Genomic DNA, 144179 nt, shown 5'->3' with positions numbered 1-144179 from the left:
GCCGTTTGGAATGCAGACTTAGATGGATTGGTCTGCAGGCATCACGTTGCATTTGCAGAGCCCCTGATGTACCTAAACAGTAGAAAACCCCCACAAGTGACCCCATATTGGAAATTAGACCCCCCAAGGAACTTATCTAGATGTGTTGTGAAAACTTTGAACCCCCAAGTGTTTCACTACAGTTTACAACGCAGAGCCGTGAAAATAAAAAATCTTTTTTTTCCCACAAAACTTATTTTTTAGCCCCCAGTTTTGTATTTTCCCAAGGGTAACAGGAGAAATTGGACCCCAAAAGATGTTGTCCAATTTGTCCTGAGTACGCCGATACCCCATATGTTGGGGTAAACCCCTGTTTGGGTACACGGGAGAGCTCTGAAGGGAAGGAGCACTGTTTTACTTTTTCAACGCAGAATTGTCTGGAATTGAGATCGGATGCCATGTCCCGTTTGGAGAGCCCCTGATGTGCCTAAACAGTGGAAACCCCCCAATTATAACTGAAACCCTAATCCAAACACACCCCTTACCCTAATCCAAACGGTAACCCTAACCACACCCCTAACCCTGACACACCCCTAACCCTAATCCCAACCCTATTCCCAACCGTAAATGTAATCCAAACCCTAACCCTAACTTTAGCCCCAATCCTAACTGTAGCCTTAACCCTAGCCCTAACCTTAGCCCTAACCCTAGCAATAACCCTAGCCCTAACCCTAGCCCTAACCCTAGCCCTAACCCTAGCAATAACCCTAGCCCTAACCCTAGCCCTAACCCTAGCAATAACCCTAGCCCTAACCCTAGCCCAAACCCTAACCCTAGCCCTAACCCTAGCCCTAACCCTAACCCTAATGGGAAAATGGAAATAAATACATTTTTTTTATTTTTTTATTTTTCCCTAACTAAGGGGGTGATGAAGGGGGGTTTGATTTACTTTTATAGCAGGTTATTTAGTGGATTTTTATGATTGGCAGCCGTCACACACTGAAAGACGCTTTTTATTGCAAAAAATATTTTTTGCGTTACCACATTTTGAAAGCTATAATTTTTCCATATTTGAGTCCACAGAGTCACGTGAGGTCTTGTTTTTTGCGGGACGAGTTGACGTTTTTATTGGTAATATTTTCGGGCACATTACATTTTTTTATCGCTTTTTATTCCGATTTTTGTGAGGCAGAATGATCAAAAACCAGCTATTCATGAATTTCTTTTGGGGGAGGCATTTATACCGTTCCGCGTTTGGTAAAATTGATAAAGCAGTTTTATTCTTCGGGTCAGTACGATTACAGCGATACCTCATTTATATCATTTTTTTATGTTTTGGCGCTTTTATACGATAAAAGCTATTTTATAGAAAAAATAATTATTTTGGTATCGCTTTATTCTCAGGACTATAACTTTTTTATTTTTTTGCTGATGATGCTGTATGGCGGCTCGTTTTTTGCGGGACAAGATGACGTTTTCAGCGGTACCATGGTTATTTATATCTGTCTTTTTGATCGCGTGTTATTCCACTTTTTGTTCGGCGGTATGGTAATAAAGCGTTGTTTTTTGCCTCGTTTTTTTTTTTTCCTCACGGTGTTTACTGAAGGGGTTAACTAGTGGGACAGTTTTATAGGTTGGGTCGTTATGGACGCGGCGATACTAAATATGTGTACTTTTATTGTTTTTTTTTTATTTAGATAAAGAAATGTATTTATGGGAATAATATTTTTTTTTTTCTTTATTTAGGAATTTATTTTTCATTTATTTTTTTACACATGTGGAAATTTTTTTTTTAACTTTTTTACTTTGTCCCAGGGGGGGGGACATTACAGATCGGTGATCTGACAGTGTGCACAGCACTCTGTCAGATCGGCGATCTGCTGTGCAGGGCTGCAGGCTTACCAGCGCCTGCTCTGAGCAGGCACTCGGTAAGCCACCTCCCTCCCTGCAGGACCCGGATACCGCGGCCATCTTGGATCCGGGACCTGCGGCGAGGAGGGAGGTAGGAGACCCTCTGAGCAACGCGATCACATCGCGTTGCTGCGGGGGTCTCAGGGAAGCCCGCAGGGAGCCCCCTCCCTGCGCGATGCTTCCCTATACCGCCGGTACACCGCGATCATGTTTGATCGCGGTGTGCCAAGGGTTAAAGTGCCGGGGGCGGTCCGTGACCGCTCCTGGCACATAGTGCCAGATGTCAGCTGTGATATGCAGCTGACACCCGGCCGCGATCGGCCGCGCTCCCCCCGTGAGCGCGGCCGATCGCGTATGACGTACTATCCCGTCGGTGGTCATACGGGCCCACCCCACCTTGACGGGATAGTACGTCAGATGTCAGAAAGGGGTTAAAATCCTTCCGGGCATGCTCAGAGGGAAAAAAAGTGATATGCCGCTGGAATCCTGTGTGTGATGGTCAGTGACGGATCCTGCGTCCATAGGCTTCCATTATAGCTGACGACGGACAGTGAGGACCCGTCGCTGACCGATTTTCCACGTGCAGAAAAAACGTTGCTCTGAATGTTTTCTCTGCAGGACGGACCGCTATTTTCCGATGGATCCAGTGCACGACGGATGAAACGAATGGCCATCCGTCACAATCCATCGCTAATACAAGTCTATGGGAAAAAAAAAGATCCTGCAGAAAAATTTGCAGGATCCTATTTTTTCAAAACTCGACGGATTTCGACGTGACACAAAAGACGGAAGTGTGAAAGAGGCCTTACTTGCAGGTCACAATTCTCACCACACACCTGCACTTTCCTAAGCATAAAGGGAAACCCCATGTTCTGTAACCCTTAGGCCGGCCTCACACTCAGCGTATAAAAATACGGTCCGTTTTTTACGGCCGTAATACGCCTCCAGCTTCGAAATACGGTGATCCGTAAGAACTCCGTAGGCAAGGTGTGGTCGCGTATTTTGCGCAGGTAATGTTGCGTATGTAATCCGTATGGCCAACGTAATGCGTTTTTTTCACGCAACCTGACAAAATGGACATTTAACGGTTTTGGAAGCTGAACTTGATTGCAATTACCCTCATCAATCCTATTTAAGGGCCCTACAACAGGTGGCTCCCTCCCATATGGTCATTTTGTGGTTTGACATCTGTTGGAGTGTAGTGTTAACATTTGGACCATGTCTGACCACCTGCAGTTCACCCCAACGCAGCGGGTTTTGTTTAACTGGGTCTTGTCGCGTCGGTTTGGCCACTCATACCCTGTGATTGTGGATCCGCGAAGGAGGAGCAGAAGAATGTGGGTGCATCCTCTGTTGACCCAACGCCTCACTAAAGGCCATTTTCATCGGCTATATACAGCTCTGCGTGAAAATCCTGAAAAGTTCTATCTCTACTGTCGCATGACAATCCAAACATTTGACAGATTGTTGGAGATATTACGCCCAGGAATAACATTTCAGGACACAAGGATGCGCAAAGCCATCTCCGCCGAGGAACGTCTTCTCCTTACATTACGGTATGTATTCTACATCTTCACATACTGTATGTTGCTGTTCTTTTTTATTTTATGGGTTAGTTTCCTTTTTTTTAGACCATAATATGTGTACATTATGTCACAAGTAGATGTGATCAAGTTCCGAAAAGATAATAGTTATGCACCCTTTGGAACTTTGTATTTTTCCTGTTTTTTTTGGGTGGTTTTTAAAAAGCAAATATGATTGTGCTCATTCATGTTTTGTGTGCACTCTTGAAACCTACATAATTTTTGGGGGGGTTTCTCTTTCAGATTCCTGTCCACTGGATTGTCCTTTGCGGGCCTCCACCTGGAGTTTTTGATTGGCCAATCAACAATTTCAGGCATTGTGCGTTTAACCTGTCGGCAAATATGGGAGAGACTCAAGGACCTTGTGATGCCTGAGCCCAAAGAGGCTGATTGGCTCAAAATAGCCCGTGGGTTTCAGGTGAATTGTGACTTCCCAAACTGCATTGGAGCGGTGGATGGGAAATATATCAGGGTACGTAAGCCGCCGAACTCTGGCTCCCAATTCTACAACTATAAGCAGTTTTTCTCTGTAGTTCTGTTAGCTGTAGTTGACAGTAACTACAGGTTTATAATTGTAGACATTGGGGCCTATGGCCGAACTGGAGACTCTAGGGTCTTCAATTCGTCTATAATGGGTCGGCGGCTACGTGAGAACCAGTTACATCTCCCACCCCCACAACAACTCCCAGGCTCCACTGCAGAAGCAAAGCCTTTTTTTTTGGTTGGTGATGAGGCGTTCCAACTTACCAGACACGTGAAGAGGCCTTATCCCCGGCGCAACCTTGACCACCGTCGGAGGATATTTAATTTGCGCCTTTCTAGGGCGCGGAGACTGGTGGAGTGCGCCTTTGGTATTCTGGTGGCCAAATGGCGTGTCCTACAGACTGCCATACAGCTCAGTGAGGCTACAGTCTATGAAGTTATCAAAGCATCAGTAATTTTGCACAACTATACCCGCATACATGATTGCTTCTCAGATAGTAATGATGAACACATGTTGCGTAGTGGAATTAGGCCAACACCACATGGCCCTCCTCCGCGCCGTCCCCTTTCTGGCATAAAAGTTAGGGATGTTTTGACAAATTATTTTGTGTCTCCTCAGGGTTCTACTCCCTGGCAAGATTATGCTGTTTCTCAGTTGTGATTTCCTTATTTTCTCGATTGCTTTTTCAAATATACTATTTTCAGCCCCTGAAACAGTACTGTGTGTGTTGTGTTTCCTTAACCCCTTCACCACCAAGGGTGGTTTGCACGTTAATGACCTGGCCAATTTTTACAATTCTGACCACTGTCCCTTTATGAGGCTATAACTCTGGAACGCTTTGACGGATCTTGGCGATTCTGACAATGTTTTCTCGTGACATATTGTACTTCATGTTAGTGGTAAAATTTATTCGATATAACTTGCGTTTATTTGTGAAAAAAATGGAAATTTGGCGAAAATTTTGAAAATTTAGCAATTTTCCAACTTTGAATTTTTATGCCCTTAAATCACAGACATATGTCACGCAAAATACTTAATAAGTAACATTTCCCACATGTCTACTTTACATCAGTACAATTTTGGAACCAAAATTTTTTTTGTGACGGAGTTATAAGGGTTAAAAATTGACCAGCAATTTCTCATTTTTACAACACCATTTTTTTTTAGGGACCACATCTCATTTGAAGTCATTTTGAGGGGTCTATATGATAGAAAATACCCAAGTGTGACACCATTCTAAAAACTGCACCCCTCAAGGTGCTCAAAACCACATTCAAGAAGTTTATTAACCCTTCAGGTGTTTCACAGGAATTTTTGGAATGTTTAAATAAAAATTAACATTTAACTTTTTTTCACACAAAATTTATTTCAGCTCCAATTTGTTTTATTTTACCAAGGGTAACAGGAGAAAATGGACCCCCAAAGTTGTTGTACAATTTGTCCTGAGTACGCTGATACCCCATATGTGGGGGTAAACCACTGTTTGGGCGCATGGCAGAGCTCGGAAGGAAAGGAGCGCCATTTGACTTTTCAATGCAAAATTGACTGGAATTGAGATGGGACGCCATGTTGCGTTTGGAGAGCCCCTGATGTGCCTAAACACTGAAACCCCCTACAAGTGACACCATTTTGGAAAGTAGACCCCCTAAGGAACTTATCTTGATGTGTGGTGAGCACTTTGACCCACCAAGTGCTTCACATAAGTTTATAATGCAGAGCCGTAAAAAAAAAAATCATATTTTTTCACAAAAATGATCTTTTCGCCCCCAATTTTTTATTTTCCCAAGGGTAAGAGAAGAAATTGGACCCCAAAAAATGTTGTGCAATTTGTCCTGAGTACGCTGATACCCCATATGTGGGTGTAAACCATTGTTTGGGCGCATGGCAGAGCTTGGAAGGGAAGGAGCGCCATTTGACTTTTCAATGCAAAATTGACTGGAATTGAGATGGGACGCCATGTTGCGTTTGGAGAGCCCCTGATGTGCCTAAACATTGAAACCCCCTACAAGTGACACCATTTTGGAAAGTAGACCCCCTAAGGAACTTATCTAGATGTGTAGTGAGCACTTTGACCCACCAAGTGCTTCACAGAAGTTTATAATGCAGAGCCGTAAAAATAAAAAATCATATTTTTTCACAAAAATGATCTTTTCACCCCCAATTTTTTATTTTCCCAAGGGTAAGAGAAGAAATTGGACCCCAAAAAATGTTGTGCAATTTGTCCTGAGTACGCTGATACCCCATATGTGGGTGTAAACCATTGTTTGGGCGCATGGCAGAGCTTGGAAGGGAAGGAGCGCCATTTGACTTTTCAATGCAAAATTGACTGGAATTGAGATGGGACGCCATGTTGCGTTTGGAGAGCCCCTGATATGCCTAAACATTGAAACTCCCTACAAGTGACACCACTTTGGAAAGTAGACCCCCTAAGGAACTTATCTTGATGTGTGGTGAGCACTTTGACCCACCAAGTGCTTCACATAAGTTTATAATGCAGAGCCGTAAAAAAAAAAATCATATTTTTTCACAAAAATGATCTTTTCGCCCCCAATTTTTTATTTTCCCAAGGGTAAGAGAAGAAATTGGACCCCAAAAAATGTTGTGCAATTTGTCCTGAGTACGCTGATACCCCATATGTGGGTGTAAACCATTGTTTGGGCGCATGGCAGAGCTTGGAAGGGAAGGAGCGCCATTTGACTTTTCAATGCAAAATTGACTGGAATTGAGATGGGACGCCATGTTGCGTTTGGAGAGCCCCTGATGTGCCTAAACATTGAAACCCCCTACAAGTGACACCATTTTGGAAAGTAGACCCCCTAAGGAACTTATCTAGATGTGTAGTGAGCACTTTGACCCACCAAGTGCTTCACAGAAGTTTATAATGCAGAGCCGTAAAAATAAAAAATCATATTTTTTCACAAAAATGATCTTTTCACCCCCAATTTTTTATTTTCCCAAGGGTAAGAGAAGAAATTGGACCCCAAAAAATGTTGTGCAATTTGTCCTGAGTACGCTGATACCCCATATGTGGGTGTAAACCATTGTTTGGGCGCATGGCAGAGCTTGGAAGGGAAGGAGCGCCATTTGACTTTTCAATGCAAAATTGACTGGAATTGAGATGGGACGCCATGTTGCGTTTGGAGAGCCCCTGATATGCCTAAACATTGAAACTCCCTACAAGTGACACCACTTTGGAAAGTAGACCCCCTAAGGAACTTATCTAGATGTGTGGTGAGCACTTTGACCCACCAAGTGCTTCACAGAAGTTTATAATGCAGAGCCGTAAAAATAAAAAATCATATTTTTTCACAAAAATGATCTTTTCGCCCCCAATTTTTTATTTTCCCAAGGGTAAGAGAAGAAATTGGACCCCAAAAAATGTTGTGCAATTTGTCCTGAGTACGCTGATACCCCATATGTGGGTGTAAACCATTGTTTGGGCGCATGGCAGAGCTTGGAAGGGAAGGAGCGCCATTTGACTTTTCAATGCAAAATTGACTGGAATTGAGATGGGACGCCATGTTGCGTTTGGAGAGCCCCTGATGTGCCTAAACATTGAAAGCCCCAACAAGTGACACCATTTTGGAAAGTAGACCCCCTAAGGAACTTATCTAGATGTGTTTTGAGAGCTTTGAACCCCCAAGTGTTTCACTACAGATTATAACGCAGAGCCGTGAAAATATATATATTTTTTTTTCTCAAAAATGATTTTTTAGCCCCCAGCTTTGTATTTTTACAACGGTAACAGAATAAATTGGACCCCAAAATTTGTTTTCCAATTTGTCCTGAGTACGCTGATACCCCATATGTGGGGGGGAACCACTGTTTGGGCGCATGACAGAGCTCGGAAGGGAAGGAGCGCGATTTGGAATGCAGACTTAAATGGATTGGTCAGCAGCCGTCACGTTGCATTTTCAGAGCCCCTGATGTACCCAAACAGTACAAACCCCCCACAAGTGACCCCATATTGGAAACTAGACCTCCCAAGGAACTTATCTAGATGTGTTTTGAGAACTTTGAACCCCCAAGTGTTTCACTAAAGTTTATAGCGCAAAGCCGTGAAAATAAAAATTCTTTTTTTTTTCACAAAAATGATTTTTTAGCCCCAAGTTTTGTATTTTCACAAGGGTAACAGGATAAATTAGACCCCAAAAGTTGTTGTCCAATTTGTCCTGAGTACGCTGATACCCCATATGTGGGGGGGAACCACTGTTTGGGTGCATGACAGAGTTCGTAAGGGAAGGAGCGCCATTTGGAATGCAGCCTTAAATGGATTGGTCTGCAGGCGTCACGTTGCATTTGCAGAGCCCCTGATGTACCCAAACAGTACAAACCCCCCACAAGTGACCCCATATTGGAAACTAGACCTCCCAAGGTACTTATCTAGATGTGTTGTGAGAACTTTGAACCCCCAAGTGTTTCACTACAGTTTATAACGCAGAGCCGTGAAAATAAAACATCTTTTTTTTCCCACAAAAATGATTTTTAGCCCCCCAAATTTTTATTTTCCTAAGGATAACAAGAGAACTTGGACCCCAGAAGTTGTTGTTCAATTTGTCCCGAGTACGCTGATAACACATATGTTGGGGTAAACCCCTTTTTGGGCCCACGGGAGAGCTCGGAAGGGAAGGAGCACTGTTTTACTTTTTCAACGCAGAATTGGCTGGAATTGAGATTGGACGCCATGTCGCGCTTGGAGAGCCCCTGATGTGCCTGGACAGTGGAAACTCCCCAATTCTACCTGAAACCCTAACCCAAACACACCCCTAACCCTAATCCCAATGGTAACCCTAACCACACCCCTAGCCCTGACACACCCATAATTCTAATCCCAACCCTAATCCAAACCGTAAATGTAATCCAAACCCTAACCCTAACTTTAGCCCCAACCCTAACTTTAGCCCCAACCCTAACCCTAACTTTACCTCCAACCCTAGCCCTAACCCTAACCCTACCCCTAACCCTAAACGTGACTGAAATACGTGGCACTTAAATACGTGGCACTGAAATACGTGGCACTGAAATACGTGGCACTGAAATACGTGGCACTTAAATACGTGGCACTGAAATGCGTGGCACTGAAATACGTGGCACTGAAATACGTGGCACTGAAATACGTGCAACTGAAATACGTGCAACTGAAATACGTGCAACTGAAATACGTGGCACTTAAATATGTGGCACTGAAATACGTGATACGTGGCACTGAAATACGTGATACGTGGCACTTAAATACGTGGCACTGAAACACGTGGCACTGAAATACGTGATACGTGGCACTTAAATACGTGGCACTGAAATACGTGGCACTGAAATACGTGATACGTGCCACTGAAATACGTGCCACTGAAATACGTGCCACTGAAATACGTGCCATACGTGCAACTGAAATACATGCAACTGAAATACGTGGTACTTAAATACGTGGCACTAAAATATGTGGCACTGAAATACGTGATACGTGGCACTTAAATACGTGGCACTGAAACACGTGGCACTGAAATACGTGATACGTGGCACTGAAATACGTGGCACTGAAATACGTGGCACTGAAATACGTGGCACTGAAATACGTGGCACTATGACTCAGAAAATGTTCATTAAACGGTTAGGGGTGAGGTTAGGGGTAGAGTTAGGGTTAGGGTTTGGATCTCTTTATCACCTTGATGGTGGTGGGTGGCTTTTCAGTGTGTTTTCTGTTTTTTTTTCGATAAAAACGCATGCGTTTTTAACGCAAACGCATGTGCTTAAAAACGCAAGAAAATACTGCAGGTTGTATTTCTGAAAATGAACGCATGCAGAAAAAAAACGCATGCGTTTGAAAACGCGACCAAACCCGTACAAAAAAACGCATGCGTTTTCAATGTTAAATATAGGGGAAAAACGCATGCGTTTTTTTGTGGAAAAAACGCTGCAGACAAAAACGCAAGTGTGAAACCAGCGACGCTTTTTATAGCAAAAAAGTTTTTGCGTCTCCACATTTTGAGACCTAGAATTTTTCCACATTTAGGTCTACAGAGTCATGTGAGGTCTTGTTTTTTGCGGGACGAGTTGACGTTTTTATTGGTAACATTTTCGGACACGTGACCATTTTTGATCACTTTTTATTCCGATTTTTGTGAGGCAGAATGACCAAAAACCTGCTATTCATAAATTTCTTTTGGGAGAGGCGTTTATACCGTTCCGCGTTTGGTAAAATTGATAAGGCAGTTTTATTCTTCGGGTCAGTACGATTACAGTGATACCTCATTTATATCATTTTTTTATGTTTTGGCGCTTTTATACGATAAAAACTATTTTATAGAAAAAATAATTATTTTGGTATCGCTTTATTCTCAGGACTATAACTTTTTTATTTTTTTGCTGATGATGCTGTATGGCGGCTTGTTTTTTGCGGGACAAGATGACGTTTTCAGCGGTACCATGGATATTTATATCAGTCTTTTTGATCGCGTGTTATTCCACTTTTTGTTCAGCGGTATGGTAATAAAGCGTTGTTTTTTGCCTCGTTTTTTTTTTTTTTTTCTTACGGTGTTTACTGAAGGGGTTAACTAGTGGGACAGTTTTATAGGTTGGGTCGTTACGGACGCGGCGATACTAAATATGTGTACTTTTATTGTTTTGTTTTTTTTATTTAGATAAAGAAATGTATTTATGGGAATAATATATATTTTTTTTTATTATTTATTTAGGATTTTTTTTTTTTTTTACACATGTGGAAAATTTTTTTTTTAACTTTTTTACTTTGTCCCAGGGGGGGACATCACAGATCATTGATCTGGCAGTGTGCACAGCACTCTGCCAGATCTGCGATCTGCTGTGCAGGGCTGCAGGCTTACCAAGTGTCTGCACTGAGCAGACACTCGGTAAGCCACCTCCTTCCCTGCAGGACCCGGATGCCGCGGCCATCTTGGATCCGGGACCTGCAGCCAGGAAGGAGGTAGGAGACCCTCGCAGCAACGCGATCACATCGCGTTGCTCCGGGGGTCTCAGGGAAGCCCGCAGGGAGCCCCCTCCCTGCGCGATGCTTCCCTATACCGCCGGTACACTGCGATCATGTTTGATCGCGGTGTGCCGGGGGTTAATGTGCCGGGGGCGGTCCGTGACCGCTCCTGGCACATAGTGCCGGATGTCAGCTGCGATATGCAGCTGACACCCGGCCGCGATCGGCCGCGCTCCCCCCGTGAGCGCGGCCGATCGCGTATGACGTACTATCCCGTCGGCGGTCATACGGGCCCACCCCACCTCGACGGGATAGTACGTCAAATGTCGGGAAGGGGTTAATGACCATATGTTTATGTTTCTAGAATATGTGTGTGATGCAATAATGATTTGGGCACAAACATCAATTGGCTTTTTTCATCAAATTTTACTTAAATACCAAGCCTTTTTTGTTTTCCTTGATAACATATTTTTGTCATATGTTATATTTTCTTTTTGTATGGTATTTTTAAACAAGAAAACACAACAAAGTGGAACTGTTGCCCCAAAAAATAACAAACATGGTAGGCAGCTCACAAAAATAAAGAGTATGAAGCAAACACAAAAACACAATACAGATCCCTGTAAGTTGGTGGGGGAGATGGTGGCAGCTCCGGGTCCTGGTCAGGGGGCCTTTGTTGGGGCAATGGGACTTCATCCTGTGAGGATGCAGTGGCTTTTGGCCCAGAATACTGGCCTTGTCCATATTGGCCAGTTGGGTGGTGTCCATAAGCCAATTGTCTCTGTGCCTCATGCTGACGGACATATTGGCTTGCATCATATCCAACACCAAAATGGCCATGTTGTCCAAACCCAGTTTGGGACCAGCCTCCATCACTGGGTCTGGAAAAGTGGCCATATTGGGATTGGGGGTTGTAGGCTGCCATTTGGTAGACTGATGGCCTTTGTATATTTGGTGGTGGAAGGGGTTGAGGTGTAGGCATACGTGGAGGAGGTGCCGCAAATCCTGATTGATCCTGCTCCTGTTGAGGGAATTGAAGGCGCAAGAGGTTGGTTTGGGAAAGCTGCCTTCGCTCCAGAAATTCAAACACCTCATAGGGGTTATTTGGAGCTGTGCTTAAATCAATCAGGATTTGCATACACCCTCTCACACGTAGCCTCACCTCACGTGGAAGGGGTCTAAGGTAACGGGCAAGGCTGCGGGCAAAGGCCTCCTCTCCATCATCCGTTGCTGCCCTGGCTAAATAATTGAGGACCCCAGGGTCAACATCATGTCTTGTGGCTTGCAGCTCTCTCCTTCAGCGGGCTCTCCGTAAAGGCCGAGCTGCCTGTGGGGATGACACCAGTGGTCGTGGAGGGCTGCTGCTCTGGGCATGTTCCTCATGCCTTTCTGCATCATGTGCTGATGATGGTGGTGGTGCTGCATCTTCCTCACTTGCTGCTGCCTGCAGTGATGATGATGCTGATGGCTCCTCAAGGATGGATGCTGAAGATTGAAAAGATGGGCCTGCCACCTCTTCATCCACACTTACTGGAATCGATCACAGCCTCCGATTCCAACCCGGTCTCCCTCTCTGTGAGGTTAGACTGTGTTCTGGTAATAAAAGGCAAAAAAAATAAAAATTATTTGGGCCATTGTTTAATTACACATCTGTGAGCTATATGAACCAAAAAAACATACACACAACCTCAGATCAGCACAACATCTCCTTCTCTACTCCAGTCTTATCTCAGATTCACACAAGAATATACCAGATTTTTCTTGTGGATCACCCCAAAAGTTAACAACACTATCACAACACATCATAATGTCGCATACCATTTCAAGCTCCAACAAAACCATCAAGACCCACCTCTTCAAACAATCACAGGACATGCATTAACAACCCATCCAACAAACCACTGCATGAACATCTAGAATCTCGCCTACTACATTCTCACCCATCCCTTGTAGTAGGTAGTGATGCTTGGCGGCCAGGGTCCTCTCTCCTCCAGGACCCTTTTTGAATTTAGCCTTGTTTACATTCTTGTTTGCACTATATTTACACATCCTTACATGTAATTCGCAATGTAATAACCCTAACAAAAAATAAGTACTAAGATTGCTTATGACTAAAAATGTGTTGAGAAGTTATTACTTACTGCCTAAGATTCATACTGACATCCAAAAATGATAGACGGTCATAGTAGATATATTTCCGCTTCTTGAGTGGGGCTGATGACCCACTTCTTGACCGCTGCTGTCTTTCACGCCGGTATTGGTCCCGGATGCTGCACCATCGTGTCATGACATCATCCACTGCAATTACATGGTCCCAAATATTGTTCAATATCATTCTGAACATAGCTTATTACAGTTGTCTGATATTTTTTTCTTAGTTTTAATATTTTTTGTTCTTGCACCATTATTTCCATGGTGCTGCAGATGTTAAAGGGGTTACATGCAGTGGTCTATATATCGGTCACAGTTGGCAACTTTACAGTCACAGACTGGTACAGAGGGGAGAGAACCCTGTTCTTGCAAACATACATTAGGTAATATTTGGAATGTGAAATAAAAATGCCTTCTGCAATAATTAGCCTAATGTGACAATTTATGAAAAATAAAGACAAGGGGCAACACCCCTCTGGACGAGGTATGAGTCCAATGAAATATTTAGCATCACAAAATCAAGATTACCTATGTACATAAACACTTGGGCATGTTAATCAGCTTTTGGAATTGGCAAAAATGGCCATAAATGACATAGATATATGAAAATGAGTGGTCAAGTAATCATGTAGGGAAAGCATCTTGTCAAGTAAAATCTTGGTAATACATGAGTGTACTTACATAGACTTGTCTGCTCCGCACGTGGCCGTTGGGCATAATCAGGGAATAGAAGACCACAGATTGCCCTCCAAGCTGCCTCTTTCCTGGCCCGGTTTGAGTAGTTGGGATCCCGCTGGTCCCATATTTCTGGCCTTTCTTGGACCAGGATGAGGAGCATGTCAACATTAATTATCCTGGCCATGATGCATTCCACTCTGTGGAGGCGACCACCAGACTTCCGGGATGTCTGTGTGTCTTTTTCAGCTAATTAGCATGTCTGGGATTCAGGTTTGAGGGATTGGCTCAATTCCTTGCATCTGGCGATGCCTGGAGATGTCTGGCGTATTTCTCGCAAGTCACACTGCTGGTCCGTGTGTAATCCGTATTTTTCTCGCCCCCATAGACTTTCATTGGCGATATTTTTGCACAATACGGTGACAAACGCAGCATGCTGCGATTTTGTACGGCCGTAGAAGACCGTATAATACGGATCAGTTAATTACGGCTGATAGGAGCTGGGCCATAGAGAATCATTGGGCTGTGTGTTATGCGTTTTTTACGGATGTATTTTCTGTGCTCATACGTCCGTAAAACTCGCCAGTGTGAGGCCGGCCTTAATAAACAGAAAGGGAAGTATTTTTAATGACTTGGCTATGAAGATCTATTGCAATGGCAGAAGCAGGCAGGAATATCTGCAGATGTGCTGCCCAAACAACATTAGTTTTACCTATGTCACTGCATTTCTTAGGATTGTTGTGCTGCAATCAGTGTGGGGAATTGTACCTTATCCGCATACATCCCTTTTATTTTTGGTAGTTCCTCTCTCCACCATTCATGGACACATCTGTATCACTAATGCTCCTTGCTGCCCCCTAGTGCATACACAACACAGAGCAGCCATCTAATTGCTCAACCAGGAGGTCCTACCTTGCGTTACCTCTTCTAGTGAAGGCCTTATCCCGTGTGTGTGGTTTTAATCACCGAACTATCCCCCCCTTCTCCCTTTTTCTCTTTTCAGCAGTCATAATTTTGTTTTATTTATTGACATGGCTGAATGATGTTTTTTTTATGTAGGACAAATTGTACTATTTTTTTTTTGGGGGGGGGTTATTTATTTATTTTTTTATATTTTTTTTCAGATCACAATTTACAACAAATATCCTGCTATATTATGCATGTATTCTCCATGTATTATATTAATGTAGATACCCAATAGATGGAGTTTTTTTTTGTCATAGGTTTAATAAAAAAAAATTTGTATACAGTGGGGCAAAAAAGTATTTAGTCAGTCAGCAATAGTGCAAGTTCCACCACTTAAAAAGATGAGAGGCGTCTGTACTTTAAATGATAGGTAGACCTCAACTATGGGAGACAAACTGAGAAAAAAAAATCCAGAAAATCACAATGTCTGTTTTTTTTAATCATTTTATTTGCATTTTATGGTGGAAAATAAGTATTTGGTCAGAAACAAAATTTCATCTCAATACTTTGTAATAAATCCTTTGTTGGCAATGACAGGTCAAACGTTTTCTGTAAGTCTTCACAAGGTTGCCACACACTGTTGTTGGTATTTTGGCCCATTCCTCCATGCAGATCTCCTCTAGAGCAGTGATGTTTTTGGCTTTTCGCTTGGCAACACGGACTTTCAACTCCCTCCAAAGGTTTTCTATAGGGTTGAGATCTGGAGACTGGCTAGGCCACTCCAGGACCTTGAAATGCTTCTTACGAAGCCACTCCTTCGTTGCCCTGGCGGTGTGCTTTGGATCATTGTCATGTTGAAAGACCCAGTCACGTTTCATCTTCAATGCCCTTGCTGATGGAAGGAGGTTTGCACTCAAAATCTCACGATACATGGCCCCATTCATTCTTTCATGTACCCGGATCAGTCGACCTGGCCCCTTTGCAGAGAAACAGCCCCAAAGCATGATAATTCCACCACCATGCTTTACAGTAGGTATGGTGTTTGATGGATGGAACTCAGTATTCTTTTTCCTCCAAACACGACAAGTTGTGTTTCTACCAAACAGTTCCAGTTTGGTTTCATCAGACCATAGGACATTCTCCCAAAACTCCTCATCGTCGGTTCATTGCTAATTTTTCCAGTATTGTTAAACCTTTGACTGATTTGACTAAAAAGGGTGCTGATGTTGCTGATTGGTCTCCTGCGGCCGTGGAGGCCTTTCGGGAACTTAAGCGCCGGTTTTCTTCTGCTCCTGTGTTGTGTCAACCAGATGTTTCACTTCCTTTTCAGGTGGAGGTTGATGCTTCCGAGATTGGAGCGGGGGCGGTTTTGTCACAGAGAAGTTCTAATGGCTCGGTGATGAAGCCATGTGCTTTCTTCTCTAGGAAATTCTCGCCCGCCGAGCGCAATTATGATGTGGGTAATCGGGAGCTTTTGGCCATGAAGTGGGCATTTGAGGAGTGGCGTCATTGGCTTGAGGGTGCTAAACATCGCGTGGTGGTCTTGACTGATCACAAGAATCTCATTTACCTTGAGTCTGCCAGGCGTTTGAATCCTAGACAGGCTCGTTGGTCGTTATTTTTTTCTCGTTTCAATTTTGTGGTTTCATACCTGCCAGGTTCAAAGAATGTGAAGGCAGATGCTCTTTCCAGGAGTTTTGTGCCTGACTCTCCTGGAGACACTGGGCCTGCTGGTATCCTTAGGGATGGGGTAATATTGTCCGCCGTATCCCCAGACTTGCGACGCGCATTGCAGGAGTTTCAGGTGGATAAACCGGATCGATGTCCACCAGAAAGACTGTTTGTTCCGGATGATTGGACCAGTAGAGTCATCTCCGAGGTCCATTCTTCTGTGTTGGCTGGTCATCCTGGAATATTTGGTACAAGAGACTTGGTGGCCAGGTCTTTTTGGTGGCCTTCCTTGTCTAGGGATGTGCGTACCTTTGTGCAGTCTTGTGAAGTGTGTGCTCGAGCTAAGCCTTGCTGTTCACGGGCTAGTGGGTTGTTGTTATCCTTGCCCATCCCGAAGAGGCCTTGGACGCACATTTCCATGGATTTTATTTCTGATCTCCCGGTTTCACAGAAAATGTCCGTTATCTGGGTTGTGTGTGACCGCTTTTCTAAGATGGTTCATTTGGTGCCCTTGCCTAAGTTGCCCTCCTCCTCTGAGTTGGTTCCTTTGTTTTTTCAGAACGTGGTTCGTTTGCATGGGATTCCGGAGAATATAGTTTCTGACAGGGGATCCCAGTTTGTGTCTAGATTTTGGCGGACGTTTTGTGCCAAGATGGGCATTGATTTGTCTTTCTCGTCTGCATTCCATCCTCAGACGAATGGCCAGACGGAGCGAACTAATCAGACCTTGGAAACTTATTTGAGGTGTTTTGTTTCTGCTGATCAGGATGACTGGGTTGCTTTTTTGCCACTGGCCGAATTTGCTCTTAATAATCGGGCTAGTTCGGCCACGTTGGTCTCTCCTTTTTTTTGTAATTCGGGGTTTCATCCTCGTTTTTCCTCTGGTCAGGTGGAGCCTTCGGATTGTCCTGGAGTGGACGTGGTGGTGGACAGGCTACATCACATTTGGAATCAGGTGGTGGACAATTTGAAGTTATCTCAGGAGAAGACTCAGCAGTTTGCTAATCGCCGTCGCCGCGTGGGTCCCCGACTTCTTGTTGGGGACTTGGTGTGGTTGTCTTCTCGTTTTGTCCCTATGAAGGTCTCTTCTCCTAAGTTCAAGCCTCGGTTCATCGGTCCTTATAGGATCTCGGAGATTCTTAACCCTGTATCTTTCCGTTTGGATCTCCCAGCATCGTTCGCTATTCATAATGTGTTCCATCGGTCGTTGTTGCGGAGGTATGAGGTGCCTGTTGTTCCTTCGGTCGAGCCTCCTGCTCCGGTGCTGGTGGAGGGAGAATTGGAGTATGTTGTTGAAAAGATCTTGGATTCTCGTGTTTCCAGACGCAAACTCCAGTATTTGGTTAAGTGGAAGGGTTATGGTCAGGAGGACAATTCCTGGGTGGTCGCCTCCGATGTTCATGCGACTGATTTGGTCCGCGCCTTCCATAGAGCTCACCCTGATCGCCCTGGGGGTTCTCGTGAGGGTTCGGTGACCCCTCCTCAAGGGGGGGGTACTGTTGTGGATTCTGTTTGCGGGCTCCCTCTGGTGGTTACTGCTGGTACTGGGTGACTTTGGTGGGTTGCGGCCTTTGGTTTCCATCTGTCCATCAGAGGCTGGGTGTTTCCTATTTTACCTGGCCTTTCTGTCATTTCCCTTGCCGGCTATCAATGTGTTCAGATGTGCTCTGTTTGGTTCCTGCCTACCTGCTCCCAGATCTTTCAGGATAAGCTAAGTGCTGATTTTCAGTTGTTTGGTTTTTTGTCCAGCTTGCTTAGAATGTCTCTTTGTTAGCTGGTTGCTCTAGTGGACTGAGGTTCTCCCCATGTGCCATGAGTTGGCACATGGGTTCTTGTAATCTCAGGATGGTTTTTTTGATTAGGGTTTTTTGCTGACCGCTCAGTCCCCTTTTGTGTCATTCTGCTTTCTAGTTTTCAGCGGGCCTCTATTTGCTAAAGCTATATACATCATCTCTATGTGTGTGCCTTCCTCTCATTTCACCGTCAATACATGTGGGGGGCAACTATACCTTTGGGGTTAATTCCTCTGGAGGCAAGTGAGGTCTTTGTTTTCTCTGCAGTACTAGTTAGCTCTTAGGCTGGTGCGTGGCGTCTAGAACCAACGTAGGCACGCTCCCTGGCTATCTCTAGTTGCGTTTGTCAGGCGTAGGGCAGCGGTCAGCCCAGGTTCCATCACCCTAGAGCTCGTCCGATATTTATTATACTTTGCTTATCCTGTGCTATCCCTAGCCATTGGGGATTCATGACACCCAGCATTGCTCTTTTCCAGGCCGCAGCACATTTAGTGCTGTGCTCTGTGTCCGAGAGGCAGTAGAGCAGGGTAGGGCTGGTCACTTGAAGGGTACATGCTGTTACTGGACCAGGCAAAAGTGTTTGATTGGGTTATTCACAAGTACCTCTGGTCTGTCCTTCTGAGATATGGACTGCCGGGGGGTTTTGTTGATTGGCTTAAGACTTCGTACAGAAGGTAGGGCAGAGTGTTTGCAGCTTGTGAATGGTTGGATTGGCAGCTTTTTTGAGGTTGGATCTGGTGTTCGACAGGGTTGTCCCTTGAGCCCGCTGCTGTATGTGTTTGCGATTGACCCACTTCTTAGGAAGGTGGAGCGTGGACCGTTGTCCGGAATCAGGATGGACAGGGCAGCACCGGTAGCCACTCTGACGGTGGTGGCGTATGCCGATGATGTCACTGTTTTTGTGTCCTCTAACGAGGAGGCAGGGTGGCTGATGTCAGAGGTAGATCGCTACTCGGAGGCATCCGGGTCCAAGAACAACCGGGATAATTGTGAGAGTCTCTGGCTGGGAGAAGAAGATCCTGGTTTTGATCTGCCAGACACCCTTATAGGACCCAAAGTCTCTGCAAAAGTCCTTGGCATCGAATTTGGCCAGGGGGATTACCTCAAACAAAATTGGGACAGCAGGCTAGAGATTGCCACTCAGGAGGTGAACCAATGGAAGGGTTGGTCTTTGACCCTAAGGGAAAGGGTAAACCTGATCAACCTGATCAAAACTTACCTGCACCCTTTACTGATTAATCTGGGCAGTATGTGCATCTTGTTGGAGTCTCTCTGGACTCTGTCTACAGTTTGTTCTTCCAACTGTTATGGGGGAATAGACTGAATCTGGTCAAGAGGACGGTTACTTACTGTACGAGGAGACTAGGAGGGTTGGGTATGGTCAACCCTGTGGTATTCCTTGTGGATACCATCTGTTATGATTCCTGGAGTGGACCCACTGGATTGCGGTGACGATCGCTCTCAGGCGAGCTGACCAGGTGGAACAGACCCCTATACAGGGACCATTAGGGTCAAGCCTAGGAGGGAGATACACCGCGATAGCTTGTGCCAGAGGGACAACTCGAGGACAATGAGGAGAATCAGGGTACTCACCAAGGACCAGACAGGCGGAGCAGCCACAGTGTAATAATTATAGGGGATAACTCAGGAGACTCTTTGCGTGGAACAAGACAACTACAGGACACAGTTTTATAAGTGGTAAAGTCTATATTATCACACGGTGATTCAAACAGGTGCAGAGAGAAACTCAAGTCCACAACACTTGGTGTAAATATTAAACGCAGCTTAGCAGTCTATAGGAAACTTCAGAGGAAAATGCAATCAAGCAGAAAGTCTATGAAGCACAGTTATTCTTGAGGATACTTGACACAAATAAATCCTTGTCTTAGTCCAAACACAGATAGATAAGCTTATAAGGCAGTTCAAATCATATCTTAGCTCAACCAGGGAGGCCTGGTTAATAGTCTCAGGTTTTTTCAGAGCAGAAACAGCTTACATGTCCAGCAAATGCAGATGGAAGTAAACACAAGCAGCAGATGAAGGAGGATTACTGGAAACTGGTGTATGCAGCAGGAACTCAGAGCAGAGTAGCAGGATCACCACACAGGTTCACAGGAGCATGTATATAGCCAGGGAGTAATCAGAGGTCAGGAGCTGGATGCAAGGCAGAATACTCTAGCACAGACTGAAGGCTGGGGTGGAGTTTTATAGCAGGAAGACACAGTGCACATGAGACCAAAGACGCCATCTTGGAGAAGGGCAGTAATCCATAAAAGGTAAAAAATGTTCAGAGTCCTGACACACAGAGAAAACCCGGAACACAGGACATGGCAGGGTACACGCAGAGGGTACTGGAACCTGGACAAAGCAGAGCACGCATTGGAGTATAGGGACGGAGCAGAGCACGCACGCACGCACTGGAAGCGTACAGGGACTGAGCAGAGCAAGCACACACTGGAGGCATACAGGGACCTGACGTACGGAAAAATAAGTGGACCTGGAGGAGCATGGAAAGCACAATAACAATCAGGCGCTTCATCTAGCAGGAAGAGACCTGATATACCTAGAGACCGCTGCCCAGGCAGTACAGCGCTTCCGGGTCAGTACAACCCGGCATCATAAAGAAGCAGGGAGTGCGGGCAACCGAGACCTAGTGCACATGCGCGGGAAACGGGATCCCCAGCGCGGCTGAGGACCCGGAAGAGGAGGCGGGACCCGGCGAGGGACCCAGGAAGCAAGGTGACTATATGAGTGCGCCATAATACCATCATTAAGATCAATATTGCAAACCTCTGGAGAGGGCTCCTCCGTGGGTATTCTCCTGTAGGGGATGGTTTCAGCCTTTCTTCCAGGAATGGGAGACAGGAGGGCAAGTGAAGGATCTTCGCACACCACATGGACATCTTCCGACTTACCCTACCTTGGTTCTGAAGGTAATTCGCCGGTAGGGTCTGGGAAAGTGGGAGATCAGGACTCTACCAAGGAAACTCCTTGACAATAGGGTTCTGTTGACCCATTTGCAGAGGCCTCTGGTGCTCGGGGACTGCCCAAGTCAAGATCTTGGGGTGGGTTTGCATCTTCTGAATTCTATCAGGATCCCCTCGAAGTTTTGGGACTTGGCTTGGCGCTGGTTCCAAACTGAGGGAAACAGTGTGTGAGGGACAATCTGAAGTATAGGAGCTCTGAGGACAGGAACTGTCCTCGGGAGCATTGTGGTACTGTGCTGGAAAGCATGGACCACTTCCTGCTTCGTTGTCCCTTCAACACAGAGGTATACAACAGGGTGGCACCTCCATTGGCTGGTTTTGGCGGGCCGGTCTCTCTTATGCGGAATGGGCCTATGGAGCATTTGGAGACCTTGGTGGTCGGGACCGATGCACCTTATTTTTAGTTAGCGCCGTGGTTAGGTATCACACGTGGAACACACGGTGCTTAGTATCGACGCAACGGAAAATCCTCCCAGTGGACGATGTGTTTAGGACCATAGTCGGTGACCTGGTGAAGCTCTCTGGAGTATGGGAGACTGGGCACATGTAGGGCCGCTCTCCTCTGGAGAGGCTTTTCTTTTAGTGTGCCCTAGTCTGTTCATCTCCTTTCCTGGTGGCGGGCTGCTGCTGACACTGTAGATTTTTGTTTTGTTGATCATTATACAGTGATGTTGGGCTGTAGGCGCCGAACTTGGGCTTTTTTTGCGGTTATTGTAGTGTTTTTTTCTGTATATATTGTATATAGGGATCTAGATTTGGGTGTAGGTGTTAGTTTGGGTGGTGGGAAAAGTGGGGAGGTGGGTTCATCTTGTGGGACTATGGGACACTGGGGCTTTTGGGGGAAAAACTGAAAACTGGCACTGCCTGATCTGGCCTATGGATGTTGCACATGGACTGAGGCATGAGACGCAGGACCAGCTCTCAGGTCAGTGCGGAGGTTGGGAATAGTGGGTTTGAGTGTGGGATGGTGGTTAGCTTAGTATTGTATACACTCACCGGCCACTTTATTAGGTACACCATGCTAGTAAAGGGTTGGACCCCCTTTTGCCTTCAGAACTGCCTCAATTCTTCGTGGCATAGATTCAACAAGGTGCTGGAAGCATTCCTCAGAGATTTTGGTCCATATTGACATGATGGCATCACACAGTTGCCGCAGATTTGTCGGCTGCACATCCCAAAGATGCTCCATACAAGGCAGGATGGATCCATGCTTTCATGTTGTTTACGCCAAATTCTGACCCTACCATCCGAATGTCGCAGCAGAAATCGAGACTCATCAGACCAAGCAACGTTTTTCCAATCTTCTACTGTCCAATTTCGATGAGCTTGTACAAATTGTAGCCTCAGTTTCCTGTTCTTAGCTGAAAGGAGTGGTACCCGGTGTGGTCTTCTGCTGCTGTAGCCCATCTGCCTCAAAGTTCGACGCACTGTGCGTTCAGAGATGCTCTTAGGCCTACCTTGGTTGTAACGGGTGGCGATTTGAGTCACTGTTGCCTTTCTATCAGCTCGAACCAGTCTGCCCATTCTCCTCTGACCTCTGGCATCAACAAGGCATTTCCGCCCACAGAACTGCCGCTCACTGGATTTTTTTTCTTTTTCGGACCATTCTCTGTAAACCCTAGAGATGGTTGTGCGTGAAAATCCCAGTACATCAGCAGTTTCTGAAATACTCAGACCAGCCCTTCTGGCACCAACAACAATGCCACGTTCAAAGGCACTCAAATCACCTTTCTTCCCCATACTGATGCTCGGTTTGAACTGCAGGAGATTGTCTTGACCATGTCTACATGCCTAAATGCACTGAGTTGCCGCCATGTGATTGGCTGATTAGAAATTAAGTGTTAACAAGAAGTTGGACAGGTGTACCTAATAAAGTGGCCAGTGAGTGTATATTTGTATAGTTTGTGGTTATTTTATTTAAAATTGAGAAAAAAAAAATAAAAAAAAAAAGTTTATGTATATAGTTTTTGTTTGCTATTGTTTATGTTATTTGTTTGTTATTATTTTCTTTGGTGACCAAACCAAAAGGTGTAAGTACTTAATGTTAGTTATTATTCTGTATATATCTATCTATATAATTGTCTAAGGGGTACTTCCGTCTGTCTGTCTCGGATATTCATTGGTCGCGGCCTCTGTCTGTCATGGAAATCCAAGTCGCTGATTGGTCGTGGCAAAACGACGACGACCAATCAGCGACGGGCACAGTCCGGCGGCAAAATGGCCGCTCCTTACTCCCCGCAGTCAGTGCCCGGCGCCCGCTCCATTCACCCCTCCAGTCAGCGCTCACACAGGGTTAATGGCAGCGGTAACAGACCGCGTTATGCCACGGGTAACGCACTCCGTTGCCGCTGCTATTAACCCTGTGTGTCCCCAACATTTTACTATTGATGCTGCCTATGCAGCATCAATAGTAAAAAAAATGTAATGTTAAAAATAAATAAAAAAACCTCTGCTATTCTCACTCTCCGTAGTCCGCCGAGACGCACGCATCTGCCGCCATCTTCCGTTCCCAGAGATGCATTGCGAAATTACCCAGAAGACTTAAAGGGTCTCGCGAGACCGCTAAGTCTTCTGGGTAATTTCGCAACGCATGCTGGGAACGGTAGATGGCAGCAGCCGCGTGCGGCTCGGCGGAGCTTCGGTGGATCCCGGTGGGTGAGTATATCACTATTTTTTTTTAAATTTTAATTATATTTTTTTAACAGGGATATGGTGCCCACACTGCTAAATACTGTGTGGGCTGTGTGATATACTGCGGGGGCTGTGCTATATACTACATGGCCAGTGTTATATACTGCGGGGGCTGTGTGATATACTGCGGGGGCAGTGCTATATACTACATGGGCAGTGTGATATACTGCGGGGGCTGTGCTATATACTACATGGGCAGTGTGATATACTGCGTGGGCTGTGCTAAATACTACATGGGCAGTGTGATATACTACGTGGGCTGTGTGATATACTGAGTGGGCTGTGCTATATACTTCATGGTCTGTGTTATATACTACGTGGGCTGTCTGTTATACTGCGAGGGCTGTGCTATATACTACATGGGCAGTGTTATATACTGCGTGGGCTGTGATATACTGCGAGGGCTGTGCTATATACTACATGGGCAGTGTGATATACTGCGTGGGCTGTGTGATATACTGCGGGGGCTGTGCTATATATTACATGGGCAGTGTGATATACTGCGTGGGATGTGTGATATACTGCGGTGGCAGTGTTATATACTACGTGGACTGTGTGATATACTACGCGGGCTGTGCTATATACTACATGGGCAGTGTTATATACTACATGGGCAATGTGATATACTGCGGGGGCTGTGCTATATACTACATGGGCAGTGTTATATACTGCGTGGGCTGTGTTATATACTGCGTGGGCTGTTATATACTACATGCCCTGTGTTATATACTGCGTGGCTGCTATATACTGTTTGGGCTGTGTTATATAGTACGTGGGCTGTTATGTACTGCGTGGCCTGTATTAACGCATCGGGTATTCTAGAATATGTATGTATGTATAAAGCAGCCACATAGTATATAGCACAGGACACATACTATTTGTCTGCTTTATACTACATGCCTCCTATATACCACGTGGCATGTGCTATATACTATGTTTCTGATACATACATACATACATATTCTAGAATACCCGTTGCGTTAATACAGGCCACGCAGTACATAACAGCCCACGTACTATATAACACAGCCCAAACAGTATATAGCAGCCACGCAGTATATAACACAGGGCATGTAGTATATAACAGCCCACGCAGTATATAACACAGCCCACGCAGTATATAACACTGCCCATGTAGTATATGTTTATTTTTTATTTTAAGCCTTTTTTTTACCACGCATATAGTGCCCACATTGCTATATACTACATGGGCTATGTTAAATACTGCATGGGCTCTGTTATATACTACATCTCTGTGCTATATACTATGTAGCTGGGCAATATACAATGTGACCGTCCAATATACTACGTGCTCTATGTTATATACTACGTGCTCTGTGTTATATACTACGTAGCTGGGCAATATACTACGTGGCTCTACAATATACTACGTGGCTATGTTATATACTACATGGCTCTGCTATACACTACGTGGCTGACCAATATACTACATACCTGTGCAATACACTACGTGGCTATGTTATATACTACGTGACTGTGTTATATACTACGTAGCTCTGCTATATACTACGTATGCTGTGTTACATACTACGTAGCTCTGTTATATACTACGCCGGTTGTGTTATATACTATGTCACTGTGCAATATAGTACGTAGCCTGTGCTATATACTACCTACATATTCTAGAATACCCGATACGTTAGAATCGGGCCACCGTCTAGTATATATATATATATATACTGTATGTATATATATATAAATATATATATATATATATATATATATAGTGCAGACCAAAAGTTTGGACACACCTTTCAACATAATTTCAGTTGTTTCACACTTTTCTGTTAAGTATATAATTCCACATGTGTTAATTCATAGTTTTGATGCCTTCAGTGTGAATGTACAATTTTCATAGTCATGAAAATACAGAAAAATCTTTAAATGAGAAGGTGTGTCCAATCTTTTGGTCTGTACTGTATATATAAATCTCAACACTTGACACCTCCTAGCCCTTGGAAGAGAGATGTAAATTACAGCCTGATAGTATCTCTGTGAGAACGTTTACACAAAGGATCTCAAGATTAAATAATATATTCATTGGTAGCGCAGCCGTGGTCTAATCAAAATCAAGCAATTATGATATTAACTTGAGGGGCTAGTCTAGAAATCTGACCTCCAGACCAAAGCTATAAATTAGACCTATATACCTAAAATCAAGTTCACATGTGAGGGCAGCCTGAGAAGCTGATGTGTTCCACCAACTCCATATTCACCCGCCTCAGGGGGCAGAAAGCAGACTACCAAGTTAGATGATTTCTGTAAGTTTTCTCCTGTTTATGTTATACTGTTTTGCATAAGTTGTATGTTTTATTATTATAATATTTTTATACCTTTTTTTAATTGTAAGCACTGAACCTTTTTGTATTAAAGTATAAACTTTAACAAGTTGAACCTTGAATGTTCTAATGAATCCATAGCCTAAGGTGTGTGAGCCTTATGAGTGGTAGACAATATTATTATTAATATTTTGGGGACTCATCGCCCATGTGTTTGATGAGTGGTGGCAGCGTGCATGAGTGGGTGTGTGGCCTGGGACGGTGTGTGATTTCTGCTCCCATTATAGCATAGGACAGAGGTTGAATGCTGGACTGAGAGTGGGGAGATAGATTAACTCTTGCAGGCACAACCCCAAGTCCCGTGCTGAGAGCGGGTATGTGACAAATTAGTGACACCACGGAGTGGGGATCCGTGCCAAAACTCATGAAATAGGCCTGGACAGAAATGATGGTACCCCTGAAAATAATATGACAAAAGGGACATGTTAAAAGGAGATTTTTGTGTACTCGCCGTAAAATTCTTTTCTCCGAGCCAATCATTGGGGACACAGGACCATGGGTGTTATGCTGCTGCCACTAGGAGGACACTAAGTAAACACAGAAATAATAGCTCCTCCCCTGCAGTATACACCCTCCTGCTGGCTCTCAGTGAACCAGTTCGGTAACAAAGCAGTAGGAGCTTAATATTTAACAAGGATGAACTATGTTAAAACCAAGTTAACTTAAAAAAAGCCAAAGCAAATAGGCTAACAGGGTGGGTGCTGTGTCCCCCAATGATTGGCTCGGAGAAAAGGATTTTATGGTGAGTACACAAAAATCTCCTTTTCTCCTACGCCTCATTGGGGGACACAGGACCATGGGACGTCCTAAAGCAGTCCCTGGGTGGGAAACAATTAACTGCAATTGCTGCTTGTACCCACAAGTTACAGATGCGGCACAGCCGCCTGCAAAATTCGTCTGCCGACCGTCGCGTCTGACGAGGCCTGAGAGTGAATATGGTAATGATTTGTAAAGGTATGTCTATTGTCGCCTTGGAAGCGGGAAACCCTTTCCTCGGTCCTTCCGGGAGCACGAATAGGGCATCTGACCTGCGGAAAGACGCTGACCGCGAGATGTATCTCCTAAGAGCTCTCACTAAATCCAGTGTGTGAAGAGCCTTCTCGATGCGATGGACTGGTGCCGGACAGAGTGACGGTAAGACAATCTCCTCATTGAGATGAAAAGAGGATACAACTTTCGGTAGAAAAGAGGGGGATGTCCTCAAAGCCACCATATCCTGATGAAAATTCAGGAAGGGAACTTGAGAGGACATAGCCGCCAGCTCGGAGACTCGTTTAATAGAGGTGACCGCAACTAGACAAGCAACTTTCCATGAAAGAAGAGACAGGGAAACCTCCTGTAGAGGTTCGAAAGGAGCCTGTTGCAAAACTCCGAGGACCAGATTAAGATCCTATGGTTCCAACGGCATCCTATAGGGGGACGCCCGATGGGAGACTCCCTGAAAAAACGTCTTGACCTGTAATCTGTTGGCAATCCTGCGTTGGAAGAGAACAGACAGGGCTGAGATCTGCCCCTTGAGAGAACTTAGGGCGAGACCCAAGTCCAAACCCGTTTGTAAGAACTGGAGAATGGAAGGGATGGAAAAATGTAGAGGAGAACATCCTCGGTCGCTACACCATGAAAAGAAAGTCTTCCAAGTGCGATGATAGATACGTATAGACGTAGGCTTTCTAGCGCTGATCATGGTAGCTATGACTTCTGGAGAGAAACCTGCCTGGGTTAGGACCCAGGACTCAACGGCCATGCCGTCAAACACAGGGCCTCTGAGTTCTGTTGGTAAAAGGGGCCTTGAGATAGCAGATCTGCGCGATTTAGTAATCGCCAGGGAACGTCGGCAACTAGTGGAACTAGTTCCGCGTACCACGCCCTGCGCGGCCTATCTGGCGCAATCAGGATTACCGGTACCCTCTCTGCTCTGATTTCTTAATGACTCTCGACAGGAGAGGAAGCGGGGGAAATATGTACGGAAGCCGAAAATGATGCCACGGGAGTACAAGATCGGATGCCCTGATGGTTGCCAGATCGTGGGACTGAGCCATGAAGTCGGGAACCTTGGAATTCAGCCGTGAGGCCATCAGATCCACATCCGGGGTTCCCCAATGACAGCAGATCTGGTGGAAGATCTCCAGATGGAGAGACCACTCCCCGGAGTCGAGGCATTGCAGACTGAGGAAGTCTGCCTCCCAATTGTCCACTCCCGGGATGTGAACCGCAGAGATCATTGAGCGGTTTTCCTCGGCCCATCGGAGGATGTGGCCTACCTCTGTCATGGCCGCCTTGCTGCGGGTTGCCCCTTGGCGGTTGATGTGTGCCACTGCAGTGGCGTTGTCGAACTGAGTCCTGATTGGGCGACCTGCTAGGAAGGGATGGAACTGGAGAAGTACCAGCCTGATCGCCTGGATTTCCAAGATGTTGATTGGAAGGCGTGATTCCTGGGGGGACCAGCGGCCCTGAGCAGTGTGATGAAGGAACACCGCTCCCCAGTCTTGAAGACTGGCGTCTGTCGTCACAACCAGCCAGTGTACTGGAAGAAGACTTCCCTTGATTCAGGGAGGATTTCAATGTCCACCACCTGAGAGAACAATGAAGAGGTTTGAATAAAAACCTTGTAACCTTTCGCTTTGAGGGACCGGAATAATAACTCCGTCTTTTCTCAGAGAGCTTATAGCTTTGAAGAACTCTGATGCTTTTGCCCTGGGAGGAGAAGACAGGAAAAAACGGTTTGGAGGACGAGATAAGAGATCTATCTTGTATCCGGAGGACACTAGATCGTGGACCCACTCATCTTGAACGACCGAGAGCCACGCGGCACTGAAGGAAAGCAGGCGGCCGCCTACTTTGAGGGTGTCCCCCAGATACCGCAGGGAGTCATTGTGTGGAAGGTCTGCCCGTTCTGGTGCCTCTGGATCCCGGCTGCCTTGGTCTGCCTCTCCATGAAGGAGAAGGCTTAAAAGAGGCCTGTGAACATCTGTCTCCACGTTGAGTCCGGACGGAACCGGGAGATGTGGAAGTAGAGGACCAGTTTGAGTTGTAACGAAACAATCGGGACCGAGCCTGTGGTTGCAGGTTCCAAAAGGGCTGAGAGGGTCTCTGTTGTGGAAGAAATTTACTCTTCCCTCCAGTGGCGTCAGAAATTAACTGGTCGAGCTTTTCGCTAAAAAGGCGACCGCTCTGATATGGGAGAGAAGTCAATGACTTTTTGGAAGTAGAATCCGCACGCTAATCCCTGAGCCATAAGGACCTCCGGATGGTGATGACATTTGCTGCTGCTTGAGAAGCGCAGTCAGCAGCATCCAGGGACACGGTCACTACAAAATCTCCAGCTCTGGCTATCTGAGTAGCAAGGTCTGCTATCTTGGGGGGAAGATTGGTATCCAGTACTGCTGAAGACAAGACCTCAGCCCAGTGGGTCATAGCCTTAGCCACCCACGTAGCGGCAAAAGATGGAAAGAGTGCGGCCGCTGAGGCTTCAAGAGCTGAACGCGCCATATTGTCGATCTGACGATCGGTTGGATTTTTAATAGAGGCGCCCTCCGAGGAGGATAAAACAGATTTTGTAGCCAGGCGCGATACCGGAGGATCTACTGGGGGAGATTGTGACCAATCTTTTCTTAGATCCTGGGCAAAGGGATATTTGGACTCCATGTGCTTCTGCCCTGTGAATCGTTTATCTGGACGGATCCTGTGAGATTCAACAATATGCTTAAACTCGGGATGAGTGGCGAACACTCTGTGAGCTCGTTTGGTCCTCTTAAAGGACACGGCATGATCCATTTTAGATAAGGGTTCCTCCTCAAGTCTCAAAGCCTTATTCACTGACTCAATTAGAGTCGAGAGTCTCCTAATCGTGATGAAATTCCTGATCTAGGGACGTGTCAGAATAGTCCTCTGAAACAGGTTCTCTACTAGCCCCAATGGAAGGGGAGCGAGAAATGGAGCTCTCAGAACCCGAAAACCGTTGATGGTCTGGGGATATGGCATGAGTCCTTTTCCTGGAAGAGTGAGAACTCCTTGGCAAGGTACGACCCCTGGAGTACGAGGGGTTCTGACCATCGGAAGCGTTGTCCGTATTAGTGCCCTGGTTAGAGGAAGGGTCTCGGAACGAGTCTAAAGCTTTTGCCAGGGATGCCATAGACCGGGAAAGGGAGGTAGCCCACTCAGGGGGACTAGGCTCACTGGGTTCAGTATCAGCAACAGGTGGTTCCTGAGCCGTCACCGGTTCACAAGCTGTGCATAATGCAGTAATGTGACCCCGGGGTAATGATACCTTACAAGAGGTACATGCAGCGAAAAATACAGTGTGGGTTTTCCCAGACTTTTTGTGAGGCTTTGGTTGAGACATAGTAAAGCCTGGAGGAAAGCGCTTACTAGCAGGGGAAGGGTTAAGCTATGTTTCTGGAGCTTACCCATGGTCCTGTGTCTTGAGTCCCCAGGGGAGGTCCGCAGTGTGATGCCACGGGAATTATGCACAGGAATCGCTAATCCTGAAGGCTGTGATTGAAAAGGCTGGAGCAGCACTGCAGCATCAGCCCTGTGGGTGTACCAAGATGGCCGCCGAGATCAGGAAGTGAGAGTGTCTCTCAGGGAACGAGAAGCGCCAGAAAGAGTGGGTGGCGAAAACTGCCAGTGGGCGTGGCCAAAATTCCGGCCTGTGTGAAAGGGGAAAGCCGAGGGCTAAATTTTAAACCTGCGGTTGCGGCCTGCAGCACCGCGACCGCTATTAGCGCCATTCTTAAGCCACACTCTCTGTAGGAATTGCCGCACTGCAGACCACCCACGGACCCGGGCTTTAAGGTGTGGACCTCCCATACCCCGGGGACTAGGACCCCCCAAGTGCCTCGGCCCCCGCAGTGTACTCACGGTAGATGCGGTGGGCCGGAGCTCAATCCACCGTCGCCATAGTCAGGGAGGGGATGAGAGCTTTTGCCGCCATGCGTCATCCGCTATATCAGTGGTGATGCAGAGGGGGGCTGCACAGACGCCATTCATAATATGTTCCTCCAGGAGAGGAAGATGGAGGGCTACTCCATGTGGTCGCCTGCTATGGAGGGGGGGAGATCGGAACGCGAAGGAACCGTTGCCTGCAAGATGAGCTCAGGGCTGGCATCCAACGTTGCAGGAAAGGATACCGGAGGGACGCTCCACGTACTTGCCTGTTGATGGTTCGGGGGAGATCGGAGCCTAGAAAGGATCCGTCGCCCCCATTTGCTCCGTTAAAGGAAATAATAGAACAAAAAATCAAAAATTAAAATAAAAACGGTGGGGTCTGAAACAGACCCAAGTGCCTCCTACAGACACTAAGCAAGAACTGGTTCACTGACAGCCAGCAGGAGGGTGTATACTGCAGGGGAGGAGCTATTCTGTGTTTACTTAGTGTCCTCCTAGTGGCAGCAGCATAACACCCATGGTCCTGTGTCCCCCAATGAGGCGTAGTTGAAATCAAGGTGAGTCCACTAATAGCATCACAGATGTCTACAATCTTAGAATCAGTGAGTGTTTTTTTAATATATTTATGAGTACAGATACTCATTGTGCTGTTTGGTGACATGGCGTGTATCACACTCAACATGGACCAGAGGAAGTGAAGGAAAGAGATGTCTCAGGAGATTAGAAAGAAAATTATAGACAAACATGTTAAAGGTAAAAGTTATAAGACCATGTCCAAGCAGCTTGATGTTCTTATGACTACAGTTGCACATATTAGTCAGAAATTTAAGATCCATGGGACTGTAGCCAACCTCCCTGGATGTGGCCGCAGGAGGAAAATTGATGACAAATCAAAGAGATGGATAATACGAATGATAACAAAAGAACTGAGAAAAACTTCTAAACAGATTAAAGGTGAACTTCAAGCTCAAGGAACATCAGTGTCTGATCGTACTATCCGTCGTTGTATGAGCCAAAGTGGACTTCATGGGAGATAATGAAGGAGGACACCATTGTTGAAAAAAAATCATAAAAAAGCCAGACTGGTATTTGCCAAACCACATGTTGACAAGCCACAAAGATTCTGGGAGAATGTCCTATGGACAGATGAGACAAAAATGGAACTTTTTGGCAAGGCACATCAGCTCTATGTTCAAAGATGGAAAAATGAAGCATATCAAGAAAAGAACACTGTCCCTACTGTGAAACATGGAGGAGGCTCTGTTATGTTCTGGGGCTGCTTTGCTGAATCTGGCACAGGGTTTCTAGAATCTGTGCAGGGTACAAGGAAATATCAAGACTATCAAGGGATTCTAGAGAGAAATGTGTTGCCCAGTGTCAGAAAGCTTGGTCTCAGTCGCAGGTCATGGGTCTTGCAATAGGATGACCCAAAACACACAGCTAAAAACACTCAAGAATGGCTACGAGGAAAACATTGGACTATTCAGAAGTGGCCTTCTATGAGCCCTGACCTAAATTCTATTGAGCATCTTTGGAAAGAGCTGAAACATGCCGTCTGAAAAAGGCAACCTTCAAACATGAGACAACTGGAGCAGTTTGCTTTTGAGGAGTGGGCCAAAATACCTGTCGAGGGGTGCAGAAGTCTCATTGACAGTTACAGGAATTGATTGCAGTGATTGCCTCAAAAGGTTGTACAACAAAATATTAATTTAAGAGTACCATCAATTCTGTCCATGTGTTTTATTTTTTTTTTAATTCTGTGGAAGCATGGTCAAAAAGCAATGTCTGACTTTCATTTGCTCATTTTCATAGATTTTTTAATATTACTTTTGTCAGATTCAAGTTATTTCTGTGACCATTGTGGGTTTATTCATTATTAAACGAGGGGTACCAACAATTTTGACCACGTGTGTATTTGTTCGGAATTGAGCAGGTAAAAGACCTCCCTGTTCTGATATAAATTGCCCATTATGCTCTGCATGTGACTAATCTACAATTTAAACAGCCAAACCTGCTCTGCTGCCAGACAACGGCTATCAACAATGGTCGCAGTGCCAAATGCTTGTGATCCCAGAGGCGTTAGTACACGAGCAGTCAAATCTGCATTAGACTCTTGGAAATGGTTCCAGTGGTTTGTTTAACAGCTACTTAGCGGATGACGTTACTGAAGGGCACCGACGTCAGCACCGGGTCTAGTCTGCCATGAATTTCAGGCTCTTCCTTTAGCAATGTGATATATTGCACAATATCCTTAGAGGAGCGGCTCTCAACACTCTCTTGAGGAGCTATTAAAAAATGCAAATTGGGTATATGCCATTTTGACCACTATTTGTAAAGGATACGAACAAGTCACACTTACTGCATCTTATATATTTTTTTTTCAATATCAATTTTTGTAGACATTTTAGGCCTCCCCTGAAGAACAAAATATTTCATACAAATACAGATGGCCTTGATTCAAGACTATGCAACACCATAGAGTGGATCTATAGTTAACTTAGGGGACAATTTTGTACGAACATGGCACATGTATTATACAATCTGCTGAATTTTTGATAATGGGGAAAAAAAGCAAAAATGTATTTCAGCATATCTATTGACATCACGCGTCTGCGGCAATGAGAGCATGCAGGTAAGGACTGGTAGATTGCAATGCAAAATAAATAATTTAGCCACACATATACACTAGGGAATTACTGTTTACGAAATTCCCCAATATAAATGTGTAGGTTCCTTCACTTGCATTAGCAAAGAATCAAAACGGCTTGTGCATTAATTTCTTACCACATAGAATCAAGCCAAAAAGCACGACAAAAGAAAAACGTGTGTCGTCAAATACACTGAGCTTCAGAGACGGCATCAGCCCTCCAGTAAGGAGAACTTCGGTAAGTGTGGACTCCCACCTTGCTGGTCAATGGACATCCAGGACCATAGAGGACACTCAGCAGGTCCCCCAAGTTCAATCATGTAGATCTACCACCATCTTGTGGTCAATTGTGTATCTGCAATGAAATGATAAACTGTACTAAGTAACGTGAGCCTTTAATTAAATCTACGCTTTATTATGGTATAATTGGCGCAGTCATGTAATGCAACCACTCCAGCCTCAACACACCTGCGGGGTGCAATCCCGGGACCTCCATCGTCAGCTGCTATCCCTGAAGATACTAATGACTGTCTCAAGAAAATTCCCTTGAACAGTTTATTATCGTCTTTTTTTATTATTGGCGCTTTTTTTTCTAATTTATCATTTGCCACTTTTCAAAAACGTTGCTAAATTTTTGTGCATTTCCTTTCTAGTCTCCCAATGGAGAACAAAATCTGTCTAATTATATTTATGAGTGGTTGAAGACGTGCAACACTTTAAAGGATCATGCCACTGTATTTGATGCAAAAAAAGCACAAAGGTAAAAGAAAAAGAGTATATTTGATTTTGCACAAAACTCATCAATCTGGAAGAACATGGCTCCAAAAAAAAAAAGATACCATACCAAATACCATAAGACGAAAAAAGGCACAGAGGTTTTTCAATGTGAATTTTGAAACGGATTCTGCTCCAAAATACACATGAAAATCCACCTCCAGTAATTTATGACTAAGCTTAATCACTTCGGTGTGAAAAAAAGCAATGAATCAAGTCTTGAGTTTGTTTTGCTTGGAGAAACGCTTAAAACTAAACTGAATTGATTTAGAGGTGATTTTGTGATTAGGGTTCAGTTACAGACAGAATATGATCTTTTTACTGTCGGTAACCAACATTTTTCTAGGTAAAACTTAATAATTGGGTTCAATTGTAGATGTAAATTTAGGAGAGGATACAACATCATGGCGCCCTTAAATCAGACTGAGATCTTGGGTTAAATTCACACCTTTGAGGTATTTCTGAGGTAGCTCATAGTCTCAGGTGATACACAGGAATATGTAATGGGGGCACAGCCGCAGACCCCTCTGAGGTGATTTCCAGAAAATATTTATAAGGATTCTGTTACAGGTTAGATCCGGATGTTTTCTTGATATTTTTGGTCACACCACACATGTGATTTGAAGGGAAAAAATCACTAATGTGGAGGAATTTGTGGAAATAAATATTAGTATTCAGTTAGAAAGAAAATAAAACCAATTTACTGGGGGAGAACATACATTTTTGAGGTAAGGCTACGTTCACATTAGCGTTGTGCGACGCAGCGTCGGGCGCCGCTGCGGCGACACATGCGTCATACGCCCCTATATTTAACATGGGGGCGCATGGACATGCGTTGCACTTGCGTTTTGTGACGCATGCGTCACTGCAGCGCACGCGTCAGGGCGCAGAGGACGCAGCAAGTTGCATTTTTTGTGCGTCCAAAATCAAGCAAAAAAAGGACGCATGCGTCACAAAACAATGCGTTTTGCATGCGTTTTGCGTTGCGTCGCCGATGCAACACACAACAACGCAAATGTGAACGTAGCCTAATATATTTCTGGTAATCAAGTTTAATTGCAGACGTCCCCTGAGGTAAGGATGAAACATCATGGCACCTCTATCAGACTGTACCTGAGGTGTTCAGGTGAATTCACCAACTTAATCCTGAGCTAACAGATATACAACCCCTGGCAAAAATTATGGAATCACCGGCCTTGGAGGATATTCATTCAGTTGTTTCATTTTGTAGAAAAAAAGCAGATCACAAACATGGCACAAAACTAAAGTCATTTCAAATGGCAACTTTCTGGCTTTAAGAAACACTAAAAGACATCAAGAACAAAAAATGTGGTAGTCAGTAATGGTAACTTTTTTTTTAACCAAGCATAGGTGAAAATTATGGTATCACTCAATTCTGAGGAAAATATTATGGAATCACCCTGTAAATTTTCATTCCCATAACTAACACCTGAATCAAATTAGATCTGCTCTTTAGTCTGCATCTAAAAAGGAGTGATCACACCTTGGAGAGCTGTTGCACCAAGTGGACTGACATGAATCATGGCTCCAACACAAGAGATGTCAATTGAAACAAAGGAGAGGATTATCAAACTATTAACCCCTTAAGCCCCAAGGGTGGTTTGCACGTTAATGACCGGGCCAATTTTTACAATTGACCACTGTCCCTTTATGAGGTTATAATTCTGGAACGCTTCAACGGATCTTGGCGATTCTGACATTGTTTTCTCGTGACATATTGTACTTCATGATAGTGGTAAAATTTCTTCGATAAAACTTGGGTTTATATGTGAAAAAAAGGAAATTTGGCGAAAATTTTGAAAATTTTGCAATTTAACAACTTTCAATTTTTATGCCCTTAAATCACAGAGATATGTCACACAAAATAATTAATAAGTAACATTTCCCACAAGTCTACTTTACATCGGCACAATTTTGGAACCAAATTTTTTTTTTGTTAGGGTGTTATAAGGGTTAAAAGTTGACCAGCAATTTCTCATTTTTACAACACCAATATTTTTTAGGGACCACATCACATTTGAAGTCATTTTGAGTGGTCTATATGATAGAAAATAACCAAGTGTGACAACATACTAAAAACTGCACCCCTTAAGGTGCTCAAAACCACATTCAAGAAGTTTATTAACCCTTCAGGTGTTTTACAGGAATTTTTGGAATGTTTAAAAGAAAAAATTAACATTTAACTTTTTTTCACAAAAAATTTACAGCTCCAATTTGTTCTATTTTACCAAGGGTAACAGGAGAAAATGGACCCCAAAAGTTGTTGTACAATTTGTTCTGAGTACGCTGATACCCCATATGTGGGGGTAAACCACTGTTTGGGTGCATGGCAGAGCTCGGAAGGGAAGGAGCGCCGTTTGACTTTTCAATGCAAAATTGACTGGAATTGAGATGGGACGCCATGTTGCGCTTAGAGAGCCCCTGATGTGCCTAAAAATAGAAACCCCCCACAAGTAACACCATTTTGGAAAGTAGACCCCCTAAGGAACTTATCTAGATGTGTTTTGACAGCTTTGAACCCCCAAGTGTTTCACTACAGTTTATAACGCAGAGCCGTGAAAATAAAAAATCATTTTTTTCCCCAAAAATTTTTTTTAGCCCCGTTTTGTGTTTTTCCAAGGGTAACAGGAGAAATTGGACCCCAAAAGTTGTTGTCCAATTTGTCCTGAGTATGCTGATACCCCAGATGTGGGGGGGAACCACCGTTTTGGCGCATAGCAGAGCTCGGAAGGGTAGGAGCGCCATTTGGAATGTAGACTTAGATGGACTGGTCTGCAAGTGTCACGTTGCATTTGCAGAGCCCCTGAAGCACTTAAACAGTAGAAACCCCCCACAAGTAACACCATTTTGGAAACTAGACCCCCCAAGGAACTTATCTAGATGTGTTGTGAGAACTTTGAACCCCCAAGTGTTTCACTACAGTTTATAATGCAGAGCCGTGAAAATTAAAAAATCTTTTTTTCCACAAAAATTATTTTTTAGCCCCCTGCTTTGTATTTTTACAAGGGTAACAGGAGAAATTGGACCCCAAAAATTGTTGTCCAATTTGTCCTGAGTATGCTGATACCCCAGATGTGGGGGGGAACCACCGTTTTGGCGCATAGCAGAGCTCGGAAGGGTAGGAGCGCCATTTGGAATGTAGACTTAGATGGACTGGTCTGCAAGTGTCACGTTGCATTTGCAGAGCCCTGATGCACCTAAACAGTAGAACCCCCAAGTGTTTCACTACAGTTTATAACGCAGAGTCGTGAAAATAAAAATTAATTTTTTTCCCACAAAAATGTTTTTTTAACCACCCAAATTTTTATTTTCCCAAGGGTAACAAGAGAAATTGGACCCCAATCAATTGCTGTTGTCCAATTTGTCCTGAGTATGCTGATACCCCATATGTTGGGGTAAAACCCTGTTTTGGCGCATGGGAGAGCTCGGAAGGGAAGGAGCACTGTTTTACTTTTTCAACGCAGAATTGGCTGGAATTGAGATCGGACGCCATGTCGCGTTTCAAGAGCCCTGATGTGCCTAAGCAGTGGAAACCCCCAATTCTAACTGAAACCCTATCCCAAACACACCCCTAACCCTAATCCCAACCATAACCCTAACCACACCCCTAACCCTGACACACCCCTAACTCTAATCCCAACCGTAAATGTAATCCAAACCCTAACTTTATCCCCAACTCTAACTTTATCCCCAACCCTAACTTTATCCCCAACCTGTTGTGAATTCTGCTCTTGGGCTCCCTCCGGTGGTTGTTGGTGGTAGTGCAGTTGTCTCGGGGTTGTAATCCGGGTAGGTGTTTCTGCTGATTGCAGCTCTATTAGGTATTTAGGTGTGCAGGATCCATGAGTCCATGCCAGTTGTCCATTGTACTTGGAGGGATTGCATCTCTCTCTGGCTCCTCATTCCCTGCTGCCAATTCTGCTAAGTGTCTGTTTTTTTGTCTCTGTGCACACATGCAGTGTGCTTTGCAATTCAGTGCAATTCATTGTGTTTTTGTCCAGCTTAGACTTGGTTTGGATTTTTCAGTCATGCTGGATTCTCAGGAGATGCAGATATACTTTCTATGTCTTTAGTTAGATGTAGAATATTTGTATTATCTGCTGTGGATATTTTTAGGATTTTAATACTGACCGCTTAGAATTCTGTCCTATCCTTTTCTATTTAGCTAGAAGTGCCTCTTTTGCTAAATCCTGTTTTTCTGCCTGCGTGTGTTTTTCCTCTTATACTCACAGTCAATATTTGTGGGGGGCTGCCTATCCTTTGGGGTTCTGCTCTGAGGCAAGATAGAATTCCCATTTCCATCTATAGGGGTATTTAGTCCTCCGGCTGTGTCGAGGTGTCTAGGACGTGTTAGGTACATCCCACGGCTACTTCTAGTTGCGGTGTTAGTTTAGGGGTTGCGGTCAGTACAAATACCACCTACTCCTGAGAAAGTCTCTCATGCGGCTCCAAGGTCACCGGATCATAACAGTACAACTGGTCAACAATGAGTTAAATGCATCTCAGAAGAAGGGAAGAAAGAGCCTTTTTTTTTCTGTAGCCTGCTTTGTCTTTTCTTCCCTCTTTTCCTCTGGGTGACTGAGGAGTCTTGTGCTAGCATGGATGTTCATGGATTAGTTTCTCGTATAGACCAGCTTGCTGCTAAGGTACAGGGTATTTCTGATTATATTGTTCAGACTCCGCTTTTAGAACCTAGGATTCCTACTCCTGATTTGTTTTTTGGGGACAGGTCCAAATTTTTGAGTTTTAAAAACAATTGTAAACTGTTTTTTGCTCTGAAGCTTCGTTCCTCTGGTGATCCCATTCAGCAGGTTAAAATTGTCATCTCCCTGCTGCGTGGCGACCCTCAAGATTGGGCATTTTCCCTGGAATCTGGGAATCGGGCCTTGCTTAATGTAGATGCCTTTTTTCAGGCTCTAGGATTATTATATGAACCAAATTCTGTGGATCAAGCGGAGAAGACCTTGTTGGCCCTGTCTCAGGGTCAAGAAGCGGCAGAATTGTATTGTCAGAAATTTAGAAAATGGTCTGTGCTGACTAAATGGAATGAGGATGCTTTGGCGGCAATTTTCAGAAGGGGTCTTTCTGAATCTGTTAAAGATGTTATAGTGGGGTTTCCCACGCCTGTTGGTCTGAGTGATTCTATGTCTCTGGCCATTCAGATTGATCGGCGCTTGCGGGAGCGCAGAACTGTGCGCGCTGTGGCGTTGTCCTCAGAGCAGATGCCTGAGCCTATGCAGTGTGATAGGATTCTGTCTAGAACGGAACAACAAGGATTCAGACGTCAGAATAGGTTGTGTTTTTATTGTGGCGATGCTTCTCATGTCATTTCAGTCTGCCCAAAGCGTACAAAGAGAATCGCTAGTTCAGTTACCATCGGAACTGTACAACCTAAATTTCTGTTATCTGTGACCTTGATCTGCTCATTGTCGTCATTTTCTGTCATGGCGTTTGTGGATTCAGGCGCCGCTTTGAACTTAATGGACTTTGAATTTGCCAGGCGTTGTGGTTTCCCCTTGCAGTCTTTGCAGAACCCTATTCCTTTAAGGGGCATTGATGCTACACCTTTGGCTAAAAATAAACCCCAGTTTTGGACACAGGTGACCATGTGCATGGCGCCAGCCCATCAGGAAGATTGTCGTTTTCTGGTGTTGCATAATTTGCATGATGCTATTGTGCTGGGTTTTCCATGGTTGCAGATACATAATCCTGTGTTGGATTGGAAGTCTATGTTTGTGACTAGTTGGGGTTGTCAGGGGGTTCATAATGATGTTCCTGTGATGTCAATCTCCTCTTCTGAAGTTCCAGAGTTTTTGTCTGATTTTCAGGATGTATTCGATGAGCCCAAGTCCAGTTCCCTTCCACCGCATAGGGACTGTGATTGTGCTATTGACTTGATTCCAGGCTGTAAGTTTCCTAAGGGCCGACTTTTCAACCTGTCTGTGCCGGAACATACCGCCATGCGGAGTTATGTTAAGGAGTCTTTGGAGAAAGGGCATATTCGGCCATCTTCTTCACCGTTGGGAGCGGGATTCTTTTTTGTTGCTAAGAAGGATGGCTCCCTGAGACCCTGTATTGATTATCGCCTCTTGAATAAGATCACGGTCAAGTTTCAATACCCTTTACCTTTGCTTTCCGATTTGTTTGCCAGAATTAAGGGGGCTAGTTGGTTTACTAAAATTGACCTTCGGGGGGCATATAATCTTGTTCGTATTAAGCAGGGTGACGAATGGAAAACTGCGTTTAATACGCCCGAAGGCCATTTTGAATACCTTGTGATGCCATTCGGGCTCTCTAATGCTCCATCTGTTTTTCAGTCCTTCATGCATGATATCTTCCGGTATTATCTTGATAAATTCATGATTGTATATTTGGATGACATCTTAATTTTTTCCGATGATTGGGAGTCTCATGTGAAACAGGTCAGGATGGTATTTCAGATCCTTTGTGATAATACTTTGTTTGTGAAGGGGTCTAAGTGTCTCTTTGGAGTGCAGAAGGTTTCTTTTTTGGGCTTTATTTTTTCTCCCTCATCTATAGAGATGGATCCGGTTAAGGTTCAGGCCATTCATGATTGGATTCAACCCACATCTGTGAAGAGCCTTCAGAAATTTGTGGGCTTTGCTAATTTTTATCGCCGTTTCATTTCTAACTTCTCCAGTGTGGTTACACCCCTGACCGATTTGACGAAGAAAGGCGCTGATGTAACGAATTGGTCCCCTGTGGCTGTCTCTGCCTTTCAGGAGCTTAAACGCCGATTTACTTCTGCCCCGGTGTTGCGTCAGCCAGATGTTTCTCTTCCGTTTCAGGTTGAGGTTGACGCTTCTGAGATTGGGGCAGGGGCCGTTTTGTCTCAGAGGAATTCTGATGGTTCCTTGATGAAACCGTGTGCCTTCTTTTCCCGTAAGTTTTCGCCTGCTGAACGCAATTATGATGTCGGCAATCGGGAGTTGTTGGCTATGAAGTGGGCGTTTGAGGAGTGGCGACATTGGCTTGAGGGAGCTAAGCACCGTATTGTGGTCTTGGCCGATCATAAAAATCTGATTTACCTCGAATCAGCCAAGCGGCTGAATCCTAGACAGGCTCGATGGTCCCTGTTTTGCTCCCGTTTTGATTTTGTGGTCTCGTATCTTCCGGGTTCTAAGAATGTTAAGGCTGATGCCCTCTCTAGGAGTTTTTTGCCTGATTCTCCTGAGGTATTTGAGCCGGTCGACATTCTGAAGGAAGGGGTGGTCCTTTCTGCCATTTCCCCTGATTTGCGACGGGTTCTGCAGGAATTTCAGGCTGATAAACCTGACCGCTGTCACGTGGGGAAACTGTTTGTTCCTGATAGATGGACTAGTAGAGTGATTTCTGAGGTTCACTGTTCTGTGTTGGCTGGTCATCCTGGTATTTTTGGTATCAGAGATTTGGTTGGTAGGTCCTTTTGGTGGCCTTCTTTGTCGCGTGATGTGCGTTCTTTTGTGCAGTCCTGTGGGACTTGTGCGCGGGCCAAGCCTTGTTGTTCCCGTGCTAGTGGGTTGCTTTTGCCTTTGCCGGTCCCTGAGAGGCCCTGGACGCATATTTCTATGGATTTTATTTCAGATCTTCCGGTTTCCCAGAGGATGTCGGTTATCTGGGTGGTTTGTGACCGGTTTTCTAAGATGGTTCATTTGGTGCCTTTGCCTAAATTGCCTTCCTCTTCTGATTTGGTTCCGTTGTTTTTTCAGCATGTGGTTCGTTTGCATGGAATTCCGGAGAATATTGTGTCCGACAGAGGTTCCCACTTTGTTTCTAGGTTTTGGCGGGCCTTTTGTGCTAGGCTGGGCATTGATTTGTCTTTTTCTTCCGCATTTCATCCTCAGACAAATGGCCAGACCGAGCGAACTAATCAGACTTTGGAAACTTATTTGAGATGCTTTGTGTCTGCTGATCAGGATTATTGGGTGGCTTTCTTGCCATTGGCCGAGTTTGCCCTTAATAATCGGGCTAGTTCGGCTACCTTGGTTTCGCCCTTCTTTTGTAATTTTGGTTTTCATCCTCGTTTTTCTTCGGGGCAAGTTGAACCTTCTGATTGTCCTGGTGTGGATTCTATGGTTGACAGGTTGCAGCAGATTTGGGCTCATGTGGTGGACAATTTGGTGTTGTCTCAGGAAGAGGCTCAGCGTTTTGCTAACCGTCGTCGGTGTGTTGGTTCCCGGCTTCGGGTTGGGGATTTGGTCTGGTTGTCTTCCCGTCATGTTCCTATGAAGGTTTCTTCCCCTAAGTTTAAGCCTCGGTTTATTGGTCCTTATAGGATTTCTGAGGTTATCAATCCGGTGTCTTTTCGTTTGGCCCTTCCGGCCTCTTTTGCTATCCATGTTTTCCATAGATCTTTATTGCGGAAATATGTGGTGCCCGTTGTTCCCTCGGTTGATCCTCCTGCTCCTGTGTTGGTTGATGGGGAGTTGGAGTATGTGGTTGAGAAGATTTTGGATTCTCGCTTTTCGAGGCGGAGGCTTCAGTACCTTGTCAAATGGAAGGGTTATGGCCAGGAGGATAATTCTTGGGTTTTTGCCTCTGATGTCCATGCTGCCGATTTGGTCCGTGCCTTTCATCTGGCTCATCCTGATCGGCCTGGGGGCTCTGGTGAGGGTTCGGTGACCCCTCTTCAAGGGGGGGGTACTGTTGTGAATTCTGCTCTTGGGCTCCCTCCGGTGGTTGTTGGTGGTAGTGCAGTTGTCTTGGGGATGTAATCCGGGCAGGTGTTTCTGCTGATTGCAGCTCTATTAGGTATTTAGGTGTGCAGGATCCATGAGTCCATGCCAGTTGTCCATTGTACTTGGAGGGATTGCATCTATCTCTGGCTCCTCATTCCCTGCTGCCAATTCTGCTAAGATAAGTGTCTGTTTTTTTGTCTCTGTGCACACATGCAGTGTGCTTTGCAATTCAGTGCAATTCATTGTGTTTTTGTCCAGCTTAGACTTGGTTTGGATTTTTCAGTCATGCTGGATTCTCAGGAGATGCAGATATACTTTCTATCTCTTTAGTTAGATGTAGAATATTTGTATTATCTGCTGTGGATATTTTTAGGATTTTAATACTGACCGCTTAGAATTCTGTTGTGAATTTGGATTCTGGGCTCCCCCGGTGGCCGCTTGTGGAATTGGACTTGTCATCCTCTTTCCTGTTTCACCTGGTTCCATCAGTAGTGGGTGTCGCTATTTAAGCTCATTTCTCTGGTGGTTTCTTGCCGGTCAACAATGTTATCTGATGCCTCTCAGTGCTTGTTCCTGCTTCTGGACTACTACTAGATAAGTTGGACTTTTGTCCATGTTTTGTTTTGCCTATTTGTTCCAGTTCACAGCTGAAGTTTTGTTACTGTGTCTGGAAAGCTCTCGTTGATCAGGGATTGCTACTCTGGCGTTATGAGTTAATGCCAGAGTTTAAGGTAATCTCTGGATGGTGTTTTGTTAGTGTTTTTCTGCTGACCATGAAAGTTTACTATCTGTCTTCTGCTATCTAGTAAGCGGACCTCATATTTGCTAAGACTATTTTCCTGCTGCGTTTGTTGTTTCATCTGAACTCACCGTCATTATATGTGGGGGGCTACTGTCTTCTTTGGAATATTTCTCTAGAGGTGAGCCAGGTCTTATATTTCCCTCTGCTAGCTATTTAGGTCTTAGGCCAGAGCTGGGCATCTAGCTATAAATAGGAAATGCTACCTGGCTATTTCTAGTTGCGCGGCAGGCTTAGTTCATGGTCAGTATAGTTCCATCTTCCGAGAGCTTGTCCCTCTATAGGCTTGCTATGATCTCTGCCTGCAGAGATCATGACAGTTTGACCGGCCAATAAAGTGTTAAAGACCCAGGTTGAGAAAGGAGAGTTATAAGAAGTCTGCTGGAATTTTTTTTTTTTTTTTTTTTTCCTCCAGTCTGCCTTGCTGCAGTCTTTTTTCTCTCTCTCCTCCTAATCTTTGTATGGCTCTGTGTGCACCTGACAATAATGGATCTCCAGAGTGTAACTGCGGGTTTGAATAATCTCATCACGAAAGTACAAAATTTACAAGATTTTGTGGTACATGCTCCGGTATCTGAGCCGAGAATTCCTTTGCCGGAGTTCTTCACAGGGAATAGAGCTAGCTTCCAGAATTTCCGAAATAATTGTAAGCTTTATTTGTCCCTGAAGTCTCGTTCAGCTGGAGACCCTGCTCAGCAGGTTAGGATTGTGATTTCCTTGCTCAGGGGTGACCCTCAAGATTGGGCCTTCTCATTGCCAGCAGGGGATCCTGCGTTACGCGATGTGGATGCGTTTTTTCTGGCCTTGGGCTTGCTTTATGAGGAACCTCATTTGGAACTTCAGGCAGAAAAAACTTTGATGGCACTATCTCAGGGGCAAGACGAAGCTGAAGTTTTCTGCCAAAAATTCCGTAAATGGTCTGTGCTTACTCAGTGGAATGAGTGCGCCTTGGCGGCAACTTTCAGAGAAGGTCTCTCTGATGCCGTTAAGGATGTTATGGTGGGGTTCCCTGTGCCTGCAGGTCTGAATGAGTCCATGACAATGGCTATTCAGATTGATAGGCGTCTGCGGGAGCGCAAACCGGTGCACCATCTGGCGGTGTCTATGGAAAAGACGCCAGAAAGTATACAGTGTGATAGAATTCTGTCCAGGAGCGAGCGACAGAATTTTAGACGGAAGAATGGATTGTGTTTCTATTGTGGGGATTCTACTCATGTTATATCAGCATGCTCTAGGCGTACAAAGAAGCTTGATAAGTCTGTTTCCATTGGCACCATTCAGTCTAAGTTTATTTTGTCTGTAACCCTGATTTGCTCTTTGTCATCCATTGCCACGGACGCCTATGTTGACTCTGGCGCCGCTCTGAGTCTTATGGATTGGTCCTTTGCCAATCGTTGTGGTTTTGATTTAGAGCCTTTGGAGACTCTTATTCCTCTGAAGGGGATTGACTCCACCCCATTGGCTAATAATAAACCACAATACTGGACACAAGTAACCATGCGTATCAATCCGGATCACCAGGAGATTATTCGTTTCCTGGTGCTGTATAATTTACATGACGATTTGGTACTGGGATTGCCATGGTTGCAGTCTCACAACCCAGTCTTGGACTGGAGAGCAATGTCTGTGTTGAGCTGGGGATGTAAGGGTATTCATGGGGACTTACCTTTGGTTTCTATTTCGTCGTCCATTCCCTCTGAAGTCCCTGAGTTCCTCTCTGATTATCAAGATGTCTTTGACGAACCCAAGCTTGGGTCGTTACCTCCGCACCGTGAGTGCGATTGTGCCATAGATTTGATACCGGGTTGTAAATATCCCAAGGGTCGTTTGTTTAATCTGTCTGTGCCGGAACATGCTGCTATGCGGGAATATATAAAGGAGTCTTTGGAAAAGGGACATATTCGTCCATCTTCTTCTCCCTTGGGAGCTGGGTTTTTCTTTGTCTCAAAAAAAGACGGCTCTTTGAGACCATGTATTGATTATCGGCTTCTGAATAAGATCACTGTTAAGTATCAATACCCATTGCCATTGCTTACTGATTTGTTTGCTCGTATAGAGGGTGCTAAGTGGTTCTCTAAAATTGATCTTCGTGGGGCGTATAATTTGGTGCGGATCAGGCAGGGGGATGAGTGGAAGACCGCATTTAATACGCCCGAGGGCCACTTTGAGTATTTGGTGATGCCTTTTGGTCTTTCTAATGCCCCTTCAGTTTTCCAGTCTTTTATGCATGATATTTTCCGCGATTTTCTGGATAAATTTATGATAATATATCTGGATGATATTCTGATTTTTTCTGATGACTGGGACTCTCATGTCCAGCAGGTCAGGAGAGTTTTTCAGGTTCTGCGGTCTAATTCTTTATGTGTGAAGGGGTCTAAGTGCGTTTTTGGGGTCCAGAAAATTTCCTTTTTGGGGTATATTTTTTCTCCCTCTTCCATTGAGATGGATCCCGTCAAGGTGCAAGCTATTTGTGACTGGACTCAGCCCTCCTCTCTTAAGGGTCTTCAGAGATTTTTGGGCTTTGCCAACTTTTACCGCCGATTTATTGCTGGTTTTTCGGATGTCGTTAAACCACTGACTGATTTGACCAGACAAGGCGCTGATGTTGCTAATTGGTCCCCTCATGCTGTAGAGGCCTTTCAGGAGCTTAAGCGCCGTTTTGTCTCTGCCCCTGTGTTGCGTCAGCCTGATGTGAATCTGCCTTTTCAGGTTGAGGTTGACGCTTCGGAGATCGGAGCTGGGGCAGTGTTGTCGCAGAAAGGTTCCGACTGCTCCGTCATTAGGCCTTGTGCCTTCTTTTCTCGCAAATTTTCGCCCGCAGAGCGGAATTATGATGTTGGGAATCGGGAGCTTTTGGCCATGAAGTGGGCGTTTGAGGAGTGGCGCCATTGGCTCGAGGGGGCTAGGCATCAGGTGGTGGTATTGACTGACCACAAAAATTTGATTTATCTTGAGACTGCCAGACGCCTGAATCCTAGACAGGCGCGCTGGTCTTTATTTTTTTCTCGCTTTAATTTTGTGGTGTCATACCTACCGGGTTCTAAGAATGTTAAGGCAGATGCCCTTTCTAGGAGTTTTGACCCGGACTCTCCTGGTAATTCTGAACCCACAGGTATCCTTAGGGAGGGAGTAATTTTGTCGGCCGTTTCTCCTGATCTGCGGCGGTCCTTGCAAGAGTTTCAGGCGGATAGACCGGATCGTTGTCCGCCTGATAGACTGTTTGTTCCGGATGATTGGACCAGCAGAGTCATCTCTGAGGTACATTCTTCTGCATTGGCAGGTCATCCCGGAATTTTTGGTACCAGGGATTTGGTGGCAAGATCCTTCTGGTGGCCTTCCCTGTCACGAGATGTGCGAGTCTTTGTGCAGTCATGTGACGTTTGTGCTCGGGCCAAGTCTTGTAGTTCTCGGGCTAGCGGACTGCTGTTGCCCTTGCCTATTCCTAAGAGGCCTTGGACACACATCTCGATGGATTTTATTTCAGATCTGCCTGTTTCCCAGAAGATGTCTGTCATCTGGGTGGTCTGTGACCGTTTCTCTAAAATGGTCCATTTGGTTCCTCTGCCCAAGTTGCCTTCTTCTTCTGAGTTGGTTCCTCTGTTTTTTCAGAATGTTGTCCGATTGCACGGTATTCCTGAGAATATTGTTTCTGACAGAGGTACCCAATTTGTGTCTAGATTTTGGCGGGCATTCTGTGCTAGGATGGGCATAGATTTGTCTTTTTCATCTGCTTTTCACCCTCAGACTAATGGCCAGACCGAGCGGACTAATCAGACCCTGGAGACATATATGAGGTGTTTTGTCTCTGCTGACCAGGATGATTGGGTTGCTTTTTTGCCATTGGCAGAGTTCGCCCTCAATAATCGGGCCAGCTCTTCCACCTTGGTGTCCCCGTTTTTCTGTAATTCGGGGTTTCACCCTCGATTTTCCTCCGGTCAGGTGGAATCCTCGGATTGTCCTGGAGTGGATGCGGTGGTGGAGAGATTGCATCACATCTGGGGGCAGGTTATGGACAATTTGAAGTTGTCCCAGGAGAAGACTCAGCGTTTTGCCAACCGTCATCGTCGTGTTGGTTCTCGGCTTTGTGTTGGAGATTTGGTGTGGTTGTCTTCTCGTTTTGTCCCTATGAGGGTCTCTTCTCCTAAGTTTAAACCTCGGTTCATCGGCCCTTATAGAATATTGGAGATTCTTAATCCTGTTTCTTTCCGTTTGGACCTCCCTGCGTCCTTTTCCATTCATAACGTTTTTCATCGGTCGTTATTGCGCAGGTATGAGGTACCTGTGGTACCTTCAGTTGAGCCTCCTGCTCCGGTGTTGGTTGAGGGTGAGTTGGAGTACGTTGTGGAGAAAATTTTGGACTCTCGTGTTTCCAGACGGAGACTCCAGTATCTGGTCAACTGGAAGGGTTACGGCCAGGAGGATAATTCTTGGGTCAATGCATCTGATGTTCATGCTTCTGATCTTGTTCGTGCCTTCCATAGGGCTCATCCTGGTCGCCCTGGTGGATCTGGTGAGGGTTCGGTGCCCCCTCCTTGAGGGGGGGGTACTGTTGTGAATTTGGATTCTGGGCTCCCCCGGTGGCCGCTTGTGGAATTGGACTTGTCATCCTCTTTCCTGTTTCACCTGGTTCCATCAGTAGTGGGTGTCGCTATTTAAGCTCATTTCTCTGGTGGTTTCTTGCCGGTCAACAATGTTATCTGATGCCTCTCAGTGCTTGTTCCTGCTTCTGGACTACTACTAGATAAGTTGGACTTTTGTCCATGTTTTGTTTTGCCTATTTGTTCCAGTTCACAGCTGAAGTTTTGTTACTGTGTCTGGAAAGCTCTCGTTGATCAGGGATTGCTACTCTGGCGTTATGAGTTAATGCCAGAGTTTAAGGTAATCTCTGGATGGTGTTTTGTTAGTGTTTTTCTGCTGACCATGAAAGTTTACTATCTGTCTTCTGCTATCTAGTAAGCGGACCTCAAATTTGCTAAGACTATTTTCCTGCTGCGTTTGTTGTTTCATCTGAACTCACCGTCATTATATGTGGGGGGCTACTGTCTTCTTTGGAATATTTCTCTAGAGGTGAGCCAGGTCTTATATTTCCCTCTGCTAGCTATTTAGGTCTTAGGCCAGAGCTGGGCATCTAGCTATAAATAGGAAATGCTACCTGGCTATTTCTAGTTGCGCGGCAGGCTTAGTTCATGGTCAGTATAGTTCCATCTTCCGAGAGCTTGTCCCTCTATAGGCTTGCTATGATCTCTGCCTGCAGAGATCATGACAGAATTCTGTCCTATCCTTTTCTATTTAGCTAGAAGTGCCTCTTTTGCTAAACCCTGCTTTTCTGCCTGCGTGTGTTTTTCCTCTTATACTCACAGTCAATATTTGTGGGGGGCTGCCTATCCTTTGGGGTTCTGCTCTGAGGCAAAATAGAATTCCCATTTCCATCTATAGGGGTATTTAGTCCTCCGGCTGTGTCGAGGTGTCTAGGACGTGTTAGGTACATCCCACGGCTACTTCTAGTTGCGGTGTTAGTTTAGGGGTTGCGGTCAGTACAGGTACCACCTACTCCTGAGAAAGTCTCTCATGCGGCTCCAAGGTCACCGGATCATAACACCAACCCTAACTTTATCCCCAACCCTAACTTTAGCCCCAACCCTAACTGTAGCCCTAACCTTAACTTTAGCCCCAACCCTAACTTTAGCCCCAACCCTAACTGTAGCCCTAACCCTAGCCTTAACCCTAGCCCTAACCCCAACCCTAGCCCTAATGGGAAAATGGAAATAAATACATTTTTAAACATTTTTTATGTTTCCCTAACTAAGGGGGCGATGAAGGGGGGTTTGATTTACTTTTTTATAGTGGGTTTTTTAGCGGATTTTTATGATTGGCAGCTGTCACACACTAAAAGACGCTTTTTATTGCAAAAAATATTTTGTGTGTTACCACATCTTGAGACGTATAATTTTTCCATATTTTGGTCCACAGAGTCATGTGAGGTCTTGTTTTTTGCGGAACGAGTTGACATTTTTATTGGTACCATTTTTGGGCATGTGACATTTTTTGATCGCTTTTTATTTCGATTTTTATGAGGCAGAATGACCAAAAACCAGCTATTCATGAATTTCTTCTTTTTTTTTGGGGGGGGGGGGGTTATACCATTCCGCCTTTGGTAAAATGGATAAACCAGTTTTATTCTTCGGGTCAGTACGATTACAACGATACCATTTTTTTATGTTTTGGCGCTTTTATACGATAAAAACTATTTTATAGAAAAAATAATTATTTTTGCATTGCTTTAATCTGAGGACTATAACTTTTTTATTTTTTTGTTGATGATGCTGTATGGCGGCTTGTTTTTTTGCGGGACAAGATGACGTTTTCAGCGGTACCATGGTTATTTATATCCGTCTTTTTGATTGTGTGTTATTCCACTTTTTTTTCGGCAGTGTGATAATACAGCGTTGTTTTTTTGCCTCGTTTTTTTTTTACTGTGTTCACTGAAGGGGTTAACTAGTGGGACAGTTTTTGTAGGTCGGGTCGTTACCGACGCGGCAATACTAAATATGTGTACTTTTATTGTTTTTTTTTTATTTAGATAAAGAAATGTACCGTATTTTCCGGCGTATAAGACGACTTTTTAACCCCTCAAAATCTTCTTAAAAGTCGGGGGTCGTCTTATACGCCGGGTACAGATAAAATGTGCATATGGTGGGTGGGGGGGAGTGGTCCCGATGACTAAGACAGGGGGCGTCTCACAGTAAAATGTGAGTGGAGTATATCCCCCTATTACCTCATTGGGGCAGCGTGGGGGTCTCTGTGCTGGGAGCGGCAGCTCCTCTTCGTGCCGTGGGTGCTCTGTGCTGTGGGGCGGCGGCGCATCTTCGTGCCGTGGGTGCTGTGGGGCGGCGACGCATCTTCTTGCAGCGTCGGGGCTTCTCCGGCATCTCCTCCAGGCCCGGAGGCACCGCCAGCCCCATTGCTTTGATGCGGTGGCCTCCGGGAAAATGGCCACTGCTCAGATTCAGATCTCGTCTCCCGAGGTCTCGGGAGACGAGATCTGAATCTGAGCATGCGCCGCCCCCAGCGGCCATTTTCCCGGAGGCCACCGCATCGCAGCCTCCGGGAAAATGGCCGCTGCTCAGATTCAGATCTCGTCTCCCAAGACGAGATCTGAATCTGAGCAGCGGCCATTTTCCCGGAGGCCACCGCATCACAGCAATGGGGCTGCCGGACTGCCTCCGGGCCCGGAGGAGATGCCGGAGAAGCCCCGACGCTGCAAGAAGATGCGCCGCCGCCCCACAGCACCCACGGCACAGAGCACCCACGGCACAGAGCACCCACGGCACGAAGAGGAGCTGCCGCTCCCAGCACAGAGACCCCCACGCTGCCGCATTGAGGTAATAGGGGGATATACTCCACTCACACTTTACTGTGAGACGCCCCCTGTCTTAGTCATCGGGACCACTCCCCATGCCAAAAGGAACATATTCACCGGCCCTATAAGATGACATACGGCGTATAAGAAGACCCCCGACTTTTAAGAAGATTTTATATTTTAACTGGAAAAGTTGGGGGGTCGTCTTATACGCCCAGTCGTCTTATATGCCGGAAAATACGGTATTTATGGGAACAATATTTTTTTTTTCTTTACTTAGGAATTTGTTTTTTTTTTTTTTTTTACACATTTAAAACATTTTTTTTTAAACTTTTTTACTTTGTCCCAGGGGGGACATGACTGTATAGTGACAGATCGCTGATCTGACACTTTGCAGAGCACTGTGTCAGATCAGCGATCTGACGTGCCCTGCTCCTGGCTTACCAGCGCCTGCTCTGAGCAGGCACTTGGTAAGCCACCTCCCTGCAGAACCCGGAAGTAGCCCCGTGGCCATTTTGGGTCCGGGGCCTGCAGGGAGGAGACGCTCGGTACAAGGTGAGCACATCGCCTTGTACCGATCGTCTCAGGGAAGCACGCAGGGAGCCATCTCCCTGCGCGATACTTCCCTGTACCATCGGAACACTGCGATCATGTTTGATCGCAGTGTGCCGGGGGTTAATGTGCTGGGGGCGGTCCGTGACCGCTCCTGGCACATAGTGCCGGATGTCAGCTGCGATAGTCAGCTGACACCCGGCTGCGATCCCCCCGTGAGCACGGTCAATCGCATATGACGTACTATCCCGTCACTGGGAATTAAGTCCCAGGTCACCTTGATGGGATAGTACGTCATATGGGATTAAGGGGTTAAAAGATGGTTAATCATCATGCGATGTTGCAAAAGATGTTGCTTGTTCACAGTCACCTGTGTCTAAAATCTGGACCAAATGCAAACATGGGAAGGTTGATAAAGGCAAACATACTGGTAGACCAAGGAAGACATCAAAGCGTCAAGACCGGAAACTTAAAGCAATATGTCTCCAAAACAGGAAATGCACAACAAAACAAATGAGGAACGAATGGGTGGAAACTGGAGTCAACATCTGTGACCGAACTGTAAGAAACCGCCTAAAGGAAATGGGATTTACGGTACATACAGAAAAGCTAAACGAAAGCCATCACTAACACCTAAACAGAAAAAACACAAGGTTACAATGGGCTAAGGAAAAGCAATCGTGGACTGTGGATCACTGGATGAAAGTCATATATCCAATCTGCATTGAGCAAGGTGATGATGCTAAAACTTTTGTTTGGTGCCGTTCCAATGAGATTTATAAAGATGACTGCCTGAAGAGAACATGCAAATTTCCACAGTCATTGATGATATGTGGCTGCATGTCAGTTAAAGGCACTGGGGAGATGGCTGTCATTACATCTTCAATAAATGCACAAGTTTGGATTCGGTCACTGACCCCTGTGAGGTGATTTCTGGATTTGGTCACTGACCCCTGTGAGGTGATTTCGGGATTCGGTCACTGACCTCTCTGAGGTGATGTCTTGGGATCAGTCACAGACCCCTCTGAGGTGATTTCTGGGGTTCAGTCACAGACCCCTGTGAGGTGATTTCTGGATTCGGTCACAGACCCCTGTGATTTCTGGATTCGGTCACAGACCCCTGTGAGGTGATTTTTGGATTTGGTCACTGAGCGCTCTGAAGTGATTTCTGGAATCGGTCACTGACCCCTGTGAGGTAATTTCTGGATTCGGTCACAGACCCCTCTGAGGTGATTTCTGGATTCGGTCACAGACCCCTCTGAGGTGATTTCTGGATTCGGTCACAGACCTCTGTAAGGTGATTTCTGGATTCAGTCACAGACCCCTGTGAGGTGATTTCTGAATTCGGTCACTGACCCCTCTGAGGTGATTTCTGGATTCGGTCACAGACCCATGTGAGGTAATTTCTGGATTCGGTCACTGATCCCTCTGAGATGATTTCTGGATACGGTCATAGACTCTTGTGAGGTAATTTTTGGATTCGGTCACAGACACCTGTGAGGTGATTTCTGGGTTTGGTCACTGACCCCCGTGAGGTGATTTCTGGATTCGGTCAGACCCCTGTGAAGTGATTTATGGATTCGGTCACTGATCCCTCTAAGGTGATTTTTGAATTCGGTCACTGATCCCTCTCAGGTGATATCTGGATTCGATCACTGACCCCTGTGAGGCGATTCCTGGATTCGGTCACTGACCCCTGTGAGGTGATTTCTGGATTCGGTCACTGACCCCTGTGAGGTGATTTCTGGATTCGGTCACTGACCCCTGTGAGGTGATTTTTGGATTCGGTCACTGATCCCTCTCAGGTGATATCTGGATTCGATCACTGACCCCTGTGAGGCGATTTCTGGATTCGGTCACTGACCCCTGTGAGGCGATTTCTGGATTCGGTCACTGACCCCTGTGAGGTGATTTTTGGATTCGGTCACTGATCTCTCTCAGGTGATATCTGGATTCGATCACTGACCCCTGTGAGGCGATTCCTGGATTCGGTCACTGACCCCTGTGAGGTGATTTCTGGATTCGGTCACTGACCCCTGTGAGGTGATTTTTGGATTTGGTCACTGATCCCTCTCAGGTGATATCTGGATTCGATCACTGACCCCTGTGAGGCGATTTCTGGATTCGGTCACTGACCCCTGTGAGGTGATTTTTGGATTTGGTCACTGACCCCTGTGAGATGATTTCTGAGATGATGTGATCTATAACCTCCATATTGGTGTTCTTTCCTTAATGCTGTTGTGACTATACCAGTGACCACGAGTACGATAGATGACGGGGGATATTGGGGCGCTCTTCCTATCCAGACAGCGAGGGTAGGTAGGTGAGAGCGCGCAGAGGGAGGGGACGAGGAATATGGCGGCTGCGCTGTGACGGACACATTGGGCCAGGCACGGCGGGCAGAGGGGCGGGGACACCGGGAGTGAGAGTAGAGCAGCGGTCTGGACACTGAGGACTAGCCCGGGCTCCACTTCCCATCTTTCCGCCATTAGTGCAGAGCGAGCCTCCAGGCTCCGGCCTACCTACCTCATCTCCACTGAAGAGAACAGGAGCCGGTCTGACTGGATCAGCGCTCGGCGGCGTCACGACTCACCGGCAACCTGAGGCCTACAGGGGTGACTGGAAGACACGGAAAGCCCGTGCACCGGGCTACGGAGAGCGGTGGAAAAAGAAGCCGCTACGGGTGTCAGGAAGGTTCGGGGATTGGGCCTGGCGGGCGCGAGAAGAGCCCACAGACCCGGAGCAGCGCGACAGAGCAGCCGGACTGCGGCCTTCAGGAAAGCCCGGAGATTGAGGCCTGTGTTCCGGTCTATACGTTCTAGGAAAGCCCGGAGAGCGGGCGCTGCTGACCGGGGTTCGGGAGTCACGACAGCCCGGGGACCGGGTCTCCCGGAGCAGAGAGCCGCCAGGATGACGGACACCCGGCGGCGGGTGAAGGTCTACACCCTGAACGAGGACCGACAGTGGGACGACCGGGGCACCGGTCATGTGTCCTCCGGTTACGTGGACCGGCTGAAGGGCATGTCCCTGCTGGTGCGAGCTGAGAGCGACGGTGAGTGGCGGCCACAGGCGGAGGGGAGGTGGGTGACTGCGTGGAGACCCCCTGGTTAATGGTGATTGTGCGCTGAGACCCCCGGGTTAATGGCGGCACTCTGACACCCCCTGGTTAATGGCGGAGGCGCGCTGAGACCGACGGGTTAATGGCGGCACGCTGAGACCCCCTGGTTAATGGCGGAGGCGCGCTGAGACCCCCGGGTTAATGGCGGCACTATGACACCCCCTGGTTAATGGCGGAGGTGCGCTGAGACCCCTTAGTTAATGGCGGCGGCGCGCTGAGACCCCCTGGTTAATGGCGGCGGCGCGCTGAGACCCCCTGGTTAATGGCGGCGGCGCGCTGAGACCCCCTGGTTAATGGCGGCGGCGCGCTGAGACCCCCTCCAGGTAATGGTGGTGGCACGCTGAAACGCCCCCTCCCCTAGGTAATGGTGTGCAGAGTCCCCAACCCCCCTGCTGCACAGAAAAGGGAAGTAGTTGCCATTGGCAACCAGATAGGTCATGTGTTCATTTTCCATTTGAGATGCAGATTCTCATTGGTTGCCATGAACAACTATTTTACTTCTCCTTTGCGCCAAAACTCTCAGTTTTTTGAGGCATGCACATTTAGCTCAGGTAATCGTAACTATTATTTCTAAGGATTTATCTGGAAAGTGAGCAGACTGCGCCAGTGAGGAGAGAAGAGTTTGGCAGTGCCTATATATGTACGGACAGAGGATTCTCCTTTATTACCAGTCTCTATAGGTGGTTTACAGAAAACACGAAACCCCCAAAAAATCTGATTTTGCTTGGAGCAAACCTCGACATTCTTGACATCCTCCTGTTCTTGGCTGTTGGTCCTTGTTATGAAAACTAAACATGATCCTGAATCCAACGATCAATATGCGTGAAAGTTTTTCTTCTGTTTCATCCAAATGCACATAGAAAATAAGTGCAGATTGTGAATAAGGCAATATTCTGCCCAGAGCAGTCATATCCGCCCTTGTCTACCACATAGTGTTCTCTGGTGCCACCAAAATTGAAGTAAAAGCAAAGTCTGTTTATTTTCTTTATTATTCATAATCAATGCCATTCAGTTATAAAGAGACATTAGGCAGATGTGTGATTATGTTATCTAGATAACTGCAGCCACGTTGGATTTATTCATTTTTTTTTTTCTTGATTTTTAGGCTCGTTACTTTTGGAATCCAAAATTAACCCAAACACTGCTTACCAGAAACAGCAGGTAAATACCGAAATATCTGCTTATATGTGGCACAATGTGAATTGCCAGATTGCATGCAAAGAAGCTGCCTTGTATAATCATAATCTATAAAGTTCCCCACTTCTAAAATGCTGTATTGTGATTTGGTGGTATATTTTTCTACTGAATATGTCCCAGACAGGATTCTGAAAAGCTAAAAAGGATTAACTTTTGGGGAAAAAAATCTGTGAAGGTTACTTGTCAAAAGTTATGACCGATAACTCTCTGAGTCTGGGGACCCCTCTGATCTCTTAAATGGTGGAGCTGAAGTGCACAACTGATCACTGTCCCACTCCTTGTCAGGGTATGTGCACACGTCAGGATTTCTTGCAGAAATTTCCTGAAGAAAACCGGAAATTTTCTGCAAGAAATCCGCATTTTTTTTTTTTTGCGTTTTTTTCCCGGTTTTTTTCGCTTTTTTTTTTTTAGCATTTTGCAAGCGAAATTAGCTTGCAGAATGCTAAAGTTTTCCAAGCGATCTGTAGCATCGCTTGGAAAACTGACTGACAGGTTGGTCACACTTGTCAAACATAGTGTTTGACAAGTGTGACCAACTTTTTACTATAGATGCTGCCTATGCAGCATCAATAGTAAAAGATAGAATGTTTAAAAATAATTAAAAAAAATGGTTATACTCACCTGCAGACAGCCGATCTCCTCAGCGGCGTCTGTTCCTATAGATGGTGTGTGTGTGTGCAGGACCTTCGATGACGTCGCGGTCACATGCGCTGTCACGCGACCAATCACAAGACCGCAACGTCATCGCAGGTCCTTCACACACACCATCTATAGGAACGGAAGCGGCAGCGTGCACTGATGAGAGGCGGGAAGACTCCGGGGCCTTCAGAGGGTGAGTACCGTATTTTTCGGACTATAAGACGCACCGGACTATAAGGCGCACCCAGGTTTTAGAGGTGGAAAATAGGGAAAAAAATATTTGAAGCAAAAAAATGTGGTAAAATATTTAATAACATACTATTATATGTGGTGTTATTATATATAATAGTATGTTATTATGTTGGAAGCTGCGGGACCAGTGTGGTGTCTGTGAAGTACTATATGAAGATGCTGGAGGGTGAGTATAAGAATGGGGGCACAGGGCTTATATTGAAAGCACCACTCCAGCACTGCAAAATAACACTGGAGTGCTGCTTTAAAATCCCATGGGAGAACTATAACTCCCAGCATGTCCTGCAGATCCTATGACATGCTGGGAGTTATAGTTCACTAAAGGAGTGGCAGAGTGCTTTATTGTGTCTTGGAAAGACTAACCTCTTAATTGTGGCAGCCAGCCACACTGTGGTGAGGTAAAAGCATCCCATGACTGCACACACAGAGCCCTCCCTCTTGTTGCCTTTCCACAGCACAGGTAATGGAAGCCAGCAGATTCTAGTGTTGGAGTCTGAAGGACCTGTGATGATGTCAAGAAGAAGGAGGGCTCTGTGCTGACATGTGATGCTCCAGCCCGCCCACTTCTGACATCATCACAGGTTCTCCTTATGCACACTGCCCAGCACTCAGCTCCAGCCCAGGCAGGTACCAGCGATCTCCTCTCCCCGGACCCTGCTGCTGCTGCCTCCTCCTCTCCCGGACACACAGATCTCCCCAGCTGCTGCAGCAATCAGCGCTGAGGAAGCCATGTGTGTCCCTGCTTAAGTGCAGTATTCATTTGCTGCTCCTGCTCACCGCTCAGCTGATAGGTGGGCGGGGAGTAGCTAATGAATATTCACTGCACTTAATCATCGGGATCACCTGGTTTCCCCAGCAGCTGATTCCGGCAGTGGGGACATTTTTCTGCCTCCTGAAGTGGGATAACAGTGCGATCCCACTCGCTCCTGCCCCCCTCCCCACTGGCTACATCCCTACCATAAGACGCACCCACACTTTCCTCCCAAATTTGGAGGAAAAAAAGTGCGTCTTATGGTCAGAAAAATACGGTATATGACTATTTTTTTATTTTAACTCTTTTTTTTTTTTTTTTTTACCAATTATATGGTGCCCAGTCCGTGGAGGAGAGTCTCCTCTCCTCCACCCTGGGTACCAACCGCACATGATCTGCTTACTTCCTGCATGGTGGGCACAGCCACATGCGGAAAGTAAGCAAATCAATGCATTCCTAGTTGTGCGGAATCCCCGCAATTCCTCAAATTTAATGAATATGTTGCTTTTTTTTTCCGCGATGCGATTTTTTCATGGAAAAAAATGCAACATTTGCACAAGAAATGCGGAATACACTGTAAATAATAGGAGGCATATGTAAGCGTTTTTTTCGCGAAAAAAACACGAAAAATACTGAACGTGTGCACATGGCCTCAGAAGTGACAAACCAGTGGTATACCGATTTGTTATCTTTGGATTCCTTTGCTGCTTTCCTAGTTAGTTCCCTTGTCTCTGATTCAGTGATTAGTGTGGGTCGCAGGAAATAGGCTGCCCCTGTTCATAACTCTTCATGTGTAGGAAGCTTTTTCAGAAGACAGGCTTCTCAGGTTGCCCATACCACACAGTCATTTTCTCCTTCTCTTGATGCCCATACCCCAGAGTAATTTTCTGTTTCTAACAGTTTAAACAGTGTATTGCTCTCAGAGTTAGGGCTCATTCAGACATCAGTGGATCTATGTCTGATCTTGGACTGCAATGCATAAGGTACCGTCACATTAAGCGACGCTGCAGCGATATCGACAACGATGCCGATCGCTGCAGCGTCGCTGTGTGGTCACTGGAGAGCTGTCACACAGACAGCTCTCCAGCGACCAACGATGCCGAAGTCCCCGGGTAACCAGGGTAAACATCGGGTTACTAAGCGCAGGGCCGCGCTTAGTAACCCGATGTTTACCCTGGTTACCATCTTAAATGTAAAAAAAAAAAAAAACAGTACATACTCACCTTCTGATGTCCGTCAGGTTCCTGGCCGTCTGCTTCCCGCACTGACTGTGAGCTCCGGCCGGCCGTAAAGTAAAAGCAGATCACAGCGGTGACGTCACCGCTGTGCTGTGCTTTACGGCCGGCCGGCGCTCACAGTCAGTGCGGGAAGCAGATGGCCAGGGACCTGACGGACATCAGAAGGTGATTATGTACTGTTTTTTTTTTTACATTTACAATGGTAACCAGGGTAAATATCGGGTTACTAAGCGCGGCCCTGCGCTTAGTAACCCGATATTTACCCTGGTTACCATTGTAAAACATTGCTGGCATCGTTGCTTTTGCTGTCAAACACGACGATACACGCCGATCTGACGACCAAATAAAGTTCTGGACTTTCAGCAACGACCAGCGATATCACAGCAGGATCCAGATCGCTGCTGCGTGTCAAACACAAAGATATCGCTATCCAGGACGCTGCAACGTCACGGATCGCTATCGTTATCGTTGCAAAGTCGTTTAGTGTGAAGGTACCTATAGACTGGCAATGGTTCCCCCAAACCGAGTGTGATAACCTCATAGAAACATATGAAGCTGCGATGCTCCTGTCGGGAGACTTACAATTCATGATCGGAGCAAGATCCACTGACATCTGCATGACCACTTGATCCAATGTCTTCTCTCTACTACATTCCTCTTCTTCCTCTTCCTCATTGTGTATTTTCTTTGGTGCTGATAAAGATACTGAATGTGCAGAGCTGGTTTTTCGACTAATATAATGGCACCATCAAAGCGGATGGGATTCATTCATGGATGGATGAGGTATGGCGGCAAACGGAGTCTCTGTTCATATTACAGACCTAGATGCACTTTTAATCGAAGCCGATTGTATCTTACAAATCCTGCTCTATAAGATTATAGTATAATGAGAAATTAAACTGCTACTTATGGAGGATTGGAAAATCCTTACAGCCTTGCAATGATATAAGATCACTTCTACCTGAAATTTCCTAACACAGTTGTGTGAAAAAGTGTTTGCCCCCTTAAATATAAATTAAAGGGAACCTGTCACCAGGATTAACACTGTTAACCTGCAGATATGGGGTTAATCTTTTTCTGTTAATTTAATTGTTCTTTTGTATATTGTAGGACACGTTGATTGTTTGGTCGGAGGCTGAAAACTATGACTTGGCATTGAGTTTTCAAGAAAAGGCTGGCTGTGATGAGATTTGGGAGAAAATATGTCAGGTACGTAATGAGTGTTTGCGCATAGAGCTCATATATTTTTTTTTTTTTTTACCTTTGTGCAGATAATACAAGATTGGTGACATCTCCATATATTCTCTCCTAATAATTTGGTGTGTGTGCGGTTAACGTTTTTCTCTCCTTTTTATGTTGAATGTTATTTATCTTAGTAACTTGCAGCACTAAGTCTCATCTGTGCGATCACAGGAAGCCCAGCAGCAGTAGTGTGCATTATTCCTACAGCTTATGACCTGGTCTATACATGACAGATGTGGTTGTCTTCATAAAATTTTGGAAAATATGCATTATTTTGTGCAAGATGTGCTTCTTTTCACATGCATTCTCTTGCATACTTATACATAAATATATACTTGCATCTAGAACCAATAAAAGCATAGTTGTTCTTTTTCCTGCAGGTTCAAGGGAAAGACCCTTCTGTGGATATCACTCAGGATCTGGTGGATGAATCGGAAGAAGAGCGTTTCGAGGATATGTCCTCTCCAGGCTTGGAATTGCCATCCTGTGAACTTAGTCGGTTAGAGGAAATCGCTGAAGTTGTGGCCTCTTCGTTGCCCTCTCCGCTCCGGCGTGAAAAATTATCTCTGTCTTTAGAGAATGAGGGGTACATTAAAAAACTCCTTGAACTTTTTCATGTGTGTGAAGACCTGGAGAACGTTGAAGGATTACACCACTTGTATGAAATTATTAAGGGCATTTTCCTCTTAAACCGAACTGCACTCTTTGAAGTCATGTTTTCTGAAGACTGCATCATGGACATCATTGGCTGCCTGGAGTACGACCCCTCTTTATCTGTCCAGCGGAAGCACAGGGAGTTTCTAACAAAAACTGCTAAATTTAAGGAGGTGATCCCTATATCGGACCCTGAGCTAAAACAGAAAATTCACCAGACATACAGAGTGCAATACATACAGGATGTGGTATTGCCCACACCCTCTGTCTTTGAAGAAAACATGTTGTCTACGCTTCACTCTTTCATATTTTTTAATAAAGTGGAGATAGTTGGTATGTTACAGGTGAGTTCTGAATATTTGTCTCCTCTTTAGCACCGACCTGAGAAAACTGACTAATTCACGGATGTCTGATATTTACAACCCTAGTAAAAAAAAAAAAAAAAAAAAGTGACCATTAATACATGATGATAAAAACCTACATTTTATTTCCATAGTCACATTTAAAAAAAATTAAAATTCAGGAGTAGGTACAGGAAAGAAATAGAAGGCAGAAAAGCTCACAACATATATATGTGTGTGTGTTTATATATCTTTATATCTCTCTCTCTCTATCTATCTATCTATCTATCTATCTATCTATCTATCTACCGTATATACTCGAGTACAAGCCGACCCCCCCCTAATTTTGCCACAAAAAACTGGGAAAACTTAATGACTCAAGTATAAGCCTAGGGTGGACAATGTAGCAGCTACTGGTAAATTTCAAAAATAAAAATGGATACCAATAAAAGTAAAATTAATTGAGACATCAGTAGTTTAAGTGTTTTTGAATATCCATATTGAATCAGGAGACCCATATAATGTTCCATACAGTTTATGATGGGCCCCATATAATGCTCCATACAGTTTGATGGGCCCCATAAGATGCTCCATATTAAAATATGCCCCATATAATGCTGCACAAATGCTTATTATGACCACATAAGATGCTCCATACAGACATTTGCCCCCATATCATGCTGCACATGGCCCCATACAGATATTTGCCCCCATATCATGCTACACATGGCCACATAAGATGCTCCATATAGATTTTTGCCCCATATGCTGTTGCTGCGATTAAAAAAATCACATACTCACCTCTCCAGCACTTGCTATAGTCACCTGCTCCCCGTTCCACCGCTGACCGCCGCTGTGTCTTCCCATCCTCTGCACCCGACGTTCAGGAAGAGGGCGGCGCGCACTAATCGCGTCACCGCGCCCTCTGACCTGAGCGTCACTGCTGAAGACACAGTGGCGCCGACGGTAGAACGAGGACCAGGTGAATATCGTGCACTGCCCCCGTTATACTCACCTGCTTCCGGCGAGGTCCCTTCACGTCTGTTCCCCGGCGCCGCATTTTCTTCCTGTAGTGAGTGGTCACCGTTACCGCTCATTACAGTAATGAATATGCGGCTCCACCCCTATGGGAGGTGGAGCTGCATATTCATTACTGTGATGAGCGGTACCATGTGACCGCTCACTACAGGGAGAAACTGCAGCGCCGGGAAGCAGGGACGTGCAGGGACCGCGCCAGGAGCAGATGAGTATTATTAGACAGCCCACGCGCCACCTCCCCTGCTGACCCCTGGGTTTGACTTGAGTATAAGCCGAGAGGGACATGTGCATGCCAGCAGCACTGGTGGGAGGCATGTGCATGCCAGCAGCACTGGTGGGAGGCATGTGTCTGCCAGCAGCACGGGGGGGGGCATGTGTCTGCCAGCAGCACAGGGGGCATATAGTGACCGGGGGGGGCATGTCCCTGCCAGCACAGGGGGGCATATAGTGACCCTGGGGGGCATGTACCTGCCAGCAGCACAGGGGGGGCATATAGTGACCCAGGGGGCATGTGCCCGACAGCAGCACAGGGGGGCATGTGCCCGACAGCAGCACAGGGGGGCATGTGCCAGCACAAGGATGGGGGTTATATAGATACCAGGATGAGGGACATATGATTTGTAGGATGGACACTGGCCTTTTAAGACAGACCCCCATTTAACATAAAAAATTATTATTTTTTCTCTTTTTCTTCACCAAATTTGGGGGTGCGTCTTAAAATCAGGTGCGTCTTATAAAGCGAAAAATACGGTATATGATACCAAAATGCATGCATTTGTCAGTCTTTAATATAATTATAGGGAAGTATCTTCTACTTGTAGGAAAATTAAATGTATTTAACCTGTAGGCAGACAAATGCTGTTATTTAAGCTAGCCACTAGGTGGCAGTCTGTATTTTAAAGAATACAACGTTCTTATGCTTTACCAAATGATCATTAATTATACACAAGTGCTGTTGTATAAATGATTCACACGGTGGCAGTATATCATAGAGCACACATATTTAACATTTCTGTCAGACACTCATTAAATATATAAATGAATCGTTACAAATATATTGATCTGTGCCGAAAGCTTTTTATTGCTGAAAGATGCATGGTTATAGCATATTAAAAATTATATATATATATCTATATATTCAACATGAATTAATCACTGCCAAGACACCCAAAAAATGCAATGACAAAACCACTAAGATACCTGTATAGTCAGCAGCTGTATGAAAAGATGGAGGGGAGCTCCTGCCTTCATTCCTGACGCAGGTTTCACCCTGCTTCTTCAAGATATATACATGTTGTGAGCTTTTCTGTTTTCTAATTCTTTCCAATACCTACTCCTGAATCTTAATTATTTTCAATGTGAATATGGAAATAAAATTTATATTTTTATAATTTATTAGTGGTCACTTCTATTTTTGTTGTAAATATCAGACATCCGTTGTAAGCATTTGTGATATATATACTAAAAAAGAAGTGCAGCCCAGTCATATTGGGCAATCTTTAATTATGGACAATCCATATTGTGAATTACTATTTCTAGTGTTTGTGATTTTTAGCTCCAGATCTGATGTCTATCCTTATATTTTTATATACATCCCAAATTTGTATGACTTCATTTCTGGGTTAATTTCTAGCTTTTAAAGTTTTTATTCTCATGACTTAATGAATTTTTCCCTTTTCATCTTTTTGTTAAAAAAACAAAACCCAAACAAACAAAGAAAAGATTGCTGTGTTAAAAGTTAACAAAATCAGACACTCCTCAGGCTGCCGTCACACCAGCAGTATTTGGTCAGTATTTTACATCAGTATTTGTAAGCCAAAACCAGGAGTGGAACAAATAGTGGGAAAGTATAATAGAAACATATGCACCGCTTCTGCATTTATCACCCACTCCTTCCTGGTTTTGGCTTGCAAATACTGATGTAAAATACTGACCAAATACTGCTAGTGTGACGGCAGCCTCACACTCCCAGATTCCAGCATCGTATCTGCATCACTTCTACGGTGATTGTGTATAGTTTGCAGCAGTGATATTTTAATGAGCTTTTACAAATAGATGACGGAAAATGACGGATATTGCTACCTACCCTTAAGATAATATTGATAAATATTATTGTTGAGCGTGTAGAACATTATTGCAAGTAGACATAAAGCATTCAGCAGCAATGTTGGGTCAGTGTCAAAAATGCACCTGTCAGAGAGGGCTGTATATATTGATATCTTGCTCTACTTAAAAGCCTTTCGAAGCATAATATTGATGTGATTGTTAGGATAGTTCATCATTATCAGATAGGCAGGGCCTGGCGCGCCCAACAGTCAGCTGTTTTTATCTGCTGCTGGATGTAAACATAGAGTTGAACAGAGCAGCTCTGTTCAGTGTGTATGAATGGCTGCCAGGTGCTCCGATGTGACTTAGAATAAGGCAAAAGTAGGTGCCTGTCTTCCTTAATTATGTTACAGCTCCTATTTTGGAGAATAGGATCTGATCCACATTCTCATTAACAGCCGCTACACATTGAACAGAGCCTTGCTGCTTGTATATTACTCCATAATAATCAGAAATCAAACAAATGTATATAAACAAATATTTTATTGAGGTACACAACTATACAATACAAAAATAGTTAATAATTAAAAACGAAGCAATGGAAGCAAGTGGAATCTGATGAGACATAAAATAATGAAGATAAGAAAACAATACAAAGGGTACTACCAATGAATGATAACAGGTATGCATATGCACATATGTATATCCTCAAAGTCAATTACATTGCAATTCTAAGTCAGAGCTACAGAAATTTGGTGCAGTGTAATTCACAAAATTGAATCAATAGTAAAGGGATAAAGATGCATTTTTGTAAGGCATATTTAAAAATAGAATGACCTAGAGGCATGTTTTGACCCTATGTAATCTGGGGTCGAAACGCATTGCAAGGTCTGAGGTGGAGGCTGATGGGGTGACACATTCTGTTTTTATTTATGGCTATGTCTGACTACAATGCATCTTTATCTCCATATGATTTATTTCATTGTGTGCATTACATTGCAATACTTGTGTATAAAATATTGTTTATATACATGTGTTTGATTTCTGATTATTATGGATTAACGCTTATATGATATTTTAGGCTTTTCCCTATGTGCTCATTTATATTTGAAATACTTTTTTGATTATAGTTTTGATTATAGCTAATAACAGCTGATCGATGGGGGTGTAAGATATCTGACCCCTCATTAATCTGATAATTATAACTTATCTCTCAAGTAGACCAATGTTATTGTATGCAACAATACTCCTTTTAAGGTTCAGTCCAATTGTGGCAAACAAATTCTGCCATGGCTTTTCTAGCAAGTCCACTGCGAAATGTGTTTGTGTTAAGTTTAGCTTTCAATGCAGATATCGCCAATAACTTTTCAGAGAATAAAATCATTGGTGAAAACGAGTCACAATGGTCATGCTACGAATCAAGAAAATCTGCTGATGGTTTTTTTTTTACATTACATGTGTATGGTATATCGCTGGGGGTACATGGTAACTTTAGTTGCAGCACAGCGTAATACAGGTGAGGGCTATCATTAGGACATACGAAGTACCGTGACAAGCAAATCATAAAATATCCAACTGGTTCTGTCGATTTGTGACTCTCTTGTCGTGGTGCCTTTCATCTTGCAATGTTACCATGTTCACCTATGTTCTCTTACGATGGCATAGAGCGATCGTTGGCTGCATGACCTGTGTTGTGGCCACAATAGCTATGTGTTTTCCTCATAAGTCTTTGGTATTGAATCTTCACTGAGAATCTGCAGCGATTAAGGCTACTTTCACACTAGTGTCGTACGACGCACGACGAATTGCGTTGTTGCGACGTACCGACGCAAGCAGTGAATGCGCCGCACAACGGGGGCAGCGCATGCTGTTTTTCAACGCATCCGCTTCCCCATTGTGAGGTGCGGGGAGGAGGGGGCGGAGTTCCGGCCGCGCATGCGCGGTCGGAAATGCTGGACACGACGCACCAAAAAACGTTACATGCAACTTTTTTTGTGCCGACGGTCCGACGCAACCGTCGCACGACGGTTGCAACGTGTGGCAATGCGTCGCTAATAAAAGTCTATGGACAAAAAACGCATCCTGCAAGCAATTTTGCAGATTGCGTTTTTTAGCCACAACGACGCATTGCGACGTGCAGTGCACGACGCAAGTGTGAAAGTAGCCTAAGGCAAATGGCAATTTTACTGCTTTATTTTGTATAGTGCCATGTTCACATAATGGATATGCTTGTATATGCAAAGAGCTTTTCCCGGCATGTAAATCTTAGTATGTGAGCATGGTCTTAAAAATTGTTTCATGCGCCTTTGGACCCGGTATGTATTGAGGTATTCTTTGTATAGCGGTGGTACGGCTCCTTGGCTCTGTGGCAGTTTGCAGCCCCAAGAAACTTTAATATACCGGTAGTAATTTGGTTACGCCTAGCAGAGACCTAGGTGGCTAGCTGAAACTTTGTTGATTATACATATGGTTTGCACAGCATCAATTTTAGAATCATAAAATGTGTGACTTTCCTCATGTTTGACAGTTCTGTGGATACTCCCATTTGTTTTTTTGCCACTTCGCATTGTAAGACACTTATGTGACAGATTTGTGTAGTACCACTGAAGAACATATAAGGAGATGCTCACATTGCTACCAGTCTCCATAAATGCAATCGGTCATTCATTCTTTGCCTATCACAACACTGACCCAGCATTGTGTTGTGATGTTGCTTCACTGCTAATAACCTGCCCACTACAAGAGTAATGAAGAGGATTTCACGGAAATGGATGGCGACCTACTGTTAAATAAATTGTAAGAAATGCAAATGAACGATCATTCCAAATGACTGCATCTATTACTATTTTTCTTCATTTATTTTATTTTTTTGCAGTTGATATTGAATTTAAGTGTCCATCAGAATACCTCTTCAAGAATTATTTCCCGAAGACCAGAGTACCCCATTGTATAAATCCATGTGTCTGCTAACATTCACGAAGTATATATTCTCAACCTAAATGGTTCTGCATTGACATGGGGCCCCTTCAGATTGTGCATATAGCTTGAGAGCTCCTGTGACTGGACTCTCTATGTTCCCACTTGAGAAAAAGCTGCTTTTATTCTGTAGGTGTATGCACAATAGCAATCTGCTCCTATTATTGTGTTTTCGCTGTGTTTTTTACTCTGTCGCCTCATTGGGGGACACAGGACCATGGGTGTTATGCTGCTGTCCACTAGGAGGCGACACTATGCATAATCTGAAAAAGATTAACTGTGGCTCCTCCTGTGCAGTATACACCCCTGGATGGCATCAGCCTTCTCCAGTTTTTGCTTAGTGTCGCAAAGGAGGCACACCTAAAGATTTTTACTCCGTTTTACTCCGTTTCCCGTTTTCCGACGGGATTACAGATGAAGAAAAGAGGGTCTCCTGTGAGACCCCCGGCATGGCTCCTTCCTCGGCCCCCTATTATGGGGTGCCCAGTTGAAGTTGAGATGGCTATTCCCCATGCTGCTCCTTCCCCAACCTCTCGGGTGTTGGTTCGAAGTCGAGACCCCCCTCCTTCCCCAATTCCTTTTGGTTTCTGGGTTGAGGTCGAGGCGAGGATAAAGGCCCCTGAAGGTGTGACAAAAGCACCCTCCCTATCCCCCTTCTGGGGGTATTAGGTTGAGACACCTCAGGTAAGGCCTGTACAGGCAGCATCCTACAGCTCCCAGCAATGGGCCAGCATACTGCGCCTGCATCCAGGGACCCCAGCCCAGCTGCGGGCTCCTGTTGGGGCCGGGGGGAGTGCAGGCAGGCATGGCACATACAGACACAGGGCTCCCTGTGCCCCTGTCTCTGCGGCAGCACCAGCTCTATACTGCCTCAGGGGGACCCCAGTCGGGCTCCCCCTTCCGCTTATAGCCCCACCGCCATCCTGCCTTCAAATCCGGAGGGGTCCGGTTCAGATCCGACCCCCTCCCGGACTTTCGCGCCGGCCTGGAGCCCTTCTGGGCCTCAGGCATCTAATTTAGGCCCCGGCTTCGGCCTAGCTGAAGCAGCAGCCTCCTCTCCGCCCCCCGGCCCGCCCCCCGGATGACAAATATGACACTCTACAGTGTCATACAAGGGGCGGATCGAGACAGAAAGGGCGGGTTTTTTATAGCCTTGCCGCCTTTTTCCAGCTCTCCGCCCCCTTCTCCTCCTCTCTCCTCTGTCTCTGCAGCCATTTTCGGCTGCAGATTAACCCTGCATCTCCCGGTCTGAAGGACCAGGACCAAGCCAGTCTCCGGGGGGCACAGGACTGTGGATTTTCGGCGCTGGACCTAGGGGTACACTGGTGGGGTAAGATCACAGCTGGGTTATCTTTACTCAGCTGTGAATCCATATTACCTATAAGGCTCCCCTGTAGGTTCTCTACCCCTGTAAGGTCCATCTGCTGGCAGCACTTCTGCACTCTGTGCACTATGCCGGGCTCAAGGTCTAAGAGAACCAGGCAGAACTGCTATTATGCATTCTGCACAGCCTGCGGGACCGCTCTCCCCAGTAGTAGCACGTACCCGCATTGTCAGAACTGTATACAAACTACTGTGTCACAGCCTCAAGAAGCCCCTGCCAATGCCTCGGTGTCTAATGCCACGCCGGAATGGGCTACTCAGTTATCGCAATCTATGACGCAGTCTATAGATAACCTAACCTCCACATTGCTTCAGGCTCTGCAGGGTCATGCCCCGGCTATGACCGTTACCCAACAACGGGAGAGCTTGACTCAGGAACAAGATGACCCTGGCACATCCACGTCTAGGTCACGACGCAAGTGGATCCATAGATCAAGTCCATCTGCGTCATCCCATAGCACACGGTCATCCCCCTCTAGGGAGAGACACCGTTGCTCCAGGTCATCTAGACCGTCCCATTCCAGGGACAGACAATGCAGATCTCCGCAATCCCCGACCAGAGAAGGCCTCCTCCCCGGCCCACTCAGCAGGGGACGCCTCAGTGATACACAGGATTCGGAAGGCATCTGCGACTCTGACTCAGACAGAGAAACTGAGGGGTCCCTGATCCCAATCCCTCCTAGCAATACAGCGCTAGTTGAGGACATAATATCATCCATCCATCGGGTGCTGGACATTTCTGATCCGCCACCAGAGGCCCCAGAACATCAGATTTCCTTTGAAGGACCTCTGAAGCCGCCTAAGGTTTTTTCTAACCACCCAGAGTTTAAGGCGATCCTTAAAAAACAGCTCTCACAGCCTGAGAAAAAATTGGCTAATCGCAAATATCTGGAGGCGAGGTACCCCTTCCCACAGAAGGACACCAAGGAATGGACAGATCCACCTGAAGTGGATCCCCCAGTCTCCAGGCTAGCAGCACAGACCCTCCTTTCACTGCCAGATAGCTCAACCCTAAGGGACGCAGCAGACCGGCAGGTAGAACGCATGGCTCGTTCAATTTTCGAGGCAGCAGGGGCATCCCTGGCTCCCGCGTTCGCCTCAGTTTGGGCTGCCAAGGCCATTCTGGCCTGGGCAAACAATTTACAAGCCTTCCAAGCATCCGCTCCTGAACTGTCGGACCAAGCGGTTCAAATTGCTGTTGTAGCAGATTACATGCTCCATGCAGCTCTGGATTCAGCAAGGGGAGTCGCGGGGATAGCATCAAACGCCATCACGATTCGTCGTATCCTCTGGCTGCGGGAATGGAAAGCGGACGCAGCCTCAAAGAAGTCCCTCACGCACCTCCCCTACCTCAGTGGGAGACTTTTTGGTGAACAGTTGGACACTATGATATCCAACGCCACAGGGGGTAAGAGTACTTCTCTTCCCCAACTGAAACCTAAACGCACTTACAAGAAGCGTAACCAAACTCGATTCTGATCCTTTCGGAATTCCTCCGGCTGGTCCGTCTCACGTCCAGTACAAAATCGTAACCGTTCCCCACGCAGGGACAACTCACGATCGACGCAAAGGTCGGACAAGACCTGGCAGTCAAAAGCAGGCCAGTCTAAGCCCAGAGGAGGAAAATCTCAGACCTTCTCCTCCTCATGACTCACGGTCTCCGGAAGACACCACACCAGTAGGCGGCCGACTTTTGCTCTTTCATCAAGTCTGGCTGCCTATTACAGAAGACAGGTGGGTCACGGAACTAGTGTCTTCCGGATACAAAATAGACTTCACCTCCAACCCACCAGACCGATTCTTCCTCTCTGTCCCCCCAAAACCGCCAGCCAAGGCTCGAGCCTACCACCAAGCGGTCTCCTCGCTTTGTCAATCAGGAGTCATAGTACCGGTACCCACGACCGACCGCTTCCGAGGGTTCTACTCCAATCTGTTCGTAGTTCCCAAGAAAGGAGGCAGCGTGCGGCCCATACTGGACCTAAAACAACTCAACAAATACGTACGGGTCCGTCACTTCCGCATGGAGTCCCTTCGGTCCATCATTGCGTCCATGGAGAAGGGAGAATATCTCGCCTCCATAGACATACAAGACGCATACCTGCATATACCCATTGCACCTGCCCATCAGAGGTTTCTCAGGTTCGCAATAGGCCAGGACCACTACCAATTCGTGGCTCTCCCCTTTGGACTCGCCACGGCTCCCAGAGTGTTCACCAAGGTCATGGCAGCCACCATGGACGTCCTGCACTCCAGAGGCATAGTAGTCGTTCCATACCTGGACGATCTACTCATCAAGGCTCCCACCTTCAAGGACTGCGAGCTCAGCGTCTCAATCACAACCGATACTCTGTCGCATGGGCTGGTTAATCAACCTACAAAAGTCATCACCAACCCCGAGTCAGTCCCTGACCTTCCTGGGAATGTTATTCAACACCTCCAGGGGTCTAGTGCTCCTTCCCAAGGACAAGGCACTGGCTCTCCGACTAGCAGTTCGCACCCTCCTCCGCAAACCCCCTCGATCTCTCCGGTTTGCCATGAGAGTTCTCGGCAAGATGGCAGCGGCAATAGAAGCTGTCCGATTTGCCCAGTTTCACCTCAGACCTCTCCAACTAGCCATTCTCAAGTCCTGGGACAGGAATCCCTTTTCTCTCGACAGGGAGTTCCAGCTAACGTCGTCAACCAGGAGGTCCCTGCACTGGTGGCTCAAGCCAACCTCGCTAGCAAAGGGGAAATCCTTTCTCTCAGGTCAATGGAAGGTCCTGACCACCGACGCGAGCCTGACGGGTTGGGGTGCGGTGCACCTACACCACAGGGCACAGGGCAAGTGGTCCCCAGCGGAAGCGACCATGCCCATCAACATCCTGGAAATTCGTGCCATCCTACTGGCATTGAGGGCCTTCCATCACTTACTGGCAGCCTCTCACATCAGGATACAGTCGGACAATGCCACGGCTGTGGCATATGTGAATCATCAAGGGGGGACCCGCAGTACCCAGGCGATGCGGGAAGTGTCACATATCCTCCGCTGGGCGGAGGACACAGGGTTGGTTCTTTCGGCGGTCCACATTCTGGGTGTGGACAACTGGGAAGCAGACTTCCTCAGCCGACAAGGAATAGACTCGGGAGAGTGGTCTCTCCATCCCGAAATTTTTCAACAGATCTGTCTCCGCTGGGGGACCCCGGATGTGGACCTAATGGCATCCCATTTCAATGCCAAGGTCTCCAACTTCATTGCCAGAACACACGATCCGCGGTCGCTCGGAGCAGACGCTCTGGTTCAGGACTGGACCCAGTTCCAGCTTCTGTACATTTTTCCACCTCTCCCCCTGATATCCAGAGTGGTGAGGAAGATCAAACAAGAGGGAGTTCCAACCATCCTCATTGCACCGGACTGGCCCAGACGCACATGGTACGCCGACATCGTACAACTCACAGCAGACGCCCCTTGGCGTCTCCCCGACCGCCACGATCTTCTATCACAAGGGCCGTTCTACCACCAGAACTCAGGGGCTCTCAATTTGACGGCGTGGCCCTTGAGACCTGGGTTCTAACCCAGGCAGGGCTCTCGGCAGATGTCATTGGAACCATGATCAGAGCACGGAAACCAGCCTCTGCCAAGATTTATTACCGTACCTGGAAAGCTTTCTTTACCTGGTGCGAATCTCGTGGCCAGATCCCACTCCCTTATTCCATACCCAAAGTACTTGGTTTTCTCCAATCGGGTCTGGAGGCCAGGCTGTCATTGGGCTCGCTTAAGAGCCAGGTGTCAGCCCTCTCAGTGCTTTTCCAAAAGCGCATTGCTACCAAGCCGCAAGTAAGGACTTTCCTTCAGGGGGTTTCCCGATTGGTTCCCCCCTACAGACGACCACTAGAAACGTGGGACCTCAACCTGGTCCTGACAGCATTGCAGGAACCACCCTTCGAACCTCTTAAGGAGGTCCCGCTCCGCCTTCTTTCCCAGAAGGTGGTTTTCCTGGTGGCAATCACGCAGGGTGTCTGAACTGACAGCACTCTCCTGCAGACGGCCTTTCCTGGCATTTCACCAGGACAAGGTAGTTCTTCGTACGGTCCCATCCTTCCTCCCGAAGGTTGTGTCCGACTTCCACCTCAATGAGGAAATTTCACTACCATCCCTTTGTCCGGTTCCGGTTCATAGAGTGGAGAAGGCTCTGCATACGCTTGACCTTGTCAGGGCTTTGCGTATATACGTGTCTAGGACTGCGTCCTTCCGGAGGTCTGATTCCCTTTTCCTCCTTCCGGAAGGCGGCCACAAGGGTATGCCAGCTTCCAAAGCTACTCTTGCCAGGTGGATCAAATCCACCATGCAAGAGGCGTATCGCCTTAAGAATTCTCCTCTTCCAGCCGGTATTACGGCACACTCTACACGGGCGGTAGGGGCCTCCTGGGCCATTCGGCACCAGGATTCGGCACAACAAGTGTGTAAGGCGGCCACTTGGACTAGCTTACACACGTTTACTAAACACTACAAGGTTCATACCCAGTCCTCAGCGGACGCGAGCCTGGGTAGACGTGTCCTGCAGGCGGCGGTGCCCTAAGTGTACGGGCCTGTCTGCACAATATTCGTCCATTGCTTCCCACCCAGGGACTGCTTTAGGACGTCCCATGGTCCTGTGTCCCCCAATGAGGCGACAGAGTAAAGGAGATTTTTGTGTACTCACTGTAAAATCTCTTTCTCTTAGCCTCTAATTGGGGGACACAGCTCCCACCCTGTTGCCCTTTCCGGGCTGTTGTAACTGTTGAGTTCTCATATTGTTTCTTGAGCTCGTACATAGTTGCCTTCTTACAGGCATAATTATGTTATTCATGTTACGTTCCTCCTGCTTTTGCACAAAACTGGAGAAGGCTGATGCCATCCAGGGGTGTATACTGCACAGGAGGAGCCACAGTTAATCTTTTTCAGATTATGCATAGTGTCGCCTCCTAGTGGACAGCAGCATAACACCCATGGTCCTGTGTCCCCCAATTAGAGGCTAAGAGAAAGAGATTTTACGGTGAGTACACAAAAATCTCCTTTTTTTCTGTTAACCCTTTTATTCATGCAGTGGTTTTTTTTTTCTGTCAATTTTTAAGTAAAAAAAAAAGCTGGAATTTTGCACTTAAAAATGCCATTGCGGTTTTTACATACTTGATTTCTGGTTTAATAGGGAAAAAAAATAACAAATTACGGCACGCTCCAACAGCATCTTTAAAACGCACAGTGGGCATGAGCTTTCTTGAATTCACATCCACTTTGCTTGGGTTGTTAAATAAAGCATATTTTAAAAGCAGTAGTAAAAACCACAACATTTACTCTATGTGGAAACATGATCTCACTTTTTTCAGTATGATTTTATTTTCCTTTGTATTCATTTACAATTATTACTCCCAGGATGATAGCAGGTGATCACTTGTATTGGTCTGTTACTCTTATTTGGGGTTCTATGCTCGTTTGAGCAGAATTTGAAAAATTATCTATTGACTGTTACCATAAAGTCAGCAAAGTGATGTTTTTAATGCCAATGATAAAAATCCTGCTATACATGTTGATAACTCTAATTCTGTGCTCTGACTTCTAGGAGGACGAGAAATTTTTAACAGAATTATTTGCGCACCTGACAGATGAAGCGACAGATGATGAGAAACGTCAGGAGCTGGTGTGTATAAACTGCTGTAAACCGTGCACTGTAACTCTTTATATTCTGTTAATATATATATTTTTGTTAATGAATCCCTGGATCACCCTTGTACTGATTTTACTTTTACAGGTGAACTTCCTGAAAGAGTTTTGTGCTTTTTCCCAAACATTACAACCTCAGAACAGAGATGCTTTTTTCAAGACTTTATCTAACATGGGCATCCTGCCTGCCCTGGAAGTAATACTGGTATGTGGAAGGGGTTCTGAACTTCACATTATAAAAAATGATGAAGCACATCAGATAAATGGCGCATATGTGGGGATGATAGAAGAAATAACTAAGTTTAGCACTCTGCTATCATTGCGAGTTCCTTAAAGGGAATCTGTCACCTAATTTTGGCCCTATAAGCTTCGGCCACCGCCATCAGGGGCTTATCTACATTCCGATGTAACCTGAAAGATAAGAAAAACAAGTTAGATTATACTCACCTGTGGGGGGTGGTAGGGGGGGGGGGGGGTTGTGGGGGGGGGGTCTGGTGCGGTCCAGTCCAATGGGTGTCGCAGGTCCTGGTCCGGTGCCTCCCATCTTCATACGATGTCATCATCCTCCTTGCTTCTGTTGCGGCTCCGGCGCAGGCGTACTGATTTGCCCTGTTGAGGACAGCGTAATGTACTGCAGTGCGCAGGCCCCGGGCCTCTCTGACCTTTCCCTGCGCACTGCAGTACTTTATGCTGCCCTCAACAGGGCAGAGAATTACACCTGCACAGGAGCAGAGTCAGCAGCAAGGAAGAGGATGACATTGCGACGCCCATCGGACCAGACTGCCCCCCCAGGTGAGTATAATCTAACTTGTTTTTCTTATCTTTCAGGTTACATGTGGGGGGGAGCTTATCTACAGCATTACAGAATGCTGTAGATAAGCCCATGATGGCAGTGGCAGAAGCTGCTTATAGGGCCAAAATTAGGGGACAGATTCCCTTTAAGGGTATGTGCACACGTTGCGGATTATGCTGCGGATTTTTCCGCAGCGGATTTGGAAAATCCGCAGTGCAAAACCACTGCTGTTTTCACTGCGGATTTTCACGCGGTTTCTTCTGCGGATTCCTCTGCGGGTTTTCAACTGCACTTTCCTATTGGTGCAGGTTGAAAACCGCTGCGGAATCCGCAGAAAGAAGTGACATGCTACTTCTTTGTTTCCACGCGGAATTTCCCGCAGCATGTGCACTGCGGTTTTTGTTTTCCATAGGGTAACATTGTACTGTACACCGCATGGAAAACTGCTGCAGATCTGCAGCAAAATCCGCAACGTGTGCACATACCCTAAGGCTTGTTTATATGAGGGTAGAATTGGTCTACCAATATCATAGCGAGTGCACATGGCCAATTTTCCACATGGGCTACTGATGGGGGAGGGGGGTGAAGGAACAACATTGTACCTTTTATTGGCTAAACATTGTACAGTGCTAGAATAATGCATGCAATGAAAAGGCAGCTACCCATCCGGATGATCACTCGAAACCAGGCTTGTCTACAATTTGCGGATGCGACTCTTGTGATCAGTGCAGGTCCCAGCAGCTGCAAACGATAAGTTTTGATTGTAAGAAGACCCTTGTAAATATTATCAATGGACAGATATTGTCATTTGTGTCATTTTCAGGGTATGGACGATACGCAGGTCCGCAGTGCGGCCACCGATATCTTCTCCTACCTTGTGGAGTACAACCCTTCCATGGTGCGGGAGTTTGTAATGCAGGAATCGCAGCAGAATGATGATGTAAGTACATTTTTTGTATTCATTTTTAGTATGTTGATTGTTTCTCTTTAATTAAAGGGCAACTGATTTTTCAATAAAAGTTTACAAAAGAAATGGATGCAAACTCATTGGATCTTATGTACTATCCAAGTTTTAAGTTGTTTTTGTCTCTGTAGCCATAGGCTTATTTTCACTGCTCTGTCTCCCAGTTCCTTTGCTGGGCAGCCTGCATTTCTCCCAATTGCAGGGAATGTGGACACTTCCTCGAATCCTGCTCTTACTATAGTGGCAGTACGTCATTTTTTTTCTCTTCAAATGACGCATTGCAGTGTCCTCTGTGTTTTTGGTATAGATTTAAAGCAGCATCTTTCTAGCACCGAAAAGCTTTGATTCTACACTTTTTTTTTTTCTTCACATGCAGTTTTACAAGTCTTTTGTTGATTTTTCAAGCTATAAAACCTATAGCGATAAAAGCGCATAGTTCAACAGTGGGTATGAGTTTTTATGAAATCATATCCACTTTGATTGGATAGTTAAATGCAGCAGATTTTCAGGGGAAAACCACCCCACAGTATATATGCTTTGTGGGTACAGGGCTTAAAACATCTACATTTTGAAAGTGGTTTGAAGTTGCATTTTAGGACAGTCTATTAACCCCTTTCTGACCTCGGACGGGATATTACGTCCGAGGTCAGATCCCCTGCTTTGATGTGGGCTCCGGTGGTGAGCCCACATTAGTCGCGACATGTCAGCTGTTTTGAACAGCTGACATGTGCGCGCAATAGCGACGAGTGGAATCGCGATCCACCCGCCGCTATTAACTAGTTAAATGCCTCTGTCAAACACTGACGGCGGCATTTAACTACCGCTTCCGGCCGCGTGGCCGGAAATGCGCTCATCGCCGACCCCGTCACATGATCGGGGGTCAGCGATGCGTCGGCATAGTAACCAGAGGTCTCCTTGAGACCTCTATGGTTACTGATACCGGTTTGCTGTGAGCGCCACCCTGTGGACGGCGCTCATAGCAAGCCTGTAATTCGGCTACATAGGAGCGATCTGATGATCGCTGCTATGTAGCAGAGCCGATCAGGCTATGCCAGCTTCTAGCCTCCCATGGAGGCTATTAAAGTATGGCAAAAGTAAAAAGAAAAAAAATATGAAATAAATAAAAAAAATATAAAAGTTTAAATCGCCCCCCTTTCGCCCCATTCAAAATAAAACAATAAAAATAAAATCAAACATACACATATTTGGTATCGCCGTGTTCAGAATCGCCCGATCTATCAATAAAAAACACGGATTAACCTGATCGCTAAACGGCGTAGTGATAAAAAAATTTGAAACCCCCAAATTACGTTTTTTTTGGTCGCCGCGACATTGCATTAAAATGCAATAACGGGCGATCAAAAGAACGTATCTGCACCAAAATGGTATCATTAAAAATGTCAGCTCAGCACGAAAAAAATAAGCCCTCACCCAACCCCAGATCATGAAAAATGGAGACGCTATGGGTATTGGAAAATGGCGCAATTGTTTTGCAATTTTTTATTTATTTTTTTAAAGCAAAGTGTGGAATTTTTTTTCACCACTTAGATAAAAAATAACCTAGACATGTTTGGTGTCTATGAACTCGTAATGACATGGAGAATCATAATGGCAGGTCAGTTTTAACATTTAGTGAACCTAGCAAAAAAGCCAAACAAAAATCACGCATGGGATTGCACTTTTTTGCAGTTTCACCGCATTTGGAATTTCTTTATCGCTTCATTGGGGGACACAGGACAACCATGGGTGTATGCTGCTGCTGCTAGGAGGCTGACACTATGCAAAAAAGGAAAAGGCGTAGCTCCTCCCTGGCAGTATACACCCACCGACAGGCACCAAGCACCTCAGTTTGTGCTTAGTGTCTGTAGGAGGCGGACCTGGATCTTCAGATCCGCTGCTAATCTTGATTCCTTTAAAGGTTTTGTTGTTTTTATTAACCTTTTGGCTTTCTTTTTCAGATCACAGCATTCAGGGTGCAATCTTCCACCCTGCCTCCCCAGGAGGGCGGCTGAGTGAGCAGTGTGGTGTCGTCCGCATCGCAGCTCTCAGACCGCCGGCAGGACATTATCCCCTGTCACCCTCCCAGGTGCTCCAGGGTCTTTATGGTGGCGGTCCTTGCCAAACAGTCCCCCTCACCCCTCTCCTCGGAGAGGACTGAGAGGAAGACGGTGGTCACCAGCGGTGACTCTCCCCCTTGTCTTTGGGGTCGAGGCCGTCTTCTGGACGAAGGATTCCGTTTCCAGCGACCCCTCTCTCATTGGGCCCCTGGACGATCCTCTCTCCCTCTACAACGGAACATGCAGGTACAGCGCTTCAGCAGCCGCTCCCCCTGTCTAGATGTGCAGCGCTCTCACACAGAGTCCCTTTTGCTTTACTTTCACTTTCACCGCTGCGGCCGGCCACGCCCCCTCCGATAGGCCACGCCCCCTCAGGCGCTCTTTTCGGCGCTCTTTTCCTCCTCCATTCAGGAGGGCTCTTGCATCTTGGGCACGCCCTTTCCTTTCGGGGCGACCCTATCAGGAGCCTTGGCTTATTCCTCGCAGCACAGCACCGCCCCTTCTTCACCGCTGGTACTTCCTGCCTCAGCAGCTCCGTACACAGGAGAATCGTGCGTTGGGGGACACAGATAACTCTGCTCTGTGGTGCGGTAGGATTGCGATGCTATATTGCCCCCCCTCGGTATTATCCAAACCACTGTAGGCCCTTTAGTCTTTTCTGTAGTATAGTGCGACAGAATATCCTTATGTCCAACTCTTCTGGAGCTGTCCATACCAAACCTACCATAACTCACTACGCCTGTGCTCATTGTAAGATAAAGTGGTCAGTAGGCCAATCGTCGCCTCTGCCAGTCCTGCAGTCCTCCTGCCATGTCTGCCCCGCAGGAAGCTTCTGACTCTCGTGATGGGGGCGCTCCCCCTGAGTGGGCCGTTGCTATCTCGCAGTCGGTCTCTGATTTGACTAAGGTATCTCAGTCCCTGGTCCAGGCGCTTGAACGTCTTCCACAGCTTCCTTCAGCCACCAGTGCTCCGACCGTCTCCCGTGGCGAGTCGGCCGCACCTGACCCTGAACCACAGGGAGACAAATCAGCCAGCCGCTCTAGAAAGAGGACTCTGTCTGGCTCTTCGTCTGGTTCTCTGGGTCCCTCTGCAGCGCTCAAACTGCTCTCCTCCCAATTCCCCTCTTCGGAGGAGGACATTGGGTCTCATGTGGATTCCCAGTCCGGTTCTGACTCCGATTCAGACCAGGCTTCTAGCATGCAGGCTGTCGTAGATAGTCTTATTTCGGCTATATCGCAAACCCTCAAACTAAAACGAGACGAGGCTTCTCCCCAGGATTCCTTTTTCTCTTTTAAGCGGGTGAAGCGTCCCTCTCGCTCCTTTCCTACCCATGAGGAGTTGAGTCTACCCTGTCTAAACACTGGTAACGTCCTGAAAAACGTTTTTCGGGTAGAAAACATCTGGACGTACTCTATCCCTTCAGCGCCGATCTTCTCTCCAAGTGGGCTGAATCTCCCAAGGTCGATCCACCGATCTCCCGTCTTTCCTCCAAGACGGTTCTCTCCTTACCGGACGGCGCGTCGCTTAAGGACGCATCGGACAGACAAATTGAGGCACTGGCCAAATCAGCTTTCGAAGCAACGGGTGCTTCCCTCTGCCCCAGCTTCGCTTCCACCTGGGTAGCTAAGGCCATCTCTGCCTGGGCCAGAATTCTCCGTCGGGGCATTTTGGCTACGGCCTCCCCTTCCGAGCTGGCTGACCTCGCAGACCAGATTAACCACGCAGGGAAATACCTTCTCACTGCCTCCCTGGATGCAGCAGCCTGTTTGGCCAGGGCAAGCAGCAACATTGTCGCTATTCGCCGTATTCATTGGCTCAAAGCATGGAATGCAGATGCTACTTCCAAAAAGTCTCTCACCAACTTGGCGTTTCAAGGCTCCAGGCTTTTTGGTGCTCGTCTGGATCCAATTATCTCAGACGCTACTGGGGGGGCAAGAGTACCTCTCTCCCCCAGTCCAAGCCAAAACGCTTCTTTAACCCAAAGGGTCCTCGAACGTTTCGCTCCTTTCGTCCGTTTGCAGCCTCAGATTCCTCATCGCAACAAGAGCGACCCGCTACCACGGGCGAACGTAGAAGACCCTCTTACAAGCCAGCTCCCATGTGGAGATACAGGGCTCCACCTCCCAGGTCTACCGGACCTCGTTCCAACAGATACCGTTCCAAGTGACGGGTCGCCCCCACCTGGGAGTCTTTCCAGGGTGGGAGACAGGCTTCTTTTCTTCAAAGACACCTGGCTGTCAGTGATCAGCGACGCCTGGGTCAGAGAGATTATTACCTCCGGGTACAAGATAGAATTTTCTACCCTCCCGGAAAATCGCTTCTTTCTCTCTCGTCCCCCAAAGCAACCGTCCCATTTACCCGGCTTGCTTCAAGCCGTAACGTCTCTGGTCACCGCCAGGGTCGTAGTTCCCGTTCCTTCCGAAGAACGTTTTTCCGGGTTCTATTCGAACCTTTTTGTAGTCCCAAAGAAGGACGGGTCTCTTCGCCCTATCCTGGATTTGAAGCTTCTGAACCGCCACGTCCGACCTCGCCACTTCAGAATGGAATCCCTGTGGTCAGTAATCGCCGCCATGGAACCCGGGGAGTTCCTCTGCTCGGTCGACATTCAAGATGCGTACCTTCATGTCCCCATCTGCGTACGGCATCAGAGGTTCCTTCAGTTTGCAATCGAGGACAATCACTACCAATTCACGGCTCTCCCCTTCGGTTTAGCGTCTGCCCCCAGGATCTTCACCAAAATCATGGCGGCGGTCATGGCCCTCCTTCGTTCCAGGGGGATCCTCGTTATCCCCTACCTGGACGATCTGTTGATCAAGGGGTCCTCTCGTCTAGACTGTGCCCACAGTCTCCAGGTCTCCCTGGACACCCTGACCCATCTCGGCTGGATTATCAACCGGACCAAGTCCTCTCTGATTCCGTCCCAACGACTGTCCTTCCTGCGCATGGTGTTCGACACGAACTTAGCTCGGGTCTTCCTCCCAGAGGACAAGTTCTCAGTACTCCGCAAGGCGGTCCGCCTTCTCAAACGCCCAGCTCCTCAGTCACTTCGTTTCTGCATGGGAGTCCTGGGAAAGATGGTGGCTGTTCCTTTTGCCCAGTTCCACACCCGCCCCCTCCAACTATTCCTCCTATCCACCTGGAACAGGTCCTTGGACTCCCTGGACCGTCCCGTCCACCTTACTCTCCAGGTCTGTCAGTCCCTAACCTGGTGGACGCTGTCGTCCTCTCTCCTGAGAGGAAGATCATTTCTTCCCCTTCAGTGGCACGTCATCACCACCGATGCCAGCCTTCTCGGGTGGGGAGCAGTCTTCCGACAACACACGGCTCAGGGCCGTTGGACCACCCAGGAAGCTCTCCTTCCCATCAACCTTCTGGAGATCAGGGCAATCTTCCTTGCGTTAATCCGCTGGCAGTCTCTTCTGACGAATCTTCCCGTCCGCATCCAGTCGGACAACGCCACGGCCGTGGCTTACTTAAACCACCAGGGCGGGACTCGCAGCGGCCAAGTAATGGCAGAAGTGGCAAAGATTCATCGGTGGGCAGAACGCCACGTTTCGGCCATATCAGTCGTTCATATCCCCGGGGTCGAAAACTGGGCAGCCGACTTTCTCAGTCGCCAGGGCCTAGCAGCGGGCGAGTGGTCTCTCCACCCCGCAGTCTTCAATCAAATTTGCCTCCGCTGGGGTGCGCCAGACGTCGATCTTATGGCGTCCCGGATGAACCACAAGGTCCTTCAGTTTGTCGCCAGGTCCCGGGACCCTCTTGCCTTCGGCCACGACGCTCTGGTAATTCCATGGTCCCAGTTTCAATTTCCCTACCTGTTCCCACCCCTCCCCTTGATTCCAAGGGTGGTAAAGAAGATCAAGTTGGAAGGGATTCCAGTCATACTGATAGCGCCGGACTGGCCAAGGCGGCTGTGGTACGCCGAGCTCGTAAACATGCTCGCGGACACTCCTTGGAGACTCCCGGATCGGCCAGACCTCCTCTCGCAGTGACCTCTCTACCACCAGAGTTCTCAGTCGCTGAGTTTAATGGCATGGCTGTTGAGGCCGCAGTCTTGAAAAACTCTGATCTCTCTCCCCAGGTCATACAGACCATGATCAGAGCCAGAAAACCGGCTTCTTCCCGTATCTACCATAGGTACTGGAAAGCGTTTTTCCGGTGGTGTGAAACTAATGAAGTTTTTCCAATGTCCTTTTCTCTTCTGGATCGTCTCGGTTTCCTCCAGTCTGGTCTCTATTCGGGCTTATCCCTCAGCACACTCAAGGGACAAGTGTCCGCTCTGTCGATCCTCTTCCAGAGTGACCTTTCCTCCATTCACCAGGTTCGGACTTTTCTACAGGGAGTGGCGCATATCGCCCCTCCTTTCCGTCCTCCCTTGGGACCTTAACCTGGTCCTTGGTGCTCTTCAGGCTGCTCCCTTTGACCCTCTTCATGACGTGCCTTTTTCCCTTCTCTTTTGGAAGGTCGCCTTCCTCATTGCCATTACATCTATCAGGAGGGTCTCCGAGTTGGCAGCCCTGTCATGCCGTTCCCCCTTCCTGATTCTTCATCAGGATAAGGTCGTTCTTAGACCGGTTCCCGAATTCCTTCCCAAGGAGGTCTCGGCTTTCCACATCAACGAGGACATTGTCCTTCCATCACTTTGCCCTTCTCCGGCTCATCCTTTGGAGAAGTTCCTTCACAAGCTTGACGTGGTCAGGGCCATTCGGGTCTATCTTTCTAGAACCGCTCCTTTCCGTCAATCCGATTCTCTCCTTGTCGTTTCCGAGGGTCGTCGGAAGGGCCTTCAAGCGTCTAAATCCACTATCTCGCGCTGGATTCGCTCGGCAATTTCAGAATCGTACCGTGTTCATGAGGCACGTCCTCCTCTGGGGGTGCGAGCTCACTCCACCAGAGCTGTCAGAGCTTCTTGGGCTGTTTGCCACCAGGCCTCCGCCTTGCAAGTTTGCAAGGCCGCAACCTGGTCGTCTTTGCACACGTTTACGAGGTTCTATCGGGTTCATACCCAAGCCTCGTCCGATGCAGGTCTTGGTAGGAAGGTACTGCAGGCGGCGGTCGCACACCGGCTGACCTGAGACCTTTTTCTCATTTCCTGTCTACCCACCCTTTTCCGTGACTGCTTTTGGACGTCCCATGGTTGTCCTGTGTCCCCCAATGAAGCGATAAAGAAAGATGGATTTTTGGTACTTACCATAAAATCTCTTTCTTGGAGCCTTCATTGGGGGACACAGCACCCTCCCTACTTGTTTGTTCTGGTACTGTGTTTGGGGCCTGGAGGCCCTAGTTCAGTTGGTACTTTTACTATTATGAGTTCTGTCGCTTCTCCTACTACTTTTTGCACTAACTGAGGTGCTTGGTGCCTGTCGGCGGGTGTATACTGCCAGGGAGGAGCTACGCCTTTTCCTTTTTTTGCATAGTGTCAGCCTCCTAGCAGCAGCAGCATACACCCATGGTTGTCCTGTGTCCCCCAATGAAGGCTCCAAGAAAGAGATTTTACGGTAAGTACCAAAAATCCATCTTTTTTCCCCCATTTTCTAGTACACGACATGGTAAACCATTGATGTTGTTCAAAAGTAGAACTTGTTCCGCAAAAAATAAGCCCTCACATGGCCATATTGACGGAAAAATAAAAAAGTTATGGCTCTGGGAAGGAGGGGAGCGAAAAACGAACACTGGAAAATGGAAAATCCCAAGGTCATGAAGGGTTTAAAGGGAACCTGTCACCCCCAAAATCAATGATGAGCTAAGCCCACCGGCATCAGGGGCTTATCTACAGCATTCTGTAATGCTGTAGATAAGCCCCCGATGTATCCTGAAAGATGAGAAAAAGAGGTTAGATTATATTCACCTGGGGGGGGGGTGTCCGATCCGATGAGCGTCACGGTCCGGTCTGGTCCGGGGCCTCCCATCTTCATAGGATGACGTCCTCTTCTTGTCTTCACGCTCCGGCGCAAGTGTACTTTGTCTGCCCTGTTGAGGGCAGTGAGGGCAGAGCAAAGTACTGCAGTGCGCAGGCGCCGGGCCTCTCTGACCATTCCCGCTTCCTGCGCACTGCGGTACTTTGCTCTGCCCTCAACAGGGTGGACAAAGTACGCCTGTGCCGGAGCCGCAGCGTGAAGACAAGAAGAGGACGTCATCGTAAGGAGATGGGAGGCCCCAGACCGCGACGCCCATCGGACCGGACCGCAGCGGGACTGCCCCTTATCTACAGCTTATCTACAGCATTACAGAATGCTGTAGATAAGCCCCTGATGCTGGTGGGCTTAGCTCATCTTCGATTTTGGGGGTGACAGGTTTCCTTTAAACATAACACGTTTCTCAAAAGTACAATTCCTTTTATAAAATGGGAAGTACAATGGATAGTTTTTCATACAGTAATTGCTTAGCTTTGACGAATTTATCGTTTTTTTTGTTTGCTTTTTCGTTAGGACATCTTGCTGATTAACCTAATCATTGAGCATATGATTTGCGACACTGATCCTGAGCTCGGAGGAGCTGTGCAGCTGACTGGACTGCTGAGGACTTTGGTAGATCCTGATAACATGCTGGCAACGACGAGTGTAAGGAGTTACCCTGTTCTTTAATCGGTTGTCTGACTTTGCACTGGTGCAGCTTTTGTCCGTTACTAATTTGTATTATATGTGTGTTATTACACCTGTTGTTTTGCATTTGTGATGTTCTGCTTTAACCCTGTATAGTTGTCTTTTCCATTACTCTGTGTCTTGTACATTTGCGCCCTCGCTCTGCATTTTATCTAAGTCACAACATGTGTGCAGAGACCTGTGTGGTCATTGTTGGATTCATTGAAATTGAGAAAAAAATTGTTTTATTTGTTTTTATAGAAAACGGAGAAGACCGAGTTCTTAGGCTTCTTCTACAAGCATTGCATGCACGTCCTCACTGCTCCATTACTGGCTAACACTACAGAGGAGAAACCCAGTAAAGGTCAGCAAGCCCAAAGGGGTATCGCCATATATTTATCTCTTCATGTAGAGCAAATGTGTCATCACTTGGCTATGAGACACAAACTGGTGCTCTGAGGCAACTACTGCGTAATGTTAAAAGAAAAACGCAAACCGCTTTGGTTCTGTCACCTTTGGGGATATTTTACATTTTATTATGTCTATGTGTACAACAATCCCCATAAATAAATAGTATAATGATATAACAGACTCTGCCGTACTTCAGAATTTTCTACATCCACTGTCTGCAATTGAATAAGGTGCATATACCAAACTTTATTACTTTTCCAAGTAATACTTTTTCTCCATCGCCTCATTGGAGGACACAGGACCGTGGGTATATGCTGCTGCCACTAGGAGGCTGACACTAAGGCTGCTTTCACACTAGCGTTGGCACGGGGCCGTCGCTATGCATCGGCCCGACGTGCCGACGCGCGTTGTGAAAATAATGGCCGACGTGGGCAGCGGAAGCATTCTTACGATGCTTCCGCTGCCCCATTGTAAGGGCCGGGGAGGAGGGGGTGGCGTTTCGGCCGAAAATAGCGGACACGACGCACAAATAAACGTTACATGTAACTTTTTTTGTGCCGACGGTCCGCCAAAACACGACGCAACCGTCGCACGACGGTTGCGACGTGTGGCGATACGTCGCAATGCGTCGGTAATGTAAGTCTATGGGGAAAAAACGCATCCTGCAGACAACTTTGCAGGATGCCTTTTATATCCTAAACGACGCATTGCGACGTATTGCAAACGACGCTAGTGTGAAAGTAGCCTAAGTTAATACAAAAAAGGTTAGCTGCTTCTTTGCAGTATATACACCCATGCTGTCTCCAAGAGAGACAGTTTTTGCTTAGTGTCTGTAGGAGGCACACTGGTCTGGTCTTCAGACCTAGAGTCTTTTATTTTTTATCTTTTTCATTTTTGATTTTCATTTTTACTACAGACAAATAAGGCGACGGATCGTTTCAAGATCTCCTCGAACCATCAACAGGCGAGCACAGAGAGTGACGCCTCTCAGTATCCTCTCCTGAGATGTGGGATGCCACGCCTGAGCTGAATTTTTTTAGGGGCGACGGGTCCCTTAAATGGCACCTATCTCCCCGCACCTTACGGACGAGCACATGGAGTGTCTCCTCCACGTATCCTCCTCCGCAGCCAGGCCTAATGCCGGACATTAGCCCTGTCCCATCCTAGGGGTTTATCCTCTAGGATGTACAGAGGCCCACCTCGTGGTGTCCGAGCAGCTCCCACTGCACCACCACTGTTAAAAGCGGATGGTACAAGGAGGCCGACGGTCCCTCTCCACCTCCCTATTAAAGGGATGGTGGATCGAGGATGATCCCTATATCCCTGCACCATCCAAGACCAGCAGCGACAGCAGGAGGACATGTACCTGCAGCATATCGCTGGCTTTCCTGCCGCCCAGCAGCTTCTCCAGGTAAGTGCCGGAGCTGGAGGACTCTGGGCAGGCGGTCTGAGACTGCACTGGATAGAGGGGCGCTTCTCCTGGCAGTGCACTGCTCCCTGGTCCTTCCGCTATCGGCGCAAGCCGGCGCCGATAAGTTTAGTCTCCGGCTTCGGTTCTCTGCTAGGCTGCCTTCTGTAACTCCACCCCCGCTATGACACGTCCCGGCGGCTCCTCCCACTTTTCTGGCGCCTCTCATCCAGGACGAGAAGCGCCTCACCTAATCTCGGCGGCCATCTCCCCTTCTCCCACGGACCCTCTGGACACACACCGGCAGTGGTCTGAGGCAATTTTGTCAGGAACAATTCACCCCGGCGTCAGCACTTTCTGGGGAGGCTCAGCAGCTACAGTGCCACGCAAAAGGACCTGGGGACACAGGATCTGGGTAAGGGAGCGCTGCCCTAGACCACCCTCTTCTTCCCTTCTGTAACCATTTTCACTGCAGGAATTCCCTAAGTTTTTAAAGGGAGTACAATGTCCCAGCCTAAAGCATCTAAAAAGGCTAACAAGGCTATTGCAATCTTCTTCACTTCATGTACCTCCTGCCAGTGGGCGTTTCCTAAGGCTCAGACTTTGCCCCTCTGCAATGCCTGTGACCTAGTGATGAGCAAATATACTCGTTACTCGAGATTTCCCGAGCATGCTCTGGAGTCCTACAAGTATTTGTAAGTGCTCAGAGATTGTTTTCCTTACAGCAGCTGAATGATTTACATCTGTTAGCCAGCTTGATTACATGTGGGGATTCACTAGCAACCAGGCAACCCCCACATGTACTTATGCTGGCTAGTAGCTGTAAATCATTCAGCTGCGGAGGTGAAAACTAAATCTCCGAACACTTACAAACACTCGGAGGACACCCGAGCGTGCTCGGCAAATCTCGGGTAACGAGTATATTCGCACATCACTAATGTGACCCCAAATGCCCTCAGGAGCCCTCCGAAGCCACCGAGCCCAATGTACCTAGCCCCCCTGAGTGGGATTCTTCACTGTCACAATCCATGGCTTCTCTGGCCAAAGCGATTGAATCCCTCCATGATCCCTCCAGGGATTTTTAGTATGCGCAGGTCTGACATAAATGGATCCTCTCCCATACGGGAGCAGTCGGTCAGCAGGGGCCAAGAGCACTCTAGAAATCTACAGGCGTCTAGGAAAAGGATCCGCAGCACGTCCCCTGAGCATTCACGTGCATTCTCATCTGCGAGTTATGCTTCTCGCTCTCCCTCTCAGGGGTCAGTAGCGAATGCGAATCTGAGTACGAATCGGACAGCTCCTTGGACCTGGATTCGCCAGACTTCCAGAAAAAGGTGGTGTCACGGATCCCTCTCTCCGCGCTGCCGCTAATTCGTCACGTATCCGCTCTCAGCACGTGACTTGAGGTTGTGCGTGCAAGGGTAACTCTATCTCCCCTCTCTGTCCAGCATTCAACCTCTGTCCTATGCTGTAATGGGAGCATAAATCACACACCGACCCAGGCCACACACCCGCTCATACATGCTGCCACCACTCACCGAAACACGGGTGATGAATCCCGGAAATACTACTAATACTGTCTACCACTTATAAGGCTCACACACATTAGGCTATGGATTCTTTAGAACATAAAAGGTTCATCTGTTAAAAGTTTATACTTTAATACAAAAAGTACAGTGCTTACAGTAAAGAAAGATACAAATATATGGTAATAAAAAGACATACAGGTATGCAAAACAGTATAAAATAAACAGGAGAAAACTTACAGAAATAGCTAACTTGTAGTCTGCTTCTCCTCCCTGAGGGTAGGATGAATATAGACTGGATCACATCAGCTTCCCAGGCTGCCCTCTCATGTGAACAATTTTGAATGTATACAAGCCAAATTTATAGAGTCACCCTGGAGGTCAGATTTCTAGACTAGCCCCTCAAGTTCATATTCTAATTGCTTGTTTTTGATTGGACCACAGCCGCGCTCCCAATGAATATATTATTTTCTCTGAGATTCTTTGTGTAAAGCTTCCCACAGATAGTGCAGATAGTGTCAGGCTGTAATTGACATCTCTCTTCAAAGAGCTAAGAGGTGTCAAATGTTCCCTTTCTTCTTGGTTCCCAGAAGTCTGCTGTCTCAGGAAAATACATATTAACACCTGGGTGAGACATGCTGCCTTCAGGACAGATGCTCAATTATTACTAGTCACACAATAAACCTATACATAGTAAACGGCACACATATATTTTTATACATATTTCACTACAGGTGGATTCGCTGATTGAGGCGGTCAATCTCTCATTAAATGTTGAAGAAAAATCTGACTGTTCCGGATCAAACAGTGTCCTTTAAGAGGACTAAACGCCCCATAAGACTTTTGCAGTTCACCCTGAGTTTACGGCCATTCTCAATCGTCACAGGGAGCGACTGGACAAACGCTTCACAGGACAAAAGTCTCTTGAAGCAAAATATCCTTTTTTGGCTGTGCCGAGGAAGGACTGTGCTGAATCCCCTGTAGACCCGCCAGTGTCTCGCCTGGCATCCAAGACCCTTTTATCTGTACCGGATGGGTCATCCATTAAAAATCACACAGACCGTCAGAACACCTGGCTCGCTCTGTCTTTGAGGCCTCAGGCTCGGCCCTCTGTCCTTCATTCACTGCAGCATGGGTTGCTAAGGCGATAGTCTTCTGGGCAGATACCCTGGCCAAATCAATTCAGAGCTGCATTCTCCCATCTGAAGCAGTACATATTGCCAGTCAAATTTCTCGGGCTGGAGATTACCCGGTACATGCATCTTTTTACGCAGCTGGCTGTTCTGCGCTATCGGCAGCAAATGCAGTCACGATCAGAACAGCATTATGGCTCAGAGAGTGGAAAGCAGACTCTGCGTCCAAAAAGTCCTCTATATCTCTGCCTTACCAGAGTGGTTGCTTATTTGGTGAGAAGCTGGATCAGCTTATTTCTGATGCCATGGGAGGAAAGAGTAAATTTCATCCCCAGCAGAGGCTTAGGTGTCCTTTTCAGAGACCACAACAGTTCCATTTCCAATCCTTTCGCTCTAACCCGGGCTGGTCCACCGCCACTACCTCCTCCGGTCAGGACACTCCCCACACGGGCACATAGGTTCTCGCGTCTCCTACAGACCTAGTCGACAATGGAAATCTCGCCCTAAACTGTCAAGATCTAATGGACCTAGGTCTCAGAGATTTTTCGCCTGCTGACTCTTGGCGTTGTCCGGTCGATACTGGCAAGGTGGGCGGCCGCCTACTTCTGTTCAGTCAGGCCTGGCTGTCCGTCGTCCACAACGATTGGGTCAGAGACCTGGTGTCATCTGGATACAAGATCGATTTTTCTACATGTCCCTCAATGTCAGAGGCAAGGGCAAAGGCCTTTTCAAGAGCCATAGACGCATTGCGTCACAATGGCGTCATTGTGCCCATCCGGAAAACTAAAAGTTTCAGGGTTTCTACTCGAACCTTTTCGTGGTCCCAAAAAAGGACGGAAAGGTGAGACCCATTCTAGACCTCAAACTTCTAAACAAGTTTGTCAAGGCTCGTCATTTTTGCATGGGATCTGTGTTCAGTCTTCGCTTCTATGAAAGAAGGAGAGTTTTTGGCATCCATCGACTTCTGAGATGCTTACCTGCATATCTCGATCTTTCCTCCCCACCAGAGATTCCTGCGCTTCGCCATTCACGACAAGCATTTCCAATTCACAGCCCTGCCTTTCGGCCTCACCACGGCCCCCAGAGTGTTCACAAAGGTCATGGTAGCCATCATGTCCATCTTACACTCTCGAGGCATGGTCATTCTGCCCAACCTGGACGACCGCTTAGTCAAATGCCCATCCTTCCACGATTGCGAGGTCTCTGTTCGCTTTACTTGCGATACCCTTTCTCGCGTGAGCTGGCTGATTAAACTTAAGCAAGTCATCCCCTGTCCCAGCCCAGCAGATACCTTTTTAGGGATGACCCTGGACACTTCTCGAGGATTAGTAATTTTTCCTCGAGACAAGGTCTTAGCCCTTCAGCAAGGAGCCCGTGTCCTTTGTCAATTGTCCCCTCATTCCATCCGGTTTGCCTTGAGGGTACTGGGAAAAATGGTGGCAGCAATGCAAGCGGTCACTTTTGCGCAGCTGCATCTTCGTCCCCTACAGCATTCGCTTCTGGAGGCCTGGGAAAGGAACCCATTCTCCCTCAAAAGCCGGTGCCGTTTATCCCTTTGGGTCAGACAGGTTCTCTGATGGTAGACATTGAACTCTTCTCTCAATCAGGGGAAGTCCCTTCTCCCGGTTCATTGGCTAGTGGTGACTACCGACGCCAGTCTTCTCGGCTGGGGGGCAGTCTTTAGTCATCACACCGCCCAGTGCTGCAGGTCCATCTGAGAATCGAAACTCCCAATCAATGTACTGGAGATTCACGCAATATGGCTGGCCCTACATCAGTTCCATTATCTCCTAGCGGGCCACCCCATCCGAATTCAATAGGACAATGCCACGGCTGTGGCATACATAAACATCAAGGAGGTACCCGCAGCCGCTTGGCTATGTCCAAGGCCTCTCACTTTCTCCGATGGGCAGAAAACAACCACTCGGTAATCTCTGCAGTCCACATTCCAGGTGTCAAAAACTAGACTGCAGACTTCCTCAGTCGCCAGGATCTTGCCTCGGGAGAAAGGGAACTTCATCCAGAAGTGTTACAACACTTGCAAAGATCGAGGTCTTCCCCCTCTTGTCTTCTTTCTTGCCCAAGGTCATCTCGTCTTTCCATCTGAACGAAGACATTGTTCTTCCTTCACTTTGTCCTGCTCCCGTTCACAGAATGGAAAGAGCTCTCCACACTCTGGATCTGGTCAGAGCCCTGAGAAGGTATGTTTCGAGGATGGCATCTTTCAGAAGGACGGACGCTTTGTTCGTGATCCCCGAGGGTCATAAGAAGGGCTTCGCCGCTTCAAAGGCCAAGAAAGCCAGGTGGATTCTTTCCTCCATTCAGGAGGCCTACCGTGTTAGAGGCCAGCCCATTCCAGCAGGGATCAGAGGGCACACTCCACTCTAGCGGTGGGAGTTTCTTGGGCCATTCAACATCAGGCGTCGGTGGAACGGGTAAGGCTGCAACTTGGTCCAGCTTACATTTGTTCTAAAAGCATTATAATATTCACTCTCAGGCTTCCGCGGATGTGGGTCTGCGCACATCTAGGCAGCTGTTACATGACATCTACTCTGTTATGTTGTTATCCCACCCAGGGACTGCTTTGGGACGTCCCATGGTCCTGTGTCCCCCACTGAGGCGATGGAGAAACAGGGATTTTTGTGAGTACTCACCGTAAAATCCTTTTCTCTGAGCCACTCATTGGGGGACACAGCACCCACCCTGTTAGCCTAAGATTGGCCTGCTCTTTGGGTTACCATGTTGTACTCTTCTATGTTGTTAATGTTTTCCTACTGCTTTTGCACTGAACTGGCTCTCTTGGAGACAGCACGAGGGTGTATACTGCAGAGGAGGAGCTAACTTTTTTTGTATTCACTTAGTGTCAGCCTCCTAGTGGCAGCATCAAAACACCCATGGTCCTGTGTCCCCCAATGAGTGGCTCGGAGAAAAGGATTTTACGGTGAGTACTCACAAGAATCCCTGTTTTTTTCTCCAGTTAGAGGTTTACTTGTGTTTCAAACAGCAAAAAGTGTAATGCATATTAGGTTTAGATTGTCATGTGGTGCTTGGGATAATAGGACAATGTGGATTTTAGTTTTTGACTTAAAACATCTAGCTTTCCTCTGACTCGTTTATTGGTTTACTTTTAGATGATTTCCAGACGGCTCAGTTGTTGGCACTGATCTTGGAGCTGTTGACGTTTTGTGTTGAACATCATACATATCACATAAAGAACTACATCATCAACAAGGACATCCTTCGCAGAGTGCTGGTACTCATGTCCTCAGTGCACTCTTTTCTAGCCTTGTGTGAGTATCTCTTCTGATTTCCTGGGTTGCTGTAACAGCAAAGCTTAAAAACCAGCCTCACTCCTCACTCGCTCTTATATGCAATGTCATATCAAACTTTTACTGAACATAATGTCCGGCATTGTGCAGCCTCATTTCAATTATTGATCCCTGGTTACTTTATTATGCCATGGTTAGTTTTTACCTCTTGATTGTGGCAGACTCATTAGTGTGTTGTTTTTTTTTGTGAGCCGTTTTATTCAATTTTTACATACATATGTGTGGAGAAATATATGTAAGCTTGTATTTCTGATTTTTTTTGTTCTTGCTCTTGTCGAGATGTAAGTGGATGTATTTATTTAAGAAAAAAAAAAAGTCCCCAAAGATGTCTATAGGGACATGTCACCAAATCTTTTTCACAATTTTTGGCGCATTTTATTTTTTTTGCTCGAGATTGCGTAGAGCTAGGACGGCGGCTTGATGACCTCCACTTGCCAAATTCATGATGAGGGGCAATATTCACTATGCCACAAATCTTACTGAGTAAGAATTGTGGCGAGTCGCACATAGCGACTCACGCCACTGTACACCTGGCCTGACTCATTAACATATACAAGCCTCTTAATGAGTCAGGAATGGCCGCTCCAAAATGCCCTCTCATCAAGACAAGCGAGAGAAATGCCGGTCTTCAGGAATTGCCCCCTATATCTTTTAATTATTCAGACTCATATTTGCTTCTTGCATCATATTGAATTACAGATATCCGTGTGCGTTTCTTCCCATTTATGTCCCACAAATTATTCTCCTAAATAATTATGCAGTCGGGTATTCTGAACTGTCATCGTTTTCATTATACCTGTGTTAACCCCTTAACCCCCAAGGGTGGTTTGCATGTTAATGACCGGGCCAATTTGTACAATTCTGACCACTGTCCCTTTGAGGTCAGAACTCTGGAACGCTTGCATGGATCCCGGTGATTCTGACTTTGTTTTCTCATGACATATTGTACTTCATGTTAGTGGTAAAATTTCCTCGATATTACTTGTGTTTATTTGTGGAAAAAAACGGAAATTTGGAGAAAATTTTGCAATTTTCTAACTTTGAGTTTTCATGCCCTTAAATCACAGAGATATCTCACACAAAATACTTAAGTAACATTTCCCACATGTCTGCTTTACATCAGCATAATTTTGGATCCCCAATTTTTTTTTGTTAGTAAGTTGTAAGGGTTAAAAGTTGACCAGCGATTTCTCATTTTTGCAACTTTTTTTTTTCTAGGGACCACATCACATTTGAAGTCACTTTGAGGGGTTTATATGATAGAAAATACCCAAGTGTGACACCATTCTAAAAAATGCACCCCTCAAGGTGCTCAAAACCACATTCAAGAAGTTTATTAACCCTTCAGGTGCTTCACAGGAATTTTTGGAATGTTTAAAAAGAAATGAACATTTAACTTTTTTCCACAAAAAATTTACTTCAGATCCAATTTGTTTTATTTTACCAAGGATAACAGGAGAAATTGGACCGCCAAATGTTATTGTGCAATTTGTCCTGATTATGCTGATACCCCATATGTGGGGGTAAACTACTGTTTGGGTGCATGGCAGAGCTCAGAAGGGAAAGAGCGCCGCTTGACTTTTCAATGCAGAATTGGCTGGAATTGAGAGAGGATTCCATGTCGCGTTTGGAGAGCCCCTGATGTGCCTAAACAGTGGAAACCCCCCACAACTGACATCATTTTGGAAAGTAGACTTCCTAACGAACTTATCTGGATGTGTGGTGAGCACTTTGAACCCCTAAGTGCTTCACAGAAGTTTATAATGTAGAGCCGTAAAAATAAAAAATCATATTTTTTCACAAAAATTATCTTTTTGCCCCGCAATTTTTTATTTTCCCAAGGGTAACAGGAGAAATTGAACCCCAAAAGTAGTTGTGCAATTTGTCCTGAGTACGCTGATACCCCATATGTGGGGGTAAACCATTGTTTGGGCGCATGGCAGAGCTTGGAAGGGAAGGAGCGCCGTTTGGAATGCAGAGTTAGATGGAATGGTCTGCAGGCATCACGTTGCGTTTGCAGAGCCCCTGATGTACCTAAAAAGGTGGAAACCCCCCTCAAGTGACCCCATATTGGAAGCTAGACCCCCCCAAGGAATGTATCTAGATGTGTTGTGAGAATGTTGAACCCCCCAAGTGTTTCACTAAAGTTTATAATGCAGAGCCGTGAAAATAAAAAAAATAATTTTTTTCCCCACAAAAACTGTTTTTACTCTGTCGCCTCATTGGGGGACACAGGACCATGGGTGTTATGCTGCTGTCCACTAGGAGGCGACACTATGCATAATCTGAAAAAGAATAACTGTGGCTCCTCCTATGCAGTATACCCCCCTGGACGGCATCAGCCTTCTCCAGTTTTTGCTTAGTGTCGCATAGGAGGCACACCTAAAAGATTTTTACTCCGTTTTTTCCGACGGGATTACAGATGACGAAAAGAGGGTCTCCTGTGAGACTCCCGGCATGGCTCCTTCCTCGGCCCCCTATTATGGGGTGCCCAGTTGAAGTAGAGATGGCTATTCCCCATGTTGCTCCTTCCCCAGTCCCTCGGGTGCTGGTTCGAAGTCGAGACCCCCCTCCTTCCCCAATTCCTTTTGGTTTCTGGGTTGAGGTCGAGGCGAGGATAAAGGCCCCTGAAGGTGACAACAGCACCCTCCCTATCCCCCTCTGGGGGTATTAGGTTGAGACACCTCAGGTAGGGCCTGTACAGGTAGCATTCTACAGCTCCCAGCAGTGGGCCAGCACACTGCGCCTGCATCCAGGGACCCCAGCCCACCTGCGAGCTCCTGTTGGGGCCGGGGGGAGTTTCAGGCAGGCATGGCACATACAGACACAGGGCTCCCTGCGCCCCTGTCTCTGCGGCAGCACCAGCTCTATACTGCCTCAGGGAGACCCCTACCGGGCTCCCCCTTCCGCTTATAGCCCCACCGCCATCCTGCCTTTAAATCCGGAGGGGTCCGGTTCAGATCCGACCCCCTCCCGGACTTTCGCGCCGGCCTGGAGCCCTTCTGGGCATCAGGCATCTAATTTAGGCCCCGGCTTCGGCCTAGCTGAAGCTGCCGCCTCCTCTCCGCCCCCCGGCCCGCCCCCCGGATGACAAATATGACTCTACAGTGTCATAAAGTGGGTGGATTGAGACAGAAAGGGCGTGTTTTTACACAGCCTTGCCGCCTTTTTCCAGCTCTCCGCCCCCTTCTCCTCCTTTCCTCTCTGTCTCGGCAGCCATTTTCGGCTGCAGATTAACCCTGCATCTCCCGGTCTGCAGGACCAGGACCAGGCAGCCAGTTTCCGGGGGCACAGGACTGTGGATCTTCGGCGCTGGACCTAGGGGCACACAGGTGGGGTAAGATCACAGCTGGGTTTTTTACTCAGCTGTGAATCCATATTACCTATAAGGCTCCCCTAAAAGTTTCTCTACCACTGTAAGGTCCTCTGCTGGCAGCACTTCTGCACTCTGTGAACTATGCCGGGCTCAAGGTCCAAGAGAACCAGGCAGAACTGCTATTATGCATTCTGCACAGCCTGCGGGACCGCTCTCCCCAGTAGTAGCACCCGCATTGTCAGAACTGTATACAAACTAATGTGTCAGAGCCCCAAGAAGCCCCTGCCAATGCCTCGGTGCCTAATGCCACGCCGGAATGGGCTACTCAGATATCGCAATCTATGATGCAGTCTATAGATAACCTAACCTCCACATTGCTTCAGGCTCTGCAGGGTCATGCCCCGGCTATGACCGTTACCCAGCAAAGGGAGGGCTTGACTCAGGAACAAGATGACCCTGGCACATCCACGTCTAGGTCAGGACGCAAGCGGACCCATAGATCAAGTCCATCTGCGTCATCCCATAGCACTTTGTCATCCCCCTCTAGGGATAGACACCGTAGCTCCAGGTCATCTAGACCGTCCCATTCCAGGGACAGACAATGCAGATCTCCGCAATCTCCGACCAGAGAAGGCCTCCTCCCCGGCCCACTCAGCAGGGGACGCCTCAGTGATACACAGGATTCGGAAGGCATCTGCGACTCTGACTCAGACAGAGACACAGAGGGGTCCCTGATGCCAATCCCTCCTAGCAATACAGCGCTAGTTTAGGACATAATTTCATCCATCCATCGGGTGCTGGACATTTCTGATCCGCCACCAGAGGCCCCAGAACATAAGATTTCCTTTAAAGGACCTCTGAAGCCGCCTAAGGTTTTCTCTAACCACCCAGAGTTTAAGGCGATCCTTAAAAAGCAGCTCTCACAGCCTGAGAAAAAATTTGCTAATCGCAAATATCTGGAGGCGAGGTACCCCTTCCCACAGAAGGACACCAAGGAATGGACAGATCCACCTAGAGTGGACCCCCCAGTCTCTAGGCTAGCAGCACAGACCCTCCTTTCACTGCCAGATAGCTCAACCCTCAGGGACGCAGCAGACCGGCAGGTAGAACGCATGGCTCGTTCAATTTTCGAGGCAGCAGGGGCATCCCTGGCTCCCGCGTTCGTCTCAGTTTGGGCTGCCAAGGCCATTCTGGCCTGGGCAAAGAATTTACAAGCTCTCCAAGCATCCCCTCCTGAGCTGTCGGACCAAGCGGTTCAAATAGCAGTTGTAGCAGACTACATGCTCCATGCAGCTCTGGATTCAGCAAGGGGAGTAGCGGGGATAGCATCAAACGCCATCACGATTTGACGTATCCTCTGGCTGCGGGAATGGAAAGCGGACGCAGCCTCAAAGAAGTCCCTCACGCACCTCCCCTACCTCAGTGGGAGACTTTTCGGTGAACAGTTGGACACTATGATATCCAACGCCACCGGGGGTAAGAGTACTTCTCTTCCCCAACTGAAACCTAAACGCACTTACAAGAAGCGTAACCAAACTCGATTCCGATCCTTTCGGAATTCCTCCGGCTGGTCCGTCTCGCGTCCAGCACAAAATCGTAACCGTTCCCCACGCAGGGACAACTCACGATCGACGCAAAGGTCGGACAAGACCTGGCAGTCAAAAGCAGGCCAGCCTAAGCCCAGAGGAGGAAAATCTCAGACTTTCTCCTCATCATGACTCACGGACTCCGGAAGACACCACACCAGTAGGCGGCCGACTTTTGCTCTTTCCTCAAGTCTGGCTGCCTATTACAGAAGACAGGTGGGTCACGGAACTAGTGTCTTCCGGATACAAAATAGACTTCACCTCCAACCCACCAGACCGATTCTTCCTCTCTGTCCCCCCAAAACCGCCAGCCAAGGCTCGTGCCTACCACCAAGCGGTCTCCTCGCTTTTTCATGCAGGAGTCATAGTACCGGTACCCACGACCAACCGCTTCCGAGGGTTCTACTCCAATCTGTTCGTAGTTCCCAAGAAAGGAGGCAGCGTACGGCCCATACTAGACCTAAAACAGCTCAACAAATATGTACGGGTCTGTCATTTCCGCATGGAGTCCCTTCGGTCCATCATTGCGTCCATGGAGAAGGGAGAATATCTCACCTCCATAGACATACAAGACGCATACCTGCATATACCCATTGCACCTGCCCATCAGAGGTTTCTCAGGTTCGCAATAGGCCAGGACCACTACCAATTCGTGGCTCTCCCCTTCGGACTCGCCACGGCTCCCAGAGTGTTCACCAAAGTCATGGCAGCCACCATGGACGTCCTACACTCCAGAGGCATAGTAGTCGTTCCATACTTAGACGATCTACTCATCAAGGCTCCCACCTTCAAGGACTGCGAGCTCAGCGTCTCAATCACAATCGACACTCTGAGTCGCATGGGCTGGTTAGTCGACCTACAAAAGTCATCACCAACCCCGAGTCAGTCCCTGACCTTCCTGGGAATGCTATTCAACACCTCCAGGGGTCTAGTGCTCCTTCCCAAGGACAAGGCACTGGCTCTCCGCCTAGGAGTTCGCACCCTACTCCGCAAACCCCCTTGATCTCTCCGGTTTGCCATGAGAGTCCTCGGCAAGATGGGGGCAGCAATAGAAGCGGTCCCATTTGCCCAGTTTTACCTCAGGCCTCTCCAACTAGCCATTCTCAAGTCCTGGGACAGGAATCCCTTTTCTCTCGACAGGGAGTTCCAGCTGACGTCGTCAACCAGGAGGTCCCTGCTCTGGTGGCTGAAGCCAATCTCGCTAGCAAAGGGGAAATCCTTCCTCACAGGTCAATGGAAGGTTCTGACCACCGACGCAAGCCTGACGGGTTGGGGTGCGGTGCACCTACACCACAGGGCAAGTGGTCCCCAGTGGAAGCGACCACGCCCATCAACATCCTGGAAATTTGTGCCATCCTTCTGGCATTGAGGGCCTTCCATCACTTACTGGCAGCCTCTCACATCAGAATACAGTCGGACAATGCCACGGCTGTGGCATATGTGAATCACCAAGGGGGGACCCGCAGTACCCAGGTGATGCGAGAAGTGTCACACATCCTCCGCTGGGCGGAGGACACAGGGTCGGTTCTTTCGGCGGTCCACATTCTGGGTGTGGACAACTGGGAAGCAGACTTCCTCAGCCGACAAGGTATAGACTCGGGAGAGTGGTCTCTCCATCCCGAAATTTTTCACCAGATCTGTCTCCGATGGGGGACCCCGGATGTGGACCTAATGGCATCCCACTTCAATGCCAAGGTCTCCAACTTCATGGCCAGAACACACAATCCGCGGTCGCTCGCAGCAGACGCTCTGGTTCAGGACTGGACCCAGTTCCAGCTTCTGTATATTTTTCCACCTCTCCCCCTGATATCCAGAGTGGTGAGGAAGATCAAACACGAGGGAGTTCCAACCATCGTAATTGCACCGGACTGGCCCAGACGCACATGGTACGCCGACATCGTACAACTCACAGCAGACGCCCCCTGGTGTCTCCCTGACCGCCACGATCTTCTATCACAAGGCCCGTTCTACCACCAGAACTCAGGGGCTCTCAATTTGACGGTGTGGCCCTTGAGACCTGGGTTCTAACCCAGGCAGGGCTCTCGACGGACATCATTGGAACCATGATCAGGGCACGGAAGCCACCCTCTGCCAAGATTTATTACCGTACCTGGAAGGCTTTCTTTACCTGGTGCGAATCTCGTGGCCAGATCCCACTCTCTTATTCCCTACCCAAAGTACTTGGTTTTCTCCAATCGGGTCTGGAGGCCAGGCTGTCATTGGGCTCGCTTAAGAGCCAGGTGTCAGCCCTCTCAGTGCTTTTTCAAAGGCGCATTGCTACCAAGCCGCAAGTAAGGACTTTCCTTCAGGGGGTTTCCCGATTGGTTCCCCCCTACGGACGACCACTAGAAACGTGGGACCTCAACCTGGTCCTGACAGCATTGCAGGAACCACCCTTCGAACCCCTTAAGGAGGTCCCGCTCCACCTTCCTTCCCAGAAGGTGGTTTTCCTGGTGGCAATCACCTCGCTACGCAGGGTGCCTGAACTGTCAGCACTCTCCTGCAGACGGCCCTTTTTGGCTTTTCACCAGGACAAGGTAGTTCTTCGTACGGTCCCATCCTTCCTTCCGAAGGTTGTGTCCAACTTCCACCTCAATGAGGAAATTTCACTACCATCCCTTTGTCCGGTTCATAGAGTGGAGAAGGCTCTGCATACGCTTGACCTTGTCAGGGCATTGCGTATATACGTGTCTAGGACTGCGTCCTTCCGGAGGTCTGATTCTCTTTTCCTCCTTCCGTAAGGCGGCCACAAGGGTCTGCCAGCTTCCAAAGCTACCCTTGCCAGGTGGATCAAATCCACCATACAAGAGGCCTACCGCCTTAAGAATTCTCCTCTTCCAGCCGATATTACGGCACACTCTACACGGGCGGTAGGGGCCTCCTGGGCCATTCGGCACCAGGCTTCGGCACAACAAGTGTGTAGGGCGGCCACTTGGACTAGCTTACACACGTTTACTAAACACTACAGGGTTCATACCCAGTCCTCAGCGGACGCGAGCCTGGGTAGATGTGTCCTGCAGGCGGCGGTGCCCTAAGTATAGGGGCCTGTCTGCACAATATTCGTCCATTGCTTCCCACCCAGGGACTGCTTTAGGACGTCCCATGGTCCTGTGTCCCCCAATGAGGCGACAGAGTAAAGGAGATTTTTGTGTACTCACCGTAAAATCTCTTTCTCTTAGCCTCTAATTGGGGGACACAGCTCCCACCCTGTTGACCTTTCCGGGCCGTTGTAACTGTTGAGTTCTCATATTGTTTGCTTGAGCTCGTACATAGTTGCCTTTCTTACAGGCATAATTATGTTATTCATGTTACATAGTTGCCTTCTTACAGGCATAATTATGTTATTCATGTTACGTTCCTCCTACTGCTTTTGCACAAAACTGGAGAAGGCTGATGCCGTCCAGGGGTGTATACTGCATAGGAGGAGCCACAGTTAATCTTTTTCAGATTATGCATAGTGTCGCCTCCAAGTGGACAGCAGCATAACACCCATGGTTCTGTGTCCCCCAATTAGAGGCTAAGAGAAAGAGATTTTACGGTGAGTACACAAAAATCTCCTTTTTTTTATCCCCCACATTTTTATTTTCCGAAGGGTAACAGGAGAAATTTGACCTCAAAAGTTGTGCAATTTGTCCTGAGTACGCTGATACCCCGTATGTGGGGGTTTACCACTGTTTGGGCGCATGGCAGAGCACGGAAGCGAAGGAGTACTGTTTTACTTTTTCACTGCAGAATTGGCTGGAATTGAGATCGTACGCCATGTCGCTTTTGGAGAGCCCCTGATGTGCCTAAACAGTGGAAACCCCCCAATTGTAACTCCAACCCTAATCCCAACCATAACCCTAACCACACCCCTAACCACAACACACCCCTAACCCTAATCCCAATCCCAACACACTCCTAACCCTAATCCCAACCATACCACTAACCACACCCCTATCCCTAATCCCAACCCTAAACGTAATCCAAACCCTAGCCCCAACCCTAACCATAACTTTAGCCCCAATTCTAACCCTAATGGGAAAATAGAAAAAATATATATATTTTATTATTTTTCCCTAAATGGGGGTGACGAAGGGGGGGTTTGAGTTACTATTTATAGCGGGTTTTTGTTTGGCAGCTGTCACACACTAAAATACATTTTTTATTGCAAAAAATAGTTTTTGCATCACCAGATTTTGAGAGCTATAATTTTTCCAGATTTTGGCCCACCAAGTCATGTGAGGTCTTGTTTTTTGCAGGACGAGTTGACATTTTTATTGTACCATACTTGGGCACATGACATTTTTTGATCGCGTTTTATTACGATTTTTGGGAGGCAGAATGAACAAAAAACAACAATTCATGAATTTCTTTTGGGTTGGGCGTTCCGCGTGTGGTAAAATCGATAAAGCAGTTTTATTCTTCGGGTTAGTACGATTACAGCGATACCTCATTTATATCATTTCTTTGTTTTCTTTTATAGAAAAAATAATTATTTTTGCATTGCTTTATTCTGAGGGCTTTAACTTTTTTATTTTTTTTGCTGATGACACTGTATGGCAGCTCGTTTTTTGCGATACAAGAAACCATGTTTATTCATATCCGTCTTTTTGTTCGCGTATTATTATTTATATTACACCATTAATTCCATGGTGCTGTACATGAGACGGGGTTACATCAAAATACAAATATCACTTACAGTAAACAAAACTAAGAATGACAGACTGATGCAGAGGGGAGATGACCCTGCCCTTGCGGGCTTACTTTCTACTGGATTGTAGGGAAGGAGACAGTAGGTCGGGGGTTGCAGTAGCTCCGATGGTGTTGAGGTGGCCGTGTGGTCATTACAGGTTGTAAGCTTCTTTGAAGAGATGGGTTTTCAGGTTCCGTTTGAAGGATCCAAATGTGGTGGATAACCGGACGTGCTGGGGCACAGAATTCCAGATGATGGGGGATATTCAGGAGAAGTTTTGGAGGCGATTGGGTGAGGAGCAAATAAGCGTGGAGGAGAAAAGGAGGTCTTGGGAGGACCAGAGATTACGTGAGGGAAGATATTAAGAGATTAGTATGGAAATATACGGAGGAGAAAGGTTATGGATGGCTTTGTAGGTCAGTGATGGTAGTTTAAACTGGATACGCTGGGAAATTGGGAGCCAGTGAAGGGATTTGCAAAGAGGGGAAGCAGGGGTGTAGCGAGGAGAGAGATTAATTAGTCGGGCAATAGAATTAAGGACGGACTGGAGGGGTGCGAGAGTGTTAGAGGGTAGGCCACAAAGGAGGATGTTGCAGTAGTCAAGGCGAGAGATGATTAGGGCATCCACAAGCATTTTGGTAGAGTGAGGGTTGAGGAAAGGATGGATTCTTTAAATATTTTTGAGCTGGAGGCCACAGGAGGAGGCAAGAGCTTGGATGTGCGGTTTAACCCCTTAATGACAGCCAATACATCTTTTAACTGACGTGAGATATAAGAGAATAGCACCCCCATACAGGTGACAATCCTGTAGCTGTCAGTTGTGCACTATAGCTCACAACTTGCTGCATCAGCAACGATCAGTGTTTGCACCATCCAAATCTGTTTAACCCCTTAGATGCTGCTGTAAATAGTGACTACATCATTATAAATGGTTAACAGAGTGTGGGGGCTTCCTCTTTATCCCAATTGGTGCCCTCAGATCATGATTTTGTGGTCCTGATGTTTGCCATGGCAATTCACGACCAAATAGCGGCCTTAGAGTCTGATGGCTGTAGTAATCTGTTCAGACGTTAGAGGCATTTAGGTGGTAAAAATACACATTTTCATTTCTGTCATGCCACTTTGCATTAATTCCTGTAAAGCACCTGAAGGTTTAATAAACTACCTGACTGCAGTTTTCAATATGTCAGGAGGTGCTGTTTTTAAAATGGTATCACGTTTGGGGGTTTCCCAATATATGGGACCCCTAAAGGCACTTCAAATATGGATAAGTCCCTAAAAAATAAATTTTGTAAATTTCCTTGAAAAAATGAAAAATTGCTGCTACATTTTTAAACCTCCTAAAATGCTAATAACATAAAATCACATTTTATAAATGGTGCTGATGTAAAGCCGACATGTGGGAAATGTTATTTATTAATGGTTTGCTGTGGTATGACCATCTGGATTAAAGGGATAATCATTCAAATTTTGAAAATTGCTAATTTTTTAACATTTGTCTCAAATTTTTGATATTTTTTATAAATAAACATAAAACATATTGACCTAAACTTACCATTATCATAAAGTATAATGTGTCACGAAAAAACAGTCTCTAAATCACTGGGATTTGTTGAAGCGTTGCAGAGTTATTACCACATAAAGTGACACTGGTCAGATTTAAAAAATTTGGCTCCGTCACTAAGGGGTTAAAGGACAGGGCAGAGTCCAGGGTTACTCCGAGGCAGCGGATTACCAGGACTGGGGAAAGTATTCATTTATTGTGATAGATAGATCAGGTAGGGAAGGTGTGCGAGATGGAGGGAAGATAATTACAGTATATACTCGAGTATAAGCCAACCCGAGTATAAGCCGACCCCCTTAATTTTGCCACAAAAAACTGGGAAAACTTAATGACTCGAGTATAAGCCTAGGGTGGAAAATGCAGCAGCTACCGGTAAATTTCAAAAATAAAAATTGGTACCAGTAAAAGTAAAATTAATTGAGATGTCAGTAAATGAAGTGTTTTTGAATATCCATATTGAATCAGGAGCCCCATATAATGCTCCATACAGTTCATGATGGGCCCCATAAGATGCTCCATATTAAAATATGCCCCATATAATGCTGCACAAAGGTTAATAATGGGCCCATAAGATGCTCCATAGACACATTTGCCCAATATAATGCTGCACAAATGTTGATTATGGCCCCATAAGATGCTCCATAGAGATATTTGCCCCATATAATGCTGCACAAATGCTGATTATGGCCCCATAAGATACTCCATAAAGATATTTGCCCCATATAATGCTGCACAAATGTTGATTATGGCCCCATAAGATGCTCCATAGAGATATTTGCCCCATATAATGCTGCACAAGCGTTGAATATGGCCCCGTAAGATGCTCCATAAAGATATTTTCCCCATGTAGTGCTACACAAACGTTGAATTTGGCCCCATAAGATGCTCCATAGAGATATTTGCCCCATATGCTGTTGCTGCGATTAAAAAAAAAAATTAAAAAAATGACATACCTCTCGTCGCTCAGGCCCCCGGCACTTGCAATACTCACCGGTCCTCGCTCCAGCGCCGCTGTGTCTTCTGCGTCCTCTGCACTGACATTCAGGCAGAGGGCGCGGACTAACTACGTCATCACACCCTCGTACCTGAGCGTCCCTGCAGAGGACGCGGAAGACGGAGCGGCGCCCGGAACGAGGACACGTGAATATCGCGCAGTGCTCCCCCTCCCCATTATACTCATTTGCTCCTGGCGCGGTCCCTGCATCACTGGTGTCCGGGTGCTGACAGCTTCTTCCAGTGTTGAGCGGTCACAGTTACCGCTCAATACAGTAATGAATATGCTGCTCCACCCCTATGGGAGTGGAGTCGGGTCCATATTCATTACTGTAATGAGCGGCACCATGTGACCGCTCAACGCTGGAAGAAGCTGTCAGCGCCCGGAGATGCAGGGACCTCCCCAGGAGCAGGTGAGTATGTCACAGCCGCCGCTACCCCTCGCCCGCCAGCCCCCCTGGGACAATGACTCGAGTATAATCCGAGAGGGGCACTTTCAGCCTAAAAAAATGGGCTGAAAATTATACTCGACTATATACGGTAGTTCGATTTTGTCCACATTGAGCTTGAGGAAGCGAGAGGAGAAGGAGGATATGGCTGATGGACACTCTGGGATTCTGGAGAGCAGAGAGGTGACATCTGGGCCAGAGAGGTAGATCTGAGTGTCATCAGCATATAGATGGTACTGGAAGCCATAGGACCTTATGAGTTGTCCCAGGTTGAGTGTATAGATTGAGAAGAGTTAGGGTCCTAGGACAGAGCCTTGAGGAACACCAACAGAGAGGGGCGCGAGGTGAAGAGGTAGTATGGGAGTAGGAAACGCTAAATGTGCGGTTGGTAAGGTATGAGGAGATCCAAGATAGGGCAAGGTCTTTGACACCAAAGGAAGAGAGGATCTGTAGTATGAGGCAGTGGTCAACTGTGTCGAAGGCAGAGGACAGGTCTATATATAAGGAGGAGTATAGAGCATTGTTAGCTTTGGCTGTAAGTAAGTCGTTCGTAAGTTTGGTCAGGGCAGTCTTGGAATGGTGGGGACTGAAACCAGATTGTAGGCTGTCGAAGAGAGTTAGATGCAAGGTGAGAGGAAATTTCAGCGTGAACGTGCTGCTCAAGTAGTTTGGAAGCAAATGGGAGCAAAGATATGGGGCGGTAGCTGGACATAGTGCTCGGGTCAAGGGAAGGCTTTTTGAGGATAGGTGTGATTGTGGCATGTTTAAAAGCAGAGGGGAAGGTACCAGAAGTTAGTGATAGGTTGAAGAGATGGGTTAGGGATGGGATTAGTGTAGTGGGGAGGAGATGGGATGGGGTCAAGCGCACAAGTGGTGAGGTGTGATTTGGAGAGAAGATGAGCAAGCTGTCCTTCAGTGATTTTGGAGAGGGAAGTTATGGGGTTAGGGCATTGGTCTGGCATACAAAGGGGTTGTGGTGGTCGGACCACAAAGACTTGCCTTGTTTGGGTTATCTTATTTTTGAAGTGTGTGGCAAAGTACTCATCAGAGATTTAGGGTACCGTCACACAGTACCATTTTCATCGCTACGACGGCACGATCCGTGACGTCGCAGCGTCGTATGATTACCGCTCCAGCGTCGTAGACTGCGGTCACACTTTGCAATCACGGCGCTGGAGCGATGCCGAAGTCCCCGGGTAAACATCGGGTTACTAAGCGCAGGGCCGCGCTTAGTAACCCGATGTTTACCCTGGTTACCAGCGTAAACGTAAAAAAACAAACAGTACATACTTACATTCCGGTGTCTGTCCCCCGGTGCTGTGCTTCTTTGCACTGTGTAAGCACCATAGCCGGAAAGCAGAGCGGTGACGTCACCGCTGTGCTCGCTTTCCGGCCGGCAGGCGCTCACAGTGCAGAGAAGCTGAGACGCCGGAGGACAGACACCGGAATGTGAGTATGTACTGTTTGGTTTTTTTACGTTTACGCTGGTAACCAGGGTAAACATCGGGTTACTAAGCGCGGCCCTGCGCTTAGTTACCCGATGTTTACCCTGGTTACAAGCGAACACATCGCTGGATCGGTGTCACACACAACGATCCAGCGATGTCAGCGGGTGATCAAGCGACGAAAGAAAGTTCCAAACGATCTGCTACGACGTACGATTCTCAGCAGGGTCCCTGATCGCTGCTGCGTGTCAGACACTGCGATATCGTAACGCTATCGCTAGAACGTCACGAATCGTACCGTCGTAGCGATGAAAATGGCACTGTGTGACGGTACCCTAAGGAAGTCGGAGGGGGGAGTGGTGGACGGAGGAGGGAGTTAAAGGTGTTGAACAACTGTTTGGGGTTGTGGGATAAAGAAGATAAGAGGGATGTGAAATAGGCCTGTTTAGCAGAGATGAGAGCTGATTTGAATGAGTGTTGCTTGTTTGAGTGCAGTGAAATCATCTTGGGAATGCGTTTTCTTCTAACGCCGTTCTGCAATTCTGGATACTTGCCGAAGCTGCTTAGTGATGTTATTGTGCCAGGGTTGTCTATTCATTCGTCGCACTCTGCTATGCATGACTGGGGTGACTGAGTCAATGGCTGATGTCAGAGTGGCATTGTAGAAACTAGTGGCAGTGTCTGTGTCGTGGAGTGAAACTATGGAGGGCAGTGGCTGATTAGAGTCAGAGAGTGTGCGAGGGTCTAGATGTGCGAGGTTTCTGCGGGGATGCGCATGTTGCTGGACATGGGTGACAGGTGTGGAGGACAGTGATGAGAAAGTGAGTAGATGGTGGTCAGATAGAGGGAGAGGGGAGGTGATGAAGTTAGATAGGGAGCAGAAACGGGTGAAGACCAGGTCTAATGTGTGTCTGTCTGTGTGGGTGGCTGAGGAGGACCACTGAGTAAGTTCAAAAGATGAAGTAAGGGGCAGTAGTTTGGAAGCTGCTGACTGGTGGGTGTCAATGGGGATGTTGAAGTCACTGGTGGGAATGTCAGCAGACAGAAAGTGAAGGAGCCAGGTGGAGAATTGGTCAATAAAGGCAGTGGTCAGGCCCGGAGGTCGGTATATGACAGCCATTTGGAGGCTGGAGGGAGAGTAGATGCGGACAGAGTGGACTTCAGAAGAGGGGAGGGTAGAGGTGGGATTGGGTTAAAGGTACAGTTGGAAGAAAGGAGCAGGCCCACTCCTCCACCATGTCTGTTGCCCGGACGGGGAGTGTGGGTGAAGTGGAGGCCGCCGTAACATAGTGCAGCAGGGAAGGCTATGTCAGCCATGTTTCGGAGAGGCCCAGGAAGGGAAGATTACGAGAGGTAAAGAGGTCGTTAATCACGTGGAGTTTTTTGCAGACAAAGCGGGCATTCCAGAGTGATCCAAAGAGAGGGAGCAGGGTGGTGGGCGTTGAGGGCACGGATTTGAGGTGGGCAAGATTTCGGGTGTTTATGTTGGGTTGGGAGCCATAGAAGGGGGGTAATAATAGGAGGTATGAGGGGTCCAGGATTGGGAGATATGTCGCCAGCAGTGAGGAGAAGCAGAGAGAGACAGAGCAGGTGGGAGAAGGAGAGTGGGCAGCTTGTTTTGTGTTTTATTAGGAGAGATCTGAGGTTGAGGAGCAAGTCAGCGGGGGAGGTCAGGTGGGGAGGCAAGAGGGAAGGAAAGATTATTACTTGGTTAGGGGGTGCTGGGGTTTGAGGATAGCGAAGGAGAGTGAGGATTAATGGAGCCAAAACTGTTAGAGCGTATGTCAGCATGATGAGTAAGTGTGGCGGAAAGGGAAAGAAATTTAGTACCTTTATTAACAGTGGTTAGTCGTACCTTCTGTTCACTTCTGGATCATATCTGGCATATTTCTGCTGTCATCCTTCTAGAGACAGACCACGGTCCAGACAGACCTGCGGCTCTGAATTTATAACAGGCTAAGTGCACATGAAATAGGCCAGGTATGATCAGGAGGGTGAAGCAGCATGGAGACTCATTACAGAGACAGGAGGGGATTAATTAGAAGTCAGAAAGGAAAATGCAAAAGGAAATAGTCAAAATCAAATGGACAGATAAATCCAACTGTGTGCTAGCATCAAAGAATTATGGTGGGAAAATATGCAGGAAGGAAAACAAAACAAAACAGAGTAATAGCAGCCAGAGGACATACCAGGAATAGCAGATGGATACAGAGTGACAAGGATCAGGAAAGTTGGGTGATGGTGATGGGATTGGGATTGCAGCCAGAGGACATACCTGGAATAGCAGACGGATACAGGGTGATTTAATTGTTGTTCCACTTTTTGTTTGGCGGTATTATGATAAAGCATTGTTTTTTGCGTCGTGTTTTTTTTTTTTTTTTTACGGTGTTCACTGAAGGGGTTAATTAGTGGAACAGTTTTATAGGTCGGGTCTTTACGGACGCGGCAATACTAAATATGTATACTTTTTTTTTTATTTTTTTTTTAGTTTACATAAAGAAATTATTTTTTTGGAAAAATATATATTTTTTCTTTTATTTAGGAATTTTTGTTAAATATATTTACACATGTTAACTTCTTTTTTTTTTTTTTTACAATGTCCCAGGGTGGGCCATCACTATATAAAGTCAGATCGCTGATCTGACACTTTGCAGAGTACTGTGTCAGATCAGCGATCTAACAGGCAGTGCAGGAGGCTTGCTGGTGCCTGCTCTCAGCAGGCACTGACAAGCCACCTCCCTGCAGGACCCGGAAGGACCCTGTGGCCATCTTGGATCCGGGGGCCTGCAGGGAGGAGACCCTGGGAACAACGCGATCACATCGCGTTGTTCTGAGGGTCTCAGGGAAGCACGCAGGGACCCCCATCCCTGCGCGATGCTTCCTTATGCCACCGGCTGATCACGTATGGCGTACTATCCCTTCCGTGGGAATTAATCCCAGGTCACATGGTCGGGATAGTACGTCTGATGGCAGAAAGGGGTTAAATGGAGCTGTGTGGTGTGCAGTCCATGCAGTTTTCTCACATGGGACATTGTGTTGAATAAATAATTCCCAGGGGGTCCGTGAATTTGCAGATAGAAATTATCAATTTATTATGGTAAAACTGATTTTTTATTTTTTTTTAATAACCAAAGTTTTAATTTAGTATGGTAAGTGAAAAGCCTGTTTTAATATAGCTATCGTGTTATTTCAGGTGCCCTGCGGTTCATGCGGAAAATAGTCGGTCTGAAGGATGAATTCTACAACAGATACATAGTGAAAAGCTTCCTGTTTGAGCCTGTGGTTAAAGCGTTTCTCAATAATGGTTCCCGGTATAACCTTCTAAACTCTGCCATTATAGAAATCTTTGAATATGTCCGAGTGGTGAGTTCTTGGTTGTATTTAATATAAGAAGATAATGGATTTTTGTACTAACCATAACTTCCCTTTCTCATTGAATACATTGGGGGACACAGAACTGTGGGTATACGCCCTGTTATTAGGAGGCTCGACAGTAGGTGAGGCGGTTTCAGAGCACTCCCGATGGGTGAGGAAAAACAAAAGCTGAGCATGCGGACCGCCTAATAGACAGCAGCTTGCAATATCTTGTGTCCCAAGCCGGAACCAACAAAAGCCAGAGTGTGGATCTTGTAGAATTTGAGGCGTGAACTGAGATACAGGTGGCAGCCTTGAGAGAAAGAAACCTGATGCCTGGCTGCCCAGGTGGTAATTTGTCCCTGGCCTTTAAATTTTCACAATAGCCAAGCAATCCATTTTTCAATGGTTGTCCTGGAGGCTGACTGGCTTCTTTATCCAAAAGATAGACCCTAAAGGCCCAGACCAGATCCAGATGGTCGAGAGCGAATGGGTTGAACATGAGGTGAGCAAAAAGAAGGGAGGACGATATCTTCATTGAGGTGGAAATCCGAGACCCACTTTTGAAACAAAAGATGGCATTTAGCATATGACCACCTTGTCCTGAAGGAGACCAATGAAGTGAGCCATGCAAGAAAGGGCAGCAAACTCAGACATCCTACGAAAGGTTATAGCTGCCAGAAATGCCACTTTCCACAACAGAAACTTTGGGCAGCTTCTACAAAGCTGCTCAAAGGGAGACTTTTTGAGCAGAGACTGGGCAAAGAGAAAGTCTCAAAGGTCCACAGGATGCCTGTAACGAGGAGCGCAATGAGCCAGCCCCTGAAAAGAATGTCTTAGCTTTTCATAAACAGGGTATCGTACACTGAAAAAGGCAAAAACTGTCCATTTTAAGGAGGTGAGTTTTATATCCATATCTGACTGTAGAATGGCAGTAATCCTACAAATGGGGAAAACCCTAGGATCGATGTCCCTCTTATCACACCAGCTAAAGTAGAAACTCCCTAGTCTGGTGGTAAACATTGGAAGATTGCAGCTTTCAAGCCTTCAGCATGGTTTGGGCAACAGAGTCAGACATTGATCTCATATTCAATAGGCATGCTGATAAACATAACAGAGGACTAATAGGATGCAACAGAGAAGCTTGTTAAAGGTAGTTGGAAATAGAGAATGGCCATGGAGCTTCTGGGACTATCGGAATAAGATTGGAGTACCGTGCCCGGCAAGGCCAGTGCAGAGTTGTTTTGATCTCTGGAACACGTTTTGCCTTGGGCCACTTGAGAACGCTGGGCAGAAGAGAAGAGAGAGAACCGCGAGAACTCTGCCCCTGTAGAGCAAGGGTTAACTACCAACGAAGGTCTCTGCGGACTCTTAACAGTGAGACAGATGAAAATATTCAACAAGTCCACTGACTTATTCCTAAGTAACAAAATGGAATATTGTAGAGGGCGTGTGTGAAACTGGGCTAAGAGTACAGTCACGAAAACCCAAAATCGCCCCGCTCAGAACCCTCATACAAAAACGTATGGAGTTCAAGGTTTCTGTCTGGAAGTGAGACACTCAGGCTTTAAGCAGGTTGCGGTTCTGTGGTGGAAGAAAAAGTCGTCTTGCCCTGCTGTCGAAGGTCATAGCCACAAATTCCAGTGCGCCATGACCTCTAAAGGAAATACAAAGTTTGTGGCCTAGCTGTGAGAAAAGCTGGGTGGGGTTGATTAGTGAGGCTCCCTGGCTTAGTGCAGAAGCAACCCAGAGGCCACGGATTTGAAGGGACCAGGTAGACGCTCTGTAAACACCAACCAAAACCCCCTCCTGGAAAAGCACAAAATAGGCCCCAGAATCTCAAGGAGAAGTGGTAAAAAGTACAGAACACAGCAAAGATGGCTGTAAAACAGAGGATTGAAGGGCGGCGTTGAAGACAAAGGGGAAATAAGGAGGGAGACCCTAGGGGACAACTCGCAGAAAGCCCGAAGATAAAGTGGCTGGACAAACTGGTGGTGGGAGGGCATTTTGTCATCAGACACCCACAGGGTCAATCTTTCAGTGTATTCTCATGGATCATTGGGACACCGGCACTTCACTTCGGCAGCAATCTGATGGATTGGTGACTGGCACTAAATGGCATTTGCTGAAGTACACTTCTGTTAAGTTCACTTTTTGTCCTCCCTGGAATGATGAATACAAGGTGAGAGATATCGGTACCCCCCAAAGGAAAAAAAATTAAAGAAATGTGCAGAAGACCTCATGGTAGTTGTGTATGCCTCCTACTAGCCTAAAACAGACCTACCTACCAGACAGAATCAACATTTTATAAAAAATGTTTAAACAGTGTCAAACCTCTTAGTGGCATAGCTTATAACCACAGTCTTGTCCTCCACCAATGCTATTGACAAGAAATGGGAAGTAAAAGCCATATTGCATGAATATTCATGCTCCCTACACCTCATTGATGGTTACGATTCCTGTCCCACCTACAGGAGGACGTCAAATCATTAACGGCTCATGTCATTGAGAATTACTGGAAAGCATTAGAGGATGTGGACTATGTACAGACCTTCAAAGGGCTTAAGCTGCGGTATGATCAGCAACGTGAAAGACAAGACAACCCCAAACTTGACAGGTTTGTGTCCAAGAGCCGTGTTACTGAAGATTGTTTAATGTTTAGTAATGTCCTTTGTATTTATTTTATAGCTTTTAGTTTAGGCTCTAATTGGTCCAGCATGCATAAATCATCTGGCGTAGCGCGGATGTGAATCTGCTTCATGCTAACACCATAAATTCATTTGGTAATGCTGACTGCAAGTTATTCACTATTTCAAGATTGCGCTATTTACCTCCATTCTTGACCACGCACTTTTTTTTTTTTTTTTGTACTTGAGGCTTAAAAAGCTATGCTTGTTTTTCTCTATCAAATCATTGGGGACGCAGGAAACCATGGGTGTATGCTGCTGCCACTAGGAGGCTGACACTATGCACAAAAAAAGATAGCTCCTCAGCAGGGTGCACCCCACCAACTTGGCACTAAGTTAATCAGTCTTAGCTTGGTGTCAGTAGGCGGTGGACACGGGCCTTTCACTAGACCCATATCTACCTCGGTTTTTGTTTTTCAGTAACTTTTCCCCTTTTTTCAGATGGTTCTCTTCTACCTCTGGAGGGATACAGTGTGAACAGTCACACTGTAATACCAGACAGAGAGTATGGTGTGGACACCCTGTATTGTCATCTGTCTATCCGGCAGGACCCCAACCCCTAACACATCAAGAGTGTTCATGTGATCCAGAGAATGGTCCTGGCCCCGCTAACCCACCAGATTCTGACGATCTCATGATGTACAGACGCCCTGCAAGCCGGTGAGGTTCGGTCGTCTGAGTATTCTTCAGAGATGGAGAGGTACCCTTTTTTTCCCCACAGGTCTCCTTTTTCTCCCTTTCTTTATTAAGGACTCCAGGATTCCAGAGGCGATGAGAAGAAGGGCCATAGGATGTTATTGGAAGAATCCAGTGCAGCCTCTGGGGGCTAAGTGTGTAGGTGTGAGCATGTTTGTCTGGACACAGTTTTTATTCCGCAGCTTTTTAGGCTTCTGCGCTGCCCTTCGCCAGCCTCACTTGCTAATTTAGGCCCCGGCCTCACTTGCTAATTTAGGCCCCCGGCCTCACTTTCCTAGCCATAGCGCTTAACCCTCACCCCTTCCCTCCTTCTTGTCGTGCAACCTTGCCCACTTTCCTACCTCAGTGGCGCCGGGACTGCGCATCGTCCCCCTACTGCGCCATTTTCCGGCATCTGGATTGGGACAGATTGCCCACTTTACTTCAGGAGTCTCTCCATCCAGCCTTCCCGAGCTCTCATAACTGGAGAACTTTGGTCAGCTTGCTGGTCCTATGCTCTCCTCTGGGTAAACTCTGCTCTACAGACTGACTTTTCAGCAATTCTCCTTTTCTGTCCCCGAACATCTGGCATTAGTTAGTGACTCTGCCTTCTTCTGTCATGTCTAATTCTAAAGGAGAGCGCTCTCACCCTTCAGCCCCTATTACCCTAGTCAAGCACTTTCTGTTCTTCTTGTAAGTGCAGACTCCCTTCAAGTCAGTCTTCTCGCCTCTGTCCGGATTCTAGCAATCCCTCTGTCCTTACCACCCAGGAGTCCTCCATCTCTTTCGGAGACAGTGGCCCCCTTATCCCAGTGTAGGCAAACTCTGTCTCAATCCATTGCAATCTTACAAAAACCCTGGTATCCGTACTGGACAGGTTGCCTATCCCTTCCCCGGTGCTGACGGCTGATCCCATGATCCACTCTTACCTCCTTCCATGACTTATCAGCAATGGCCATAAGAGGGCTAGGCAGGAGATTTGCTCCAGATCCCCCTCTCGCTCTCTAGCCCCTCTCGGCAGGCAGCTTCTTCCCAGTCATCCTCCCCAGAATCAGAGTGGAGTTCAGAAGCCTGATTCAGACCAGGTCTCTAACTTGAGAGACATACATGGTCGAGAGTCTCATTGTGGTGGTCAACCAGACCCTTAATATCAAGGATGCTCCCATGAAGCCCTCAAAGCAGGCAGTGTCCTTCAGATGGACAAGATGAACTTCTAGAGTTTTTGCCCCCATAAGGAATTTGATGGGGTCCTCTCCAGAGAGCGGGAAAACCCGACCAAATGCTTCCAGAGAGAGGAGTGGCTCGGTATCCTGTACTCCTTCGCTACAGATCTCACCGAAAATTGGACTGTTTCCGGCTGTGGGCTCTCTTGTCTCCAGACTATCCACCAATATGGGTCCTCCCCCTTACGGACGGGCATTACTCAAGGACCCCAATGACAGACTCCTGGGGTCCTTTGCCAAATCAGCCTTTGAAGCATCAGGTTCCACCCTATGCCCTGCCTTAGCCACCACATGGGTGTCAAAGTCTATATCTGCATGGGCCAAGCAACTCCGTCAGGGCATCCTTGCTGGAGCCGCGTCTGAGTTAGCTGACTTAGCGGACAAGATCTCACAAGCGGGAGAATGCTTAGTGACCTCCGCCCTGGACGCTGCTTCTTGTGCAGCTCAAGCATCCAGGAATATACTGGCCATCCGCAAGACCATCTAGCTAAAGGCGTGGCAAGCGGACTTGTCTTCCAAGAAGTCTCTGACCAGTCTGCACTTCCAGGGTTCACGACTGTTAAGAACAGGCTGGACCAAATTGTGATGGAGGCCACCGAAGGGAAAAGCTCTTCTTCCTCAGGCCAAACCTTTTCTTCTTTAGCCACAGGCGCAACAGGAAAAGAGAAGGCTATCCTCAAACCAACACCCTGCTGGCATCCTCAAATTGTGTAAAGCAGATCCTCAAAGAGCAGACCTTGCAGATTCTCCTCCGCATGACTCTCCACTATCAACCAGGAAGTTTCCCGAGGTGGGTGGCCGTCTCTTGTTCTCCAAGGACACTTGGCTCGTCTCTGTCGAGGACGCAAAGGATCAGTTATCTTCAGGATCCAAAATAGAATTCATTTTGCGACTCCGAGATCGTTTTTTCGAATCCCGGGCCACTAAGGGACCCCTTCCTGGTCCTGGGTTTTTTCGCAGCCATATCCTCTCTGCTCCGAACAGACTTAGTTTCCTGTCCCATCTCAGGAATATTTTTTAGGTTTCTATTCAAACAACTTTGCAGATCCAAAGGTCGGGTTTGCTCGACCTATCCTGGATCTCAACTTGCTCAACAAGAGAGTCAGCCTACGTCATTTCAGGATGGTATCTTTGTTCAGTAATGGCTTCCATGGAGGAATTCCCATGTTTAGTGGATATCCAAGACTCCTATCTCCATATCCCGATTTTTCTGGGTCATCAGAGACTACTTCGGTTCGCGGTACGGCAAGACCATTTTCAATTAGTTGCTCTGCCTTTTGGCCTGGCAACCACAGCGGGAGTTTTTTCCCTGGATCGTCTTGTTTTGTTCTCGTCTCGAGTCTGGGCGTCCCTAACTTGGTGGCTGCCCCCTCCCGCTTTCAGCAGGGTTGGTCCTTCCTTCATATTCACTGACAATTGGTTGCAACGGATCCCGGAAGATAGCTCTCTGCCATTCTGTCCTTTCTCCACTGGCAGGAACTTCTCAGGGGACTACCTGTGTGAGTCCAGACGGATAATGCCACGGCGGTGGTATATGTCAACCACCAGGGAGGAACTAGTCTTATGGCCATGGCCGAAGTCTCTAAGATTCATTTCTGGGCAGAGAACATGGTTCTGGCAATTTCGGCAGTTCACATTACCTGCTTAGACAATTGGGCCGCCGACTTTCTCAGTTGCAAGGGTCTCGCTGCGTGAAAATGGTCCCTGCATCAGGATATCTTCCATCAGATTTGTTTACGATGGAGCACTTTTGATGTGGATCACATGACCTCCAGGATGAACAGAAAGGTCCCACAGTTCATCTTCGGGTACCACGATCCTTTCGCGGTGGGTGGCGATGCCCTGGTGGTCACAATTTTCTCTCTCTTATCTGTTTCTGCCTCTTCCCCTGCTTCCCAGGCAGTTAAAGAAAATCAAGGCTGAAGGGGTGCCAGTCATCCTATTAGCACCAGATTGGCCTAGAAGGGCACCTGGTACACAGAGGTTGTCAATTTACCCGCGGAAGCTCTTTGGAAACTGCCAGACAGTCCAGATCTTCTTTCTCAGAGTCCCATCTTCCACCAGAATTCTCGGTCGCTTGTTTTGATGTCGCGGCTGTTGAGACCATGGTTCTAAGAGCGTTCTAGGTTCTCTGAAATGTGTGAGTCAGACGATGATTTGGGCTTGAAAGCTGTCATTTCAAGTCTATTATCGGACTTGGAATGCCTTTTTCTAATGGTGTGAGACTGATCACACCGTGCTTATGGTTTTCTCTCTTATTGCTGTTCTGGCCTTTCTTCAGTCATGGCTTAATGAAGGTCTAACTCTCAGTTCTCTGAAGGGCAAGCCTCTGCTTTGGCTATTCCTTTCCAAAAGAATTTAGCTGCATGTTCTCAGGTCAGAACCTTTATTCAAGGACTGGCTCATTCAGCCCCTCCCTATCGGCCCCAGGAGATCACTGGGACCTTAATCTGGTTCTGCAGACTCTCGAGATTCCCGCTTTGGAGCTGGCTAACAAGAAAAAACCCCAAAGTAAAGATTAAAAAGACTAACTGTATCTTTTAATATATTAAATTTAAAAGACTAAAGACAAACAACAATCACCATACACATGTAACCGTGCTCTCCAAGTACAATTTATAATAGATACCCTAGACTCTGCACCTGCCTGTCATTGGAGGTTGGCACCCTAAACAAATTTACGAGTGATGGTGCCCCCGCTCCTTGATGGCTGACCCTAAGTGTCCTGGATTTTTTCTCTAATGGTGAATCAGGCAAACACAAGCTCACTCGATGTAAAGTACAGGGAAACTAGGGAATTTGACAACAGGAATATGTGGACAGACAAGTATCAGAGAGATGCACTGAAAAGAATTAACTAATCAGCAACAAATAAATTAGAACTAAGATAATAGATAATGACTCTCAGTGCTTCACTACGCTGTCAGCAGGGTTGGTCCTCCAGGACACTTGGAGTCAGGCAACGAGGAGCGGGGGCGCCATCACTTGCATATTTGTTTAGGTTGCCAACCTCCGTTGACAGGCAGGTGCAGAGCCTAGGGTATCTTTTGTAGAGTGCACTTAGAGAGCACGGTTACATGTGTATGGTGATTGTTGTTTGTCTTTAGTCTTTTAAATTTAATATATTAAAAGTTACATTTTATCTTTTCTATGTTTACTTTGGGGTTTTTTCTTGTTAGCTTTTTTGATTTGCAAGACCCATTTGCCAACGGTTTTTCAAAATTGTCCCCCCTATCGAGCTGCTCACGTAGGTCTCTTTACCACTTCTCTCTTATGAAGGTGGTTTTTCTACCTGGTCAGGACGATTTGCATTTACCTTTCTAGGACTGCCCCTTCCGGAGGACGGATTCTCTGTGATCCCTGAGGGCCCTCCAAGCAGCCTTCTGGCCTCCAAGGCTATAATTCCTCGCTGGATCCAGGCGACCATCTTGGAGGGGTACAGTATTAAGAACAGAGCGCCTCCCCCCATGGATTAAGGCCCACTCCACCGAAGCGGTGGGGGCTTCCTAGGCCCTTTGCCATCAGACATCCGCTCTACAGCTTTGCAACGTGGCGACATGGTCTTCGACTCTCATGTTTGCCAAGTTCTACAGCAGGGGTGGCGAACCTTTTTCCATTCGGGGGCCATTTGGAAATTTCTGCAATCATTCGGGGGACCTTATTGTGACGGCTAGAGCTGCTTCTCTTTGGTGCAGCTGTGATGTTAGGTGATACTGATCATGTTCGTGTTGCTTCTCACAGCTGCTTTTCCAGGATTGGAAAGGTCTCTGGGGGAGGGGGATATTCAGCATTGGGGGGGTGACATGCATCTTCGGGCAGGCATAGGCACTGTGACCACATGGGAGCACAAATATCACAGGGGCAGGCAGGCAGCGATCTGTAATTAATGCTGCATACTGTGCATTTGGGGGTTAAAGGGCTGGCAGGATTCGGCTGCCTCCCGAGCATTGTGGACTCAGGGGACCTGCCCGTGGGCCGTATGAAAAGTCACCGCGTGCCGCATGTGGGCCTGAGGTTCACCACCCCTGTTCTACAGGGTCCATACCTACTTCTCAGCTGATACCAGCCTAGGTAGGAGAATCTTGCACGTGGCAGTGATGAGTTCTCTGACCTGAATGGAGTTGTGCTGTTTTCCCTTCCCCCCCGGACTGCTTTGGAACGTCCCATGATTTCCTGTGTCCCCCAATAAAGCGATAAAGAAAACAGGATTTTTGGTTACTCACCATAAAATCTGTTTCTCTGAGTCTTCATTGGGGACACAGCCTCCACCCAAGCTTGGTAGCAGTACTGACTTTTTTTTTTCTATTGTTGCTGTTTGGTTGTTTGTGTATTTCCTTCTATGTTATTCTTTACTTATTGCTTCTCCGACTGCTTTCTCACTGATTAACCTAGTGCCGGTTGGTGGGGTGTGCACTGCTGAGGAGGAGCTAACTTTTTTTGTGCGTAGTGTCAGCCTCCTAGTGGCAGCAGCATACACCCATGGTTCCTGTGTCTCCCAATGAAGGCTCCGAGAAACAAATTTTACGGTGAGTAACCAAAAATCCTGTTTTCTCATTCATATATTCAAGTCAATTTACATGTATTTATTTTTTCGTGTTACATGAGGTTTTCTTTTGTTTTTCCTTCTGATAACGGGCGATGTCAGTTGAAAAATATGGGAAATTAGTGTCTATTTTTTATTTATTTTTTATGAACACTAAAATACATTTAAAATTTGCCATCCCATTCTGGAACATAAGTATTTATATATGGGACACGTCTATATTTTTTTATGGGGCAGAGCCAGTAACAGCGATTTGGATTGACAATGACATTTTTTTGTTTATTTTCTTACCAGTTTTTTTTTTTTTTTTCATTTATTTTACACATTGTGCGCCCCATAGTACATAAGACAAAATATGAAAATATTTTTTATTTTTACCTTATTTCCATTGTAACTGGCAAAGGTACTGTATGTTCTCCCCAATTACAAGGGAAATGCAGCCTCCTGGTTGCATAGCATAGCTGTCCGGGGTCTCTTATGACCCAGCAACTCCTGTCTCACTAGATCCAGCGATATGACGACTGTGTATGCAGGAGGAATCGTCATTGGTGCTTCCTATTACTCTCTTTGTTAGCACTATGTATACAGCAATGGAGAAGGCACAGAAAGTAATAAACCTTGTTATTGATGCTGCCTCCTACAGATTTCCTTTTGTTAGACTTGTGATCAGCAACTCCATAAAGTTGTGAATATTCATCACTAGAGGTTTAACACGTCAGCTCTTTGCCACATCCCCATCTTTACAGGATTAATTAGACCTGTGAACTAATTAATGTTGGTTTGCTGCGTAGCATGCGGTCCATCCTCAGGAATCACCGGTACCGTAGAGATGCTCGTTCTATAGAGGATGAAGAGGAAATGTGGTTCAACAACGATGAGGAAGATCTGGAGGATGGGGATCCAATGGTGCTGCCTTCTGACAAAATAAAGAGCAGTGACGATCTGATGGACCCCATCAGTAAATTCATGGAGAGAAAAAAATGTAAGTATTTGTCCATTTGAACCATTAACATGTGGAGGAGGCCATATATTTATCAAGGTCACTCATTGATCTTTATATTAGTAACTTTCAACTTGGCAAAGAATGAATTGGAGCATGAACAGTTCAGACCTGGCTTTCAGATATAAGCTCCAGTTCCTTTGGCTTCATTTGGCTCGTCTGAAGTTACTACATAGACAGTGGATGCAGTGGAACAAGGAACGTTATTTGGTCAGCATTTGTGGTAAGAACTTATGGAAATGGACGTCTGATGCTGCAGAGAAAAACCGATCAGGTCTATTAAGCTAGACATGGATGTTACCATTTTATTTTAAAGAGCACTTGGGAAGGTTTGTGTAGGTGCTCAACCTTACATTAGGGATCCTTCACAAATACCACAAAGAATCGCCTGCCCCTTAAAGGCATTGTCCCATCATCATGGGTAAAATTGCAAAGAAAAACATTTCTAAAGAAAAAACAAGCAACTTCGCAATTTACCTCTTTATTAAAGCCATCTCTGCTCTCAAGACTGGATTGATTTATAATTTTGTGTACTGCTTTGTAGCGGTGGCTGGTCTCTTAGGCAAGCAGTGCGTGCATGCAAATTCTTTGTTATTCAGCTTGCAAGCACTGTTCTAAAGCTGTCAAGATTGCTTGTGTTTACTTTTTCCATAATTTATGCCAAGGGAAAAATTTCTGAAAATAAAAATTGTATGTCTCGTGCAAAAAAAATTATTTTTTAACATAACCGTGAAGCACAGCTCTTCATAAATTTCTATGTCTGACATTTTTATCATCTTGATATAGAAGTGGTTGAATTGCTCTGTGTTCCCTGTTTGATTACCAGTATAGCAATAGCAGGGACTCTCAAAGGGAAGTGGGGGGAGAAGAGGGACATAGAGGGGCAATCTGAGCTTAGTCAATATGGCAGTGATATAAATGGCAATCCTGGATCGCTTTTTAGCTGTACACTCGCCTTGATGAGTTGCTCTGTGAATGGGAACAACTTCTTCCACAGTATTATGAGGCATTGACAATGTCCCTCAGCTTCGACAGTTACAAATGATTTTTTTTTTTTTTTTGGGGGGGGGGGGGGGGGTGATAAAGCCTGAGCTTCTCAACCAACATGTGTTGTTCAAAAATACACGCGTGGTAAAAATTGTTGGTACCCCTCGTTTAATGACAGAAAAACCCAGAATGGTCACAGAAATAACTTGAATCTGACAAAAGTAATAATAAATAGAAAGAATCTATGACAATGATGATGAAAGTCAGACGATGCTTTTCAACCATGCTTCCACAGAATAAAAATAAATAAATAAAACTCATGAAATAGGCCTGGACAGAAATGATAGTACCCTTAACTTAATATTTTATTGCACAACCTTTTGAGGCAATCACTGCAATCAAACGATTCCGGTAGCTGTCAATGAGACTTCTGCACCTCTCGACAGGTATTTTTGGCCCACTCCTCAGGTTGCCTTTTCCAGACGGCATGTTTCAGCTTTTTCCAAAGATGCTCAATAGGATTTAGGTCAGGGCTCATGGAAGGCCACTTCAGAATAGCCCAATGTTTTTCTCTTAGCCATTCTTGGGTGTTTTTAGCTGTGTGTTTTGGGTCATTATCCTGTTGCAAGACCCATGACCTGTGACTGAGACCAAGCTTTCTGACACTGGGCTACATATTTCTCTCTAGAATCCCTTGATAATCGTGAGATTTCATTGTACCCTTGCACAGATTCTAGACACTCTGTGCCAGATGGAGCAAAGCAGCCCCAGAACATAACAGAGCCTCCTCCATGTTTCACAGTAGGGACAATGTTCTTTTCTTGATATGCTTCATTTTTCCATCTGTGAACATAGAGCTGATGTGCCTTGCCAAAAAGTTCAATTTTTGTCTCATCTGTCCACAGGACATTATTCCAGAAGGTTTGTGGCTTGTCAACATGTAGTTTGGCAAATTCCAGTCTGGCTTTTTTATGATTTTTTTTTCAACAATGGTGTCCTCCTTGGTCGTCTCCCATGAAGTCCACTTTGGCTCATACAACGACGGATGGTGTGATCTGACACTGATGTTCTTTGAGCTTGAAGTTCACCTTTAATCTGTTTAGAAAATTTTCTGGGCTTTTTTGTTACCATTCGTATTATCCGTCTCTTTGATTTGTCATCACTTTTCGTCCTGTGGCCACGTCCAGGGAGGTTTGTTACAGTCCCATGGATCTTAAATTTCTGAATAATATGTGCAACTGTAGTCACAGGAACATCAAGCTGCTTGGAGATGGTCTTATAACTTTTACCTTTAACATGTTTGTCTTTAATTTTCTTTGTAATCTCCTGAGACAATTCTTTCCGTCGCTTCCTCTGGTCCATGTTGAGTGTGATACACACCATGTCACCAAACAGCACAGTGAGTATCTGTAGCCCTATATACAGGCCACTCACTGATTCCAAGATTGTAGACACCTGTGATGCTAGTTAGTGAACACACTTTGATTTAATATGTCCCTTTTGTCACATTATTTTCAGGGGTACCATCATTTCTGTCCAGGCCTATTTCATGAGTTTTATTTAAAAAAAATAAAATAAAATCTGTGGAAGCATGGTTGAAAAGCAATTCTTTAATTTGCATAGATCTTTTAGTTGTTATTAATTTTGTCAGATTTACGTCGTTTCTGTGACCATTGTGGGTTTTTCTGTCATTAAACGAGGGGCAACAAAAATTTTGACCACGTGTGTATAAGATAACATTCTTTAATTTATAAGAATGTCTCTTCTGATAACATAGGTTCAGTTCAGTAACCCCAATTCCGGTCCTTTAAAAGTGGACTTGTTCCATACTCACTCTTGCTTCATGGATATGATTCATGCTCTGTAATCAAGGAAAGTAACTCAACATTTCAAATATATATATATTTTTTCCAAGTATTTGTTTTAGTGAGTTCAATAAATGTCATTTGGTGAGTCTGAAAATGCTCTAACATTTGTTTTGCCCTTGTTTCATCTTAATTTACAGTGAAAGAAAGTGAAGAAAAAGAGGTTCTTCTAAAAACCAATCTCACCGGCCGCCAGAGTTCAAGTTTTAAGCTTTCCTTTTCTGGAGGCACAAAGACAAACCTCACCAGCCAGTCGACAGCGAGCAGCTTACCGGGATCACCTGGTTCTCCAGGATCTCCTGGTTCTCCTGGATCAGTTTCCAAAAGCACACCCCAGACGGCAGCTATTACTACAAAGGTACATTAACATTTGCAATCACACAATGGCAGATGTTTGCCAAGCCAAATTTATAGAAAACTAGTGCCACTGCTGCTCTATTCTGTCCATCTGGCCCAGAAACTGGGAACCAGTGACCCTTATTGTAGTGGTGAGCACTCAGTGATCAAACACTTATCCTGTGGAATGGTGAGAGATGTCCTAATAAAGGGGTAATCTGGCTCTAATCCCTTCCATATTGTGAGGTGAGATTGGGCAGTAACATCCCTGGCTCACGAGTGGGATTATGTTAACACATACAGTGGGGAAAATAATTTTTTTTATATACTGCTGATTTTGCATGTTTTCCCACCTACAAAGAATGGAGAGGTCTGTAATTATTGTAGGTATGCTTCACCTGTGAGAGACAGAATTTAAAAAAACAAAAAACAAAATCACATTGTTGGATTTTTAAATAATTAAATTGCATTTTATTGCATGAAATAAGTATTTGATCACTGACCAACCAGCAATAATTCTATCTCTCACAGACCTGTTAGTTTTTTTGTTTTAAAGGGAACCTGTCACCCCCAAAATCGATGGTGAGCTAAGCCCACCGTCATCAGGGGCTTATCTACAGCATTCTGTAATGCTGTAGATAAGCCCCCGATGTTACCTGAAAGAGGAGAAAAAGACATTAGATTATACTCACCCAGGGGCGGTCCTGCTGCGGTCTGTGTCACAGGTCCGTTCCAGCGCCTTTTATCTTCATTCCATGACGTCCTCTCCTGGTCTTCACGCCGCGGCTCTGGCGCAGGCGTACTTTGTCTGTCCTGTTGAGGGCAGAGCAAAGTACTGCAGTGCGCAGGCGCCGGAAAGGTCAGAGAGCCCCGATGCCTGCACACTGCAGTACTTTGCTCTGCCTTCAACAGGACAGACAAAGTACGCCTGCGCCAGAGCCGCGGCGTGAAGACCAGAAGAGGACGTCATGGAATGAAAATAGGAGGCGCCGGAGCGGACCTGAGACGCCCATCGGACCGGACCACAGCGGGACCACCCCTGGGTGAGTATAATCTAACCTCTTTTTCTCCTCTTTCAGGTAACATCGGGGGCTTATCTACAGCATTACAGAATGCTGTAGATAAGCCCCTGATGAAGGTGGGCTTACCTCATCATCGATTTTGGGGGTGACAGGTTCCCTTTAAGAAGCCTCCTACTCTGCACCTGTATTAATTGCACCTGTATTAATTGCACCTGTTTGAACTTGTTACCTGTATAAAAGACACCTGTCCACACACTGAATCACACTCCAACCTTTCCACCATATGGCCAAGACCAAAGGGCTGTCTAAGGACACCAGTGACAAAATTGTAGACCTGCACAAGGCTGGGATGGGCTACAGGACAATAGGTAAGCAGCTTGGTGAGAATTAACAACTGTTGGCGCAATTATTAGGAATGGACGAAACACAAGTTGACTTTCAATCTTCCTCGGTCTGGGGCTGCATGCAAGATCTTGCCTTGAGGTAGGGAAGATTCAGGGAAAGGTCTGCAGTTGGCCCAGAACTACACAGGGACCTGAAGAGAGCTGGGACCACTGTCTGAAACATTAGCATTACTAACACACTAGGTTCTCCTGCTTACACCAGCACATGTCCAGGGGCCTGTCTGAAAGTTGCCAATGACAATCTGAATAGAACTTTTTGGTATCCATGCCACTCGCCGTGTTTGGAGGAAGATGAAGGATGAGTACAACCCCATGAACACCGCCCCAACCTTGAAGCATGGTGGGGGAAACATCATACTTTGGGGGTGCTTTTCTGCAAAGGGGACAGGATGACTACTGTTTTGAAGGGAGGGTGGATGGGGTCAGGTGTAGCGAGATTTTGGCCAACAACCTTTTTCACTCAGTAAGAGCACTGAAAATGGGTCCTGGCTGGGTCTTCCAGCACGACGCTGACCAAAAACACGCAGCCAGAACAACTAAGGAATGGCTCCATAAGAAGCATTTCAAGGTCCTGGAGTGGCCTAGCCAGTCTCCAGACCTGAACTTTTTAAGAGAAAATATTTGGAAGGAGCTGAAACTCAATGTTGCCCAGCGACAGCTCTGAAATCTGCAAGATCTGTGTGGAGGAGTGGCTCAAAATCCCTGCTGCAGTGTGTGCAAACTTGGTCAAGAACTACAGGAAACATCTGACCTCTGTAATTGCAAACAAAGGTTTCTATACCAAATATTAAGTTCTGTCTCTATATCCCTTCATTGGGGGACACGGGTAACCATGGGGTGTATGCTGCTGTTGCTAGGAGGCTGACACTAGGCAAAAAAGAAAGATAGCTCCTCAGCAGTATACACCCACTGACAGGCACAAAGTACCTCAGTTTAAGCTTAGTGTTTGTAGGAGGCGAACCTGGATCTGATCCCAGATCTGCATTTTTCCTTGCAGGTTCCCTGTTTGTGTTTATTAATCTTTTTGCCTTTTTTTTTTTTTCAGGTTCATCTTTTTAGGGTAACTGTGTAATTTCTCACCCTGTTTTCCCATACGTACGCGGCCGAGAGCAGTGTGGTGTCACCCATATCGCCCACTCTCAGACCCACAGGCAGGACTTTATCCCCTGTCACTCTTACGGGTGTTTCAGGGTGATTTCCAGTGGCCAGTCCTTGCCTTTTCTCCTGCGCACCCCTCTCCTCGGAGAGGGTTGAGAGAAAGACGATGGGCACCAGCGGTGGCCTTCCCCCTTCTTGTAAGGGATTGATGCTGTCTTCTGCACCGTCTGGAGATGGTGCGGGAAGGAGGATCCCAGTTTCCATCGACCCTCTCCCACCCGAGGGCTCTTGAAGCTTACCTTAGGAGGGGGGGGGGGGACAGGTAACCATGGGAGTATGCTGCTGTCGCTAGAAGGCTGACACTTTGCAAAAAAAGGAAGATGGCTCCTCCTCCCCAGTATACAACCACAGGCAGGCACAAAGTACCTCAGTTTAAGCTTAGTGTCTGTAGGAGGCAGACCTAGATCTGATCCCAGATCCATCTTTTCCTTTTCAGGTCATCTGTTGTGTTTTATTAATCTTTTTCCTTTGTCTTTCAGGTTCTTCAGCTTCAGGGTAACAGGGTGTAATTTCTCACCCTGTTTTCGCCCACTCTTGGACCCGAAGACAGGACTTTATCCCCTGTCACCTTTACAGGTGTTTCAGGGTGATTCCCGGTGGCCAGTCCTTGCCTTTTCCCACCTCACCCCTCTCCTCGGAGAGGGCTGAGAGGAAGACGATGGTCACCAGCGGTGGCCTCCCCCTTTTTGTAAGGGGTTGATGCCATCTTCTGCACCGTCTGGAGACATTGTGGGAAGGAGGATTTCGCATTTCAGTGACCTTCTCCCACCCGAGGGCTCCTGATGTGATCCTCATTGCTACAGAGGGACCCGGACTCTCCGCAGGTATGTCTCCCACCGTGACTCACCCGCAGGTATGTCTCCCTCCCTACCTTCACAGCTGCAGGCGTTATCCCGGGGTACCCTGTTCCTTCATCCCAAGGGGACAGGGCGGCGTTAGTGGTAGAGAACAGCTGGTGGCCGCGGCCATGTTTCCCATAGCCGGGCCCAGCACTTGCGTACCCCCCCTCCTCCCCTTGCTGACCGCACCTCTCCTGCTTCCTTTAGCCAGTCACTGGCGTGCGTTTAAATCGCGCACTCTTTTTATCCAGTAGGATGTCTTCCTCCTCTTTTGTTGAGCTGGTCACGCCCCCCATGGCGCTCTTTCTTCCGCTCCTATCACAGAGCGTCACCTTCCCGGCTGTCCACACCCCCGGCGTGTCAGCTAATTGGAAGGGAACCTTCTTATTCATCGGCCGGCAGGTTGTCCTGGTTGTCCACGCTCCCGGCATGTCAGCCAATAGGACGCTTGCTTTCTCTTTTGCTGGACGGCAGATTGCAGCAGTGTGGGGACAAGCAAAGTCTGTATCGGCCTCTTCTCACCGCCATATCCTGCGGGCTCTGTGGTTCTGCTGGCGCTCTGCTCACGGGGAACACAGGTATATCCTGCGCTCTCTGCAAACAGATTCCACATCTCTCTTCTGGTTGTCGCTGGCATCAGGTAGGCTCTGTTATTTTTGTCTTGACTCCTCCACCACCATGTCTGCCCCAAAGGAGCACCCTAACGCCCAGGATGAGAGCACTCCCCTCCCTCGGGAGTGGGCTGTTGCCACGTCAATCTCAGATCTGACAAAAATTTCACAGTCCAGGTCTGGAATGACCCCTGCATTTGTCTACTGCCACCATTGCTCCGAACGCCTCTCATGGTGATTCGCATGCACCTGACTGCGACCTCCGCAGGGTCAAATCGGGTACAAAGCAAAGGAAGCGTGCTCCTTTCAGTTCTTCCTTTAGTTCTCCGGGTCTCTCTGCATCCTCCCTTATGCATTCCTCACCCCATGCCCCCTCCTCGGAGGCGGCTTTTAGGTTGCAGGTGGATTCCCAGTCTGAGTCAGAGTCTGATATGGACCAGAACTCAAAGATGCAGGACATGGTAAATAACCTTTCTCAGAAACAGAAAGCGCCCCTCTGATTGGAGTATCGCAGAGGGGTATGCCCCGGCCGGGAGAGGGAGCTCAGATAGGAGGAAAGAAAAAAAGCACAGAAAAGACGTGCGCAAAGCGGGGGGCGTGGTCTGGCTAGAGAAAAGACTCTCTGACCTAGCGAGGCCTCCTATTGGCCCAGAAAGAGTGCAAAAGTTAATAGCTCGATAGGGAATGGCTAGGGAAACCAGAGAGGGGGCGCAGCCAGGGATGAAAGGGGATACCTGGTACCGGACACGGGGAAAATGGCCACGGCTGTAAAAAAGAGGGATTTTTGGTACTCACCATAAAATCTTTCTTGGAGCTTTCATTGGGGGACACAGGTAACCATGGGTGTATGCTGCTGTCGCTAGGAGGCTCACACTATGCCAAAAAAGGAAATTAGCTCCTCTTCTCCTGTATACACCCACAGACAGGCACAAAGTACCTCAGTTAGTGTTAAAGCAGTAGGAGAAGCAACCAAAAACTCAACATATGCACCAACGCATCAACGAAGGCACTTAGGCCCAATAATGGTACTAACAATTAGGGAGTGTTCTGTGTCCCCCAATGAAGGCTCCAAGAAAGATTTTACGGTGAGTACCAAAAATCCCTCTTTATCGCTTCATTGGGGGACACAGGTAACCATGGGACTTCCCAAAGAAGTCCCTAGGGTGGGAAGAGAAAAGATGCAAAGAAAAGCGTACTCAGGTTGGCCAGTGCGTAACCACCGCCTGCAGGCACCTTCCTTGCCAGGCCTGCATCACACGAGGCATGGGTATGAACCCTGTATTTAAAAAAACAACAACAAAAAAAAAAAACACAACTCGCAAAGGAGTGCAAAGAAGCCCAGGTCGCGGCCTTACAATCAGGAAAGCCAAGGCCTGGTGACAAACAGCCCAGGAGGCCCCCACCACGGTGCCGAGTGAGCCTTCACCCCCTGAGGAGGCTGTTAGTCCAGAATGCAGTATGCTTCCAATATTGCCAAATAAATCCAACGGCAATAGTGAAGCTGGGATCCCATTACGACGACCTTCAGAGATGACGAACAGGGCATCAGATTGACGAAAGGGAGCAGTCCTTGAAAGGTAGACTGATAACTTTAACTGGATCCAGCTTGTGGAGGGAATTCTCTAGGGGATGGACTGGAGAGGGAAGGACAATGTCTTCATTAATGTGAAATGAAGAGACCACCTTAGGTAGGAAGGAACAGGCCTTAAAAGTACCTTGTCCTGATGTAGAATCGGAAACGGCAGGACAATGCTGCTAACTTGGAAACTCTCCTGATGGACGTAATGCAACTAAAAAGACAACTTTGTATGACAGTTGAAAACAAATGTGATGTCTTGAATGGACTCACCAGGAGCGTGCTGGAGCGCGCCACTGACAGGGTTAAAATCCCATGGATCTATCGGAAGACTATATTGGGTCGCTCCTCCAAGCCCTCTGGGTCCCACTCTCACAGATTCTCTTCTAAGTGACTAGCTACCCCCACCAGGGAATATCTCAAGGGTGGGAGGCCGGCTTCTTCTCATCAGGGGCGCATGGTTGTCAGTGGCCGTCGACGCCTGGGTCAGAGAGAATTACGTCCGGCTACAAAATCGATTTTTCTCATCCTCCCCGCGGAATATGTTTCTTTCTGTCTCGCCCACCAAGACTCCCGTCTCGGGCCTCAGGGGTTCTTCAGGCCGTCTCCTCTCTTCTACGCACAGGTGTAATCGTACCCGTTCCCTGGAACAAACTTTTTTTTTTTTTTTTCAGGGCTCTACACCAATCTTTTCGTAGTCCCGAAGAAAGACTGATCGCTCCGTCCGGTTTTGGATCTCAAATAGTTGAACCGCGACGTTCGGATCCGCCATTATAGGGAGGAGTCCCTACGCTCGATGATCGCCTCAATGGAACTAGGAGAATTTCTTTGTCCTGTGTACATTCAGGATGCCTATCGTCACTTTCCTGTTTTTGTTCTGCATTAGAGATTCCTTCGATTCGCTATCCAGGCGATTCATTCAGTTCACTGCCCTTCCTTTCAGCCTGGCCTCTGCCCCCAGAGTGTTCAGGAAGGTCATGACAGTGGTCATGGCCATCCTTCGCTCCAAGGGGATTCTCATAATTCCTTACTTGGACGATCTTCTAATCAAGGGGCCGTCCTGCAGAGACTGCGACCAGAGTCTTCAGATCACTCTGGACACTCTGGTCCATCTCGGCTGGATAGTCAACAGGGAGAAGTCCTCCCTGACCCCAGCTCAGCACCTGGTGTTTCTAGGTAAGAGGTTCGACATGGTCCAAGCCCTTGTCTTTCTCCAAAGGAGAAGTTTTCTGTTCTCTGCCAGGGAATCCATTCTCTGAAGCGACCAGCCCCTCTCCCCTTGCGGTCTTGCATGGGAGTTCTTGGGAAGATGATTGCCTCCATGGAAGATGTGCCTTTTGCCCAGTTCCACACATGTTTTCTTCAGCTGGCACTCTTGTCTGCTTGGGAGAAGAGAACCGTCTCCCTGGAACGACCCGTGCTTCTGCCTCTCAAGGTGAGGCAATCCCTGACCTGGTGAACGCTATCCGCCTCAGTCCGGCGTGGGAGCTCCTTCCTCCCTTTCTGGTGGCAGGTCATCACCACCGACGCCAGTCTCATCGGTTGAGGAGCGGTCTTCCTTCATCACATGGTGCAGGGTCGCTGGAATGCTCAGGAACTGCTCTCCCCATCAATCTTCTGGAGATCAGGGCGATCTTTCTCGCCCTTCTCCACTGGCAGTACCTCCCCACAGGCAAGTCGGTCTGCATTCAATCGGACAATGCCACGGCCGTGGCTTACATAAACCATCAAAGCGGGACTCGCAGCTAGCAGATTATGACAGAGGTGACAAGGATTCTGTGATGGGCGGAATGTCACGTCCCTGCCATATCAGCAGTTCACATTCTGGGGGTGGAAAATTGGGCTGCCGATTTTCTGAGCCATCAGGGTCTCGCTTCGGGCGAGTGGTCTCTCAAGCCTGACATCTTCAACCAGATTTGTCAACGATGGGACGCCCCAGACGTTGACCTGATGGTGTCTCACTTGAACCACAAGGTTCCTCAGTTCGTAGCCAGGTCCCGGGACCCACTAACCATCGGTTGCGATGCTCTGGTAATCCTCTGGTCTCAATTACACCTGCTTTATCTTTTTCCGCCTCTTCCCCTTGATTTCGAGAGTCATAAAAAAGATAAAGGCAGAAGGGATTTCCATAATCCTGATAGCTCCGGATTGGCCAAGACGGGCCTGGTACGCTGAGCAGGTGAACATGGTAATGTATGCTCCCTGGAGGTTTACAGACCATCCAGATATTCTCTCACAAAGCCCCCTCTTCCACCAGAGTTCTCATCAGTCTCTTGAGTTTAACCGCATAGCCTTTGAGGCTTCAGTACTCAGTGAGGCTGTTTTTTTCCACCAGGTCATTCTGACCATGAATAGGGTGAGAAAACCAGCATCCTCGCGTATCTACCACAGATATTGGAAGGTCTTCTTCTGTTGGTGTGAGGAGAACAATTTGTTTCCTATGTCCTTTTCCCTTCCTTTCATCCTTGGGTTTTCTTCAAGCGGGTCTTGACTCTGGTCTATCGCTCAGTTCTCTTAAGGGACATGTTTCCGCTCTGTCAATTCTTTTTCCAGAGGGATCTGGCTTCCCGTTCCCAGGTATAGACCTTCTTCAAGGTGTCGTCCACCTTATCATTCTCCGATAGACCCATGGGATCTTAACCTAGTCCTTGGCGCCCTCCAACGTGCTCCCTTTAAGCCCATTCAAGATATTTTGTTTTCTCTCCTGTCATGGAAAGTTACCTTCTTAGTTGCCATTAGTCCATCAGGAGGGTTTCTGAGTTAGCGGCATTATCCTGTCGTTCTCCGTTCGTGATTTTTCATCAGGACAATGTGGTCTTCAGACCCGTTCCTTCCTTCTTACCTAAGGTTGTCTCTTCATTTCACATCAATGAAGACATTGTCCTTCCTTCTCTATGTCCCTCTCCGGTCCATCCCCTGGAGAAGTCCCTCCACAAGCTGGATTTGGTCAGAGCTATTCAAGTCTACCTTTCAAGGACTGCTTCCTTTTGTCAATCCGATTGCCTATTTGTCATCTCTGAAGGTTGTCCTAAGGGGCTCCCAGCTTCTAAGTCTCCACTATTGCCTGTTGGATTCGTTCTGCAATTTTGGAGGCATACCGCGTTCAGGAAAAACAGCCTGAGAGTGAGGGCTTACTCCACCCAGGCCGTGGGGGCCTCCTGGGCTGTTCGTCACCAGGCGTGTCAGCCTTACAGATTTGCAAGGTCGCGACCTGGTCGTCTTTGCGAGGTTTTGCAGGGTTCATACCCACGCTTCGTCTGACACAGGCCTGGGAACGAACGTGCTGCAGGTGACACACCGGCCAACCTAACCATTTTTTCTTTGCATTCCTTCTGTTTCCCATCCTTGGGGACTGCTTTGGGAAGTCCCGTGGTTACCTGTCCCCCCCCAATGAAGCGATAAAGAAAGAGGGATATTTGGTACTCACCATAAAATCTTTTTCTTAGAGCCTTCATTGGAGGACACAGTACCCTCCCTAACTGTTGTTGCGTTGGTGCCTATGTTGAGTTTTTGGTTGCTTCTCCTACTGCTTTAACACTAACTGAGGTGCTTTGTGCATGTCAGTGGGTGTATACAGCTGAGGAGCTGTTTTTTTTTTTTGCCTAGTGTCACCTTCCTAGCGACAGCAGCATACACCCCATGGTTACCTGTGTCCCCCAATGAAGGCTCCAAGAAAGAGATTTTACGGTGAGTACCAAAAATCCCTCTTTTTCTATTATACCAAATACTTGTATTTAATGCAATAAAATGCAAATTAATTATGTAGAAATCATACAATGTGATTTTCTGGATTTTTTAAAGATTGTCTCTCACAGTTGGAAGTTCACCTACAATAAAAATGACAAACCTCTCCATTCTTTGCAAAATCGTCAGTGTATCTAATACTTTTCCCCACTGTACCTGTCCTATATATAGGAGATATGAACAATAGACATGTGTAGACATATCATCCGCTCCCTCTCACCCCTCGATGTAGAAGAAAGCAAAGCTTGATGACCCATTTTAGGCTGGTTTCACATTTGCGTTTTTTGCCGCTGCGTTTTACCGCAAATAAACGCATGTTTTTTTTTTCCTATACTTAACATTAAAAACGCATGCGTTTTTTTGCATGCGTTTTGCCGCGTTTGACAACGCATGCGTTTTTTCCATGCTTGCGTTTTGTTGCGGAAATGCAACATGTAGTAATTTCTAGAGGCGTTTTTTTTGCCGCAAAAAAGCATGCGTTTTTTTGCCGCAAAAAAAGTATTGCTGTCTATGTAAACGCATGCGTTTTTAAGCACATGTGTTTGTTTGCGTTAAAAACGCATGCGTTTTTATAGAAAAAAACAAGAATACACACTGATAAGCCACCCCCCACCATCAAGGTGATAAAGGGATCCAAACCCTAACCCTACCCCTAACCCTAAAGCCGGCAATTCAATTGCCGGCTTTTCATTTCTGCTGCCTAAACCCGACATATGAGACATGGTTTACATACAGTAAACCATGTCATATCCCCCTTTTTTTTGCATATTCCACACTACTAATGTTAGTAGTGTGTATGTGCAAAATTTCGGCGCTGTAGCTATTAATTTTAAGGATTAAATCGCGGGAAAAATTGGCATGGGCTCCCGCGCAATTTTCTCCTCCCGAGTGGTAAAGCCAGTGACTGAGGGCAGATATTAATAGCCTGGAGAGGGTCCACAGTTACTGCCCCCCCCCCCCGGCTAAAAACATCTGCCCCCAGCCACCCCAGAAAAGGCACATCTGTAAGATGCGCCTATTCTGGCACTTGGCCACTCTCTTCCCATTCCCGTGTAGCGGTGGGATATGGGGTAGTGAAGGGTTAATGTCACCTTGCTATTGTAAGGTGACATTAAGCCAGATTAATAATGGAGAGGCGTCAATTATGACACCTATCCATTATTAATCCAATTGTATGAAATGGTTAAAAAAAACACACATAATATTGCAAAGTATTTTAATGAAATAAACACACAGGTTGTTGTAATATTTTATTGCTCTCTCAATCCACCTGAATACCATCGTTCTGTAACAAATTAAAAATAATAAACCAACAATATACATACCTTCCGTAGATCTGTAACGACCCACGATGTAAATCCATCTTAAGGGGTTAAAATATTTTACAGGCAGGAGCTCTGCTATAATGCAGCTGTGCTCCTGCCTGTAAACCCCCGGGGAATGAAGGTAATGTAACCTTCAGTCGCGGTGATGCGCCCTCTGCTGGATGTCCTCATATGACCTCGAGCCTGGGAACTTTTTCCCACGTTCGACGTCATATGAGGACATCCAGCCGCGTTTTTTTACCGCATGCAAAAACGCATGCGTCTAAAAAACGCAGCGTTTGCACGCAATTACATGCGTTTTTTCACCACCTGCGTTTGCGTTAAAAACGCTGCTTTTTTAAACGCAAATGTGAAACTAGCCTAAGCTGTTTTATTTTTAAATATACTTTCTAGTATTTTTTGGCTGACTGGCTAGCCTGTTGTTAACTTTGATGTAATAGTATTCCTGTTGATTTTTACCAGGGAGGCCTTGTGGGACTAGTAGACTATCCAGATGATGATGAGGAAGATGATGATGAAGAGGAGGAGGAAAAGGAAGAGACTCTACCACTCAGTAAGAAAGCTAGACTTGGCTCTTAATACCAGCAATTTTGTTTGATCAAATCCCATCAAACAACTGATCTCCCACAAAAAAAAAAAAAAAAAAAATCAGAAGAAAAAAAAAACTACTGCAGCCGGGCACACCGTGCTGTGAGCGAGTCTGACACAAACAACAACATGTAGACATCTGCTCAAGTGCCAATCCCTAGGAGCACGAGGGAGGGAAGACATGAAATGTGGAAAGGACTTGGACGCCTTGTACTCTCCCGCAGACCACAAATTGCCCTTTTCTCAGGGAAGGAAATAGTCAAATAAAAAATAAATAAATATATATATATTAAAAAAGCCAACAGGGCAGGAGTTTCTTGTTGAACTCTCGATTGGCTGGTCAGATGCTCCGAAGAGGAAAGCAAGAGGAGGAGAGAGGCTCAGAAATGGTGCCCTTCAGAGGAGGAAAGTCTGCAGCTATATATACAATGGATGCCAGCACTTCTGACTGGGTGGAACATTTCTGCCCATATAGGATTCACACATCCTGAATATGAATTTTTTTTCTGTCATTTGCCACAAAATGTTTTAAAATAAACCCTTGGTGGGGTGAGCTGATTCTGACTTTTTTTTCTTCAAACTCTTTCTCCCTTATGCCCGTAAACTGCAGCTTTCTTTTGAAGGTGTAGGGGAAAATCTCAACCCCATCTTGATTAAAAAACAAACAAAAAAAAAATGAATGGAATTCTAGATGTGGTCACCTCGTGTCATGATTTATATCATTTTGTATTCTTTTTTTCCCCACCCTGGGTGTATGAGTTGTTGAATCTATATTTGGGACCATTAAATTTTTTTCATGTAATATGATTCTTCTTGTGATGGTTACGTGCTTTTCCAGGGATGCAGAAGAATGGAAGTTTCTTTGTTACAATCTCATGTTGGGGTGTAAGCACCTCTCAGTTTACAGCTTATCTGTTAAATCTTTTCTTTGCACAAAATTGTCGAAAATATCTGTGGCTTTTCCTGCTGTGATAACTTTTGTCAGACAAGAAAACAGAATTTGCAATTGCAGTGCCATTTTCTGGCATCCAGTCCTCAGTGACAGCCGAACCAAAGCAGTCTTCACATTTACACATGGCATCTTGGTCGCCTCCTGCATTTACTAGGTAACAGAAGGTGGGTGATGCACATCACAGGCCGTAGCAAGCACAAGAGGTGCAGAAACTAAAAACTGCCTTGTTCCGGCTGCCATGGTGGACTGTGTACCAGAACAGGGCAGTGTGAAAACTTTCGCTCAACTTTAGTGACATCATATAATTGGTGATACCATGGCATGATGCTTTCATGATTGGCAGGGGATTAAAAAAAAAAAGGTCAGTATGGAAGTGACCAATGACTAATATCTGTGACAGGCAGGCAATTGTTAGTCAAAGCGCCTTGAAAGATATGTCAGGAAGGATCATACAACCATTTACTCCACTTCCGATAAAAACAGTCTGATTATTCTGATCAGACTTTGCTCAGAGTGACATCAGTCTTTCTCTGTGCAGAGAAAAAAAAAAAAGGTTTCTCCATTCTATTAGTCTGGAAAAATTGGACCTCACTTGTTTGTAATCCTAGTGCAGTTTGATTTTCTTCATGGAGTCATAGACTTGCATTGCTGATTTTCATCTGACAGATTAAGCCCTTTCCCACCTTAGACGTATGGATACTTCACGGCGATCTTGCACGCACACAGGCTGGCACTCAGTGCCAGGAGCCGACCTGCACCTCTTTCAGCACTTTAACCCACTAAATGCTGCAATCAAACTCTATTGCAAAATTTCAGGAGCAGGCAGAGGGAAGCAAACACCTCTGCCCTTGGACTGGAGAACCCGCGATGTCATTGCGGGGTCCCAATCGTTGCCATGGTGACCCGATGTCGGACGACATCCAGGTCACCATAGCTAGCAAAGTTGCTTGATCATTCTCAGAGCATGATCAGCAACGTTGTCTGTCAGGGCAGTGCTGACAGTTTGCATAGCATAGGGATGCTCCTGGAGATCAAGAGTGTCTCCATATGGGTAAGTAGTACTGTACAGCCACATATGGGGTATTGCCACATTCAATAGAAATTGTGGGGCAAATTTTGGTGCCAGTTTTATTTACCCACTTCTTGTGAGAAAATGTAAAATCTGGGACTAAAACAAAATTTTGGTCATAAAAAAGTAGATATTTTTTCTTCACTGCCTAATTGTATAAAAATGGTATACATATCTTCTGATGGTCCCCGGAGTCCTCCCGGCTCTCAGTGGTGCAGGCGGTGGCTTCCGTTCCCAGGGATGCTTTGCGCTAAGGAACATGACCGCGACGTCATCTCAGGTGATTCGTGCAATGCATCCCTGGGAGAGGAAGCCGCCGCGTGCACCGCTGAGAGCCGGGAGGACTTCGGGGGCTATCAGAAGGTAAGTATATCCCTATTTTGTATTTGAATTTTTTTTTTTTTTTTTTTTACAGGAATATGGTACCCAGGGCCTGGAGGAGAGTTTCCTCTCTTCCAGACCCTGGGTACCATCCGGGACTGCTCCCTGCACACGCCGTATATGACGACACTCAGCGTATAAGATGACCCCTGACTTATACGGCGAGTATATCCCAAACTCTATATTTTAAATGGAAAAGTTGGGGGTCGTCTTGTACGCCGGAAAATACGGTAACTATTTTGTGTGACACATCTTTCTGATTTCAGGGCATAAGAATTCAAAGATTGAAAATTGCATTCACAGTTTTTTCACAAACGCAAGTTATATCAAAATACAATGTGTCCTGAAAAAGCAATCTCGGACTCAGTGGGATCCATTGAAGCATTCCAGAGTTATTACCACATAACGTGATGCTGGTCAGAATTGTAAAAATTAGCCTGGTCATTAATGTGAAAACCACATTGGGGGGGGTGTAAAAGGGTTAAAATCAGACTTGTCTCCAAATTTTTGCACTGACCACTTGGTCTGAAGAAAAACGTTGATCTGTTCACTGCCCCATAGAATATCATAGGTATAATGCTATATGTGAAAACCATGGAAAGCACTCATGCGGTCATGTGTATGACAACTTTCAGTGATCTCATGAACACCGCAGGTGTACCCACAAGATAAGCGCAGAAGCAAGACTGAGATCCACAGCCAGGCTCCTGCCAGAAATGCTAGCAGATTTATGGGTTATTCCGATCCCAGACTCATGGTTAAATCAGGATTAATACTTCTTCCAGGCTGTGACCACTGTCGATGACGCCACAGACACAACCAAGAACAGCTGGCCTACACTAATCCATAACTCCCCATTCATTTGTCTAGTTACTGATAAAAGCTAACACCCCAATATTGACAAATGAGTCCCCTAAAAAACAAGCCCTCAACCATGACTGCAAATATGGCTCTTGGAAAAATAAGATAGAGGGCAGTGGTATGATGCCTACCGGCCTTGTACGTGTCCTAGAAGGAACTTGTTGACCCAATGGCATCAGCACCTCTCCTCTCAGAAGTGATTATGTATTCAGTACCAAAAAGGCTTAATTACTAAGCCTTTAATGAAGTTATACAATTTTGGAATCTACATTTACTTTTTTTGATCTTTGCTTGTTGTCAATGAATCAAAAGTCTTAAGGTACCTTCACACGAAACGACATCGCTAGCGATCCGTGACGTTGCAGCGTCCTGGCTAGCGATATCGTTTCGTTTGACACGCAGCAGCGATCAGGATCCTGCTGTGATGTCGCTGGTCGCTGAATAAAGTCCAGAACTTTATTTGGTCGTCCGATCGCTGTGTATCGTTGTGTTTGAAAGCAAAAGCAACGATACCAGCGATGTTTTACACTGGTAACCAGGGTAAACATCGGGTTACCAAGCGCAGGGCCGCGCTTAGTAACCCGATGTTTACCCTGGTTACCAGCGTAAAAGTAAAAAAAACAAACAGCACATACTTACATGCGTCCCCCAGCGTCTGCTTCCTGACACTTACTGAGCGCCGGCCCTAAAGTGAAAGCAGAGCGGTGACGTCACCGCTGTGCTGTTAGGGCCGGAGCTCAGTCAGTGTCAGGAAGCGGACGCCGGGGGACGCATGTAAGTATGTGCTGTTTGTTTTTTTTACTTTTACGCTGGTAACCAGGGTAAACATCGGGTTACTAAGCGCGGCTCTGCGCTTAGCAACCCGATGTTTACCCTGGTTACCCGGGGACCTCGGCATCGTTGGTCGCTGGAGAGCGGTCTGTGTGACAGCTCTCCAGCGACCAAACAGCGACGCTGCAGCGATCGGCATCGTTGTCGCTATCGCTGCAGCGTCGCTTCGTGTGAAGGTACCTTAAATTACATTTAGAAACTGATAACGCCTTCTAACTAACTCTGCTCTTACGGCTGCTGTGTATTCTAGTGTCACAGTGGGGAAGGTTAGGGCCAAACAGCAACTTGTGGCTACGCAATGTTAAAATCGCTGGCAGTCAGAACTAATGATGGCGAACGTGGTCTCGCAGAACTCGAGTAGCTCTGGTTGTAGCCGCAGTGTAGTTGAGCAACCTTACATGACAAGTCATCATGTAGACATAGCCCAGGGGGGCATTGTTACGTGTGGTGCCTCATTCAGCCCTGCGGCTTGTACAAGTCAAAACTGGTGCTCATCTGTAAAAGCTGTGTAACCATAAACCACAGTAAAATGGAAAAAAAAACAAGAGCATTGTGTGGCTGCATAATAATCACCTATAATCATTATTGATATGGCATGTGAGATGGCACCGTGCGCAACAGGCTTGGAATATAGGACCATAGTAAGATTTGTGGCCGCTGTGTCAGGGTCACTGAACATTACCTACATCGGCTACAACTGTAATAAACAAGTCAGGATGAGCTTTTAGCCTCCTTCATTCACTAACATGAAGCAGACATCTTAACGTGTAAGAAATTAATATCTAAATGAAGTGGTTTTGAAAAATGTAGAGAAAACGGAACAAATGTGGAGATTAAAAAAAGCTGAAGATGTTGGTGCATGTCTGTTTTGAACAAATATTTGCATCTTTCATTTATAAACCACTCTTACTTTTTTAAAAAGTCAGGTGGCACCTCAGCAGAAGACCTCGCCACCGCTGCTGGATAAATTCTATATGCCAGAAACAAGTTAAAATTTATAGCACAAACCTTCGCCTGTACATAATTTGCTTTTTACACTCAAAGACCTGCAAAAACTTCAAATTCATTAAGTAGCCCGGCCACTTAATAAATTGGTCATGTTTGAGTGTAAGATTAATGTGTAAAAGTCTGTCTTAGGCCTCATTATGCCATATGTTTTCTATCCATGGGTTCACACTAAATAATGTAAAATTTATAGTGTATATGGTTGTTCGTGTGTCCGTGCTTGTGAGTGGAGTTATGGATTGAAATTAAGCAATGGATTCATGAAAATCACAGAATGCACCTGGATGGCGTCTGTACAATCCGTGTACTGTCTGTGATCAACATTGTAATGTAATTGCAATTTATTTTTTCATATGTGATAATCACTAATTAAATTAATGGTAAAAACTAAAACCCTGACCAAACACTCAAAACTCAGAGCAGTTTTGCTATATGTGAAAAATCAGACGTCTGAACGAACCCTTAGTAAGATTCAGCAGTCCCGGGGCACCCTGCAATCAATGGTCCACAATCCCTTTCCAGTGCAGTGTCCTCCATCATCATACATACACATTCAGAGTTTTTCTAAATTGTTTGCCCTATTTAGCTGCTCTGCTCTTGGCCTGAACTACTACAAATTGTGACCCAAATTCAAGGAGATTGTACACTGCACGTTCCATATGCATCCAAATCCACCACCCCCCCAGAAGGCGTGATAAAGAAAAAAGGCAAGGATGCTTTTTCATCCATTTGGCACAAATAATTTCAGTTGCCTTCCTTCACTTAGGGTAAGTTCACATTATCGTATATGTGCGCAGGGTATCTTCTGCATGTGAAAACGCATGCAAACACATGGTTACGCAGTGTTTTTTTATCCACATCAGCTTAAGCATGACAGCAAAAAAAAGCTGCGTGTGCATGCATTTGTATGCTTTTTTTGCCTGCGTTTGCGTTTATGTGCATGCGTTCGATATTTCCAGGAGGGCGTGTAAATCAGTTCCTGGACATGCACAGTCAGAAATACACAAGCGCATCGAACGCATGCCTGCGCATATTACGGATTTTTGACGCTTCCAAAAATGCAACATGTTGTGTTCGCCGGTCCCATGCGAACTGATGCAAATGCATTTTGTATCAACAAAAAAGTTTTTAGCCTCAATTTTTTCATTTTCACATGCGCAACGGGATAAAATGGATCCTAAAATTTGTTGGGCAATCTCTCCTGAGTACACCGATACCTCACATGTGGGGGTAAACCACTGTTTGGGCACACGGCAAGGCTTGGAAGGTGAGGAACACCATTTGACTTTTTGAATGAAAAATTAGCTCCAATCGTTAGCGGACACCATGTCGCATTTGGAGAGCCCCTGTGTGCCTAAACATTGGAGCTCCCCCACAAGTGACCCCATTTTGGAAACTAGACCCACCAAGAAACTTATCTAGATGCATAGTGAGCTCTTTAAACCCTCAGGTGCTTCACAAATTGATCCGTAAAAATGAAAAAGTACTTTTTTTTCACACAAATGTTTTAGCCTCAATTTTTTTCATTTTCACATGGGCAACAGGATAAAATGGATCCTAAAATTTGTTGGGCAATGTCTCCTGAGTACACCGATACTTTATATGTGGGGCTAAACCACTGTTTGGGCGCACAGCAGGGCTCGGAAGGGAAGGAGCGCCATTTGACTTTTTGAATGGAAAATTAGCTCCAATTATTAGCGGACACCATGTCGCATTTGGAGAGGCCGTGTGTGCCTAAACATTGGAGCTCCCCCACAAATGACCCCATTTTGGAAACTAGACCCCCCCCCCAAGGAACTTATCTAGATGTGTGGTGAGCACTTTGAACCCCCAAGTGCTTCACAGAAGTTTATAACGCAGAGACGTGAAAATAAAAAATTATTTTTCTTTCCTCAAAAATTATTTTTTTAGCCGGCAATTTTTATTTTTACTAGGGTAACAGGAGAAATTGGACCCCAAAAGTTGTCCAGTTTGTCCTGAGTATGCTGATACCCCATGTGTGGGGGTAAACCACTATTTGGGCACACGTCGGGGATCGGAAGGGAAGTAGTGACGTTTTGAAATGCAGACTTTGATGGAATGGTCTGCGGGAGTCACGTTGTGTTTGCAGAGCCCCTGATGTGCCTAAACAGTAGAAACCCCCCACAAGTGACCCCATTTTGGAAACTAGACCCCCAAGGAACTTATCTAGATGTGTGGTGAACACTTTGAACCCCCAAGTGCTTCACAGAAGTTTATAACGCAGAGCCGTGAAAATGCAAAATCATTTTTCTTTCCTCAAAAATGATTTTTAAGCCCACAATTTTTTATTTTCACAAGGGTGACAGGAGAAATTGGACCCCAAAAGTTGTCCAGTTTGTCCTGAGTATGCTGATCCCCCATATGTGGGGGTAAACCACTGTTTGGGCACACGTCGGGGTTCGGAAGGGAGGGAGCACCAGTTGACTTTTTGAACGCAAGATTGGCTGGAATCAATAGTGGCGTCATGTCGTGTTTGGAGACCCCCTGATGTGGCTAAAGAGTGGAAGCCCCTCAATTCTAACTCCAGCGAGCGATATTTTCCACACCATGGGCACAGTGGATTTGGTTTTTCATAGGTTTACATGGTAATGTAAACGTGATGGAAAACTGCTACCAATCCGCAGCGGCCAATCCGCTGCAGATCCGCAGCCAAATCCGCACCATGTGCACATAGCCTAATTCTAACCTTAACCCTAACCCTAATTGCAACCCTAACCCTAGGTCTAAGCCTAACCCTAGTGGAAAAATAAAAATAAATATATTTTCTTTTTTAATTTTTTTCCCTACCTATGGGGGTGATAAAGGGGGGGTTTATTTACTTTTTATTATTTTGATCACTGTGATAGATCATATCACAGTGATCAAAATGAATGAACGAATCTGCCGGCGCACTGCGCATGCGCCCGCCATTTTGAAAGATGGCGGCGCCCATGCAGAAGACGGACGGACACCGGGAGGGACACCGGAGGTCGGCAAGTATGAGGGGGTGAGATCGGATCAAGGGGGAGTGGACAGGAGGACGGAGGGGAGCAGAGGACAGGACGGAGGGGAGGAGATCGGGGGCAGATCGTGGTCTCCAGCCATGGCTGATGATATTGCAGCATCGGCCATGGCTGGATTGTAATATTTCACCAATTTTCATTGGTGAAATATTACGATTGCTCTGATTGAAAGTGAAACGTCACTTTCAACAGCCAATCAGAGCGATCGTAGCCACGGGGGGGCGAAGCCACCTCCCCTGGGCTCAAGTACCACTCCCCCTGTCCCTGCAGATCGGGTGAAATTTCAGTTAACCCTTTCACCTGATCTGCAGGGACGTAATCCTTTCATGACGCCTACGTGGCGTCACAGGTCGGGAAGGGGTTAATACCTGGCGCTGCAGCCAGCAATCAGATCGGAGCGTGTGTGGCCGCATAGGAATACATGCAGCCGCATGCTCCGCTCCTCTGTGCCAGGTATTGCCGTGCGAGACTCATACTAGTCTCGCGCAAGTGAGTAGGAACCCTATGAGAAAAAAACTGATCCAGTGGGGAAAAAAAAAGATCTGTTTTTTTAAAAAATTCGCTGGATTGTGCCTGACTGCAAAAACCTGATGTGTGAAAGTAGCCTAAGTCCATCTAGTTCAACCCATAGCCTAACATGTTGATCCTTCCCAACTCCACATACGGCAATCAGACTAGCTCCCTGGATAAACGCCCTATCAAGGAATCTAGTGTATATACCCTGTAACATTATACTTTTCAAGAAAGGTATCCAGTCCCCTCTTAAATTTAAGTAATGAATCACTCATTACAACATCATACGGCAGAGAGTTCCATAGTCTCACTGCTCTTACAGTAAAGAATCCGCGTCTGTTATTATGATTAAACCTTCTTTTCTCCAGACGTAGAGGATGCCCCCTTGTCCCTGTCTCAGGTCTATGATTAAAAAGATCATTAGAAAGGGAGCCGCAGGGACTCCTTGTTGATGCAGCCACTTTATTAGCACTTTTGCATGTTGCTAGGTGCTGGCAGGGAGCGGTGAACTATGCACATACCACATCTACACAACTCCACAAACCTTCCTTCTAAAGTTCACTTTCATTGTTAAAATGTCCTTTGCACAACTGCAACAATAACCGTCTATTAAAGGGGCTCAACAATAACCGTCTATTAAAGGGGAAGTACACGACATACTACATCATGACTGAGAAGCTGCATTCCCCTGTAATTGTTTGCCATGCACATTTACTTCCTATGGAAAGTGATTGATATGTGAGGAAGTAAAACAACACAGCTAACTTACAGTATGTCCTGTACTTCATGGCAGGCATCTGGCATTTTTTTTTCTTCAGCCAAACTCATAAGGAAGAATTAAAGGAATGGAAAAAATAATTTGGAGTATATTTTGCTGGAAAAAAATAAAAATAACATGCAAGAATTGTTGGATTCACTACTAGCCTTAGATTAAAAACCCGCAATCATAATGCTATTTTGCACAAGAAAA

General features: G+C 46.5%; 1 protein-coding gene across 2 annotated transcripts; it reads left to right on the top strand.

The window, feature by feature from the left end:
• Positions 1-54163: 54163 nt before the first annotated feature.
• Positions 54164-135132, top strand: PPP4R3A (protein phosphatase 4 regulatory subunit 3A). Of its 2 annotated transcripts, XR_013216644.1 has the most exons (16): positions 54201-54904; positions 56076-56131; positions 60158-60256; positions 60670-61287; positions 74304-74381; positions 74493-74609; positions 76021-76137; positions 84650-84781; positions 85064-85166; positions 92412-92570; positions 109831-110000; positions 112466-112608; positions 119911-120101; positions 120183-120342; positions 123112-123329; positions 134449-134615. XR_013216644.1 is itself a non-coding variant. In XM_077267794.1 (15 exons), the coding sequence occupies exons 1-15, from the start codon at positions 54763-54765 to the stop codon at positions 134563-134565; spliced, it is 2460 nt and encodes an 819-aa protein (XP_077123909.1). In that variant the 5' UTR covers positions 54164-54762; the 3' UTR covers positions 134566-135132. The 2 variants fall into 2 exon arrangements, 1 of the variants encoding a protein (XP_077123909.1); XM_077267794.1 differs by lacking the exon at positions 120183-120342 and having other exon boundaries at positions 54164-54904; positions 134449-135132.
• Positions 135133-144179: the final 9047 nt, after the last annotated feature.

This window comes from Ranitomeya variabilis, chromosome 1 (assembly GCF_051348905.1).
Source record: "Ranitomeya variabilis isolate aRanVar5 chromosome 1, aRanVar5.hap1, whole genome shotgun sequence".
NCBI lineage: Eukaryota > Metazoa > Chordata > Amphibia > Anura > Dendrobatidae > Ranitomeya > Ranitomeya variabilis.
Note: the sequence above shows the minus strand (reverse complement) of the source record. Positions and strands in the feature narration are given on the sequence as shown.

What these genes read in the sequence shown, in the direction of transcription:
- PPP4R3A (XM_077267794.1), top strand. Translation starts at nt 54,763, where the DNA reads ATGACGGACACCCGGCGGCGGGTGAAGGTCTACACCCTGAACGAGGAC. An exon ending in CTGCTTACCAGAAACAGCAG is followed by an intron (nt 56,132 to 60,157) that starts GTAAATACCGAA and finishes TGTATATTGTAG; the next exon opens with GACACGTTGATTGTTTGGTC. An exon ending in ATGAGAAACGTCAGGAGCTG is followed by an intron (nt 74,382 to 74,492) that starts GTGTGTATAAAC and finishes TTACTTTTACAG; the next exon opens with GTGAACTTCCTGAAAGAGTT.